The sequence below is a fragment of the Somniosus microcephalus genome, chromosome 26 (assembly GCF_052327205.1).
Source record: "Somniosus microcephalus isolate GS21.2 chromosome 26, FLI_Smic_1.0, whole genome shotgun sequence".
Classification (NCBI taxonomy): Eukaryota; Metazoa; Chordata; class Chondrichthyes; order Squaliformes; family Somniosidae; genus Somniosus; species Somniosus microcephalus.
The window spans coordinates 29,629,866-29,774,044 of record NC_141012.1 but is presented as its reverse complement, the minus strand read 5'-3'; the positions used below and the strand labels follow the sequence as shown (position 1 = coordinate 29,774,044).

At 44.4% G+C, this 144,179-nt stretch overlaps 3 protein-coding genes across 3 annotated transcripts; 2 read left to right on the top strand and 1 right to left on the bottom strand.

Annotated features, from left to right (window-relative positions):
- Window positions 1–34,568: 34,568 nt before the first annotated feature.
- Window positions 34,569–62,310, top strand: LOC147100372 (uncharacterized). The gene is made up of 11 exons (XM_085968230.1): window positions 34,569–34,704; window positions 37,639–37,910; window positions 38,613–38,703; window positions 44,713–44,859; window positions 46,282–46,620; window positions 49,501–49,640; window positions 51,990–52,108; window positions 55,099–55,226; window positions 57,220–57,263; window positions 58,964–59,101; window positions 60,056–62,310. The coding sequence occupies exons 1-11, from the start codon at window positions 34,569–34,571 to the stop codon at window positions 60,281–60,283; spliced, it is 1,782 nt and encodes a 593-aa protein (XP_085824356.1). The 3' UTR covers window positions 60,284–62,310.
- Window positions 62,311–67,933: 5,623 nt separating this feature from the next.
- LOC147100371 (uncharacterized) lies at window positions 67,934–75,403 on the top strand. Its single transcript, XM_085968031.1, has 5 exons — window positions 67,934–68,451; window positions 70,899–71,015; window positions 72,192–72,266; window positions 73,151–73,254; window positions 75,046–75,403. The coding sequence occupies exons 1-5, from the start codon at window positions 68,346–68,348 to the stop codon at window positions 75,142–75,144; spliced, it is 501 nt and encodes a 166-aa protein (XP_085824157.1). The 5' UTR covers window positions 67,934–68,345; the 3' UTR covers window positions 75,145–75,403.
- Window positions 75,404–75,831: 428 nt separating this feature from the next.
- Window positions 75,832–131,550, bottom strand: LOC147100370 (potassium-transporting ATPase alpha chain 2-like). Its single transcript, XM_085968030.1, has 21 exons — window positions 131,493–131,550; window positions 126,864–127,067; window positions 119,486–119,599; window positions 118,784–118,918; window positions 117,907–118,024; window positions 113,994–114,262; window positions 111,219–111,417; window positions 107,040–107,149; window positions 105,442–105,576; window positions 103,225–103,417; window positions 101,417–101,592; window positions 96,248–96,384; window positions 95,289–95,439; window positions 94,858–95,026; window positions 89,992–90,146; window positions 88,180–88,303; window positions 80,225–80,370; window positions 79,190–79,323; window positions 78,656–78,757; window positions 77,165–77,256; window positions 75,832–75,937 (listed from the first exon to the last, which is right to left on the bottom strand). The coding sequence occupies exons 2-21, from the start codon at window positions 126,963–126,965 to the stop codon at window positions 75,909–75,911; spliced, it is 2,790 nt and encodes a 929-aa protein (XP_085824156.1). The 5' UTR covers window positions 126,966–127,067; window positions 131,493–131,550; the 3' UTR covers window positions 75,832–75,908.
- Between the last annotated feature and the right edge of the window lie 12,629 nt (window positions 131,551–144,179).

The window sequence follows — 144,179 nt, the reverse complement described above, 5'->3', positions numbered from 1 at the left end:
CAAAAATCACCAATATGAGCCAATTTATAAATCCAACAGTCTAAGTGTCACTGCTGCATCGAATGCCAGAAATTAGGGCTATCGTTACAATTTTTTATTTTTTATTTAGAAACTTCCCTAAGAATCCTCCCTTCCAATCAGAACTTTCTAGTACATGCTAGAACAGAATGCAAGAACAAAGTCAGGACTAAGGAAAGACCATTTAACCCACTGAAGCTTAACCTTCTAATATGTTAACTCTGCCATCATGGTATTCTGTTGTCCTTTGAATAACCCTGTGTTTTTATCTCCATTGCCTTGTTTGGCAGGTTTTTCTAAACATTTATCACCTGTGGATAAAGAACGTTTTCCTGATAGCTGTTCTGATTTAATTATCACTTATTTTCACTTGTGCCTGTTGGTCCTAGTTTCTTGTTGTGTTTGGAAGTGATCATTTGGGCAGAAAATTACTGAACAGCATTTATCCAATAATGTGGCCCACAAGATAACGATCACCATCTCAAACAATGTTCTAAGCACTTGCTGCAAAAACATTAATATTTGTGCTCGTGTATTTGGATGAATTTAAACCTTGTGCCTTTTTGCAGTGGAGGAAAGATTCAGGGATTCTGTGCTGCCGGTTACTTCTGCCTTGCTGGAAGTTATCATTTTACCCCTCATGGAATTCTTCCTAATGCCACGACTGATCATAATCTATGCGAGTGGGGGCAATTGTGTGCGGGACCATGCCCTGCAGGTATGATATTAAAATATTAATTTATTAACAGATCTCATTATTGCTTCTCTGTGGTCTGTGTTTCTGTTAAATGCTAATAGCAAGGTTGTTTTTTTTATGTAGCCTTAGGTTCTACTTTGGGAATGTTCGCCATTGTATTGTGAGGCCATGTCACATTTCAGAATTTTTCATTTTTTTCTTCTTCATGGAAAGCCCTTGGGAATGAACTATATGTAGATGCTGTATAATATAAAACAAAGTGCATTCCCAGGCATTGAAAATCGCTAAAGCCAGATGAGCCAGTTTGTGGAATCTTGCAGCTCCTAGTCTGTCTGAGTGATAAAACAATGCTCAATAGTCTCAATCCCAGGGCCGTTAATCCAGAATATCTCTCACTCACATTCAGAATAGAAGGAGGTATTTTCCTTAAACCCATACCCCATGGGGAGAAGGTATCCTGTTTTATTGACAAGTCTGCTGGCGAATCATTGATTGGAGAAGGAGTCAGAGGGTCAGCCCTCCGACTGGCTGGGTACACAGGGAAAAGAGATAATGGGCCAGTAATTCCGGTCCCAACACATGAGTACGGACAGTGTACTCACACATGGGCCCGTCGGAAGTGCCGGATTCCAGCATGCACAGCGCATGCGCGGGAAACCGGCATTTCCTCTCCATCGAACTAAGGGGTTAAGAGGTCCAACGCGTGCGCGCAGGACTCTGCGCGCACGCGTTGAACTTCCTTCGTTTTGACAGGTTTGCGCGTGTGCAAGGGACTGAACTTTTTGGAAATGAAAAAAGGAGGCGTAAGGAGTGGATTCTTCAAGGTAAGTGGTCTATTATTTAAAATTATTACATTTTTTCCACAGCTTCATTGTTTTTAAGGACTTTACAGTAAGGTAAGTTTATTTTTAGACCCGAATTCGTAAAAAAAAAAATTTTTCAAAAATTTTATTAATTGTTTTAAATAGTTTTTTAATGTTATTTATAGTTTATTTAATTATTGGGATGTTTTTTTTAATTTTAATTAAAGTTAAACTAGTCTTTTGGGCACCCGTACTTTTCATGAGTTTGACAGTCTTTACTATCAAACTCATGAATGAGTTTCCCCTCCCCTGATTGGCTGCAGAGTGCTCACCTGATCCCAGCCGGCACATCGCACTAACTACACCGCTGGATCAGGTAAGCACATCGCGCCGACATCGGAACCGGGCCAGTGACAGGAAATGCAAGCAGGCCCGGGCTTCAGATGTCAGCGCGCAGGGTGAGGGCAGATCGGGGGCTTGCACGCGCAGCAAGCACCTGATCCTAATTTCTAGCCCAATGAAACTCCTGGGCAGTCAATCAACTTGATCTGGGGATAAAGCTTGACCTCGTGAAAGGAAACTAACTCCTATCAAGCCACAGAGCTTTTAACAACATTTTTTTTTTGTTCTCGAGGAGGATTCAGTAATGAGTTAAATCAAGGCGAGATTTTATTACATGTGTTATTCTACAAGGTTGTGGGTTCCAGTCCCACTCCAGGGACTTGAGCACATAAAGCTAGGCTGACACTCCAGTGTAGTACTGAGGGAGCGCTGCACTGTCGGATGAGACGTTAAACCTGTAAAGTATGCGAATATACTTAATACAATAAGGAAGAGACAGCTTGGAAGGGTTTAACTTAGGTCTTTACTTCATACCCACAGGCGGGAACTGAGGGGAGATCAGTACCCACAGTACTATTTATACCCCTATGGCCAGGAGTGGTACTACGGTATCACTACGCCCTACAAAGTAGTGCTGCCCTGGCCATAGGTTTAAAGTAACATACATGTTACATACACAACATTCCTCCCCTTTTAATTAAAACGTACCCGTGCAATTAAGTCAACAGATGCGCCCTAACTAGGGCTAATAACATTTGGTAACACAACATACATAACATATTTACATCAGAGTTGTCTACCTATATATATATAAAAAGAAACATGTTATAGATTCAGTCTCTGAGGAGGCCTCCTGTCTCGACTAGGATAACATCTTTCTCTAGTCGGTCTCGGTGTAGGCGGCGGTACTTCCGTCACCACTTCATCGCTGGAGTCGTCGGTGTCTGATGGCACATCCTATGCCGTGGAGCTCACTGGAGTGCTGAACTCCTCGCAATCCTGAGACTTCTGTAGCGACGAGCTGGGCCGTGATTCCGCTGGAACAATGTGCTGAGACGTTTGAGGTAGTGAATCAGTTGGGTTTCTGGACTCCACAAGTTGATCAGCATGTCGTCTGATTATGCCGTCCCCAGTATCCACTGTGTACATCAAAGGCCCCTGGCGGGCCTTTATCGTACCAGACCGCCACTTTTCATTTCTATAATCACGGGCCAACACTTGCTGCCCCACCTCGAAGCTCCGTGTCTGTCTGTCAGGAGCCCTACGAAATACTCGGTTTTCCACATCTCTCCGGATGTTTGGTCTGAGCAATTCGAGGCGAGACCTTAACCTTCTATTAAAGAACATGACGGCGGGGGCCTGGTTGGTCACCGTATGTGCAGCATTACGGTATGCGAATAGGAAATTGTCCACCTTGTGTTGTAGTGGCAACCTTTCCTCCCCCATCGCCTTGATGGCCTTTTTAAAAGTCTGTACAAATCGCTCTGCCAGCCCATTTGTAGCCGGATGATATGGTGCGGACGTATAATGTCGCACTCCATTCCTTTTTAGGAATGCTTGAAATTCTTCTGCCACAAATTGTGGCCCATTGTCCGAACAGACTTGCTCGGGCACCCCGTTTCGGGCAAAAATGGTCCTTAAGGCTGCAACCGTCTTTTCGGCTGTCGTTGATGACATCTTTATGAACTCCGGCCATTTTGAGTGGGCGTCCACTACAATAAGGAACATCGCATCCATGAAGGGCCCAGCGAAGTCCACGTGGATCCTTTGCCACGGCGTTGAGGGCCACTCCCACGGATGTAGTGGGGCTTGGGGTGGTACGTTCTGTACCATCTGGCACCCTTGGCATGCTTTTGCTACTTCCTCGATGTCCCTGTCAATGCCGGGCCACCAGACGTAGGCTCTGGCGAGGCTTTTCATTTTGACACCCCCCAGATGACCTTCGTGTAAGTCCCGCAACACTCTATGTTGTAATTTTTGAGGGACCACCACCCTGGCTCCGCACATCAATGTGCCCCGGCATACGGACAACTGGTCCTTCCTTGCCGAAAACGCCGGCAATGATGCGTCGCCCTGTGCCGGCCAGCCTTTCACGGTCAATTCGTAAACCCTTGCCAGTGTCGGGTCATTCTGTGTTTTCCGCTCGATACATTGGCTGGTGATGGGCAAGTGTTCCATAACCGCCGTATGATATATTTCCACGGGGTCCTGTACTATCTCTTCGATCTCGGCAGGCAATGGTAGCCGCGACAGGCCATCCGCATTGCCATGCTGTTTGGTACCCTTATATTCGACAAGGTACTGGTGTGCTCCTAAGAACAGTGACCATCTCTGTAGCCTTTGGGCCGTCACCAGTGGCACCCCTTTTGTTGGATTAAATATGGACACCAACGGTTGATGATCCGTCAGTAGTGTGAAACGTTGCCCATGTAGATAGTGGTGGAATTTTTTCACACCCCACACCAGACTGAGGGCCTCCCTGTCGATTTGCGCATAGTTTCTTTCGGCTGTAGTTAACGACCTTGAGGCAAATGCTATTGGCCTCTCTGTCCCATTGGGAAATTTGTGTGACAACACTGCCCCTATACCATACGGGGAGGCGTCACATGCCAACCTCATTGGCATTTTTGGGTCAAAGTGTGCGAGCACTTCCTTTGATGTAATGAGTTGTTTACCCTTTTTAAAAGCAGCCTCACACGCTTCGTCCCAATTCCAGGAGACTCCCTTTTGCAGCAATGAATTTAGTGGATGTAAAATGGACGATAAGTTCAGGAGGAACTTATGGTAATAGTTTATAAGGCCTAAGAATGATCGTAACTGAGATACATTCTCAGGGGGCGGGGCCTTCACTACTGCCTCGATCTTTTCTGGGGACTTATGCAGGCCTTCCTTATCTATAATGTGACCACAGTATGAGATACGTTCCTGGAAAAACTCACATTTCTGCTTGTTCGCCCCGAGTCCGTATTGTTGCAACCGCAGAAGTACTCGCTCCAGGTTAGCGAGGTGGTTGTTATCCGTTTGTCCTGTCACCAGGATGTCATCCAGGTAGCACTGCGTTCCTGGAATGCCCTGTAGGACCTGTTCCATGGTCCTCTGCCATATGGCTGGGGCGGACGCCACACCAAATACCAGGCGATTGTACTGGTACAATCCCTTGTGTGTGTTAATCGTTAGGAGCTTTTTCGAGTCCTGCTCCACCTCCATCTGTAAATAAGCTTGACAAAGGTCAATCTTCGTAAAGTGTCTACCCCCAGCTAACGATGCGAATATGTCCTCTATCCGCGGCAGCGGATACTGTACCGTGTGCAGGACTGGGTTAATAGTTATCTTAAAATCCCCGCAAATGCGAACCTTCTTTGGTTCCCCCGGTGTGTTATTTGCAGATTTCTTTATAACTGGGACGATGGGCGTGGCCCACTCACTCCACTCAATCTTTGTAAGGACACCTGCACTCTCTAAGGCATCCAGTTCTGCTTCCACAGCTGGCCGAATGGCGTAAGGCACCGGTCTGGCCTTACAAAACTTGGGGTTTGCGTCTTGAGCAATAGTTATTTTTGCTCTAATGTCCTTTAAGGTCCCCAGCCCTTGTTGGAACACCTCTGGCGTTTTTGCCAATATTTTCGACAGCCTGTTTGTAATGGTTGTATCATCCTCGGTGGTCTCTACTTTTATCTCGTGTATCGACTTCCAGTCGAAATGGATTTTTCTTATCCATTCCCTACCCAAAAGTGGTGGTCCACCGTTTGGTAGGTCGTATAAATAAAGTCCTGGCACTTTTCTGCCGTTGTATTTAACTGTTACTTGCATTTTTCCCTTCGGGTAAACTTTTTGTCCCGTATATGTTTTTAATTTGATTTCGGTATCCCTTAAGGGAATGCGTTTGAACAGCCTGTTATAATCTTGTTCATTAATTACTGATAGGGCTGAACCCGTGTCCAGCTCCATATTAACTTCGACGCCTGCTACCTTCATTTTAACCCACATTGTGCTGTGGTCCTCCGTTTTGTCTACACCATATAACTTGAGACATCCCAGACCTTTAGGCTCTGCTTTTGTGCCTTCCTGTGACTCGTCTGAGCTACTGTCAGATATCTTATGTATTTTTGTCCTTGCCTTGGTACTGCTCAGATTGCCCCCACTATTGGGCTTCGTACCCGACCGACAAACTTTCGCTATATGCCCCTTTTTCCCACACTGCCGGCATATTTTATCACGAAACCAACAATTACTTTGGTCGTGGGTGGTTTTGCCACAACGGTAGCATTTACCTTTGTGAAATGTCACCTCATGGGTGTCATAGCCGGTTGTATTTTGTCGTATTTGGGCAGCACCCTGTGCTGCTGCTTCATGTGCCAATGCTATTTCCATCGCCTGATCTAGGCTGAGCTGTTTCTTGGCCAGCAACCGTTTTCGTGTACTCTCATTTAACATGCCACAGACAAATCTGTCTCTGATCGTTTCCGCCAAAAAGGCTCCAAACTGGCAATGTTTGGACAACCGTCTGAGCTCAGCCAAATAGGCTGCCTGCGACTCATCATTCCTTTGGTCGCGTCTGTAAAAGCGGTACCTTTCCGCTATAAATGGTGGCTTAGGGTTTAAATGTTCCTTTAACGTATCAACAATTTGGGCATACATTTTGTCTGCTGGCTTTTCTGGAGTAAGAAGATTCCTCAGCAGACCGTATGTTTTTGCCCCCATAGAATTTAATAAGGTTGCTGCCTTTTCGTCATCTTCCACCTTGTTTACTATGCAATAAAGTTCATGCCTTTCTACATATGCGTCCCAATCTTCTATGTCGGCAACAAATTCTGACAACCGAGCTTCTTTAGCCATTTTTAAAACTACTGAAGAGGTTTTCCCGCCTTTTTCCACTAGATGGCGCTGTTGTTTTTTTTCTAACTGCTGAAGAGAAAAACTTTTCCCCTTTGTCCACTAGATGGCGCTGTTAATTTTAAACTGCTGAAGAGAAAAACTTTTCCCCTTTTGTCCACTAGATGGCGCTTTTCCCGCCTTTTTTTTCTCTGCTGTCAACGACGTCTCTCCAGGTTCGTTATTTTTAGCCCTTGCCGTTATTGCCACCGCCGCTATTACAACGACCTTCCCCTCTCGTGGCCCGCTAGCCCTCGTGGCTCCGTTTGTTCCCCAGATCGCCTGCCCGTTCTGGCCCTTGCAGCTCGCGTTCCCCGGGAATATTGCAGTTTACCTGGCCCTGGGTGGACTTTTGCCCCGTGGCTGGAGTGCCCGTTCAGCCTCTTCTCTCAGCTGCCGCAGCCTCCGCTGGAACCCTCTCTCTCTTGCTCCATTGCTGCCGCTCCTCCGGAACTGGGCGGCCTCCTTCAGTCGACGCTGGACTCTGCAGGCTGGTAAGAAGCTTCTCTCCCCGTACTGCTACCGATCCTTTGTTGCACCTTGTACTGGTGAGTTCGAACGTTCCACGTCGCCAGTGTAAAGTATGCGAATATACTTAATACAATAAGGAAGAGACAGCTTGGAAGGGTTTAACTTAGGTCTTTACTTCATACCCACAGGCGGGAACTGAGGGGAGATCAGTACCCACAGTACTATTTATACCCCTATGGCCAGGAGTGGTACTATGGTATCACTACGCCCTACAAAGTAGTGCTGCCCTGGCCATAGGTTTAAAGTAACATACATGTTACATACACAACAAAACCGAGGCCCCGTCTGCTCTCTCAGGTGGACGTAAAAGATCCCATGGCACTATTTCGAAGAATAGCAGGGGAGTTATCCCCAGTGTCCTGGCCAATATTTATCCTTCAACCAACATCACTAAAACAGATTATCTGGTCATTATCACGTGGCTGTTTGTAGGGGCTTGCTGTGTGCAAATTGGCTGTCGCGTTTCCCACATTAGAACAGTGACTCCACTTCAAAAGTACTTCATTGGCTGTAAAGGGCTTTGAGAAGTCCGGTGATCGTGAAAGGCGCTATAGAAATGCGAGTCTTTCTTTCTTTTATGTTCACTTGCTGTCTGTAAAATAAAGCAACTTATTGATTCATATCTGACCTCGCCTCACAAATTGTTTCAGTCCACCTTCAGAAATATGGGAGCCAGTAAAGGGTTTCCTGCCGGGAGCAGGCTGCCATGAGAGGAAGGCCACCTTAGAACCCTTTGGAAACCTATCGCGATACTGGCTTTCAGAAATTGCTGGTGAAACTTTCCACATGCTTCAGGCTCCGAAACATCACTTTACTCTCTCATTATAATTTATCTAAACGAGGTCACTCAGAACTGGCAGGCGTGTCACAGGAAGGGCCAAAAAGTGCGAGGGAATTTGTGGAGAGCCATTTTGTGGCAGCAGATCAGTGGAAGTGGCTTCTGTGCCATTTTCCCGCCGTAAGAAGTTACTTGACCCAATTACGGGAAACTTTCTGCTATCCGGCACTGACGGGACCGAGCTGGTGCCGTACCATCAAAACTGCCGTAGAAACCAGCGCTAATGTTAAAACATACGGAGCTTTTGAGCTCCGTGTGAATCAACAAACCCTGTTGCTTAGCAACAGCTTCAAAACAGTCGGCCGCAGCTTAAAAGCATCTCTATAGCTAAGCAATAGCTTCAGCTAGACCTTGCAGAGCCTGACTGGGAAAAAAAAAAACGAGAAGTAAAAAAACTTATAGGAAACGGCTCCTGAATTTTGCCGGTAGATAGAGCTTTCCGGGCATTTAACCTCCGGTTAAACGAAAGTTTTCTGTATATCAAAACAGGTGAGCAAATTCACCCCCCCTTATATCTTCATTTAATGAATTTGCTCTAGAGTTGGAAGAATCTTCACATTTCTGCAGCAAATGTGGAGTCTGTCCAAAGCTACAACTTTCAAATTCCGACAGACTGTGCTGTTACCCAGAAAATGCAGATTTTCATGAATCGAAGTCTGTTTTAAAATGACGGAGGGGCTGTGTTTCCAGAGGGGGGGCTCTCCCGAGCATCCTCCGTAACTGCAGCGAAAGATCCATAGAAACCTCAGAAAAATGCCGTGAACAGCATTTAAGCCATTTTTCCGGCGCTCTCGTGGCTGTTCTGCTGAAGTTACGGCGAAGGGGTGGGAGAACCCCCTCTGGAAATTCACCCTCGAGGAGTTTTGGGAAAGCCGCTTGTTAGGTGAACGGTGAAATGTGGGGCCTGACAAAATTGATACGTTTCAATTCCAATTTGAATGTCATCATCAGAATTGCTCCCCTAGGTTTCTATTGCCCTGCGGGGACTGAAGCAGCCAAAGCCTGCCCGGCGAACACGGTTAGATTACTGCCTGGTGCTGGACAGCAAGAGGACTGCCAGCCTTGCCCACCTGGACATTGGTGTAAAGAAGGTATCAGTTGAGCTTATTAGGCCAAAATAACTTGTCGGGTTCATTCGAACTTATTAGATATCGTGAGGCGCGGTGGCCAAGTGGTAAGACGTCGGACTTGTAAACTGATAAGCACCGGTTCGACCCCCGCCTGTGCCTGCATAAAAGTTGCCTTTGCTCTTTCATAAGAACATAAGAAATAGGAGCAGGAATTGGCCACTTGGCCCCTCGAGCCTGCTCCGCCGTTCAATAAGATCATGGCTGATCTTGGGCTCAAAGCCACTTCCCTGCCCGCGTCCCATAACCCTTCACTCCCTTATCTTGCAAATACTGTCGATCTCCACCTTAAATGTATTTAATGACCCAGCCTCCACGGCTATCTGGGGCAGAGAATTCCACAGATTTACGACCCTCTGAGAGAAGAAATTCTTCCTCCTCTCAGTTCTAAAAGGGCGACCATTTATTCTGAAGCTATGCCCCCGAGTTCTAGATTTCCCCCCCCCCCCCGAGTTCTAGATTCAAAGAGCAACGATGGGTCGAGTGGCCTCCTTCTGTTTATATGAATTCTATAAATCTATATTGAAAGTGATTGAGATTTTTAATAATACAATTGTATAAGCCTTTCTCTAGTACAAAATCCTTTTGCGGGATTCAATTTGAAATTTTGGCAGCATCTGTAAACATATTAAAACTTTTACTAATTTTATTAATACCCTATGATTTTATAGTAAATATTTCAAGTCTCTTCTGCAGTCTGTTACAGTAAATGTTTGCCTGAATGCAGGTGACCCTGTTCTTTATCGCTGTCCTGTGGGGTATTTCTGTGATGGAGTTATCCAGGCCCCCTTGTCCCCTGGTGGACCCCAGAAGTGCCCTGTCCACACCTACTCCAATATCAGTGGAGCTGCCAGTCAGGCAGTGTGCCAGCAATGCCCTCCAGGATACTACTGCAATGCAACAGGTACATTTCTGCCCTAAACCAGTTCTATTTTAATGGAAATGCCTAGCAGTCCAGTGAGTGAAGCTTAGCATCTGAAAAAAATGCTTCCTATAAATGATACTTAAAAAATGAACTTGTTATTTTTCTATTGTTTTGACAAAAGGACTAACTACCCACATTTTTAACTTAAAAAGTAAAGGTACAAACTATATGGCCTAAAGTCTGTAAATGCTGTTAAGTAGAACACCTACACCTGCTGATCAATGTCTCTCAGTCACCCCTCATTACCATGGTTTTATGCTTTAGAACTGCTGGTGAAAACTGCCTGGGGAAGACAGTTTGTGACGTTGTAAATGGGAACTGGAGGCTGCACTCCTGTGAACAGGGACTTAGGGACCATATTGTCTATGAATGGAGACTGTGGGTCACTCTCCCTGTGAACAGGGATTTAGGGACCATATTGTCTATGAATGGAGATTGTGGGCCCCACTCCCTGTGAACAGGGATTTAGGGACCATGTTGTCTATGAATGGAGACTGTGGGTCACACTCCCTGTGAACAGGGATTTAGGGACCATATTGTCTATGAATGGAGATTGTGGGCCCCACTCCCTGTGAACAGGGATTTAGGGTCCACCCAGTCTATGAATGGAGACTGTGGGCCCCACTCCCTGTGAACAGGGACTTAGGGACCACCCAGTCTATGAATGGAGACTGTGGGTCACTCTCCCTGTGAACAGGGATTTAGGGACCACCCAGTCTATGAATGGAGACTGTGGGCCACACTCCCTGTGAACAGGGATTTAGGGACCACCCAGTCTATGAATGGAGACTGTGGGCCCCACTCCCTGTGAACAGGGATTTAGGGACCATATTGTCTATGAATGGAGACTGTGGGCCCCACTCCCTGTGAACAGGGATTTAGGGACCACCCAGTCTATGAATGGAGACTGTGGGCCCCACTCCCTGTGAACAGGGACTTAGGGACCACCCAGTCCATGAATGGAGACTGTGGGCCCCACTCCCTGTGAACAGGGACTTAGGGACCACCCAGTCCATGAATGGAGACTGTGGGCCCCACTCCCTGTGAACAGGGACTTAGGGACCATATTGTCTATGAATGGAGACTGTGGGCCCCACTCCCTGTGAACAGGGACTTAGGGACCACCCAGTCCATGAATGGAGACTGTGGGTCACACTCCCTGTGAACAGGGACTTAGGGACCATATTGTCTATGAATGGAGACTGTGGGTCACACTCCCTGTGAACAGGGACTTAAAGACCACCCAGTCCATGAATGGAGACTGTGGGTCACACTCCCTGTGAACAGGGACTTAGGGACCATATTGTCTATGAATGGAGACTGTGGGTCACTCTCCCTGTGAACAGGGATTTAGGGACCATATTGTCTATGAATGGAGACTGTGGGTCACACTCCCTGTGAACAGGGACTTAGGGACCATATTGTCTATGAATGGAGACTGTGGGCCCCACTCCCTGTGAACAGGGATTTAGGGACCATATTGTCTATGAATGGAGACTGTGGGTCACTCTCCCTGTGAACAGGGATTTAGGGACCATATTGTCTATGAATGGAGACTGTGGGTCACACTCCCTGTGAACAGGGACTTAGGGACCATATTGTCTATGAATGGAGACTGTGGGTCACTCTCCCTGTGAACAGGGACTTGGGGACCACCCAGTCTATGAATGGAGACTGTGGGTCACTCTCCCTGTGAACAGGGATTTAGGGACCATATTGTCTATGAATGGAGACTGTGGGTCACACTCCCTGTGAACAGGGACTTAGGGACCATATTGTCTATGAATGGAGACTGTGGGTCACACTCCCTGTGAACAGGGATTTAGGGACCATATTGTCTATGAATGGAGACTGTGGGTCACTCTCCCTGTGAACAGGGATTTAGGGACCACCCAGTCTATGAATGGAGACTGTGGGCCCCACTCCCTGTGAACAGGGACTTAGGGACCACCCAGTCTATGAATGGAGACTGTGGGCCCCACTCCCTGTGAACAGGGACTTAAAGACCACCCAGTCCATGAATGGAGACTGTGGGTCACACTCCCTATTCATTTTTCAAAATTTCTGTTCTCAAGCTATGATTCAAGGACACTAGTTTAACGCGCAGTCATGTTCCTTTATAACATTTAGGAGTTCTGCAACAATTCAGAAGTATTTGTTTTCCAGATAATGCACGAGAACATTCACTTAAGTCACCTTTAATTTTTCACTACAATTACTGATAAATGCAATGTTTGTATTTACAATTTTCCTTGATGACATTGAGTATTTAAATAATGCTGCCGATTTATGTGGTGTTCAAAAATGATAGTGTACTGCAGTAACTAATGTGACTGTTACCAGGACTAACCACCTATGAACATTACCTCTGCCCGTTGGGGTACTGGTGCCCCGGGAAAGGTGGCCGTGTGGTGTGTCCTGCTGGAACTATGGGAAACAAGACTGGTGCTGTCTTTTCCAAGGACTGTCAACCATGCCCACCTGGTTACTATTGCCCTGACCCAAGAGAAACTGGTCAACCAAATATCAACGGAGTGCCTTGCCGAGCTGCACACGAGTGCCCTGCAGGTGAGATTAAAATAAAATCCAGGCCGAGTAGTAACTGGAAGGGTAAATTTTCCGCTTGCGCGCTTCCAGCGCAGGGCCTCACCTCATCAAAACATCGCATGTATGAAGCTCACAATCTTCCTTCCGTTAATTTTAGTGAACAGAAGATGCTCATGCATGCCGCTCCCCAATTTCTGATCCTGACTGGGAGTGCGCAAGCCAAACATTTACCCTACAAGATCTGAAGATGAGCAAGTAGTATCTGACATGAATCTTGTCATTCATGTGGAAATGACTTATGAAGTAATACTGGGCGGCCTGCTGGTGGCGCTGTCCAGGGGGAGTATAAATACTCGGGCATGGGCCCAGCTTCCTCAGGACATTCTTAACAGGAACTAGTGAAGGACACAGCTAGATCTCCATGTGGAAAAACAGTTGATTAAAGCCTTGTTTAATACTCAGACCAAGTGCCCAGTAGTTTTCTTACGTCAGTATCCAAGGACCATGATTTGGCACTAGATCTGCTACCTTTTGCCAAGTCCTCAATTGAACAAAGTGCAAAATAGGGGTTTGATTCTGATATTTACTTTGCTAATGGTGAAAATCCTTTGAAAACCTCAGTAACTAATGCCGACACATCACCAGGCTCAACAATACATGTGAAAGGCAGATGATCCTGAGGAAAGACTACATATTCCAAATTGATTGGAGAGTTATTGTGGAGCCTAAGAAGGTAGCTGCTTGACTCCGGCTATGTTTCCACTTGCCAGCCTCTGAGTTATGCCAAGTCAGTTCTGGCACAGAAAGCTGCAAGCTGAATAACACTTGGCCAATATTTATCCCTCAACCAACATCACTAAAACAGATTGTCTGGTCATTATCTCACTCTTGTTTTGGGACCTTGATATGTGCAAATTGGCTGCCACCTTTCCCTACAGTACAACAGTGAATGCACTTCAAAACTAATTCATAGGCTGTAAAACGCTTTGGGATGTCTTGAAGTCATAAAAGGTACTATATAAATACTAGTTCTTTTTATTTACAGCTTATATTGTTGAACTATGGTTAAATCTTCAAGAAGGTAATTATAAGTGTTTTTTTGTTGCAGGTTCAGTAGACGAGGCTCTGTGCCGGCCAGGATCATACTGCGGTGTTATGACGGGGATCGCACCCGTCTGCCCTGGCGGTTATTTCTGTCCACTTGGTTCCCCCACATACAACACCTCAGAGCAATTGTATGTATCAACCAGCAGCTATCCTTACACTTACATTGGCCCAGATTTTCCTGTCAAAATAACAATGAGGCAAATGGCGCTCGCCGTTATTTATACGTAAATAGTATCGCAACTTCAGGCGAGGGCAGACGCACGGCTAAACTCAAATATCAAATGGTTTCTGTCTGTGTTGCTCCGCTGTGCCGTTAGCTTCACGAAAACGGTATTTCGCTGTCGGCCTCACCACTGAAATGCACTGAATGGCGTGAAGTTGCATTATTTGCGCGATAAACATGAACTAAACTCACTACAGAAAGTTAATTCCTGTCCATTCCAGTCTGAATACCTTTTTTTTAAATGTGATAACCACCAAACAACGTCTCTGGCACTGAAAATTAACTATTACAAGTGTGAAGTCTCATTCCTTCAGGTTTTAATTGTTTTTGGAGATATAAAAATTTTAAAATGTTTTTTAACTTTTTCTTTCTGTTTCTCTCTCTCAATCAAATGTTTCTTTCCCTCTCATTATTTCTCTCTCTGTACCTGATTCGACATTGAATTCACCCTCTCTAATTTACTCTTCCTACTCAGTCCTTGCGCTGTTAACTAATCAGATTGAAGGATTGTGAAATTAAGGAGACACACAGTTGCTTGACCTGTTCACTACTGCCCGATGCCTGGTTTCCCTCACTGCGCCGTCATCAGCTCACACTTCCAGCAACTTGTGGCGCAAAATAGCGTCGAAATTAAACGGGCAAGTAAATGTCAAGATGAAGATTTCGTACAGCCCTCGCACTGGATGCTGTGGGTCAGTGGTATGAAGGAAAAGCAAGATTTCTAATTTCCGCCATTACGTTCAGCAGATGTGGATGTGAAAGAAAGACACACTGGTATTGTGCCTTGAAATATCTGAACACCTCACCCACAATGAGTCACTTTTAGAGGGCAATGATGTGTAGGCAACAGTATAGCAGAGCTTTCACCTTTACACACCTCTCATACCTCATCAGAGATCAAATATAATGATGGACATGTGAGCTAATATTTGGGGTACTAAAGCAACACATGCACCCGCCATTGATTTCCATCCATCCGCCATTTTGATTTCCATCCATCCGCCATTTTGATTTCCATCCATCTGCCATTTTGATTTCCATCCATCCATTAAAGTAAATGTGAATTGGGGCATTTGGTGCCATATTCAAGAAAAATAAGGGGACAATGTGCCCTTCAAATGTACGGGGTGTGTGAGGGTCTGTGATGAGGTACAAGTTGCCACTCAAACTCTGGCAATAATAGATGGCTAGTACTCTCACCTGAAGTACAGTGATGTGTTTTAAACTGGCAGTTACAGAGTAAGAGTGGCACTTCTAATTTTATTTGGTTTCACATCACTCAGCCTTGAGTGTAGGAGGATGTTTAAGAAGGGATGCACTACAACAGCTCTGTCATATCCTGTAATTCTGACACATATGTAGTGGGATAATTGCCTTCTTGTTGCAGGTGTGTGTTCCCATACTTTTGTCCTGCAAATAGTTCTTCGATGCTGCCTTGTGATGGAGGGTACATGCCAGTCAATGCGACAGGGCTGAGGGACCATCTGGAGAAAGCTTGTGTAATCTGTGAGGCCGGAACCTATCGGAGAGGCTCTGCCGCTGAACTCTACTGTGGCCCGTGTCCAGCAGGCTTCCACTGTCCAACGGGTATGTCGGATCAGGATCACTGCAGACACTAAAGCCCCGATTTTAACTTAGAGCGGATTTCGGGCAGGCAGGAGACGGTGCGCAGCAAACCTTTCTGACTTGGCAGCGTGAGACTCGGGCAATTTTAACTCCCAGGCCTCACCTGCAGGCCCAAAACGGGCAAGAAGTGGAAGCTGGCCGGCGGGCAGGTGGGAGTGGAGGTTCAGGCAGCAGGAGGCCTACCAACTGGCACCAAAGGAAGGCTCGCTGGCAAGAAGGTAAGTCGCAGGGACAGTTGTCGGGGAGGGTCACACGGGAGTGAAGTGTGGGAGGCAGCGGAGGCCTAAACTATCCTAATGGGGCCTTGGGGAAGCACTTCTGCTCCTCCTGGCCCTGCAAGGAAAGTAAAAAGTCTTGCCATTTCTGGTCCCGGGCCCTCTGTCTTCACCTGGCGGAAAAACCGTAACCGCTTCCCACTCAGGCCACAATTAAAGTTACAGTCCGAACCTGATGATGTAATCGGACCCCAATCTGCATATTTAAAGAAGGACCCCAACTGCTTCAGATGGGTGCCTTTGCTGCCTGCCCAGAATAGCCGTTTAAAATTGAAGACGGGGGATCAAGGCAGGCCATTGGCAGGTAAGTCAACTGGCTGATTTTAACTACCCACGTGCCCGGTTTCCCCCAGGCAGGTGGGGTGAAAATTGCCCTTTAACGCATTGAGATTGCTGTACTATCTACTCTTAGAGTTGCTTAATTCAAATTATCTGATAGTTTCATTTTTCTTCGTGCTAAATTCCCACTTTGCTGTGTTAGTTACATTGCTTAATTCAAATTAGTGGATAATTCCATTTTATGCCCAAAATGAAAACTTTAAATTATCAGGAGTAGACTGTATGGTTTTGCATAAGAACATAAGAAATAGGAGCAGGAGTAGGCCATTCGGCCCCTCGAGCCTGCTCCGCCATTCAATAAGATCATGGCTGATCTGATCTTGGCCTCAACACCACTTTCCCGCCCGCTCCCCATAACCCTTGACTCCCCTGTAGCTCAAATATCTGTCAATCTCCGCCTTGAATATATTCAGACTCCGCCTCCACGGCTCTCTGGGGTAGAGAATTCCAAAGATTCACGACCCTTTGAAAGAAGAAATTCCTCCCCATCTCCATTTTAAATGGGCGACCCCTTATTCTGAAACTATGCCCCCTAGTTTTAGATTCCCCCACGAGGGGAAACATCCTCTCAGCATCTACCCTGTCAAGCCCCCTCAGAATTTTATATGTTTCAATAAGATCACCTCTCATTCTTCTAAACTCCAATGAGTACAGGCCCAACCTGCTCAACCTTTCTTCATAAGACAACCCCTTCATCTCTGGAATCAACCTCGTGAACCTTCTCTGAACTGCCTCCAATGCAAGTATATCCTTCCTTAAATAAGGAGACCAAAACTGTACGCAGTACTCCAGTGTGGTCTCACCAGCGTCCTGTACAGTTGAGGTCATTATTTATTTATCTTGGCTCATTTATGTATTCTGCTTTTGTTTTGTTTGAACTTTGATAACATTCCTGTGCAAAAAAAATTGGGATTTTAGTGCTAAGAATTTTGCATGTGGTAATGGACTGATGTCTACCCACCACCAAAGTTCATGCGGAAGTGAGGACGACGGGAGTTAGTTTATTCAGCGTTCATGCTATTCAGTTGGAGAGGGTTTTTCCAGTACAGTGCTACCAGTTCCTTTTCTTTCCTTCCTCAAAATGTTCCTGCGTGGCTTTCAACAGCTAAACACAGCCTTAAAAGCATTAAAATAATTGTCCAGTCTAATACACAGTCATAACAAGTCCCTGTCTGTGCTGCTAGCTGATCACAAGCCAGGGCAGCAATGGTCGGATTACAGTTTACATCAAAGTATAGAGCAGGCACATCACAATTAATACAACCGCAAACTTTTATAAGTAGTTTCAAATAATGATTTTCTTTCAGATGGGAGATCGTCAATCTCTGAATTATTGCTGACAGAAAGCAAGACAAATGTATTTAGCGAGAGAGTTGTGAGGCTGTGGAATTCACTACCAGGATTAGTGGCTGAGGCACAAACTACGTCAATATTCGAGATTAGATTGGATAGGTGGTTGAAGGGATATGGAAACAAGGCGGGTAAATCTAATTCGGACTATTTGCTCATGTGGAGGGTTAGCGCTGTCACGACTGTTTGGGCCAAATGGCTTGTTTCCATGTTATAGCGTATACGTATTTCTATGTACTTTAAGAGCCACAACTCCCAAACTATGCACCTAGTGTTGTGATCCTGATACAACTCACCGGGAGCTCGTTAAATGTTACTGTGTTTTCAACTTGTAGAACCGGTTCCAGAATACCTTGCTCTTATTTTTTTTTCCCCCATTTCATTCCCCTCAGGTTCTGAAAGCTACTTATCGAATCCTTGCCCAGTTGGCTACTACTGCTCTGAAGTGGCCAGACGACCAGTGCCCTGCCCTCCAGGGACTTATGGAAACACCAGCCATGCTAAGCATCACGGGGAATGCTATCCATGTCCTGAAAACACGTTTAACCATCTGTATGCACAGAGAGCTTGTTTTCCATGTGGAAGTACCTCATATTCAGGACTAGGTGAGCAATGAGTGGGGCAACTAAAGTTAAAGACCATAGATCGATTAATATGAAGGCAAGCACACAACTACTTTCCAGATTTGGTGCTGAGAGCACTTTAGAGCCAATTTTCCTGACTCTTGTCCCCAAGGAATACCCAGTTTCCTAGACACAAAGATCAGGAAAAAGGGATGAGAAGACCCAAATCTCTAGGCCTCTGCCCTGTTTACATGGCCCTGGGTTTTCTGGGGCTTTCCTGAGCGAGCAGAGCTTGTCCAGCCGCCTCATTTTCCAGATCATTTTCTGACGGTGCCCCGGGGAAGGGGTGTCCTGGAAACAGGCTGGAGGGTTGGCAGAGGTCTCAAGGCAGGTTAAAAGTTGAAGGTAGAGCTATTTCTAAAAAAAAATAATTCAACATGCCACTGAGTATCTTGTAATCAAATTGGGATCTTCCGACTGCCAGAAGGTCCCGATGTCGGTCTGAGGCCCAATATGCAGCTGAGAGGCCTGCAGTTGCATTTCCTTTTCCTGCCCCTTCCACCAGGGCTTGGCTCTACCAGTGGGGCAGACCTGTTGGGTGCCATGAGCCATGAAAATGGCCCAGGATATGAATTCTCATTGATCCTGGGCCTCGATATGAGCAGTGCACTTCAAGTACACTTTTCCTATATAGCATTGGAAAATGGAGGGCAGGGTGGGACATGAAAATCTTCCTTTTCATCTCTCTCTACCAATGGACAGCATTGGGAAATAGAGCAGCTTCTGTATAGATAATTTAACGATCTTCCTTGAGGGAGGAAGCCGAGAGATGCAGTTAATGAGGCACATCAACAACTCTTAACATCGTAATTTATGAAGACAGCTGTAAGCATTTATTACTATATTAGCTTGAAGTAGGCTATTTGCTCTTTTAAAGATTGTTTTAATTTGCAAAACATTCGGTTTCATTTCAACCTAAAAAATCAGAATTTACTCACACTTTATTACACCCAATGTTTGACATAAATTCTAAAACAAGATTAGACGGCCTCATGATTTCACATGATTGCCCTCATCATATTTCATGTGTATGCTATTGGTAGGTTTTAAGATTTAAAGATTCAAGATTAAATACAGCTCCCATATCTGGGGAGGATCTACTCATACTTTTCCTGTACTTCTGGTCAAGAGAGAAGGCAGTTCTTGTCGGCTAATAGACAATCCCTATCAAACATCTAGTCCTCCGCTCTTCCTCCATTTTGGTCCGTCTTTGATTTTATTTTATTATTGCTATGGTTAATATTCCTCTGAACCTTTCTCTCTTGTCCCTTCTAAGTAAGCTGCTCTCCCTGTTCCAGATACAAACATAGTCAGAGGATTGAACTAAAGTTAGAAATTTGAATGTTTAGTGGGTGGAGAGGGAAGAATCCCTGCTCGCAAAACATTTAAAGTAAGGCCAGATAGGTTTACAAATTGTCCAGGGGGTCTAACGGCACACTCTGTAAAGCTGGTTGGACAATGCACTGGATTCACACTCCAAGCAGTGTCGGAGCAAAGTGATACAAGACCCTCCAAGGAGTCTCAGTCCACTTCATTCCAGACTCATGTAAGGGTCTGACTCCAGATTTGCACTGCCAGTTCAGCACGGTGCAGAGCTGAAATTGATTCACGCAGACCAGTCACATAAATACTGTGGCTATAAGAGCAGGTCAGAGGCTGGGTATTCTGCGGCGAGTGTCTCACCTCCTGACTCCCCAAAGCCTTTCCACCATCTACAAGTCACAAGTAAGGAGTTTGATGGCATGCTCTCCACTTGCCTGGATGAGTGCAGCTCCAACAACACTCAAGAAGCTCGACACCACCCAGGACAAAGCAGCCCACTTGCTTGGTGCCCCATCCATCACCTTAAACATTCACTCCCTCCACCACCGGCGTACCGTGGCTGCAGTGTGTACCATCTACAAGATGCACTGCAGCAACTCGCCAAGGCTTCTTCAACAGCACCTCCCAAACCCGTGACCTCTTCCACCTAGAAGGACAAGGGCAGCAGGTGCATGGGAACATCACCACCTCCAAGTTCCCCTCCAAGTCACACATATCGCCGTTCCTTCATCGTCGCTGTTAAAAATCCTGGAACTCCCTGCCTAACGGCACTGTGGGAGTACCTTCACCAGACGGACTGCAGCGGTTCAAGAAGGCAGCTCATCACCACCTTCTCGAGGGCAATTAGGGATGGGCAATAAATGCTGGCCTTGCCAGCGAAGCCCATCCCGTGAATGCATAAAAAAGATGCTAAACTTACAATTTAAACACAATCTTACTATCATCATTGTTTTCTGGAAGAGGGACAGTGATCCAGAGAAATGTTACAATAAATTAGGGAAATCAAACCTTGAAAAAAAGTATAAAAGCACACGCTCGGATGTTATAAAAGATCTGGAGTTTTGGCAATTCTTGAAAGTTATTAGTTTAACAATCTTTGCTTCCTGTAGGCTCCATAACATGCATGTGCCGTGGTTTCAATCGGGCTTTCCAGGAATCAGACGGATCCTGTATCTGTAAGACTGGACATGTTTATTACAATGAGGCAGATCAGAAAAGCTCAAACAGCAACAGTGACATGGACTGTCACCCAGAGGTGAGAGGAGGTTCTTGAGCGATGACTCCGGCAACTCAGGGAATTGTTGCCGCCTTGAAAGTTCGAGTAAAAGTTTGAGGCGGCCTGTTATCCTCTGTATGGGGAGCTCGACACCCAACTACAGAGCTGTGAATTGAAACTCTAGCCTTGCCTATTGATTCAATTTCCTACTTTCACTTGGGCAGGTTTTGCTGCTGCTGTTTCCACTGCTACTGCATATTGTATATGGGGCTTAGATTTTACGGCTTGGTGCTCCCAGAGTAGAGCATCACATGACAGGAGCACCTCAGGATTTCAGACGCAGAGGCCTGATCTGTTTGAACGGGCAGGATGTGCTGACATCTGTGCCCGATTTCCTGAGAGGCACTCATAGTATGATAGAGCACAGAAGGGAGGCCATTTGGCCCATTGTGCCTGTGCCGGCTCTATGAAAGAGCGATCCAATTAGTCCCACTCCCCTGCTCTTTCCCCATAGCCCTGCAAATTTCTCCTTTTCAAGTATTTATTCAATTCCCTTTTGAACGTTACTATTGAATCTGCTTCCTTTCAGGTAGTGCGTTCCAGATCCAATGCCGTAAACTGTGACCACTATGTAAAATCTACCATGAATTTAAAATTTTAGTCATCACTTATTGTTGTTTGGAAACGACTGGCTGCTACCAGTATCAGGAATGGTTTGTTTATATAATAATATATCCCTATTTTTAACCCTTGAACTTCCCGCAGATCCAAGGAGAGTTCTCCCTCACTGGGCCAGTCAGTTTTGTATGTTGTGATGCTCAAATAAACACTAGTATTACAGTGATTAAGCTACTCCGATTTCAGGAACATTAATCCTTTACAACTAAGCACCGAAAAATAATTTTAAACATCAGGAAAAATTAAGTGCTTCTGCACATTGCACTTGACATTCTCCATTCACTCTGATTTCCCACAATGTAAGTTTTTAACTTTACTTTTTACTGTATTTCTAATGAATCTATTTTCTATATCCTTCCTTTCCTAAAAAAAACTTAATCTTAAACATTATTCTTAAGCTGTTTCTTCTCTGAACACTCGTTTTCCTACAAAATGTTTGTGCTTTTAAGCTGAAAACAAACTCCGAAAACATTTTCCAGCCCATTGAAATTTCAGACACTTAATTTTGACATCGTGCAGTTCTCTGAAACGGAAAAATGTTTCAAAGCAACATAGGCAAACGAGAGATGATTACAACTCTCGATAACCTACACACCACATGCCCGGACAAGTAAACCTGATGGGTAACGAGATAATTAGATCTTTTCACGCGTTTTAAAGTTGTTTATTCCCAGTTTTAGAACATATCAATCAATGTATCATTTGTGACCAAGACTATTGAAATGTGATTTATTCCATTTCAGGCTCAATAGAAACACAGACTTGATATAATTGATACTGGTACAGGCAGGTGTTAATAATTAATTAATGTTTGTGTGGGGCTAACCAATTATCTTCTCGCCTCGGTCCTTTTTAATTCCTTGCAGATCTGCGTGTAGTGCGTATTTCAGTTTTTGACCCGGGTTTGTGCACTGTCTCCCTCCAGGTGGACGATCGTTGCAGCGTCAGTGAGGCTCGACTGGCTTCCACGAGAAGATGTGTTCTCCCTGAGCACCATAACTGCACTCCAGCATGTGGGGAATATGGGGGCAAGCTGGACGTGGAGCTGGGAATGTCAGTCACACAGAAACACGTATCTGATACAGCGTCTCGGGAGAAAGACATTTGCAATAATAACAGGCGCTGTCACATAATGATCTTCATGCACTTCTTGTCAACTTTTTCCATTATAAATTCCTATGTCCATATTCGTTCTGGAAACTGCAGTGTCGTGATTGACTGAAGGAGGTAATTGCAGGGTGACAGATTTACACAAGTAGTTTCATGAGGAATGTGGACAGGGGAATTTATAAAGGCAATTGAAAAATAAGGACAGAATGCATGACTTTAAACTGGGGACTGAATTACATCAGTGCGCCCGGGTCCATTGATACTCTGGCCTCTAATCCCACTTCACCTGAAGATTACACTTGGCCTTGACTCCCTGTGTGCAATGCTGCAGGAGATTGGCTCATTCCATAAAACAGTCACACATTCATATGGAGGATGGATTGCACTGGATTGCGTCATTTTAAAACACATTTGAACTCTGAATCTAAGGGCTAAAAATTGGGTTGCCTCTTAATAGCACCCCCCAATGGGCGCTAACGGGGTGCAAATGCCCCAGTACCCAGGTGCAACGCCGCTAACCTCCCGCTAACGAAATTCAGCGGGAGGTTAGCGGCGTCCGTAGCCAGTAGCGTTGCGCCTGCGATTATGACGTCATCGCCGTGCGCTGCGCCCCGGCCGCAAACTTCCCTTGCGCCCCCTGACCTATCGCTGGGCGATATGTGCAACAGGATCAGGGGGCGGCCGCGCAAGGGAAGGCGTCGGGCGGCCATTTTTATTTTGGTCCATTTTCATATTTGTATGCGGGGTGCCGGCCGCGATCGCTCAGCCCGGCGCTCCTCTTAAGTGGCGGGCCGTTTCCACGGCTCCCCGGTGGTCCGACAGGGCCCCGTTGCGTGCAGCGCTAGGCCCCTCCCCTTTGAGTAGGAGCGCCCCAAGAAGGAGATGGAGCACTTCCAGTGGCGCTCCACCACCTCCTTGGGGCGCTACCACTGAATTTACACGAGGTTCACGCCCCAAAATGGGCTATACCTAATTTTTCCCCCTAAGGATTTAAAGCTTTCTCCCTGTCCCCTCTAACAATTTAAAAGAGCAAAAGGGTTGATCAAAATGCTTCACTATTTGTGGTAAATTCACAATATGGAAATGCACTCGGAGGGGGCGATTTCCTGGGTAAGTGCTGGAGGCAGGGGCTTCACCTGCTGGAAGGGCAAATCAGAAACTCGTGGGCACGCTGTTCGCCATCGTCCGATTCGTGATGGCGGCGGGCGCGGTTCCCCATCACCAGCGCGTAGTTATAATTATCCCCAACTTCGGAGTTGATGAGTGCTGTGAGGGTAATGCAGTTTGAGCAATTTGTTGTACCTGGCTGCACGATGATAAATGTGGATGGATTAGTGCTATAGTGAGTGTAGATAGCAAACCCTGGCTGCCTCAGTAACTCAGTTAGTTTGTCCAGGGAGTAGCTCAGCCATCTGGGAGGTCCCATATTTAACCCCCAGCCTGTACTGAGTTAAGCTGGCTGATCTTTGCCGGGACATTACAATTAGCCTCAGCTCCCTTGGGTTGCGGGGAGGGGCTGCGGGGGGGATCAGCCACGGTGGCCACTCTCTCCAGTGATCCGTGCTGGAAGTGCACGTATGTGGTCAGGATTGGGTTTGGCTGTGATGTTGAACAGTCTGCCAACACTCCCTGCCACACACAAATAGTAGCTGCTTGGGTAAGGTACAGAAGGGTGTTTAGCATCCATAAGATCGTACCACAGCAAGGACTTCAGGAGAGGAGAAGGGAAGGGGAGAAAACTGGCGAGGAAAAAAATAAACATTTATCCTGCACACTCTCATCCAACCCATACACTTACGAGTTTTTAGTAACCCATGTACAATTGCTGGATTTATGCTTCAGTTGGAACTCCAGTGCATGGGATTTCTCTCTCATTCCAGGTGCCATTGTAATAGATACATCTCTGCTGAAGAGCTCTGTGACAGAGTCTGTATGGCAGGAACTCCGAATATCTCTGCAAGTACTCGTCCTACTGGAGAGCTTGTTTTAACCGTTCAGAATGGAACGGCCAGGGACCATAAAAAGTGGGTGAGTCTGCAAAATGAAAATATTTCCTTTCTTCCCCCCCCTTCCCTCTTGTATCAGTTCCTCCATGCCACTGCACTATTCCATAGGTAAGAGGACAGGTAAGCAGACTGTTGCAAGGATAGAAAGAAGAAAGAAAGACTTGCATTTATATAGCGCCTTTCACGACCACTGGACATCTCAAAGCGCTTTACAGCCAATGAAGTACTTTTGAAGTGGAGTCACTGTTGTAATGTGGGAAATGCAGCCGCCAATTTGCACACAGCAATCTCCCACAAACAGCAATGTGATAATGACCAGATAATCTGTTTTTTGTTATGTTGGTTGAGGGATAAATATCGGCCAGGACACCGGGGATAACTCCCCTGCTCCACTTTGAAATAGTGCCATGGGATCTTTTACGTCCAACTGAGAGGGAAGATGGGGCCTCGATTTAACATCTCATCCGAAAGACAGCACCTCCAACAGTACAGCACTCCCTCAGTACTACACTGGAGTGTCAGCCTAGCTTTATGTGCGCATGTCCCTGGAGTGGGACTTGAACACAACATTCTGACTCAGAGGCGAGTGTGCTACCCACTGAGCCACAGCTGACACTCGGTGACCAAATTGTGTAATTGTCTTGTTATTGTTGTCGAACTGTACAATAGGAACAGGTAGGATTCCAGAAGCCAGCAGCATTTATCCGGTCATATGTTCTACTCCTGCTCCTATTCTTGTAGAAGATTAGATCTTTCTTCCCAATATGCATTTAGTGATTAATGCACCTGAGGAGGAATGGATTTCAGTCATGCATTAATTTGATCAAATGTAATTTATTTTCCTGGTTACCTCAAGAATAATATAAAATTGTAAAAAAAAAGAAAGATTCAGTTAAAATACATAAGCATTCACTTCACTGACTGGTTAGATAACTGTTGTTTTACGTTCTCAGGTTGTTGCTGGTGTGCTGGGTCCAGATGAACACATTTCAGATAGTCCTAGAGTCCAGTTTATCCATTTTGAGCCTGCTGGAATTTTTGGTTTGATTTTGTCTGGAAAGACTGTGGTCGACAAGTTCCTGACAGGTCAGTGAGCAAAGTGAGATGAGCCCTGATTTGGTACCAGAGGAACATGGGAAGCAATCAGAGACACACTAAAATATACAGCTGTGGCTCAGACATGAATCTCTTAACAAGTATTTCAAACAGGCTATTCCTTATGGACCATTATGCAACAGAATATGCATTTTAAATGATGCTCTGATGATACAATGAAATATTTCTCCACAAGTTTAAAAAGTTATTCACCATTTGCTTCTTAGGCCTTTTGAGGCAAGATTTTCAACCCTTCGTTTACGAGCAGGTAGATATAGCTATATATTTTTTTATAAATCGTGTATATACACATTTCCTGTCTACAAACTTCACTTCCTGTTGTCATGATTTTTGGTCATGATTTTTATGTCAACATTTTACATTAGAAATGTTTATGTAAACCGTTCTGATGGGAAATTCCTATGTAACGGGTCTCATTGATGCTGTAGTTGCAAGCTGTGGCCACTAGGCGAAGGTGTACGTTCGTTGTATCCTGTACACTGTCTCCTCTAACACACTGTGAGCAATGCCATAGTAGATCTGCTAGTGGACTAAAATCATCTGCACTATAACTTGGATTTTAGATAGAGGAAATTCATTTTAAAAATGAATAAAATAGACCTTTGGTGCAGATGAGTAGCTGGTTAATGAGGTGGGAATGCCTTAAGAAGGACACAACATTTAGATTTTCTGATCAGCCTTATTTGAACACCAACAGTAAAATAAATGGGTTACTGCTGCAATTAAAGTAACATCATTCAGAAAATCTAAGGCAAAGGATCAGATACAGAAGAATAACCAAGGTGGAGGAAGGTGATGTTTTACATTGCTCACAAATTTGCTTTTCAGTTCAACAAAGCACATGGCAAATTATCCAGTTGAGACGAGGCAAGTTCTGGAATGTGTCGTTCCACCCAAGTGTCCATGAATGAATGAGTTATGACTGTTCCCAAAGCTTTAGTTTGTCTAGTTCAATTAAATAGTTCAATAACACTTTTGTAACTTTACTCAAGCAGCAACAGAACAGTCTTATTATATTGTGTATTTACTGTCTGATAGTCCTTTGCTCCATCATAATCTGCCATTGAAACTTATAAAATTCTAACAGGACTAGACAGACTAGATGCAGGAAGGCTGTTCCCGATGGCGGGGGAGTCCAGAACCAGGGGTCACAGTCTAAGGATAAGGGATAAGCCATTTAGAACTGAGATGAGGAGGAATTTCTTCACCCAGAGAGTGGTGAACCTGTGGAATTCTCTGCCACAGAAGGCAGTTGAGGCCAATTCATTAAATATATTCAAGAAAGAGTTGGATATATTTCTTAAGGCTAAGGGGATCAAGGGATATGGGGAGAAGGCAGGGGCAGGGTACTGAATTTGGATGATCAGCCATGATCGCATTGAATGGTAGAGCAGGCTCGAGGGGCCGAATGGCCTACTCCTGCTCCTATCTTCTATGTTTCTAAACAACTTCACAATGTAAAGAATGAGAAATAGTTGGGTGTCACTTTGAGATACTTATTCAATTGTAGGGTTTTATTATGCTCAGAAGCCAGTTGAAGATTGTTCTTTCAGTTTATGATGCAATGTGAAATGTTTGAATTGCTGCTGTACACCGAACTGTATGCCTCTTATTGTATATTCAAGCCCCGATTTTAACCTTAACCCCAACTCCCCCTTCCCCCTGGGGCAGGAACATTGCTGGTTCAAGTCGGAGTGTAAAATTGGGCAGGGTTTAAAATGTGTGTCCAACCCGTACCCACCGAGTGGGGGAGGTTACAATCGGGCTTTGGTGTTTTATCACATTAATTCTCAAGTACTATCTTCATTTTTCTCTCTGCAGAGACTGAGCAGCCTGATATGTTTGAAAATCCACGATTCTTGACAAAAACAGCAAGCTATTTGCAAAGGACCATTTCCACTGTCATGAATGGTGCAATTCCCCAAATTCCAAACCCCATTGTCTGCCTGAGACCAAACGACCTAATCCTCTTCAAGCTCAGCATCCATCAGAGCAGTGAGTGTCGATCTCCTGTGATACACAGGCTCCTCTCTAAAGGTGTTGCCTAACTACTATTACCTGATTTACCCCATTTTCTCTTCTACATCTTTTCAGCCTTGGTCAAGTCTCAACATGAGACTTGCCTCATCCCCGGGTTTTTCAATACAAAAAATGATGCTACACTTTTCATGATTCAGATTTCCCATGTAACTCCTTTGGTGCTGAATAATGTCTCCATTGTGTTAAAAATGATGTTGGTTAAGAATGAAGCAACTTACCTGTATAACTGCCAAACTCTGATGCTCAGCGACCAGGAATTTGTCATCATTGAAACCTCAGATCCCAAACTACTTGTTCACTTTTTTTTCTCCACCAGCAGTATAAAGAAAGAAAGACTTGCATTTATATAGCACCTTTCACGACCACCGGACACCCCAAAGGACTTTACAGCCAATGAAGTACTTTTTGAAGCATAGTCACTGTTGTAATGTAGGAAACGTGGCAGCCAATTTGCGCACAGCAAGCTCCCACAAACAGCGGTGTGATAATGACCAGATAATCTGTTTGTGATGTTGATTGAGGGATAAGTATTGGCCAGGACACTGGGGAGAACTCCCCTGTTCTTGTGCCATAGGATCTTTTACGTCCACCTGAAAGGACAGACATGGTCTCGGTTTAACATCTCACCCGAAAGACAGCACCGCACTCCCTCAGCACTGCACTGGATTGTCAGCGTAGATTTTTGTGCTCGAGTCTCTGGAGTGGGGCTCGAACCCACAACCTTCTGACTCAGAGGCGAGGGTGCTACCAACTGTGCCATGGCTGATACCTATGGCAGGTGAAGTATAGCTATTGGGGAAAGATCATTGGAAGTTCCGCGGGATAGTTTTCGGGCAGTACCAGTCAGTTTTTACTCTTCACCGAGCATTGTTGAAAGTGTCAGTCTTACTGCCTTGTCTCCGAGTGAAGGACGTTTCTAGCAGGTTACTGCAACAGCTGGTCCTCTAGTCACTGGCATTATTTACAATCACAGGTTAAATTCCAATTCTGGGAAGTGGAGCTGAGCAACAAGTGCTGCAGCAACACGCTGTAAACTTCCTTTGCTTTTGGGCAGACAGAGAGAGGCAGAACATGGAGATTCAAAGCTTAGTGCTGATGAAAACCAAAGTGTCAGTGCACTGAAAAGTTAACAGGGAAAGTTGCACTGTAGGATGAAAATCACACAGTTTGTCATGGAATGATGCATCTTATCCACCAGCAATGAATTATGGATGATTTCAGGGCATGGTACTGAGTGCCTTTGCTGCGTGCAATGGTTGCATTTTTGCTTATTGCTGACATTGCCTGAATTGCTGACGTCCTAATTCAAGGAATAAAATTGGTCAAAATGATGTCTATGGCCAGAATCAAGAGGGTGGACCATACAAATGCTGGCAGTCGTCAGCATTTATTTTTGCCAAAGGCAACATTTGGGGAAATTACCTGCCGAGGAGGGTTTTAGTGCCCGTGGTATTCCCAGTATTGTTTTTTTTTTAAATGGGTTAATGCCTCCATTTAAACAGAGGAATGTCGAGACAGCTGTGATAAGTTTTTGTTTTGCTGAAACAGCAAACCATAACTTCTAAGTGTGTGTTTCTCTCTATTTGGTTGGTTTCCAAGTAACTCAATAGTGAGTCCCACACGAAGGGCAGTAAGCAGCTGTTTATTCTCTTTTAACAGATCGCAGTTTGAGCCACTACCCTGTCTACCAGAAAGACCATCTATTCAACACCAATTCAGGCTGGGACTTTGGATCCTTCAGGAAGCTGGATCATTTCATCAGGGAAACCAATTTCAACATTTCCAGGTGACGACATTTAGTATCTGTGGCTTCACATCTTTGTCTTTGATTGGCAGATGGAACATAGGCAGAGTTTCATTTACTGTCAGTTAGCTGATGTTTTTCACCATTTTTCATTCTGACTGTTTCATTTGATCTAAATTCCGCATCTGGGAAAATGCTGCAGTCGTGTCTTATTCTAAACTAGACAGAATCTACGTTGTGATATTTAGATTTTGTGACTATCAGACATGTTTCCACCCAGTTTAATATGAGGTATAAGATCCGCACTCTCTCTCACACTCTCACATCACACTCTCTCTCTCTCCCCCTCTCTCTCTCTCACACTCTCTCTCTCTCTCACACACACACACTCACTCTCACACACTCTCTCACATGCTCACTCACACGCTCACTCACACACACTCTCTCTCTCACACGTTCACTCACACACACGTTCACTCACACACACTAACCATAATCCAGATTAATGCTCAAAATCTGGAAGAATCCAGACAGAGAATTCACTGTCACCAGGAACAGCCCCTGCTGAGTATTATTTCTAGAGATTATTGGACTGTATAATATACATTGTACTGATTTCCTTTTTTAATCTAGGTTTGCTCATGCTTTCATGGAACCTGGAAAATACGTCTTTCATGATAATGCAGAACCTGACCGAGCCCTAATAGTGAGTGTCAGTGAGTTTAGTACAGAGTGTGACACTGCATCTTTACTTGTCCAGCCGTCCTCTCCGATCCAGCTGGTAAGACATGGAATTCTAAAACAGCAAAAACTGAACCTGGCACCTGATTGGGCCCTCATTACAGGTAAAGAAAGAATGTTGTTCTCGCATATTATGACTCTAATGCAAACCATAAATTAAAATCTCTGATAGATGGTCTCAGACATAGGTACAAGGTATTTGTTACAGGGACCTTTAAAACTTTAGTAAATTCTTCACCGCTGAAGTGGCATAAACACCAGTCAGTTACCCGGTCTTGGCTTATTCCAGAGTTAGTGCTGCCATCCTCTTATAACAATAACACGATTTGCATTTATCTTGATCTAATATATATAGCAGAATCACACTGTATTTATGATTTTTAATTATTTGCTGGTACATTTGTGAAATGAAAGAGAAACCTGACATTGTTACTAGGATTTTTTTCCACCACAATTACAATCCTAAATACAGCAAAAAAAAACACATCTCGAATCGCTGAGTTGAGCCATCCACCCCCACTGACCTAGATGGTGCTCCAGCAGTGGAGTTCAGGTGTTAACAGGAAAGAGAGGAATCCTCTTCACCAATAGTTTAGAATATTAGATGTTGTTCATTATTATTGAACTTCTTGCATCTAACACACACCCCCTCACACACTGGACATCGATCACACGTCGTCCTGGGAACAAAATAATCCATGCAAAAGCCAATGATTGACCTGGAGCCTGAAACATACAATAGAACTCTTAATGACCTGAGAAATTTACAAGCAGCTACAATTACCTGGATTCCCACAGGGAGTATGTGAGTACTGACGTTAAAGGGACAGGCCAGGTTAGAGGTTAAACATCACAACTGTACTCCAGATCCCAGGCCACCCATGAGCAATGACACGGGAGATCTGCTAGGATATGTAAAACCTTTGTCAGACCGGCAAATTTTGGGGCTGTACGTAAAAAGAACTTGAAAAAAGTCAGTCACCAGGTGGTGGTTTCTTCTGACCTTGGGAAAGAATTTGCATTTATATAGTGCCTTACAAAATCTACAGCAAAATAGCTGCCCTCTATTTGATCTCAAGATCTGTTTAACATCTAATTGACCTAGTTACCTTGTGGTCTTAAAGGGACAGGCCACTGCGCACAGAGCTACATTTAGCAGTGCAATAATGCATTGTGTTACATGGTATAATAATACAGTACATCCTCTGACTTACTGTGAGCAATGCCATGGGGTATCTGCTAGAATTTTTTAATATCATAACTGATGAAGTGCAGACTCGAATTTGGTTTCTTCAGTTCTTAAATCTTTATACAGATGATTTAATGAACCATTGATTTTTTTTTGTGCTAATTTGAAACTGGAATGAGTTCACGTGCTCGTGCTGTTGTTTGCTTCAGGTACACTCTGTCTCCTTGGTCTGATTACTGCACTGTTTACAGTGGCTGCTCTAGTGCTGAAGCCTATTCGGTCTGAATTAAACCCCATGCAGAAGTGGAAACCAAAATGGCGCAGTTTGGGGGAACCTTATATCCCACCTGAGTATGTCATACTAAAGGACAGGTAAGCATGAAGGAAATACGTCATAACAACAGAAAACGCTGGAAAAACTCAGCAGGCCAGGCAGCATCCGTGGAGAGCGAAACAGAGTTAACGTTTCAGGTCGAAGACCCTTCGTCAGAATGAAAGGTCTTTGACCTGAAACGTTTACTCTGTTTCTCTCTCCACGGATGCTGCCTGGCCTGCTGAGTTTTTCCAGCGTTTTCTGTTGTTGTTTCAGATTTCCAGCATCCGCAGTATTTTGCTATTGTATAAGGAAATACGTCACCTGTGTTTAATATTAACAAACCGATCTACTAGTCAGTAAATTAGTACCACACCATTCAGATGTTGGGTATGGAGTCCAAGATCTCGCACCAGTTCTTTGCAAAATGGTGCTATAATTGTTCATTTTGTTTAGGATTAAAAAGATACATATTTAGTAAGGAAATCTGTTGCTGCAGCTAAAATGTTCAAACTTCCTTTGGGTGTGGAAGGGATGCCCCTATTATGACAACGTTCAGGTTTGTGAATGCCTTTGCTAAAGGATGCCACTTGTTGTGCAACATGTTGGTGTCCCGATGCACTGTGTCTTTGAGTGGTACAATGTGGCCTTCACTTGCATTTCTCCACCTGGTAAGTTCACTCTCAGTTGTGCCACCAAGGGAGGCAGCAAGCAGAAGGCAGCACCTCCCAAAAGGGAGGGAAAACTCAACAGGTGAGACACGATAGGCCAGTGTGTGGTCAGTTGTAGAAGGTCTTCAAGCAGGTCACCTGCCCAACATCTCGAGCCTCCCATGGAGGAGCCAATAACGGGAGTGACAAAAACTAATTGCACAAAGCAAAATGATTCTTCTGTAAAATATACATTGATGTGTTGTATGATGTGTAGTCACCGACTTTCCTGTGACTAACCCTTTAGTTCAGGACAGTGAATAAAGACACAATGTTTTTCCTTAGTTTGGAGTTTTATGAAGCTCTTGGACCTCGATGTGCTGGAGAAGGAGCAGAAGCAGAAGAGGAGTCAACCCTGATAGCAGGTAGCGACTTATCTGCTCTTCTCCCCACCGCCCCTTCACTCTTGAGTTAACAGATTCTCTCATGAAAATATTTTCTATTCCACAGCCTTGTACAGCGATGGATTTCACTAATTTATTCAGTGCCTCATATATTCAGCAAAACTTTTTCTCAAATTGTTTATAAAAACATTTTTATGACAAAGGAATCCTTCCAATAGCAGGGCCTAGGCATCAACACTGGGTTCAAGCCCCACTTCAGGACTTGAGCACATCGCCTAGGGCCGCCACTTCGGTCCAGTACTGAGGGAATGCTGCATTGTCAGAGTGCCGTCTATTGAATGAGAAAATAAACCAAAGGTGGGCACAAAAGACTTCACGCCACTTTTTCAAAAGAAGAATAGGGAGTTCTCCTGGTGTCCTGACACCATTCGGCCCTCAATCAACACCACCAAAGCAGATAAATGAACCTTATGTACAAATTGACGACCATGTTTGGCTACGTAACAACACGAACTACTTTCCATTGATTGTGAAGGCTTCAGGGCATCCTGAGGACATAAAAGACAGTATATAAAATGCAAAGTTCTTTCGTTGTTTCCTTGCATGCCCTAATTCATCATTATTTTCCCAAATTAATGAAATATCAGGATTCAAAGCCAGTCTCCCATTACAGTGCCATCTAGGGGTACATGCATGTATAGAATAAAAGGTACACTGGATTATATAGTTAATTAAATATATCCTTTTGTGCAAGAAAGAGTTCCTAAATCGTTTACACTTCTTTTATATGTTATCAGGCAAAAAGCAAGGGGAGACCGAACTGGAGGATTTTAGTGTCCGCACTTTGTATGACAAACTGGAGGATCAAAATCTTCACCTTGCTTCTCAGCTGAGTAAACACAAGAGTGATCTGCAGGCGTTTTATCGACACATCAGCCAACAAACTCAGGAGCTAAAGGTTTGAGATACAGATAAGGACAGTATACTGGAGGGACCCAACTTCTACTGTGAATTTTAAAAAGAGGATAAAATATCATATTTGTTTTTTTAATGAAATCCTGCACCGTATTAGTAAATAACATTATTGAAAGTGTGCACAATGTGAAGCAGTTCAGTCATAGAGGCACAGAAGGAGGCCATTCGGCCCATCGAGTCCGTGCCGGCTCTCTGCAGAGCAATCCAGTCAGTCCTATTCCCCCGTTCTATCCCCGTAGCCCTGCAAGTTTATTTCCCTCAAGTGCCTATCCAGTCTCCCCTTGAAAACATTGAGTATCTCCACTTCCGTCGGCAGCGAGTTCCAGGTCATCTCACCAGTTTATTATAGTCAAAATAATGTCACTGATGCTGAAATCTTCATGTTGTATCCTGCAAGTGCACTTCCCCGCTGGGAGCGTAGGAATGTGGAATCAGCCCTTTATTTCTTAAATAGGAGCAGGAGCAGGCCTTTCAGCCCCTTGTGCCTGTTCCGCCATTCAATTAGATTATGGCTGATCTGTAGCTCAACCCCATTTGCCCGCCTTAGATCCATATTCCCTTGATATACTAACCTAACAAAAATCTGTCGATCTCCATCTTGAAAGTTGCAATTGATCCCCCAACATTCACAGCCTTTTGGTGGGGACAGAGTTTCAGATTTCCACTACCCGTTGTGTGAAGAAGTGCTTCCCGATTTCACCCCTGAATGGCCGTGAATAGTTTCGATAGAATATAATTTCTCAAGTAAAATACAGTTTAACAGCGATTTTTTTTAATTTAGGAAATGTTAGAATGTTTAAATCCTTACGAATGCCAAAATATGGAAGGGAAATGGATGCGAGCAGAGGAGCTGGAAACCACTACGAGAGCAAAGGCTGAAGCTCCGAATGTAATGAAAAGGGACATTGGCAGCAGTACCATGATTAACGACCAGGAGAGGAGCCCAATAATACAGAGTAAGGAAGACTTCTGTTCCTCTTCATTCCTGGTGCAAGTGCTGCACAAAATACAGTGGGCCAGATTGGCCTGGAAACTTGCGCTGAAACAACGCCACAAGTACGGCATAGTGTCAATTTTCAGCACAAAGGATTGAGGAAATTCTTGTGTAAGTGACTTACGCTACATACGAGTTTCCTCGATCTTTTTGCACCGATTCCGCAAACTTCCACCAAAACCCTGTGCCGCCACATTTATGCCGAAAATTTTAGGCCCGGCATGATCTGATGTCATATTTCTGGTTTTTATGGCCTTTTTAAAAAAAAAAAAAAAAAAAAAAAAAAAATTTATTTCTCCTCACAGCTTTGGACTTTTGGGCATCTGGCCGGCAGAGTGCCTCCCATTCCGTCATTAAAAAAAGCAGCCACGATATTCGTTCCCCTTGGTTTGAATGTGGCAGGCCAGCTGCGGACTTCAAGCAGGGGTCCTGATGCAGCTAGCCAGTCATTGGCCTTAGGAATGTCGGCCGGCTGAGGCCCACAAGTAGATGCCGAGGGAGGAAGGGGGGAGGGGCCGAAAGCGGCCTGCAATATTTTTGTGGCCAATTCCAGATTGGAATGACAGTAGACCTGGGCAGAGCATTTGTGTCACAAGCTCCGCCTAAGTGCCCCTTAAAATTGCAATCGGGGTCCTAACTACGTCATTAGGACCCCGAGTTACATGGGAAAGAGGCCAATTGCTTGCTTCAGGCAAGCGCTTTGGCTGCCCAGCGGTAGGCCTCTGTGAAAGTCACAGCAGGCCCATCGTCGGGGGTAACAGGGCCCATACGGCTACCGAGCCCAGTTTTAGGCCCTTACTGCCACAACGATTATTCAGAGTGAAAATTGGCTCCCGAAACTGTTTTCTGCATCTTTTAGTCGATTTTTATGTCCTCAGAATGAGTTGCATTAAAAATTGAGAAGCTTCCATGGTTGCATTTTCTTGAACATGCTGTACCTAATGTGTAATGGCTTGATGGATCAAAACTTTAATTTTCAAACATATTGAGGAATTTAAAGAAGGAATATGGCAAAAGTTCCACGTTTTCCTCCAGCTTTGATTGTTTACACTAATTTCTGCTTATTTTATGGCAGTTTTCCGGCGTATGCCAATAAGAATTTTGGCATAAGTTGCTGACTGGAAAATCAGCGTAGATTTTGGTGTACCTTGCCGGTTAGGCTGTTCAACGCGATTTTGGCCCAAATTACATTTGATTGGCCAATTTCCTGTAAGCCAATTTGCTGCTATTAATGATGTGTAAATGAGCAGTTGACAAACACAGAACAAAAACAACGTTACCATACGGCCAGCTGTTTTGGATCTGTACTGGCCGCGCTAGACGTGCTCCTATCTAGTTATCCAGCAAGTTAAACACTCTATTCAAAATAATTCTTCGTGAAGCCGTTTGCTGTTTGAAGCCTTTACTTGAACAAATTTTGTGAAACTGTAAACAAAGATAAAGTATGTTTTGTACATAAACTGAGTACTATACATTCGATATTACATAAGATATAAACATATTTAAAACAGTAGAATAGACTAATTGTATAACTAACTAACATTTGGACTAACTTCTATAACTATCAAATATTAACCTTTTATAAACATAGTGTTATCAAAATATTACTCTGACAACGTTGCTATTATGCTAAGAAACAAAGATACTCACAGATATTGCGCTTGGCCTAACATATGAAATCAGATTACATTGGATTGTGAAACCCTTATGGAATCCTCCATTACTGCCAGGTTCTTCCTGGAATTCTACTTCCTATGTTACACAGGAAGAAAGGTACAAAGGTCAAATGACCTCTGCTTCATACAAACACACTGCTAACACAATAACCACCACCAGAGGGTGCTACTGCATGTAAAAATGTCACATAATGTCCAGAACAGTATCGGTTTAGTTTGAGAGACATGTTGTGCCCCTTATAGATTAATTTTAGTAGTCCACCAAAAGGATGAATCTCCTGTGTCACATGGCCTCTATAGATAGGAACGGTTTTCTTGTGATAAACCATTGTAGATTCTCCTGAAATTTGCTTTGTAAAACTGAGATGACATCCCAGCTTCCAACAATGGGCATTTAGTTGCTTATTTCCTACCTTGGGGTTATTAAGGTGCTTTGAATTCAACCTCCATCTCAGTAAGAGTGTAGCATTTTCCTGCTGATCGAATTATTTTCTCTGTACTGTACTATCTTAAAACCGATTTGAGGATTCCAATTTTCATTTTTAAGAAATTTCATATCTTTAAAGGTTGCATGGAACTGACACCAGGTTTAAACTGGCCGCCAAATTTCAAGGTTGAGCCAGCTGTCAAAAGTTGAGGAAGCATAATTATCCCATGTTGATAATGTGGTGGATCTTACAATGCTTAGCATCATCAATTGAGGATTTCCATCGACTTAAAAATTTATGGAAATATCAACAATATGAGTTACCGTTGATCTGAGACCATCGTCGTATTTTATTGATCAAATGATCAGGTTTGGTGATTAACCATAATATGTCATGATCATCTATAAGTAAGATAAGAAATAGGAGCAGGAGTAGGCATATGGCCCCTCGAGCCTGCTCCGCCATTCAGTAAGATTATGGTTGATTTTCTACATCAACTCCACTTTCCTGCCTGATCTCCATAATCCCTTGATTCCCCGAGTATCCAAAAATCTATCGATCTCGGCCTTGAATATATCCACAACTGAACATCCACAGCCCTCTGGGGTAAATCACAACCAATCTGCCAATTCAATTGGGTTGTGATATTTACATCATGAGATAGGAAGGAAGGTGACGCAATTACAATCTGATGGAAACTCTTTTAGCAATCGAACACCATATAACATGAAGGAGACAGTGATGGGATATAAGATTGTGGTTACTAGGGAAGTGGCAATCCTTTGTGCATAGTAAAACAGTACAGCCCCACAGTAACTGACCTCATCGTGCAATGTTGCCCATACCCTAAGTTATATTTAACATTTTTAACTTCCTTTTTTTTCTATTTAGGAGACCGATCTAGTCAGCGTCTTGAGGAACTTTTTAATAATCTACAAATCTTGGTTTGTAAAATCAACTCTGGACACATCACCATCTCCAAAGAAATGATTGCAAAGGCACAAAGACTGTATGGGTTTCCGGATGACTTGAATATGCACACCCAAGACAAGACAGAACCAGAGGTAAAAAGTTATACAAGGAGCACAGTTTTGTATTTGAACAAGAACCCCATACAACAATGGTACAATCGATTTTATGGTTTAATAAATCCCTGCCTAACCTCTCCGCTTCTCTACCTCTCCTCCTTTAAGACGCTCCTTGAAGCCGACATCTTGACCAAACTTTTGGGCACCTGCCCTAATTTCTCCTTATGTGGCTCGGTGTCAAATTTTTTGTCTTTAAGACTCCTGTGAAGCACCTTGGGACGTGTTACTACGTTAAAGGTGCTATATAAATACAAGTTGTTGTTGTTGATGTCTCTGCAGTCAGCAGCCAGTGGAATCACAAGCAGGCCCCTCCAGTAGACTTCTCGGGGATCCTCCACATATACTTCTAATAGGGCAACACTTAGCAGTAGTACATAGAAAGAGTGAGCCACACTCGTTCACAGAGGCAGCATAGTGCTGCATCACGTTAAACACAACCGTTGAACATTTTAAAGTTTGCAATGGGTGCTTATTAACATAATGTAAGAAAAAATAATTCCCATACAGTGGGGCAATTATCAACTGTCCCCAGCCCTTCTTGCTAGCCAGTTTGGAAGGACGGGCTGCTTAAATAATACTAAGTCATAAAATGATGACCCTTTTGTGCACAAGTAGCCCATCTTAACTATAACACACAAAGCAAATTAAAGCCCCTTCGTTTCGATGCTTTTTCTGTAGGAAATGGATCCTGTTGAAGAGTTGGCCGTTGACGGTGCAGAAATATCAGGCAATATTGAGAAACAAAGAACAATCTCGTCTCCGGCGAAAGGTGAGTCTGAAATCAGCACTCGCCGTTAAACACGGAAATCAGGAAGTTGCTGTCTGATTTGCCCTGGTTCTCTATACTTGCCATAGAGGGAGTGCAGCGAAGGTTCACGAGATTGATTCCTGGGATGGCGGGACTGTCATATGAGAAGAGATTGAGTAAACTAGGCCTGTATTCTCTTGAATTCAGAAGAATGAGAGGGGATCTCATTGAAGCATACAAAATTATTACAGGGCTTGATAGGGTGGATGCTGGGAGAATGTTTCCCTTGGCTGGGGAGTCTAGAACCAGGGGCCACAGCCTCAGGATAAAGGGTAGGCCATTCAGGACTGAGATGAGGAGAAATTTCTTCACACAGAGGGTGGTGAATCTTTGGAATTCTCTACCCCAGAGGGCTGTGGAGGCTCAGTCATTGGGTATATTCAAAACAGAAGTCGATAGATTTCTGACTAGTAAGGGCATCAAGGGATATGGCGATAGGGCCGGTCAATGGAGTTGAGGCAGAAGATCAGCCATGATCTCATTGAATGGCCTACTCCTGCTCCTATTTCATATGTTCTTAGAAGCTTTGCTATACTGGTGTCTCGCTGAGAGACTTGGCATTCATTCTGATTTGTTCTGATTATAGCAAAATTATTTACATGGTTTTAAAATTGTCTTTACAATCCCATAAATGTTCTGAAAGCTATCAGATTTGTTCATTTTTCTTTTTCTTCCCAAAAGTGTTGGCTCCTCCATGGGCACTTGGTGCCCTTTGGTACATCACCCAGCCATCCATTGTTTATGTGTGAGCCTCAATAAGGGATTATTTGACCATCATGTCCAAGATCAGCCCTGTTTCTGTCTCACGTCCACACGTGAATGTACATACAGGTGGTCACTGGGTACCTGTCAAGTTTGGGAATCTTGATTTTCCCTCCATGGGCCTAGAACTCTTGATAACTTTAATGCACCTACTGTCAGCCCGGCAGAGATCATCTAATAGCACAGACCAAAAATTAAACCTGGGGCCTTCTAATCTGCCTGACTCAGCTGCTGAGCCCTTTAACAACTAAGCCATTGCCGGAGCTTTATAATTTTTTTTGAATAAGAATGAGGTTAGGCGTTTTATTGCTGACGGATTTTTTTCAAAATTAATTTTCGGGATGTGGGTGGCCTCGACCAGGCAGTATTTATTGCCCATTCCTAGTTGTCATGAGGGCATGCAGAGTCATTCAAATAGGCCGGGAATTTCTCCACCATCATAACTTCACCCGAAGTGCAGTGGAAATTCCGTTCGTGCGCATAAACTGTGTAGCCGGCGCACTTCCGGTGAGGTTACAGAGCGCGTGCAGCTCCGAGGAAAGTCCTGGCCATAGTGTGGGACTGTAGTCATGTGTAGGACAGAGCAGGTGGCGGTGGCAAGTCCCTTCCCTAAAGGACATTAGTTAACCAGTTGGGTTTTGATGACAATCCAGCAGCTTTCATGGTCATTTTATCTGGTGCCACCCCACAACTGAGCAGATTTACGGAATTCACATTTCACAAATTTCCATGGTGGGGATTTGAACACGTAGGGGAATTTTTGGGGAGATCAGCGTTTGCTGGTGGGTCAGGTGGGAAAAAAAATTTTGACTGCGGGTCAGGAACCCTCTGTCAACCTGCCGCTACGAGACTTTCCCAGATGTCTGTTCTGTCAACGTTGAACAGACCCAACACACAGCAGCAGAGGAGGCAATTTAGGTAATTATGACCTTGTTAAGAGCCACTTAAAAAGTATTTTGATCTCACCTTTACATTTTACGAGGTCACCCATGGGGTCCCCACTGCTTGGGGAATCACGTCAGGTAAGCAGGTCGGGAGTTATGTTATCATGAAATCATCTCTTTACTGTGCTGTAAAAACTCCCATTTCACAGCTGTTCACTTTCCAAGCTCAGAAGCTGTTGCTTACTGCATTTGGAAGATAGATTGAGCTTTTGAAGGGATAATTACTAGTCCTAGCCCCTTTAGGGCTACCCCAGATCAGGCATTTTAGTTGAAAGTGAACCCCAGACGTTCACTTTCAACTAAAGTTTGAGGTAGCCGAATCCTAAAGACGCTTAATTGGGTCTAAAGGTCCAGACTATCTCTCCCTAAAGGAAAGGAACAACCTAAAGATGTTACCATCCTCCAAATAGCATGTTTAATAAGTTTAGCTAGACTGTAACGTTCCAGATATTATGAGGGTCCGGAAAACTCCCCCAGAATTCTGCAACTCCTCACCAAAGAGCATACAGAGATTGAGTTTGCAAGTTTGATACCGAAGTATTATGTGAGACAATTCTAAAAATATATAGATTTATTAAAGAACCGACATATAATTACAGTTGGTGATTCAATCGCAACATTAACAGTTCCAAATACAAAAAGCTTATAATTCTATTATCAGAGATCCTTATTCTCAAATCTTAACTTTGTTACATTTTTACATTTCTTAGTCTTATTCCAGGATATCCACCAAAATCAATTACAATACCTTGATCCCCGAGATACAAAGAGTTGAAGACTTACAGAGCTACCTCTGAAGCCGAGAATCGCTTTGCCCCTTTCCAGCGAATCTAGCATCCCATTTGAAAGTTCAATTTTTATACCCCTTTGCAGTGGTATTTTCTTTGAAGTTTTCTGATGTTATCTAATTATCTCTAGTCATTTTTCTGTTGACACCTGCTATTTTTACAGTTAGATCAGCTTGTAGCATTAAGAATTATGTCTCTACCCTTAGGTGTATGAAGCTCATCATAAAAAATGGTGCGGAGCAGGTGCATCTATTTGATGTCATTCTTACCAAAGTCTTCTATGCAATTCTTATGTCACCTCAGCTGGTTGCAACACAGAATTGTGTCTCCCGTGTTTCATTTGATATCATTTTTATGAAGGCATATGTTTCTTTAATTTTCTGTGTTTGTTTCCAAAGTGTAATTTAAGACACCTTAATAGGGTATACCTTTGTGTTCTTTCCAAAGCTTCAGACTATCAGGAACCTCCAACCTCCTATTTCAATAAGGCTATTGATTCAGTGTCAACAACTTATCTTATCTCAATAGCCTGAATGCTGTTCACAGCTTCTCCATTGTTGAGGCTTCCAGATTTCCAGACCTAGTATGTCATGTTTTAATAAAGTCAGAATTCTTTTATAGAATGGTGTATTTTTCTGAATAGGTATATTGCTTATTCCTTCACACTTTATGCAGATTGCAAGTGTTTGAAGTAAACACTGTATCCAGTGTCACCTCATTGGAACAACCTTTTTCACCATTGACAAATCGCTTCTGTCATTTCAACTTCACCTGCCATCTATTACATCAGCATCCGTGCCCTTGAAACTATCTCACCTTGGTCCTCAGAATCCCACCACTATTAGCTCAAACACCAGCAGCACCAACAACACCACCAACATTCTCCGTAATCAACTGATGCTGCATAGGACACAAGGCATCAGCACCCGACCACATTGCTGCCCGGGATGGCCTCACCATGGCTAGATTTACTTCACTTGACACTGTACACCCTGGCTGCCACATGATGCGCCAGGTTGGCACCACCCCACACCGGCACCATAAAGCATCCCTACAATGCCCAAGCCATTACTTTCACACTCATCACCATTGCAGGGTGTACTGTTATGTCTCAGCATTCACTACAACTCACAAAGCCACTTCCAAAAGCGCACAGAAATCTGTCCAAGAATGCAAAGTGTTGAAAATAAAGATTTCAATGTTTGACAGCACATTAACAGAATCTTCACATGAACATTGCATAAAACACCCAAGTGTCTACCCTTGTGTGTTGTTAGTTGGTATGATTGCACTAGGATGAGGGTGAGTGTGAGGGGTGGCTAGTGAGATAGGGAAGTGATAATGTAGATAGCGAGGGATGGGTGGAGGTGCAAGGTATATTGGTGTGAGTAAGGATGTGCAGGAGTAGGGTAGGGAAGGCAGAGTGATAGGGATGTGATGAGTGGCACAGCAGGATGAGGTTCAATGTGGCTTTGTACTAACGTTTTGTGATCTACTGAGATCATTGAAATGTTTGTGCCACTGCAGCCTGGTTCTCCTAATGACATCCCTGCTTGTGTCCTCCTGTGCAATGTGCAACCAGGCTGTGTTGATCTCCTGGGGGGGTCTCTTCTGCCCATTGGAAGGGAAGAGAACCTCCCTGTGTGCTGTGACTCCCTCCATAAGCATATGGAGGGAGTCATGGGAGAGCCTGGGTGCAGCCGTGCACCCCTGTGCAGTGCTTGTCAGTGTTTGCAGCACCTCAATACTGTAGAACACTGACAGCACAACTGTCAAAATCAATTTGCGCATGGTCCCTTTAAGAAAACCGGCTGATGACATGTCATCGAATGACGTCATCAGACCCGCTTCCTTCAATTGACCAGGAAACGCACTGGGCGGGCTTAACAAGTCCAATCAATGTAAAATCATCTTACAGAGCAGGCTGGAGCCAGCAGTGAGGTCGGGACCAGCCACCCCACCCCCCGGAGGTAGGGGAAATCGTGGCCACAACCTCTAGGATTGCTAGCCAAGTACCATAACCACTAGACGTGTATCACTAATAAATAAAGAGTATGATGCAATGCAGTGAGCAATGTGTAAGGAAGAAGTTTGAATTAATATGTGTGTATTAGAATGAGCTGCAACTGATGGGAGTGTGTCGTACAGTATATTTCCCATCATTTGTGTTACAGCGATTTCCCTTCATTCCCTGCGAGGGGATCACCCCAATGCAGGCAGGCACCTATCAGTAACCTACCCAACATATTCAAATGGCCCTGGCCCTGGGATATCAGATGGAATCAAGGGGCACAGGGCATTGAACGGGTGGAAATCTCGCCCTGCCAAAGCTCTGAAGGTGCAGGAGCCTGAGGGCAACATTGACCCTTTCATGTCAACTCATTTTTTGCCTTCATTTGGAAATGTGTTCCATAATGCCTTATCCAACAACAACAACAACTTGCATTTATATAGCACCTTTAACGCAGTAAAACTTCCCATGGTGCTCAATATCAACACCATTGAACAAGGTGACTGCAACATTTATTGAAGGAATGAGTACTCGCCCGCAGCAACAAGTTGGCCAATATGAATTTCACTTTGGAACCTGAACCAGACTTGTACTCTTTGCAAACTCTTAATACCTTTATCTGCTTTTGCTTTTAATCTAAACAATGTTTTAGACTGATGAAACATTAGGTAGGTTTAGTGAAGGTTGCTAATTGTAGAGCAGAGTGCTTGTGCTCCAATGTGCTCTGCAATAAAGTTGTAGCATATCGATTTATGTCCTTCAATCGACTGTACGACAGATTCCCAAAGCCCTCATTGCAGAAGTGGGGCACAGATTTACCACTTCCCCAGAGAGAGGGGCAGGATGTTGTAATTATTGATACATGGAGAAAAAATAGGGGGAGAAAATATATTTGACTTATTCTTCAATTCCAGATTTTCCCCTGAATCCACACACTCATTGGTTGGAAGGGCAGTACAGGTAGACTATCCCTTATCCGCACTTCTGAAAACCGAAAGTTTTTTCGTGGAGCGTAACTAGAGTATTTATGGTCTATATTTATCCCACTATTTAATTTACCAAATTATTACTGTACAAAAACTGTAATACTATTTATAGTCTTTATTTATCCCACTCAGTGTGAATATTCATAAGGTTCACTGCAGAAATATTAATGTGTTTGCTTATGGGGTGCTGCCCGGACCCCCGCTAGGGTGTTACATACTGATTCTGAATACCATTCTGAAATCCGAAAAATTCCAAATTCCGAAAAACATCTGGTCCCAAGGGTTTCGGATAAGGGATAGTGCACCTGTAATTACCACAAACTATATATACTGTTCCTTGATTGCACCAGCAGAGGGTGCCGTGGAACAATGACGGGAGGGCTTGTCCCAGTGTTAGGCAGTGGGAATTGTACATTATGCTTGGGTAGGTTGCATGTTAATCCAATGCCACTATATTTACAAATGTTCTCTTTTGGCAGAAGAGCTGTCAGTGCCCGATACATTCACTGTGTCAACCCCGCCTTGTAATGAAGAGTTAACTGAGATCCTCCTTTCCTCTCCACTTCTGAAAAAAATGAGAGAGATTAAACAAGCGTTAATAAAACAGCACCATGGCCTCAAAGCAGGTAGGAATGGGAGCTGACAGGCTAGTCAATGATTTCTGCTCCTAAAATACCAAATTGAGAATTGAATTAAAAATTAGCTTTGTTTAAGTGCACAAAATGCCTGCTCAATCCTCTTGGCTCATCTTGTCTAATGTATTGTGTTTTGTTGTGGTGGCTGTATGTGATTAATATCAGGTTCAAACTTACAGGCAGGCCTCTACCTCCGTACAGAAATCTAGCAGAGGCCTGGATTTTTTTTTACAAAACTGCCTGTTTTGGGATGATGCTGAGGCGGTCTGGCAAGTAAAATGGGACGAGGAGGCCCTCCAGCCCAAAAATGGCCACCACAATTTCCCTCCCTGATCAGCCCACTGGGAGCGCGCCCCACCCATTGTATCTAAGTGAAGTGGGTAGGGGGTGGCGGCGTGTGGCCAAGTGCCCCCAGAGATTTCCCTGTCTTTATGCATAATTTGGTCATTACAATGGGATTGGGCTGTCCAAGCATAGAAGGTGAAGAAGGCATTAAGATTTATTTTTATAACAACCCAGGAGCTATCTTGCCATGGAACTGAAGTCACAACCTCTGGATTGCCAGTGCAGTATCATAACCCCTGTGAGTGACTCCAGCCCCGCACCTAATTGTTTTGCCCTCAGGGTAACTAGGGTTGGACAATAACTACTGGTCTTAAGCCGGACAATAACTACTGGTCCTAAGCCTGACAACACTTACTGTCAAACCTCATGCACGAATAATGGCCACTTGGGTGAAGTACAGGAGAGCAACTGCAAGGTATGGACCTGTGCTCCAGGAGAAAAGATCTGGGGTGGAGGGGGAAAATTTGGTGGAGAAACTAGAGAGGGAAGAAACATTCCCCCCAAAATACCTGTTGGCATGAATTAACAATGCTAATGGCCAGGAAGGAAATGTAAACCTTGGCATAGAAAGGATGGTGGTACTGGGCATTTACACTCCCATTATTTTCAATGACCTATTTAAAAAAAAAACCTCAACGCAAGTCCTAAAACAGTCGATGAATTTTCGGTAGATATTTTCAAAATAAAGATTCTTAAAATACACAGTCAGTCAGCATCTGAAAGAAAAAGGGAGGTTAATATTTCAGATGGGACTAGGCATCGGAATGGTTTGTAAATCAGCAACAGCACAGACATTTGGCAGAACTGTGCCGTTCCTCAGTGAATTAAACAAACATATGGAAAGAAGGATGACATAGGAGCATCAGACCCATCAAACTGCCCTATCCAGACTTGCTGCAACCATATACACTATTGCTCCGTCCCCAAACAGCACAATCCCTTGGGACGGGCAAAGATATGATGTGATTGAAAGATATGTATCGTTTTACTTGATTAAGATCTATTCTCTCACACGGAAATCATTAAAAATTCGTAGTTGTGTTCATTAATGTATTTTTTTCTTTATAGAAATCTGTGATGTTAATCGATTGGATCCCATTCCGTTGAGTGACGCCAGCCTCATTCCAGCTGATCTGGGCAGCCTGACCCCACACCACTTCGTGGTCTACAGACTTGGGTGTTACGTCGCCCGCCTGCTCTGCAGTAGCTGCGATCACTCTCCTGTTACCCTCCTCCTGGCTGACAGCGTCCCCACTGAAGTAGGCACTCGCTGCCAGAATAGTTCATACAGGAAGGGCTTTTACTACGATGCTAACAACAGGATATTATACATCAGGTCAAACTGGCTTGACAACGCAGGAGGGTTTATCGTCATCATTCTCCACACAATGGCACATATTAAAGCCGGTAAATGAACTAACTACTGTGTTTGTCAGAATTTTATTGTTACACCTATATCAGTATAAGGGGGCTAAATTTGGTTGATTTGCGCCTTAGAGCGCTAACAGGACGCAAATCAACTAGCAACTGGGCGCGGTGACGCCTCCTGCGAAATTCAGCGGGAGGTTAGCGGCGGCGGCGCTAACCGTTAGTGCCGCGGGGTGCTGTGCCGCCGGCGATGGCGTCATCGCCATGCACAGCGCCCCGCCTGTAATACTGGGTAGCGCCACCCAACACTATGTCCACCGGGGTCAGGTGGGCCTACCTGCGGCCGGGGCGGCGCTAGTTAAAGGTGAGGTGGCGGGCGGCCATTTTTGTTGCTGGCCGCCTGCCAGCACCGGCCCCTGTGAAGCCTCCTGTTCTCTGTGAGCCCGGCACTGCGGCACGTAGCGCTGCGATATTGGCTCGCAGCATCCCAACAGGGACGCGGGGTGCTTCCAGTAGCACCCCTCCTCCCTCTCGGGGCACTACCTGGGAAAATCGACCACGGGGGCGCTACCCAATTTTTACCCCTAAAGTGTATAACTGGTCTTAAGCATCAAGATGGGAAGAGCATTTGGTGACTTATTCAAAGTATCTCATAGTTAATGACTGCTCTGTAGCCTCAGGCTAACTGCTACATCACGTAAGTTCATTCATTGTATGTGCACCAGTAATGGGCCATGTAACTACCGGATTGTTGTAAAAACCCATCTGGTTCACTAATGTCCTTTTTAGGGAAGAAAATCTGCCGTCCTTACCTGGTCTGGCCTATATGTGACTCCAGACCCACAGCAATGTGGTTGACTCTTAACTGTCCTCTGAAATGGCCTAGCAAGCCACTCAGCTGTCAAGAAGGCAGCTCACCACCACTTTCTCAAGGGCAATTAGGGATGGGCAATAAATGCTGGCTTTGTCAGTGATGCCCACATCCAATGAATGAATAAAAAAAAGCGAGCTACATAGTGTTTCCTAAACAGAAACTGAGCAATAGTTATAAAACCTTTTCTTTAAAATAAATATATATATATCTAGCAAAATCACACATCAGTGTCTTCTTTGCATCAAACGTTGGGATAGGTTCATTAATAACTCCCTTTGGGCATTGACATTTCTGAAGTATAACGTCATCCCGCGCCTAAAATGCAGCCCATACACAAGATCAGCCAACATGCACACTAACATGGTATGCTGGCACGGGCTTGATGGGCCGAAGGGCCTCCTTCTGTGCTGTAACCATTCTATGTGTTTACTATGTAAAGACTGTCCCTATGCAGAATTCATCAGACATAGTACATTCCTCTTTGTGTAACTTCCTGCTGAAGCTCACTTTCCAAGACAGCATGTGACACAAGTACCAAATACACGAGAACATATCTCAAATGAAAGCCAGTTTTAACAAGGGGCAACTTCCTCCATCTAATATCAAGCTCACTTTAAAGTTTAAGCCTGTATTTGACCCATGATATAAAATCTTGACAACAAGGGAAGTAAACAAGACTTTAATACCATAAAGGGCCTGCTATCAGCAGACTTGGGCTTATCAAAGGGAATCACAGACTTGATTGTTTGTGCGGGAAAGCAGTGTAAAGGGCCAGTATTCCTCTGAGGTTGAAAAAAGTAAAAGGAATGATGCAGTAAGTTAGGAGCTAGTGATTGTTGAGGTATTGTAAAGCTTGGGTTACAAAGGCTTGAAGATTGTTGGAGTTAGAATTGATGACGGGAAGTCTAGCTCTGCCATTTTCAGGCTCAGGATAAAATTAGTTCAAGTAGAAGAGTATGAGATGAGTCATGATTTCAGCAACATAGGGAGAGGGACAGCATTTGGGAGAGTGAGTTTTTTAAAAAAAGAGGAAGATTCAGAGGAGCACTATCCATATTGCTAAAAGAAAGACAATAAAACTTGCAATGGAGAGAATAAGAAGTTGGGAGGTTAGAGCTGAAAATCTTTTTCTTGTATCCTATCCAGGAATGTGTGAGAGGCACTAGAAGATACTCCCTAGATAAAGGAGCACAATTCAAGTCTTGAACAGATTTTTTTATTTTTTATAAAAAGAGTTAAGAGTTCTTGACAAGGAAAGCTCTGCTTGGCATGAAAGCGTAAACCAAGCTTCCGAGAGGTATCTTTAGCAATGGAAAGGATGTGGAAGTTCCATTTGAGATCAGATCAAATAGTAAGGCCAACAATGTTGGGTGAAGAAAGATTAAGTGTAGAAACATCAATATTATGAGTGACAAGAAAAAACTGTGTATTTGAAGGATTGGAAGAAACCAGATTTTCATTGGCCCTTGAAGGATATGGGGATATCAAGATGTCGTGATTCGTCCATTGTATATTAGAGGAGCAAAGGTTGTGATTACTGAGTGTGTGTAATCTGAAGAAAGCTGATTGAGTCTAGAGGGTTCAGGTTCAACAGGTGGGTCAGGGATATTGGAGAAATGGGGGGGAATGCAGCATAATGGCAGTGAGGAAGGAGAAATTAGAACTTGAACTGGGCCACGTGCTCTAAGGCCTTAGAATATAGTACTGCATGAAAGTAAACAATGTGAAAAAATCGATCATGTTTTGGTTATTCTCTATAAGGCCACACCAATAAGGCCTGGAATTCATGCTGTGTGACTATAGGGTATGAACACTCAATGCATATGAAATACTTTTGTCCACTATTTATAAAAGTAGTTAGCAGTTCCACTAACAAAGCATTCGATATGTTAAGCATTCTTGCATTATCATATAGTGTAATTGCAAGCCCTATATTAGAGGATTACAGTATAGACAATATGATTGTGTTCCATTAGCTTTAAACAGGTGAAAGTGTATTTTTGGGTGTAACTGGCAGAGTTCTTAAATTCTGTCTCTGTCTTCAGGAATCCAAATAAACGATGGTCACCCCATCTTCACTGAGGAGTTTGATCGTGCAGTTGCCGCCTTGGGCACCACTCTGTTCTTAATGTGTTGTGACACTACTGCTCGTGTGACAGAAGAACGCAAAGATACTGAAACATTGGTAAAAAAAAAATGGAGTGTTTAGCCTGTAGTGGTACAGTCATTGGAACCCTATAATGAAACAACAGCAGGACAAGGCATTAAAGAACAGCACTGATGCTGGTTCTGTTAAGGGTCTGAAATGGTTACATTTCCTGGGGTACAATTTGGGCACAAATTGCTCTGTTTTCCCAAAGTGAAGTTTTGAATCAAGTTTCCACCCAAACTCCTCCTCTTCTTAGGCAGTCCCTCGGAACCGAGGATAACTTGCTGCCACACCACAAATGAGTTCTCAGGTGACTGATGATTCCAATGCGAGACCTACAGTCTCTGTCACAGGTGGGGCAGACGGTGGTTGAAGGGTGGGGTGCTTGGGTTGACGTGCACTCCTTGCGCTTGGCTTCCGCTTGCTCTCGGCGAAGAGACTCGAGGGGTTCGGCGCCTTCCCGGATGCTTCTCCTCCACTTTGTGCGGTCTTGGGCCAGGGATTCCCAGGTGCCGGTGGAGATGTTGCACTTTTTCAAGGAGGCTTTGAGGGTGTCCTTGAAGCATTTCCTCTGCCCACCTGGGGCTCTCTTGTCATGTTGGAGCTCCAAGTAGAGTGCTTGTTTTGGGAGTCTCGTATCGGGCATGCGGACGGTGTGGCCCGTCCATCGGAGCTGATCGAGCGTGATCAACGCTTCGATGCTGGGGATGTTGGCCTGAGCGAGAACACTGATGCCCAAACTCACTTGCAATATCACAAACGTAAACTCTTCCATTTCAACCAGGGCCAATATCTTCTGCTAACAGAAGACTCGCTGTCAAGAAAGGATGCAAGTCCTGCTACAGTCTAAAAGTCACCATTTGTATAGTTCACTCGCCTGCTTATCTCAACTAGTTTAAACAAACACCTGCAAGCTTGGCTAGTCTCTTATCTCTCATTTGTTTATTGCCCACCGCGATAGTCATTATCTGCTTCTCAGATTCCAATTTTCACAGTTTCAACAATGGGACTCATAACCGAGATATTCGAGTATGATTCCGGTTGTTAATTGGTCTTTTCCTCCAAGATTGTTTGTAAACAGCTTCCTACCTCATTAGGCTTACCAGTTCCATGAATTCTTATCTTGATAGTTCAAAGGTATTACTTGCATAGTTTACAGCCTAAGTGAAAGTCAACCCATTACGAATGTAAAAGCACAGAGCGCAAGCATTTTGTTCCCATAATTTAGTTTGTTCTTGCAGTTTGCAGCTAGCTTAAAGTAATACAGTTAAGCAAACATAAAAGATAACTACTTTAGGCAAAGGTATACAATACAATTATACATCACAACATCCACTATGCATTACAACAGTTCCCTGCTGTTTCCCTTTCCTACTTTGCATTTTAGTAACAAGTGATTTAGTATATTTTTATTAGTTTTCCCTTCAGCTGTGAGCTAAAAGTGAATTATGAACAATCAGTAATTGATAGAGGACTGATATTAAAGAATGTCTAGACTGCTCCTCTGGAACACAGTTTATTGCATTATTTTCACAGACCAATATTCCCATCCTGTTTCTCATCTCTGATGTGCAACCATTACAATTTCGACAATCTCCAATTTAAATCCTGAAGTTTGCCGAGCCTTATCTGAAGCCCTATCATACTCCTCTGCAATAAAAAAAATCTTGTTTTTCTCAAAATGTATCTACCATTTCTGCATTAACCATATTGATTGTTAATGTCCTTGACTCTAATACTTTCATGCTTTTTTATTTATGATCTGTGTTAAGTGAGAAAAACTCACTCATTCCATCAATTCCTTTCCAATTTTAAATGTTTGGCTCTTCTCTTCCCTTCTCATTCTTTCCTGTGAGGGAAGTAAACCGGTTCCACTGTCTGTCCTCAGTAGTTGAGTTCAAGCCTAGAATCACCATAGTTGCTCTTCTCCATGGCCTTTGTAGTTTATCTGAATATTCAAGTATTCATCCAGAACTGGTGTAGTGTTCCAAGTTATATCACTGTGGAAATTCACCATTTCCTCACTGCATTTGTACTCTGGTTATTTGCTATACGTCAACCGAACTCCCATTCCCAAATCTTTCACTTGTTCTTTTTATTAGTGTCCCCCACTTTCTGCTACAAAGTAAAGTGCATGGCCTTCCCTTTTCCAACATTAGAAGCTGTTTGTTAACTCTTCTCAGGTGCTCCATGTTTCCATTTCCTTATGTGTGGTAACGGCGTCCTCCGCACAGTTTGCCCCCCAACCTGATCTTTATTGTTCATAAGGTGTTGCTTGGGTGTGAACTGTGAACCCTGTTTGGGTGGTGAACTGTGAACCCTGTTTGGGGTGTGAACTGTGAACCCTGTTGGGGTGTGAATTGTGGTTCTGTTTCCATTTTCCAGGACTCTGAAAACTGGAATGAAACTAAACAGATTCCTTCTACTCAGTCAATCTTCGAAGATCTTATCCGTATCAAAGTCCCACCTGAAACAAAGTTTACTGAGGAAAGCCTAAATGAAAGGTTGGTATCTTCTAACAACATGTTAAATGCAAGCACGTGAAGCTCTTTATTACCTTAAAGCACTGACTGATATTCACAGGCCATATGATAATATCATCTTATAGTTCCAAAGGCCACTCCCCCAAAATAAATTGAGCAATCTGGCTTCTCTTTTCAAATACTAACATCGCAAGTTTAGCCTATTCTGAACAAACACAATCCAATACTTTGGAGGGACTCGTTTCTTTGAGTTTTCTAACGGTGATGACCTGTCAATGCGGGCAAGCTCCAACTACCAGATAATGTCAATGGGGATAAACTCTCCTGGTCCGTCCACCCTCTCCCCTTTGCAACATGATGGCCCATGTAGAGAACCTGTTACTCAAATTGAGTATGATGAGAAGTGACATGAATCAGTCATTCATGAAAGAAAGACTTATGAAATAATACTGAGCGGCCTACGGGTGGCGCTGTCCAGGGAGAGTATAAATACTCGGGCACGGGCCCAGCTTGTGCAGGACATTCTTAACAGGAACTAGTGAAGGACACAACTAGACCTCCATGTTGTAAAACAGTTGATTAAAGCTTTGTTTAACGCTTAGACCAAGTGCCTAGTAGTTTTCTTACGTCAAGAAGAAACATTTGAATAAAGGGGAGTACACCTAATGCCACCTTCTAGTCATTAATGGGTGAGTGTTGGGCAGATGAGATGGCGATTGCGACTGTTGCCACCATTTGTTTCCTCACAGTGTACAAGGGTCAGTTTGCCATCACAGAAAGTGATTCAGACCCACTATCAAACTCTGGTCCAGCGCTTAAATAATACATAATTATATATATATATTTATATTAAATGCCTTGTATAAGTGTAAAACACCCCTGTTATTGTGAAACAGCGTATTCCTTCGACTCACCATGAGCAACACCACGGTGCGTCGGTTAGTGTGTGTAAAATATATAAATAGAGCAGAATGTGTCCCAGCAATGCATTTGCAAATATTACTTCCATCTTCATTGAGTGTGAGTCAGTGACTGTCACGGTGACGGGCAAACTGCTGCCAATAGATTCAAGCAAACTTTCCTTGTGCCTCATTGTGGTTTGGTCAAAAGCCCACTTCAATCTAACAGGAAATATTTCTACCTGAAACTTGTTTTAAAAATAGTAGGGCATCATACCTTGTTAAGAAATGCTATCAAAGGCAATTTTCTATATCTGTGCAGTATTGTAAAGTTCCTGAGGGGCAATTTTCCTGATCCTTGCCTCCCCAGGGGCAGAGGCTAGGAAAAAGGGCCAGAGACCCAGTTCTTTGTCCTGTTGCCCTGGGATTTCTGGCGCTGTCCTCTGTTGTTGGTGGTGGGGAGCGGGTGGCGGGGTGGGGTTGGCGGGGGGGAGTTTGGCACAGGCCTGACACAGGCATTTGACTGAAGGTAGGCCGAGGAGTTCCCGGCTTCTCACCTCATTTTCCCTTTGGACTTTTGGTTGGGTGCCCTAAAAAAAAAACACGGAGCTGTGGCCTGCTCTTTGACCCCAGCTGACTGTAAGGCCTGTGGGATTTCAAGGATCAGCCAAAGAATGGAGGTAGGATTTTTTCTTTCTTTATCATACAGTTTGAATTGGGACGCCACAAGCGGCCAGAAAGTTTCAATCTCTCTGAGGTTCAAATTACCTCATTTTCTGCCCCTTTCTACTAGAATTAGACCCTGTACAGGGCGCACCCGAGCAATGTCAATGACCCAGGACAGGAAATCCCAGTGTTCTTGGGCCTAAGGAGGCGCAGCACACTTCCGGTGCAGAACTACTTTTCCACCACCGGGTGGTGTGGCACTGCACAATCGGCTCTTTATATTTTATGGTTTCCAATGCCGACGACAAGCTTTTATCGGCAAGAAATTACTTTTTGTCATTTGTGAATTAGACCAGTTTAAAAATGAGAATAAATTGGCTGTCAAAATTTATATCTACTGAAAGAAGCTGCCGTGTATAAAGTGTTGGAGTGTAGAAAGAAAATCAGATAGAAAATGGAACTAAAATAAATTCTCCCTAATTTTATGCTGTGAAAGAAGTGGGAGGGGCAGCCTGGAGTGGGGCTGCTGTTTGCATCGCTTCAGTACAATGCTGCACCTACAGTTTGGAGGCACAGTTGATCAATCTTGATTTTCAGATTTGAAAATACTAAAATTGAATGTAGCAAGTTTATCAGCAGTGCCAAATGATGCAGCCTTTTGCTTGTAGTGTGCCAGCATGGCAAACCATCGATTGAGTGTAAATTTAACTAGAGGACGGCCTAATCCTAACCTTTCTAAATGACCCCTAGTAGTGAAGAACATTTCGCTGAGATTTACTGAAGTTTCTAAAGGACATGGAATTGTATCAAATAAAGATCTTCACAAGTGACGCTGGGGTCTCCCATTGAGGAATGACCAGCAATGGTACTTGTCTTACCTCAAGCATAAATAAACTTTGCCTACTTACCTAAAAGTACTTGCTTTTACCAGCCGTAAGCTCTGTAATTCCCTCCTTAAATCTTCTCTACCTCTCTCTCCTTTTAAGATGCTCCTTAAAACCTACCTCTTTGACCAAGCTTTTGGTCACCTGTCCTAATAAGGAAACTCATTTAAACGGCACCTAAATATCCAGAATTCTCTATTAACCGGCAAAATTCAAACTCCGAAAACACCTCAATAACCGGAAATGTTGCCGAGTCCGAGTCTCCCGCGGTGGCCGAGTTAGTCAGTGGGGGTAGTTCTCCAAACTGCTACTACTCGGCTTCTTGGCGCTGTCGGAAGTATGTTAAAGGCACTATATAAATGCAAGTTGTTGTTACCCGATGTGTAAATTTAGATCAGAACATAACAGCTTTGGTCAAGCGGGAAAAATAAAGCAACTTAAAATTCTGTCGTTCCTATTACAAACTCATGTGAAAAGCAGGTCGCTTTTTGAGCCTAATTGAAGCCTGCATTGCTTGCTTATGTTCACCTTTAGACCAGTGACACTGTTTTCTAACTTCCAGACTTAAGAAATACACATTCTTTAAACTGCACAATGTGCTACAACAACTCCTGAGACCTCGGGAGACGTACAGGAGATTCTCCGTGCAGGAGGGAAGAAGGGTAGCTGATACAGTCCATACTGAAACAGGTAACCTTTGGGAACATTGAATCAGATTTTTATGGAACATCAACCTTTTTTTTTAACTACTACCAGGTCACCTGTGCTCTTATTTAGCCTAGAAAAAGCATTCTTTCGCTAGTGGGTGTTTACAGTCGCTATAAAGTTAGTCTTGTTTTGCATACTTTGTACAAAAATAATAAATTGCAGGACAATGGAGTATTACAGTTTAAACCCTTTTAATGAAGCATCAGGTCTGTGAGCTTTCTCAATCAATACAGCACCGTGTGGACAAGATGGAGTCAGGACCCCTACTAGGTCTTCTAAACAATAGCAGTCCTTACAGATGCCTGCAGGCCAATGACAACTCAGCATGTGATCACAATAGGTATTCCTTACAGATGCCTGCGGGCCAATGACAATTCAACATGCAAATGTTACAATACACACGAGGTAGAGAATGAAACTAGAACTGGAGCATGAAACACATCTGCTAACATTTTTTTGATAATGATTTGTGACGCTGGTGCTTTAAAATGATGATTTATACAACTAGCAAATTCTGCAGATTATTTCACTTTTCACCTCCACATGCAATGACCTGCAGTTTGGTGTCTAGATCAGGTTGAAATGATGCTGGAGTTTCAAGCATGCTTTTTACATTTCTAGTGAAGAATTTAAAATTACGTTTTGTTAAAAATGAACAGAAAGTTGACACGGCCCTTCTGCTCTCACCCCTTCCCCTCCCTCCTGGAACCATGATAGGGTACCCCTTGCCCTCACCTTTCACCCCACCAGCCTCCACATTCAACGGATCATCCGCCGCCATTTCCGCCACCTCCAGCGTGATCCCACCACCAAACGCATCTTCCCCTCCCCTCCCCTTTCAGCATTCCGAAGGGATCGCTCCCTCCGCGACACCCTGGTCCACTCCTCTATCACCCCCAACAGCCCCTCCCCTTTGCCCGGTACCTTCACGTGCAAGCGCAGGAGATGCAACACCTGCCCTTTTAATTCCTCCCTTCCCTCTGTTCAGGGCCTCAAACACTCCTTCCAGGTGAAACAGCGATTTACTTGTACTTCTTGCCATTTAGTATACTGTATTCGCTGCTCACGATGTGGCCTCCTCTACATTAGGGAGACCAAACGCAGACTGGGTGACTGCTTTGCGGAACACCTCCGTTCAGTCTGTAAGGGTGACCCTGAGCTTCCAGTCGCCTGTCACTTTAATTCTCCGCTCCACTCCCACTCTGTCCTCGGCCTCTTACACTGTTCCAGTAAAGCTCAGCGTAAGCTCGAGGAACAGCACCTCATCTTTCGATTAGGCACTTTACAGCCTTCTGGACTCAACATCGAGTTCAACAATTTCAGACCATAACCTCGGCCCCTATCTTTTTTTCCCCATTTTTTTTCTCTCTCCCACATGGCAGCTGTCAATCATTCAGCCAGTGCCATTTACACTTCATCTAGAGCCATCTTTTGTTTCTTAACTTGTCCCATTACCATCTCCTCTTGCCTTGCACCATCATCCCTTTTGTCTCTTAATCTCTCCTGCCTTCCATCCTGTCACAGACCTTCCCTTTTGTTCTTTCCTCCCCTGCCCCTACACTTTCTTAAAAACCTGTTCCATCTTCAACTTTTACCAGTTCTGACGAAGGGTCATCGACCTGAAACATTAACTCTGTTTCTCTCTCCACGGATGCTGCCTGACCTGCTGAGTATTTCCAGCATTTTCTGTTGTTATTTCAGACTTCTAGCATCTGCAATATTTTGCTTTTGTATTTGAGAAAGTAACTACTGAATATCAGAGTGATCCGTTCTAAAAGATCTCTTCAGAGACTCATCCATTTCCTTTTTGGCACTAATTACATGACTTTGACTCTGAGAGGTTCCGGAGGTATAGTTTTAGAAGGGGAAAAGACTGTGATAATTCTATACTAAGAACTTGTCTTTGCTATGTGAAGTACATTACTAACATATCTGATTTCTGATCAATCTCCTAAAATTGACTTTCTTACATCAGAGTTTGAAGATAAAGATGAAGATCTTGCAGAATCCAACACACAGGTATGGTGCGGTTCGTAAACACTATCTTACCTCCTCCACACCCAATCATGCTGACTGACAAGTGAGGTTATCTGGCTATTCTAAAGGGATGTATCTGGATTTTGGTGCTGTGTATTGTTTAATGGCGTTCCTATTGAACGACAGGTCTTGAAACCATTGTCACATTCTTATACTGAAACAATTCAATCTTTCTCCAAAATTACTACTGTAGAAAATTTGCATAGATGGCCATCTAGTAATGACTGTAGAAGATGGATTGGAATTGTAGAGTGCAGGAGAGAGATATTTAGATTTCACTGACAGCGCCGTACTGTAGTTGGCTTCAATCACTATTGTATGGAATCATCAACGCATGTTATGCTACAAGTGATTTTGAAACATCCTGAAGCAGAGGTTGCTTACTTGCTGTTACATTGACATACACCGGGTGTTCAATGTTCCCTCTAATTTTTATTTTAGGTGCGCGGTCCCTTTAACTGGCTGCGCGGCCCATTCAGATTTTTGCGCATGCGCGGCTTCTTCAATGTGAAAGCCGGTGAGCGGCCTGTGCTGGACCTCCAGACCGCTATGGCCGTGCAGCTTAATGGGAACGTTGCCATCATATAATACTATGGATTCCCGGGTAGCATGAAATCCCTTGCTTACAAACACAAAAACCCTGTTAAAATGAATTTTCAAAATGGCTACAAAAATAAAATTAAGCAACATCTTCCTTCTCCAATTCCCTGGTCTTTCCCTTGCAGCCAGAATCTCTCTCCCCTCACCCCCTGGACCACTCTTTTTTTCACAAACATACACTTTGTGTGATTTGGAGATATACCATCTTGTTTCCTTAAGCCAAGATCGCCAATGTTCTCAAGTCAGAGTTCTGCCAAGTAGGTCAGCTCTTTCTCCAGTAGATTCGCATAAATACTTGACTCCAAGTCTAGAATGACTGGCTGCATAATAGTATTGGGTTCCTCAGCAGGATTGCAGATTCCCTCTGGCACCTCGCCCAAGGGAGCGGAAACTCAGCCAAAATTTCGGCTTCTGATCTTGACCCAGTGAGCTTTCTTGGAAAGTCGCCACCTTGGGAAGGTGCCAGAGGGCTGCTGGCACCATTGGATCGTGAAGGAGCATGATTCATCACCCTCAGGACAGGAGCAGGAAATTCATTTGAAAGAAAATCCATTTAAAGGAAAATCACTGTCGAAGTAGATCATTGCCCAACTGTGCCAAGCTACATAGCTAGAAATCAAACGCTTCCTACGCAATGTGCATCACACTACATTCCAAATCTGTTCAGTGGGATATACTTCCATGATATCAAAAAAAAAATTAGAAAAATGTAACTGTTGGGAAATAGTATAAGGACAAACAGATCTTTACACAGGGCGGGATGAACATCCAACTGTGTGTTTTAGATTCTCTTCAGCGCCATGCATTGCACATTACAATTTCTTTTTTTATTATTTGTTCCTGGGATGTGGACATCGCTGGCAAGGCCAGCATTTATTGCCCATCCCTAATTGCCCTTGAGCAAGTGGTGGTGAGCCGCCGCCTTGAACCGCTGCAGTCCTTGTGGTGAAAGTACTCCCACAGTGCTGTTAGGGAGGGAGCTCCAGGACTTTGACCCAGTGCCGATGAAGGAACCAGCAAATTGGGGCGTGCTGGCCAATAAGTCAATTAAGTGCTAAGACACACTTACACTTTTGTTGCAGATCAGAATTGTAGAACTGGAGGACGAAGTGGATAACATGAATGAAGAATTTTCTCTTTACACGACCAAGATTGCAGAGTACGACCAGCAGATTGAACATTTGGAGCAGGAGCTAAGGATCCAGGCTAACGTTGTACCGGTACGGACAGAGACTATATAATGATGGATACAAGAGCTGTTGGATAGGCTTTTCCCTGCATTCGTTTTTGTGCAAAACAGTATATTCATTTTTTTACTGCCCTGGTGTTTTTGCTGTCTTTTTGGAGCCCCCTGCACAGATTAGAAGTGCCCAACAGGGTCCATGGTGGAATAGGGGGCTGAGAGCTGAGTAAAACGTGAAGAGAACCAGGTCATTCTGATTGCTCATAAGCAGAACCCACACTGCATCACCCCTGAGTTAAAAATGTCTACGCACTAGTCAATCAGACCAGGTTCTAGGGTTACAATAACTGTGACGGTCTCAAAATACAGTGCAGTAAGCTAATATTTTTACAAAACATCCTGCTCATATTTCGTCTCAATATATTTGCCTGTGAAATAAAAGCACTCCATGGAAAACTGTTTTGTCGTTGAGGAGAGATCTCTCATCGACACTTTTTCTCTTACTAAAAGTCAGAGGCATACCCATTGTAACAAGAACAACTACTTCCGCTTTTGTCGCGACTTTAACATGCTCCATCAAAGGCATCGTTAAAAGAAAATGGGCACCGAGCCAAAGAAGGAGATATTAGGAAGGGTGACCAAAAGCATGATCAAAGTTTTAAGGAGGGTCTTAAAGAATGAGATGGAGGGATTTAGTGAGGGAATTCCAGAGTGTGGGGCCCAGTACAATTAACTACCAACAGTGGGCTGAAGAGAAGAGGAGGCATAAGGAAGAGTCAGAAGCCCTTCCGAAGATGCATTTATCACCTTCTCACAAAAACCTTGTCCTGCCTGATTTCTGATGCTTACAATGGTTTCCTCATCTAGAACTATTGTTCTGTTCTAAAGGACACGGGCTCTATAGATTTTCTGTAAATAACATGACTGATATTCTCCAAAATCTCAGGTCTCTGTCTTGTTTGTGCCGCACTCATGTGTTTCCATGTTTCAGGAGCCTGGTGGCAGATGTGAGTCACCGCTGGAAGATTTCAGCAACCTGTTGAAAAATCTCTCACAAGCACGAGACATACAGTCGATGCTGCATCTACAGAGACGCTGTGTGCTGAACAGGCTGACAGAACTGGAATCTGAATTAGCAGAACTGTGCAAAGCACTGGAAAACAACCCAAACAGCACCTCAAACATGACAACCAATGCACGGTTAGAAAGTGAGGCGTAAAGTCAAGGAAGATTAAACTGAAGAATTTGTAACGTGAAGCTTAAATGATTATAATTTTTACTTTATTTGATTAATCAGAGAAAAAAGATTTCCCCCTCTGCCCTCCTAATTATTCCTGGACACTGCCCGTCACCTAATGCTCAAGAAGCTCCCTGACTCACCCTTCTGATACAACCCAAGTCATCTACCAAGGTTGAACCCTGACCCTGCCAATTAGTAGTACCATTCAAATGTACAGCACTGTATAAGTCCCGTATTGTACGTATATGCAAGTATCATGCAATTTACAATGTAGCATGCACTGCGCACTGTTTAACAGGTTCCACTAATTTATCTGGTTTCTCCATTTGTTTACCTGCACCTACTTTTTTGGCTACAGTAGAAACCCCAGGAAAATGTATTCAAGTGAGTTAGAGATAATCTTGGGCACAAGTCGCTGCTAGTGGAACATGATGGGGTCAACCTAAGTTCAACATCACCATCCATTTAATAATGTCAAGACTATACGAGTTAATTCCATGATTCTGTGGTCCTAGTGGGGAAGCCACATTTGAAGGGAACCCTGATCCTCTGCAAGCACAGGAATGAAGAATTGTCCCCTTAGTGATTTAATATACCAATATATGCAAGGCCTAGAAGCAGAGGCTTTATCACTTCAACCCGCTGCTACTTTCATCTAAAGAGTGCCACGCTTTCGCTTAGAAATATGCAACAGCACTGTTCAATGACCAGCGTAACCATCCCACTCAAAGTCACCTTATTTAAATTTTACGTTAAATTTTCAGAAATACGACTAAATAGCGTTTAATTTGCTTCCTCACCTTTTAATTCCTTACAACAGGATGCAGAAGGAGTTAACATTTATTCTGTGGAGTAAAATAAGCATCCATTTAAAAGATAATCTAGACATTGTACTTTATAAACTTCCTGCTCAAATGTGGTTAGTCATCACTTCTGATGACTAACACTGGGAGAATCGGAGATTCTGGTTTATCAACAACTAAGCCTGTATGTTTATTGAATCGTGTTGTGATTCAGATTTCAGTGGATAAAGTTTTGGTTCTTGTTGAGATATCTTAGAACATGCTTTCCCTATTATATTGTTGATTATTTATTTTGGGATGAATGCTATCTGTATTTCTTCCTGATTTTATTCCCTTGGGCCATTGACCAACGATGACAGCAAGGGAAGCCACGTAAACAAACTTCTCCTCAGCCTGTGTCACTATAAATGGACAGCTAGAAGATGCACAAGAGCAGAATGGGATGACACTCTCCCTCTGTGTCTCTCTGATTTTTACCCTCCCTTTGGGAGGAGAGGGGTAGGGCTTTAGATGGCTTTGCCACTGCGATGAGCTAAGATCGAGACTCCAAAGCGCAGGTAATTTAAGCCTGTGCCTTACGACTGTCATCATCCTCATTTACAATTTCCTCCACAGCTTTGCTCCTCCCTCCTCTGCACAGTGTCCCTCTTCTACTCTCCGCTCTTCGGAGTTTGGACATCTAAGCAGTCCCACCTTTCGCTCCACCAGCAGTGGCAGATCCTTCAACCATCATGACCTTACACTCTGGAGTTCTCCCCCTGAACCACTCCACCTTGCTACATCTCTCCCCACCTACAAAAAAAAACTCCTCAAAGCCTACTTCTTCAATCATTCCTTCAGTTGCCTCCTCTAACCACCACCCCCCGCTTCACGTTCAGTGTCTGCTACTGCCCTATCCCTTTGTGTGTGGGAGCTCACAGCCGTTTCTGACTGCCTCAAGTGAGAACAAGTTAAAGATGGTGCTGCGTAGGTTCAATTATAAACTTGCAAAATAATGATCTTGTTTGAACTTCTGCTAAAGTGTTCACAATCAGCTTGAATAGCTGACTGCTACATTTAATGTGAAGCATTGTGTAGTAATCTGGTGTTTTTGAAGTGTTTGGATTACCTGAAAACTTTGAGCTTGTTGATGCATTGTATTTTAATGAGAGCAGTAAAATAGTTATGACAGTGCTCATAGAAAAATATAATAAACTGTATTTAAATAAATACTGGCAGTCTGGTTTATACATAACAAACATAATTGCAATAGGCACGCAATCAAACAATCTAACCTTTTTCCTCCACATGTTAATCTTGTGAATTCTGGATAGCATTCTATGGCCGCGATTTTGCAAGCACTCAGAGGATGGGTTCGGAGGCGGTTCAGCTGTAAAATTCGAAATGATTGCCAGCGAGTTGCGAACCCGCCTCCATTAAGTTTCCAAAGTGTCGGGGGTCTGCGATTTCCGAACAGACCCAACACCAAGCGGCGGTGGAGGCAGCTAAGTTAGTTAACTGCTATTTTGCCAGCCTTTTTCTATTTTCCCACATTTTTAATGGGGTTCCCGTCGTTTGGAAATCACGTCAGGTAAGTAGGTTGGGTTCTCTATGGGGGAAAAATTCAGTTGGTTGCGCCTCCCATTCGCGCCTTAAGAGGGCACTAACGGGACGCAACGCAACTAGCGCTCGGGCGTGGCACTGCCCACGCCTCCCGCAAAATTCAGCGGGAGGTTAGGGGTGGCGCTAACCAGTAGTGTCCTGCGGCGCTGGCGATGACGTCATTGGCGTGCGCAGCGCCCCGCTCACGCCCTGGCCACGATCTTCGGGGTCAGGGGGGCGTGCCTGCGGCCGGGGAGGCGCAATTTAAAGGTGAGGTGCGGGGCGGCCATTTTTGTTGCTGGCCGCTTGCCGGCACCTGCCTGCGCTCCCGTCCCAGACCTCCTGAAACGCCCCCCCCCACCCACCCCCCCCGTGGAGTGCTGGCTGCGCCCCAAGAGCCCAGCACTTCTCAAGTGCCGGGCTCTTTTGCCAGCACTCCCGATCTGGGCCCCAGGTCGCGCTGCACAAGGCTCCTCCCCTTTAAGAAGGGGAGGAAAGCCTGCAATACCGCAGCACGACGTGCCACAGCGTGTGGCGCTGCGGCACATAACGCCACAATATTTACTCAGCGCCCCAAGAGGGATGCGGGGTGCTTCCAGTAGCGCCCCGCTTCCCTCTTGGGGCGCAGCCACTCAATTTCCAACGCGGGGACGCTAATTTTTCCGGGGCACTACTTTTAGGGCCCCGGCGAAGTTAGCACCCCGCTACTCAATTTTTAGCCCTATGTCTCCCCATTGTTGTGAATAGGTGACAGCTGCAAAAGTGGAAGCAAGCTACCATTTCACAGCTGGTCACTTTCCAATGTCAGAAGCTTGAGCCTTCAGGACTTGGAAGATACTTTTGAGCTGTATGCAGTTTGGAAGTGTTTGGAGTAAGCTCTCTATCCCCTGTCACCTCCTTGAAGAAAGCTCCCTCACCATTGACAGATCGCTTCAGCTGCCATCTCTTGCAACAACATCGGTGCCCTTGAACAAATCTCACCTTGATCCTCTGAATCCCTCCACCATCAGCCCCAACACCAACCTTCTCCGCAATCACCTGATGCTGCACAGGACACAGAGCATCATCACCCAAGCACACTGCTGCCAGAGATGGCCAGATTTACTTCACTTGACGCTGTACACCCTGGCTGCCAGGTTAACACCACTCCAACCCAACACCATAAAGCATCCCTACAAAGACCAAGCCATTCCTTTCACACTCATCACCATTGCGGGGGGTATGTCTCACCGTTATGCCTCGCCATTCACTGCAACTCACTATGACTCTGCCTTATTGTATAGATTTGTGCTCACCTTTGGAAAAGTGTTGAAAATAAAGATTTCAATGTTTGACAACACATTAACAGAAAATTTACATGATCATTGCATAAGACACCTTGTGCCTACCCTTCTGTGTTATTAGTTGGAATGATTGAACTAGGATGAGGGCGAGTGTGAGAGGTGGCTAGTGAGATTGGGAAGTGATAATGTAGATAGAGAGGGATGGGTGGAGGTGCAAGGTAAGTTGGTGTGAGTAAGGATGTGCAGGAGTAGAGTAGGGAAGGCAGAGTGATGGGATGAGTGGCACAGCAGGATAAGGTTGAGTGTGGATTTGCAGTAATGTTTCGTGATCTACTGAGATCATTGAAAGGTTTGCACCACTGCAGCCTGGTCCTCCTGACCACATCCCTGCTTGTGTCCTCCTGTGCAATGTGCAACCAATGTGCCTTGGTGTCCTGGGGAGCTCTCTTCCATCCATGTAAAGGGAAGAGAATCTCCCTGCGTGCTGTGACTCCCTCTATAAGCACATGGAGGGAGTCATGCGTGAGCCTGGGTGCAGCTGTGCACCTTTGTGCAGGGATTGTCAGTGTTTTCAGCACCTCAATGCTGTAGAACACGGACAGCTTAACTGTCAAAATGAATGTGGCCATGGCCCCTTAAGGAAACCTGCCGATGACGCGTCATCAAATGACGTCATCAGACCTGCTTCCTTTTAATTGGCCGGGAACCCCGCAGGACGGGCTTAACCAGCCCTATTAACGGAAAATCCTTTTTACAGAGCGGCTGCAGCCGGGAGTGGCACCGGAACCCACCAACTACCTCTCCCACCGCGATCCCGCCTCCGCTGGGAAAATCCAACCCTAAGAGTGCACTCCATCTGTACAAATGGTTTGATTTTGCAAAATCTTAAAAGCCTATTGGAGTAGTTTGGAGAGGCTGCTTTTCTGAGTAAGATTGGCTTGGCCTTCCATTGCAGTGCAGAGGGCTGACAGCTTGAAAATGGAGAGAGCCATGTGTTGAGCAACAAGCACGCTCCTTCAACCTGTGAAAATTGGATTGTTTGCCATTTTCAGGTACTTCCACTAGTGGTTATACACCATATCCCTGGTGCTCCAACAGTGAGGGAACGAGTCCCTAACAATCCAGTGGAAAAGGATATGGCATCCATTTTTCTCTGGCCATCCAGAGGTACATATTGGAGTGCCCTCATAAGTTAGCTAAGGGTACATAAGAGTTCCGTGGGATCTTTTATGTCCATCTGAGAGGGTAAACTGGGCCTTGGTTTAACATTTCATCCAAAAGACGCCACCCCCAACAATGTAGCATTCCCTTAGTACTACACTGAAGTGTCAGCCTAGATTGCGTGTTCAAGTCCTGGAGTGGCACTTGAACCCATAATCTGCTGATTTAGTGGAGCTACCGGTGAGCCAAGGCTGGCACAGTGGAAAACGCAGAGGAAAAGTGATTGGGTAATAAATATGTCAAGTTCCACCCAATCCAATGAACAGAACAGTATTATGATAGCAAAATACTGCAGATGCTGGAAATCCGAAATAACAACAGAAAATGCTGGAAAAACTCAGCAGGCCAGGCAACATCCGTGGAGAGAAAATAGTCAACGTTTCGGGTCAAAACCTTTGTCAAGACTGAAGGCCAGGCTGGGAGAGAACAAAAGAGAAGTGAAGAGACATTAATAGGTATTCAAAACGAGACGGTGATAGGACTAGTGGAGACAAAAGACGGCTCTAGATTAGGTGTGAAATGCGCTGGCAGAATGAGAGACAGCTGCCATGTGGGACAGAGAAGAAAAAAAAGGGGGGGGAAAGGGCCAAAGCAAAGGTGTGGATAAAAAAATGAGTAAAAATGTAATGGGGGCCGAGGTTATGATCTGAAATTGTTGAACTCGATATTGAGTCCAGAAGGCTGTAAAGTGCCTAATCGGAAGATGAACAGAACAGTATGATCATTCATGCTAGTAGTACATTGTAAATGGCCTTTTAAAAAAAAAATAAAACATGATAAAAGAACCGAGGCTTAGATTGGCAGGTTAAAGCTACTCAACAGTGACCTTTTCTTACTCTCCATTACTTCTGAAAGGAATCCAATAAATATTTGCGCCACTGCTTGTTAATAAGTAATGGTATACCATATTTACCTTACTTGCTCATTGAGCATATGTTGCCTCAGCTGAATTATTTATTTACTTGCTTTATGATGGAAGCACACTGCAACATGCCCAGTCTTGCATTGCTGTTTGTAGTTACATGACTGTTGCAATTATCATCCGATGGACTTTAACTGTCGAAGCTTCAGAATCTAGTTAGAATTTTACCGTAGTGATTGTAACACATCATGTTTATTACAGTGTTATATGGAGGTAAGTGTGAGAAACCTATTTAACAGTTAAAATAATTGCCTCACTCCCTGAATCAGTATCTTTAGTTTTAGCTGCAGAATCCTATGTTTCTAAACCTGGCTGTATGTGGTAAAAAGTTAATAGTCAGACCTCAGTATTGCAGACTCCTTGGGACTGAAGGTTCAACCAATTAGGATTTAAACGTCTCTTCTAACTACGACGCGGCTTCAGCCAGGAGCATCACATGGAAGGTTTTACAGTAACAGAAATAGTTTTAATGTAACCTCCGTCACATTCATTCACATCAATATTGTGCAAATAATGATAATTATGAAGAACATCTAGTTTGGTTTCTTTTCTTCTTAGGCAGTCCTCGGAACCGAGGATGACTTGCTTCCACACTAAGAATGAGTTCTCAGGTGACTGATGAGTCCAATGCGGGACCTACAGTCTCTGTCACAGGTGGGGCAGACGTATTTCCGCAGTATTTTATGAATTACAGTTGATAATTTATACATAATTGTCATCTGTTGGACACTGATGCGTGGTGGATTAAAAGTAAGAAATTAACCACTTTTTGTCCTCAAATAATTAAACTGTCAATTGCATGGTGTCTGTAAAAGAAGAGGTTTTTATTTAAAGCTAATTAGGTTCTGTATCACACGCAACATAAAGGGACCATTTTCCACCCAGTGGATAGGCACAAATGCTCTTTGTATTGACACAAAAGGGGAGTTTATAAAGTGCAAAAGGGAGGTTTAGTGCCCATTTCACCCGCACCCCCTCTTTCCTTCTGGACACATTAGGTAACAGGTGATACAGGCGTGGCGCTTGATTGTGCCAGTCAGAATAGGATAGATAGAGAGAAATGATTTCCTCGGATAGGGGAGTCCAGAACAAGAGGGCATAACCTTAGAATTGGAACTAGGCCGTTCAGGGGTGAAGTCAGGAAGCAATTTTTCACACAAAGGGCAGTGGAAATCTGTTGAGGCTAGATCAATTACAAATTTCAAAACTGAGATTGATAGATTTTTGTTAAGTAAGTATATGAAGGGATATGGAACCAAGACGGGTAAATGGAATTAAGATACAGATCAGCCATGATTAGGCTTGAAGGGCTGAATGGCCTACTCCTGTTCCTAGAATCTGGGAAGGCTGCTACTCTAATTGCCATAGAGACCAGGAAAGTCCCAGGTCCAATCCATGGTCAGAGCTGAGTTATCGTATCTCAGTGTGAGTAGGAGATAGGGCTATTACAATTGACCTCAACACCTCCTTGGGTCAGTTAGAGTTTCTATTCCCAAATGCTAACTTTAGAGTCTTGTGCCCATGTGGATGTCAATGTCCAGCTGTGCAGATACCAGTGATTCAATATCTTGCCCGCGTTCACTGTTTCAATTTACACATGAGAATGGCTAGTTGGTCTATGTCATCAAGGAACTATACTCCAGCCTGAGTTAGCACCATTGGGAAAAGTAGAATAAATTAGGGCAGAAGTTAAATATTTAATAATCAGATGAAATATTGATTACAGTCAAGAAGTTAAGAAAAGAATTAGAAGCAGGAGTAGGCCACAAGGCCCTTCGAGCCTGCTCTGCCATTCAATAAGGTCATGGTTGATCTTCAACCTCAGTTCCACTTTCCTGCTCGATCCCCATATCCCTTTATTCCCCTAGAGTCCAAAAATCTATCCTGAAAATTTTTGAATATGCTCAATGACTGCACATCCACAGCCCTTTGGGGTAGAGAATTCCAAAGATTCACAACCCTCAGTGAAGAAATTCTTCCTCATCTCAGTCTTAAATGGCTGACCCCTTATCCTGAGACTATGCTCCCTAGTTCTAGACTCTCAAACCAGGGGAAACAACCTCTCAGCATCTACCTTGTCAATCCCCTCAGAATCTTACATGTTTCAATGAGATCACCTCTCATTCTTCTAAACTCGAGAGTACAAGCCCAATCTACTCAATCTCTCTTGTTCTTATTCACTGAGGCACTTAGGAACTGTAAGAATTCTTCTATGTTTTGATGATGTAACCATGTGCATGTTCACCGCAGATAATGAACATGCTCTCTTCAATCCATACTGTAAGACCCAGATTTTACTGGACTGCATCAAACAGCGCTGTCACTATGAGACGGAAGGTAAGAGAAACTACCCAAAGTTGCCACTTCCCACGTCTCTCATTTCACCAAAGAAAAAAGGTCCCATAATTATAGGTAGGCAGTGGCTCCATTTGTAATGAATGTGCTACTTATATTCTCATAAGTTGACCACTGCTCTTTGACCCTCAGTGTGACTCCAACATTGACATAAATCCACCAAATGTCAGTGGCGCATGTACCTCAAATTTGCATGTCAAAGATTTACCGTGCATGAATGTTGAGGCTCTTTATGGTAAATGGCACGTTTTTAAAATTGATTCAAGTGTGCTGGGTTACTCTTTGCATGGTTTCCAAATTGAAAGAAAATATAGGTTGGCACATAAATAATCAGCAGAGGGGTGAAGGTTCATGTCAATAGCACTCCACATAGTGAATTCTCAATCTCAGCCATGTCGTCAACCATGGGCAGAACAGAAGCCAAATATTATTCTATGGGGAAGGAAAATAGGGAAGATCAGAAAGAAAATCTGTCTTTCTGTACCACTTCCGTGTAGCACCTAGAAGCTGGCTCTGGAGCAGTATCAGCAGAGGCTGAGAAGTAGGGTTTGCACCCACTTTCTTTGCGAGGGATCCTAGGGAAATCCAGAAGATAGAAAGGAAAGAAATACTAGGCAGTAAAGATGCAATCAAAACAGAAGTTCATTCTGTCCAACTCTTCTGTTTAAATTTTATGTAAATTTTATATAGGGGAAATCTAGAACTCGGGGGGCATAGTTTCAGAATAAATGGTCACCCTTTTAGAACTGTGATGAGGAGGAATTTCTTCTCTGAGGGTCGTAAATCTGTGGAATTCTCTGCCCCAGAGAGCCGTGGAGGCTGGGTCATTAAATACATTTAAGGTGGAGATAGACAGATTTTTGCAAGATAAGGGAGTGAAGGGTTATGGGGAGTGGGCAGGGAAGTGGCTTTGAGCCCAAGATCAGCCATGATCTTATTGAATGGCGGAGCAGGCTCGAGGGGCCAAGTGGCCTATTCCTGCTCTTATTTCTTATGTTCTTATATTTGTTCTCATTGCTATTATCAAAGTCCCTTGAGAGAGAGCAAGAGACTACAATGTAGACATGGTTGTAAGAACTTTCAGTGCAGCTTATAATGTGATTATAAATAGGGGTTGAATGTCCACAGGGGTTCTCCCGCTTGTCTGTCGTAACTTCGGTGGAAGAGCCACGAAAACCCCGGAAAATGGCGTAAACCGAGTTTTTCAGGGGCTTCCTTGGCCATTTCTGCCGAAGTTCTGATGGACAAGTGGGAGAACCCCAGCAGTAGAGATGTTTCCACTTGTTTGGAGTCCAAGGCTAGGGGTCATCAATATAAGGTAGTCACTAATAAATCCAATAGGGAATTCAAGAGAAACTTCTTTACCCAAAGAGTGATTAGAATGTGGAACTTGGTACCACAGGAAACTTTTTTTTTTTTTTTTTTTTTTTTATTTATTCGGGACCGACGTGGTGCCGGTTCATCAAAAATTCCGGATAACCGAAAGCTATCGTAAAAGATACGGAGAGATGAGAGCTCCGTATAAAGCAACAAACCCTGTTGCTTAGCAACAGGTTCAGAACAATGGCCACAAGTTCCAAGCGTCTCTGTAGCTTAGCAGCAGCTGCAGCCACACCCTTGCACAGCAACAGCTCGAGGAAGGCAAGTAATATGAAGTAAAACTTACCTGAAACTACTCCTGAATTTTGCCAGTTAACCGAGATTTCCGGTTATTTAGGTGCCGGTAAATCGAAAGTTTCCTGCACGTGGAGGCGAATAGTATAAATGTATTTAAGGGAAAGCTAGATAAGTACATGAGGGAGAAAGGAATAGAAAGGTACGTTGATAGGGTTAGCTGAAGTAGGTTGGGAGAAGACTCCCGTGGAGCATAAACACCAGCATGGACCAGTTCGGCTAAATGGGCTGTTTCTGTGCTGTTAATTCTATGTAATTAACCCATCCATTAGCTAATGAGTATCCTTGTTGGTAGATCACCTTCCTGCTGCCGTGATGTGTTAACACACCACCATGGAGTAACATTATAAGTATAAATATTACAGGCTTTCAATTAGCTGAAAAGCTGAAACTGTCAGAGCCAGCCAATGAAAATCACATTTCTAAAACTAGCTTCCACCTCCAAAATAGAAGCTGGAGAAAGAAGAGAAGTGAACGTTTTTATTACTTTTTAGGTAGCAAAAAAGTAAAATAAGAGTTTTTTTTAAGGGCTGGAGACGGAATGGGAAAGAAAACCAAATGGGGGAAATAGAAAATGTGGTGATGTCAGCTATCCAAAGGTTAAATAACACAGCAATACAAGATTTTTGAGAAACAGTTCATTCTAGTTGTTTGTGAAGGAGTGCAAAAAATCTGCCGAACTTTGGGGAGAAACTGATGTTTGCCTTGCCCAGTATATTTTGCATTGACCCAGTTCTGTTGTGTCTGCATTTCAGCCGAGGTTGAGCTAGCGGATGAGAGTGGGCAGGTGAAGAATCTATTGCAAAACCAACACTGCTACGCCTCTGACATCCTGACTGAACGAGAGGTTTACATTCTTCTTGGTGTGAACAGTAAGTAGGTCCCTCTAAAGAAAAATAAACCAGGTAACTACGTATAGATCAGTCAGCCTAAGTGGGCAAGCTTCCAGAGGCCATAATAATGAGTAAAGTTAATACTCACCTAGAATGAGGTGGAGTCATTCCTACCTGAAAATTTAATAGTGCTCTTTGAGGAAATAATATTGTATTGTTGAAAGAAATGCAGTGGATGTTGTGTATATGGATTTTCAAAAGGGGTTTGAGGAAATAGCTATCAGTCACAAAGGAAGCTCAACGTAAGCTCGAGGAACAGCACCTCATCTTTCGATTAGGCACTTTACAACCTTCTGGACTCAACATCAAGTTCAACAATTTCAGACTATAACCTCTGCCCCTATTTTTTTTCCACATGGCGGCTGTTGATGATTCTGTCATTCCCATTTACACTTCATCTAGACTCATCTTTTGTTTCTTAACTAGTCCCACTATCATCTCCTTTTGCCTTGCACCATCATCCCTTTTGTCTTTTAATTTCTCCTGCCTTCCATCCTATCACAGATCTTCCCTTTTGTTCTTTCCTCCCCTCCCCCCTTTCTCTGCCCCTGCACTTGCTTAAAAACCTGTTACATCTCTAACTTTTTCCAGTTCTGATGAAGGGTCATCGACCTGAAACGTTAACTCTGTTTCTCTCTCCACAGATGCTGCCTGACCTGCTGAGTATTTCCAGCATTTTCTGTTCTTATTTCAGATTTCCAGCATCTGCAGTATTTTGCTTTTGTATCAGTCACAAAGGATCTGGTACACAAGAAAGCAGAAAAAGCAGCAGTAAAGAATGGGAGCTGGAGAGATAAAAACAAACTAATGTGACTTGCAAACTGATGTGTGAGTTTTACAGCAAGGTAAAGCTGAAAAATAATATGGGCTAGTAGAATTTCAAGTAGCATCCATTCCTGGGATGGAAGATAGAGGAACCTACACTTATCCTGTAATGTACTTAGCCCTGGTGACTGGGACAGAGTGGCACATGGGAACCCTGGCCACCCCTGATCCAGAACATCGGACCCTCCGAACTGGAGGAGGAAAGCAACGAGGTAAGAACGCAGCACCAGCTGGGATACAAAAGGAAGAATGTTTAAGAACCACAATCATTCTGCTGCATGCCTTGGAAAAGTGTTTGCCACCCTGAGTGTGCCTTTCTGTACTTTCTAGAGCCTGCCAGTGCCTCCACATCCGTTTATATACCATTACTGAACGATGATAATATTGTCAATTCCAAATTCTTAGGTAGGTCAAAAAGGGCTCAAGAGTTTTCATTCCTCACGTGGGGGATTAAGAAAGCAGCACCGCTTATCAGCGTATAGAATGAGAATGAATACAACAAATCTATCATACTAATATATTTTACAGCTAGTGTGTACAAACTGCCGTGTAAGTAACAACTAAAGGAGCCAACCCATTAGAAAACCTGTTCAGAAGCAGCAGTAGAAAATGAAGCCATCTGTTCCTTCATATGGCTGTGATCCTCAACATGCTGTCATTTTTTCCTAGAGATCCAATTCCCCTTTTGAAAGTTACTATTGAATCTGCTTCCACCACTTTTTCAGACAGTGCATTCCAGATCATAACTCACTGAGTAAAAAATGTTCTCATCGCACCCCTGCTTTTTTTCCCAATTATTTTAAATCTGTGTTCTCTGGTTACAGACCCTCCTGTCAGTGGAAACAATGTCTCCCTATCTACTCTTATATAAAAAGAATCTCATAATTTTGAACACCTCTATTAAATCTCCCCATAACCTTCGCTGCTCTAAGGAGAACAATCCAAGCTTCTCTAGTCTCTCATTCAAAAAGTGCCAATCAGAAGGTGACCAGCTACCTGAAAATCAGCTCCAAAAGCTCTGATGTCTCTTTATTTCCATCATCGCCTCCAAACAGTTTGATTTCTCCAATAATTAGAGGTGACAAAGCGGGTCTTGTTAGAAAAGCCTAACCGCTGTCACCTTGAGTCAGTGTTTGAGATTTCTGTGCTCGTTTAGGTCTGTGTTTCACCACTGCTGTAATACACTAGCTGGTTTAATAATGAAAGTAAAATCCCGACACTTAGAACAGTTACAGCCAGCCTGGGTTGAGTAGAGATTCAAATCTCCCTTTATTTCCCTTTTCCTAAAGCTAAACTAGGAGCCCGTCCAGACTCTCGCAGTCGGTCCCAAGGAAAAGCAAATAGGCCACACAAAAAGTCTGCATCACCATCTCCCCCTCGTCCATCACAGATGGTAAGGAATCTCATTTACAACACTGGCTTCAGATCAAACTAAACATAAACTGGCATTGTTCTGTTGACACGTTTGTTTCAATAATCAAGTACTCCACCAAAAACAGTGTCTTTGAACATTTGGGGTCGATTTTCGTGGAGTCGGGATTGGAGGCGTGCGGGGAGTTAAAGTCCCGAATTTGGGGGTCCCGACACCATCCCACCCCCAACCCGCCTCCATGTAAGTTTCAAAGGAGGCGGGTACCCGCCCCGCACTGGGACCCGCCTACCCGAGGCGGGAAGGGATTAGTGCCAATTAACTGCCTGTTAACAGGTAGTTAACAGGCAGTTTTTAGCCTAATCCCTATTTTAAATCTTGAAGTGTGGGATTCCCAATGGCTCCAAACCACGCCAAGTTAGAGGAGTCGGGCGTCAGGTTGAAGGACTTGGAGGGGTCGAGATGTTGGTGTTCAGGTGAGTGCATGAGTGCAAAGGTAAGTGTGTTTGGTGTGTCTAAAGTGTGTAAAGAAGTTTAAATTACCTGTACTTATCATTTCAGGAGTCCATCATCTAACCGGCACAGAAAGCAGAATGGCTGCGAACTGTCAAAAGTGACAGCCTTCAGCTTTCTGTGCCAGTGAGATTTCTAACTGAGTCTGTGTAGAAGGACTCAGGTTAGAAGTAAGACTGTCAGTGTTTGACAGCTTCAAACAGCTGTGAAACACTGATATTTCATCTGTCAAAATGTCTTGACAGATGAAATTTCAGTCTGTGACGTCACCTGGTGCCGGGTGGCCCTTAATTGGCCTGCTGAGCCCACTGGGTGGGCTCAACAAGGTCAATCAAATTAAAATCGCGTGGATTGGCCACATCTCTGTGGAGGCGGGACTACAACCCCGAAAGTTGTAGTCCCGCCTCCTTCCCGACTTCTGAATGAAAATCACCCCCTTTATCTTTGGCTGTTTGCTGATCTTGCTCTGTACAAAATGGCCACTGCTTTTGCCTACATAACAATAATGGCCACATTTCAAAAAAGGTAATTCATTGGCTGTTAAATGCTTTGGGAGGCCTGAGGACAAGAAAGGTGCTAAATAAATGCAGGTTCGTTCATACTCCTATATATAGAAGCCAGGAGTGACGGGCAAGTCAACCTCACCAACATCTCGTACCCATTCAGCATAAAACAGCATTGGCAGAGGCCAGAAACATTCCATTCAACTTCTCAACCAGGAAATAGTGTATATGATAGAAAGACAGAACTTGCATTTATGAAGCACTTTTCATGACCTCAGTACATCCCGAAGTGCTTTACAGCAAATTGATGTTTAGTCACTCTTGTGCGTAAGTTGGCAGCTGTGTTTCCTACATTACAAGGTCCCACAAACAGCAGTAAGATAAATGACCAGATTTTTTTTAGTGATGGTTGTTCAGAATAAATATTGGCCAGGCCACTGGAAGAACTCCCCTGCTCTTCTTCAAATAGTGCCATGGGATATTTTATGTCCAGCTGACTGGGCCTCAGTTTAGTGTCTTATCCAAAACTACTTGCAGCACTCCCTCAGTACTGCACTGAAGTCTGAGCCTAGAGTATGTGCTTCAGGTTCTGGAGTGGGGCTTGAACCCAACACCTTCTGACTCGAGGCGAGAGTGCTACCACTGAGCCAAGGCTGACACATGATGCATGGAACTGTGAGGGGAAATTAAATTGGGGAATTAAGTATGGCCAAGTCTATGTTGATTACTGAAGCTTGTGTTATAAATATGATACTTGTTTCCTGTAAGGTAATGCTTTGCCCCATATTTTGTTCGGCAGGTAAACAGAGTACCTCACCCCATGGGAGATGCAAAAATAGCCCAACACCTCGATCAGGGAAGCATTGAGCCTGAAGCATACTCGAGGCTGTCTTCTTAACAGTGATGTTACTGCATTCAATAATTTATTTTGATAAATATGAGTTTTGAAGCGATCATAACTTGTAAACAGAGCTATTTTCTCATCACAAACTGTATGGCTTTTCAAATTGTTCCACAAGGCTAGTAATGACCAGTCTTGGAAATCAACAAATTATCGTCATACTCGTCTCAAATTTCTCTCCTAATCATTTTACTGGAAGTATTATCCTGTTCAAAATAAATGGGTTAATGTTATTAAAATAACATTTCTACTTTAATGTTTTAAGTGTTTGTACAATAACATCGCCCACAGGCCTATGTTTTGGAACCTCTTGGTTATCTTTCTTCCTCTCCTCCCAGGTTTATTGTAGTGCTTTGTTTTCACCATAATCCTACACTGTGCGGAGTATAAAATTGTGAAGTAAAAGCACAATAGAATATATTCAAAGCTTTCATTTTCGATTGATTCAATAGAATGAGAATTTTTTTCCCCCACTAGTCCTAAACCTGAGTTGCTTCTAGAGAACTGGTAGAGTTAAGGAACCAGCAACGATTTGGTGTGTTTAAACTGGAATCTCTCCAACTGTAAAATACCAAAATTGCTGCTCTCCAACTTTACAGTTGTGTAGAAGCAAAATATGGTGAAGAGAAAATTCTACGTGGTTTTAATGCTGTATGGCAGAGTGGTGATTCTTCCCTTCCTCGTTTTCTCTGTTTTATAGCCACACGCGAGAGCTTCAGTCCAGTGGTGAAGGGGTTGCATGTAGAATCACAAAAAGACATTCAATAGTACATGTTCTTGTCCCACCAACCTGTAACAATCACATTCTGATAAGAGAATTATCCAAGAATTCAAATATTCAGACTATCATGATTTCATAGCTATGCGCAATAAATTTAACTGAATTAAAGGATTTGTATGTTGACCGATAACACCTCAGCATGTCCAGGCAGATATGTGGACACTCGCCACTTTGTATGGTGTGATTTAAATTCCGGCAAGACATAAATCCCCCAAAAGCAACTAATACAAGTGGCAAAATGCAGTAAAAACTGTCCCAGGAATGCAAAGTAAAACTTAAATGAACCGAGGATGACTTAACTTAACAAACCTGTAGGACACATACCTACTTATAAGGAAGCTTGCTTGAGCGAGCCAGGCCCCAAGATCCCTGCTAGGCCCATTTCAGCTTGTGAAAGGAGCAAACTGTGGGCGAGCGCTCCCCCGTAGTTGAGCAAGGGGCCACATTTACATGATTCCACACACGGGCAGGTACCCTCCTTCAACCCCTACACCCTCTGGAATCTCGCTCTGCATGATCATACAACAGGAAGGGCAGCATAATATTTGCTCCAAAGAAAATGCTGGCCTGGAAACTGGTCGTGCCACAGGCTTTATTTCCCAACACCTACCGGCTTCCTGTGAAGCTCTAAACTGCTGGCAGAGGCTCAGAAAATGTTACTTCTAAATGACTAAACTAGAATAAGAGTGTGAAGCCTGAAAATCTTTAATGTGGAACACTAGTAAGGGCATGGTAAAGAAAGAAAAGGTTCAGGAGGGATTGCAGAATTAGGCCTTGTATCACTACGGACCTGTGGAGCCTCATTTGGCCACTTTGAGAGGCAGCTGCAGATTCCCCCTTTTGGATGATGGACTATCAATTCCTACATAATAGACAAGGGAGAATCAGGGCATCATTTAATTAGAAAAATGGACAACTTTCACAAAATCTCCCCATATAAAGAAATCATTAAAGAAAGAACTGCAATGTGATTTTAGGATCAGGGTAAATTTTGTGAGGCTCCACTTGAAGTGCTCAACAGGAGCCTTGATTGAAAACGTGAGCAGAGTTTCACCAGCTGAGGATGCAATTTATCCTACCGTGCAAATTAAAAAGCCAAGAATTAAGCGACGAGTCAGTAGTATAAAATTCTAGCTCAGTTGCTGTTGTATGGTGCCAGGAGTGTTTGCTACAAATTCCTTTGTCATTTGCACTGAAAAAGTTAAAGATTGAGAACCAGCTTTAATCAAGACTTACTTCCAGGGTGCCTGCGAATGAAGAATTTACGGATTTCATCGTATACAAAAATTAGAATTGCAAAAGGTATGGCCACAAACCAGTACTGAAACCTGAAAAGAATAAAAAATATTTAATATTAGAATGCATTCAGTGTAACTAAGCATATTTGAACTCATTTCTACAATAGTCAATCACTCCACCAAGAATTCTTGGCATCTGCGCTATTCTGTGTTCAGTTGAACGTCTGTATAATACTGTTATTTAAATTGGAGGTGCGCCATTTCTAACTCTCTCTACGGGTGCAGTCAGGAATTGAGCACAGTATGACTGCAAACATTCTTTTCCAACATTATAGATTTCACCAGCTGCTGAGCTGAGTGATCTCTACTTCACGAAGATTTGAGAACAGTCTAAGTGGACCACTATTAGCACCAAGGTTTGGTTTAAGATCTTTCATATTGTACCTTATAAAGTCTGAGATTTTGCTATTTAAACAGGCGTTGTGGGCTGCAGATTTGGGATTTTTCAGCTCTCTCCGATAATAAAGCATTACAAAAAAAGCAAACTTCACATCGGTAATAGTTGGTGCTTTTCCATCATAAAACAATCAGAGCAATAGAGGACAGGCCCTAAACTTAGCATCGGAACAGGGGTAGGCCATTCAACCCTCCTGCCTTTAAATTAAATCATGGCTGATCTGTATCTTAACAAAAATCTACCAATCTCAGTTTTGAAATTTTCAGTTGATCTAGCCTCGATAGCTGTTTGGGGGTAAGAGAGGTCCAGATTTCCATTACCCTTTAACAAGAAATAAATTGAGGGAATCAATCAATTGGACTTGGAACAATTTTTAGAACTTTCTAATTTTACAATCATTGAGAATTTCCTTTGTTAATTTATTTCAGTTCTTATCACCACATTGTTTTCTAGCTGGTAATATTACTGCCACATAAATCCAGACGAAATCCTCCCAAAACAAGCGCTCTACTCGGTGCTCCGACACGGCAAGAGAGCCCCAGGTGGGCAGAGGAAACGCTTCAAGGACACCCTCAAAGCCTCCTTGAAAAAGTGCAACATCCCCACCGACACCTGGGAATCCCTGGCCCAAGACCGCACAAAGTGGAAGAGAAGCATCCAGGAAGGCGCCGAACCCCTCGAGTCTCTTCGCCGGGAGCAAGCGCAAGGAGCGCACGTCAACCCAAGCACCCCACCCACCCGCCCTTCAACCACCGTCTGCCCCACCTGTGACAGAGACTGTAGGTCCCGCAATGGACTCATCAGTCACCTGCGAACTCACTTTTAATGTGGAAGCAAGTCATCCTCGGTTCTGAGGGACTGCCCAAGAAGACATGAATCCAAAATATTCTATCGTAAAAGGAAGCTGGAGTCTGGATCAATGTTTCCTGTGCGCTTATCAAGATATCCCTTCTGCGCAGTATGGCAAAAGCAGCGTTTAAATATAGATTACCGAGTGTGATTCTGCAATATATTCTAGTGTGAATTGCTCACCTGAGAGTGGTGAAGTGAAGGCTGTCTAGCATCCCAGGGCAATAGCAAAGGACAATAGCAATACCAACCTGAGAGAGAAGACCTATCCAGAGCACATTATTTCTAGAAAACACAAACAGAAAATTATAGGTACAGAAACTTTAAAAAAAAACTACTCCCCCATTCAGCTTCCCAGTTCTATTCCCAGTATCCATGGCCCATATTCCTAGTATCCATGTTGTCTCCTATGGTCAAGACGGTGGGACTGTTTGTCACTCAGCCGTCCTAAATGCCCCTCCATGGTCAAACAATTATGAGACAAATTTGAGTGTTGCAGGAAAAGTGGCTCCCACAGGCAGTTCCGAAACAAATTCTGCACAATCATCAGATAACTACCATCCTTAGCAGTCTTTGATCTGAAACACAAGTTCTTTTTTCCAACCTCCCGAAAAAAAATTCCAGTTTAGCAGTCAGGGTTAGCTTTAAAGTATGATATCACTTCATAAAATTAATAAAGTAAGCTGTAGAAGTTCTGCAGAAAATCAAGTGCCATACCCAAATATACCCTGGTGGAAAATAGAGTTTCGCCTGGTTTTACGAATGATTAAGTCGGCGAGCTGTTCAATGACAATCCCAACAAAGAAAGCCGTGTAACAGGTCCACTCCATGTACAGCCTCTGCTGATAGGTCTGTAGAAAAGAAAATTGAACAGTTACAGGTGTGTTTTGGGCTTGTCTAGGAGAGAGCAGTTTCTCCAGACTGCCCCATGCTGAGTTGGCCGTCCATAGGCTAACAAGAGGTGATTTAAGTGTGGCTTTGGCAGCGGTTTTGCACAGATCCCAAACATTAGCAATGTCCGGCCGTTCAGCACCTTTGAGTTGCGGCAGTAAAGATGCGAAATGGTCAACAGTACAAAGGCTGCGAAGGAGAAATAATAACTTTTAGACTGTTGGTAGGACAGATAGCATATCAATGATCTAGACTTGAATATAGGGGGTATGATTAAGAAGCTTGCAGATGATACTAAAATCAGCTGTGTGGTTGATACTGAAGAAGAAAGCTGAGGTGGGGTGGAGGCAGTCAGTGTTACAGAGGTGGAAATAGTCTTCATGGTGGAGAGGATATGGGGTTGGAAATTCAGCTCGGGTCAACTAGGATGCCAGAATTGCATACAGATTGGTTCAGCTCGAGACAGTGGCCAGGTAGAGAGATGGAATTTGTGGCGTGGGCCAAAGACAATGGCTTTGAGCTTCCCAATGTTTAATTGGAGGAAATTGTAGCTCATCCAATACTGGATGTTGGACAAGCAGTCCACCATACAGGCAGTGGAGAGGTCGAGAGAGGTAACGCTGAGTGTCATTAGTGTACATGTGGAAGCTAATCTCAACATACAATCAACCAAAGTGGCCTTAGGCTAGTATAAACACCTAAGCATGCATCAATTATCTGCCACGTTTGCCAAATAACAGTGACTGCACTTCTAAAAGTAATGTATTAGTTGTAAAACACTTTGGGATGTCCTGAGGACATGACAATCTGCTATATAAATGCAAGTTCACTGACAATGATGTCTCAGAGCAAAATTCATACCCATTCTTGTCCATAGCTGTCTTCAACATCATTATTAGTGGTATCTTCCCAAGTTACACGTATGCCAAGAATCCTTGACGGAAGCCAGCCTTGGTCTGCCAAGACAGTGAAGTAACAGAGAAATCCTCCAAATGATTGTGTCACTCCTGTACGTACAGGTAGAATCAGAGAATCAGTTTGGGTTCAAAAACTATATAACTGAAGACAAGACCACATGCAAAAACAGATTCCCGGACAAGAACTGCAAAAATATTAATACAAAATGTGTTTAAAATGTTGCTTTATTTCACTTTTTAAGATAACTTTTCTGATTTTTATTAGTTCCAGGAGCAGAACCAAGGATCGAAAATGTTGTTTTCATAAAGTAAAACAGCATTTCGCTGCTCTTCACAATTCTTTGTTTTCAAAAGCCGCTTCATTTGCCAGGTGAAACTTCAGAAACGCTAACAGATACATTTTCTAGTGTGGATAGGTGCATTCTCTACGGTACATTCTCTACGGTGCATTTGTGCACAGTCACAAAAAGAATTGCTTGTCAAATTTGGTGAAGATGCTACATGATAACGTTTATTGAGCTTCACGGTTACATGTTCAATGACAAAATACTAACCAATAACCTATGTTCTTCTAATGATTAGTTTCCTTGCTGAATAATATTGTTATACCGTACTCTACATTCTAGTCAGATATAGTGAAAGTGTGCTGCGTGAGGATTTTTTGTAAGGTTATGTATTCTTTTAATGAACATGAGTAGGCCATTCAATTAGATTACGGCTGCACAGTACTTCAACTCCATTTATCCGACTTTGATCCATATTCCTTGATACCCTTGTGTAATAAGTCTGTCAATCTCACTTGAAACTTTCAATTGACCCACCATCCATAACGTTTTGAGGAGAGAATTCCAGATTTCCACTACCCTTTGTCTGCTTCCCAACTTCATTCCTGAATAGCCTAGCTCTAATCGTGCCCCCTTGTTCTGGAATCCCCCACCAGAGGAAACAGTCTTTCTGTATCCACTCTATCAAATCCCTTTATCATTTTAAAGACCTCAATTTGATCATCCCCCCAACCTTCCAAACACAACAACAACAACTTATATTTATATAGTGCCTTTAACGTGGTAAAACGTCCCAAGGCACTTCACAGGAGTGTTATAAGACAAACAATTTGAATACAAGCCAAGTTTATGCAGCCAGTTCTCTTTTTGTAGGGAATGCACCCTCCTGTCCTGTCCCACCCCTGGAGTTTTTGCTCCATTTTCATCACCATTTGACCCAGCGCCTCATGCAGACCAGTCCAGGCCACTCGCTCCCAGGCCAATAACAGCCCCTGGAAACTCCTAATCCAATTTTACCTCTAATGCCTGCCTCCACTCAGTATCTTCCTGTGCAGCTACTTAACATCCAGAAGACAGAAGACTGGAGGTCAAACCTACCAATCTCCACTCTAAGGCACAGTGAGTCAGAGCTCCAATGTTCAGTGCTACCACGCTGCAGGTTCTCCGTGTCCGAGAGGCATCAGGGCTTTCAACAGGAGGCCTTACCCTCCGAGGGTATTCCGACAGCACTCCTCCTACCTCCAATTAAGCGAGGAACAATGCATTAGAAGGCTCCGTTTCATTCACCAAGGAGGTGGTCACAAAACTCTGCCACCTCCTGCAACCAGACCACCTGCAACCAGACCTCCAGCCTCAGATCAGGACGACCACGGCTCTTCTCTCAGTGGCAGTCAAGGCCACCGTCGCCCTCAATTTCTTCGCCAGCGGATCCTTCCAGTCTGCAACAGGAGACATAGCTAACATCTCGCAGTTCGTCATCCATCCATCGCTGCATCCAGGTGGTCACAGAAGCTCTGTACAGCAGGAGAAGGGACTATATTTCCATCCCCATCGCCAGAGAGAAGCAGGACGAGCGTGCATGTGGCTTTGCCAGGATAGCGGGATTCCCCATGGTGCAGGGTGCCATTGACCACACCGCTTTGCGGGCACCGCATAACAATCCTGAGATCTTCTGTAACTGCAAAGGCTACCGCTCACTTAATGTGCAGTTGGTGTGCGACCACGGACAGCGAATCCTCAATGTAAATGCCCGCTAACCTGGCAGCGCCAGCACTCTTCCAGCCACCATGTCAAGCTCGCGACTGGCTAGTCGGAGACAAGGGCTATTCGCTCTCCACCGAGCTCATGACTCCCCTCAACAACTACAACTCTCCTGCCCAGCACTCATATAATGAGAGCCATGCTGCCACCAGGAACATCATTAAGCAGACCATCAGGGTGCTCAAGCAACGGTTCTGCTGCCTTGACCGCTCGGGAGGAAACCTCCAGTACTCGACTGAGCGGGTGTCCCATTTCATGGTGGTCTGCTGCATGCTTTACAACTTGACTATCATGAGGGCCCAGCCCTTGCTACCAGGGATTGCGGGATCACCTCAGGAGAAAGAAGAGGAAGAGGGAGAGGATGAGGAGGAGGTGGAAGAGGTGAGGAAGAGGAGGAGGATGATGAGGAGGAGGAGGAACAGGAGCGAGGGAGGAGGCAGCCACTCAATTGGCCTTCTGGAAGGGCAGTCCGTGACCACCTCATCAGACTGCGGTTCGAATTAATTAAACCCCAGATCCCCATTGCTCACCACATCCCCATTATTCCATCCCTGTCACAGCCATATCACAGTGCAAAGCTCAAATGAGAGACAGTACAAAAGAATCCAAACTGAATTCATGGCTCAGATATTCCGATGCCTACGGGTGGGTAAGCACTGTGTACCCACCCGTAGGGACATCGGAAATGCCGGTTTCAGGCATGCGAAGCGCATGCGCTGAAAACCAGCATTTCCGATCTGTCAAGAATCCTCCGCCTGCCCTGGAGAAGGGCCTCTGCGGGCGGAGAGTTCCGCTTTTTGGAGAACCTCCGCCCGCAGAAAACCCTTACAATTCTTACGCCTGGTAAAAGCGGGCGTATGGCCTGCTTTTACCAGGATAAGAGTTGAAAAAAGTTTTTTTTTTTTAATTTCACTGAGTTATCATTTAAAAATACTTTTTTTAAAAGTTTATTTTTAGCCCCGTAAAAAACTTTAATTTTTTTTTTCAAAAAATTTAATTTTTTGTTTAAAATACTTAATGTATTGTAATTTCAAGTCATTTTAAAAATGTGATTTTTTTCAAATGTATTTAAAGTTGTACTATGTTTTTGGGGTGATCTCCATTCATATATTTGACAGGTCTTCCTGTCAAGTGTATGAAGGGAGATTCCCTTCTTTGATTGGCTCCCCATGGCCCACGTGATCCCAGGGACGCTGTGAACTGCCTGCGCCTCTGGGATACGTGGGCCCTGCGCACCGGCAGTTTGGAGAGGCCCAGGAGCGGAAGCGTGTGCGTCCCGGGAGCCCTCAGGTAAGGGCGGAAGGCCTGCGATTGGAAAATACGGGCCAATAAATTTATCAAAAATCAGTGAACACATAAATATTAACTATTCACCCTTGTCCAATCCCTTAGTGCCTCTCGTTACTGTGCCTTTGCCTACTCTAGTGCTCCTACAAAGTGTTGGCCCAGTGGCTGCAGCAGAGCTGGTGAAAGGCTGCTCAGTGTCCATGCGGGAGGCTTCAGATGGCCTTGCAGGACGCCCTCGACCAACTCTAGGCCTGGAAGGCCCGGCTGTAGACTGCACCACCTCAGCATGGGCGGCGGCAGTCTGGCTGGGCTGGCTGGATGACAGGCAGCGACAAGGACAATGGTGGAATTGCAGTGGTGGGAGCAGGAATGCTGTCATCCTGAGAGAGGACAGCAGGTTCTTGCTCCACTGACCCACTGCCACTCCCCCGGGACAGCACCTCAGCGTCCCTAGCAATCTGCTGGAGCACAGATTGCTGGACTGCTGCAACACCGTGAAAGCCCCGGTCGACGGTGGTAGACCCAGCCACGATGGCAGCAGTCAGAGCTTGTGTGGCATCAAGCTGAGATTTCATGAGAGCAGTCTGAGAATCAATGGCACCAAGCATAGACTGCATTATAGCATTGGGCCAGAAATTCCAGGCCAGAAGCGTGAGTACGGTCGGGTTACTCACGCATCTGGCCGTTGGAAATGCCGGCGTTCAGCAGGAACAGCGCATGCGGGGAACGCCGGCATTTCCAGACCCGAGGTCTATTCACAGCGCGTGCGACTGCACAGGCAGTGCTTGCGCAGTGAACTTTGTAGATTTCACTGATGGATTCAGTGAGGGTAAGTCCCTAGAACCTGCACTTGAAAAAAGCAAGTGTAAAGTTGTTCATTGGCTGGGGAAGGAGATATATTTTATGGAGGAGCTTATGAAATGCAATATTTAGGTTTGGGAAAGGGAGGGAAGTTATTTTAAGAAATTTTAAGTAAGTTTTAAAGTTTAAATTTTTTTTTTTTAAACGGGTTTTCAGAACGGTAGGTAGAAGGAGCAATTGTGGCTGTGTGAATGGAATGTGAGAATGAGTTATGTATGTATGTCCACATATATTCCTTTACGTATATATGTTTTATATTCCTTTACTAATGTGTATGAATGTATATTTTTAATTATGATTTTCCAATAAGTTACTTTCTCTGAGTCATAATTAAATAATACATTCATAGACATAAGTAAAGGAATATATGCATAACACGCAAAGGAATATATACAGACATACATACTTTCAGAAGCTCCACGATAAGAAATATCTTCCTCCGCAGCCTCTGGAGCAACTGTACCCATGCTTTTTTCATGTGTAAGTTGTAATGACTGGACCTCACTGAAAGCATTAATGAAAGCGGCGAATTATACTGCGCACGCGCTGCCTGTGCAGTCGCACGCGTTCTGCCTCTGAACCCCTTCGTTCAGAGGACAGGAAATGCCGGTTTTCCCCACATGCACTGTGCATGCTGAAAACCGGCATTTCATCCGGCCAGATGCGTAAGTACCCCGACCGTACTAGCGCATTTAGAAGGGAATTACTGGGCCAACATTTTACATGTCAATAAAATAAAAAATTTAACAATTGCACAACTTGCCCCCTCGCATCTGCGACTGAGGGTCCAAGGAGGTGCATTGCGCAAGAGGTCATCATCGTACGTATCCTCACACTGTTCCCTTTGGGGAACTGTATGAAGTGGTGGAAGGATTTATGGCCGTGATTAACGCTCATTCCGTGACCGTAACCATCTTTGAACCAGCCATTAGGGTGGTTAGTCCTATGGCGGGCGGGTTTTACGGGCTCCCACAACCCATCTGAGGGGGGGGGGGCCACCAACACCCACGGACGCAAGCATCCCGCTGGATGTCCACCCAGAATTTAAAGTTGGAGCTCCGACTCCACTTGCCGGGACTGTCTGGAGTGGGGTTCAAAACCCGACTCCTTCTGGCCCAGCGGCGGGGATGCTTACTGCTATGCAAAAGGCCCACTCCGCACAAAAGGTGACACCCATACGTTTCCTGCGCCTTTTCCCTCCCCGTGACTGGAGCCCTATGCTGCCATTTCACGTTGCTAATTGGATTGGGCCTTTGTCATAGCGGTAGGATCCCCGCCGCTGGGCCAGATCAGGGTAGGGTTTCGAACCCCGCTCCAGACAGTCCCGGCAAGTGGAGTCGGAGCTCCGGCTCTAAATTCTGGGTTGACATCCAGTGGGATATTTGCGTCCGTGGGTGTGGGTGGCCCCCCCTCCTTGTATAGCTTGTGGGAGCCCGTAAAACCCTCCCGCCATAGGACTAACCGCCCTAATGGCTGGTTCAAAGATGGTTACGGTCACGGAATGAGCGTTAATCATGGCCATAAATCCTTCCACCACTTCATACAGTTCCCCAAAGGGAACAGTGTGAAGACACGTATGACGACGACATTGCTAAATAAATAAATGGAATTAAAAAAATTCTTTTAGGGCTTTTAAAAGTCTTTAAATTGCTTTAATTCTCTTTAAAACTACTTCAGATTACTCAAAATAATGTAAACATTTTAAAAAGTTTATAAAAGTTACCAAAATCTTCAAAAAACTTCCAAAAACCTATTTAAACTGCTGCTTTGCATGTAAAAATCCTTAGCAGCTTGACAGAAACATTGGGGGTGTGTCCAGTGAAACTGAGACCTCAAGGGGCGTGTCTCACTTGCACTGCACGCTCCTGGCTTCGCGCTGGCTGCACTCCTGGGCGGCGTGACGTCATACGCTGCCCGGGAATGTGCTTTCTATTTCTGCAAGTTCAGGCGTCCCAGAAGCTGATCGGCACGAGTGCGGGGTAAGTGCAAATACGGGGCTTGCACGCGCTGCAAGCCCCGTTCTGGAATTTCTGGGCCATTAAGATGCTGCTTCGCTTCCACCTGTGCAGCAATGGAAGCTGCCAGATCACCCATCACACGCGGCATCAGGTTTGGGTCACCTCGGTCTCTCTGGGAGTCTACCATCCTTTGCAGACTGGAAATGATGGGCCCCATGGTGTGCGCAGAGCCTTGTGCAATGTTGGAGGTGGACTCCTCCATGCTCCTCACCATTACCGAGAGGCTCTCGGGCACCCTTGCCATTGCACCTATCATCTCCGTCTGCATGCCCATCACCCTTCTTCTAAACATCTCCCCATCAAGGTCCTCATCTGAGTCCTGTGCAACAGAACTCTCACGCGAACTCGCCCTCCGGGGAGCTGGCCCCCGAGCTACCCTTTCCAACTGGCCTTGCTGCAGCCCACTCATCCCTGGTGCCTCACCCTGTGCAGATCCCACTACTATACTAGCCTCTGAAGAACATGTAGTGCCAGTATCTGAGCTGGTGCCTGCGGGTGAGACATGAAGTGACGCGGTGTGTTCTTCTCCCGCCTCGCTCTCTACGGTGCCCTCAGGGCCAAGTTGCTCAGGTGCTTGCTGATTATCTGAAAGCATAAAGGCACAAGAGTCGGGTTAAGGTGAGGGGAGGGGGGCAGGAAGGGAGAAATGCATGCATACAGCATGATTAGCTGGAAAGTGTGAAACGCTTGTTGGGTGAGGGGGAAGTGGGATGTGAGAAGAAGGAGTAGGGATGAACGTCGCTGGTGGCCACGGCGCCCACCACCTGGCACCCAATAATCTCCAGCACTCTATTTTCCAAGCAGACAGTGGGTGTCGGCTTGTCCCCTGGCTGTGTGCTCCTGCTACTTTCTGTTGTGCGCCACTTGGCCTGCAAGAGAAAGGAAAGTGTGTGAGTGAGTGTGGAGCAATGTGTTTGGGTGATGTGCCTGCCATAGTTGAATAACTGTCATTGTGTGCAGTGTGTGAGTGTTGGTAGGTAGAGATTGTTGGTGGGTGAGTGCTGAGGGTGTGGTGCTTTGGCCAGTGTGTGCAGACAGTGGTATGTATCATTTGTAGAAGTATTCACTCACACTGACCACCCAAGTGAGGTCATTAAATTTCTTCCTGCACTGTGTGTGGGTCCTGGGCACCACAGTGCTGCCCAAGATGTGCTGCGCTACCTCCCTCCACATGGTGCGGAAGACTTGCGGCGAGGGCCACCTGCCACTGGCCGGGTAGAGCACCGCCCTCAGTCTCTCCACCGCGGACACCGATTCCTCCAATGCTTGATCGCAGACTCTGCGGGCTCTCTCCCTGGGCGTGGATCTGCCATGAGTACAGCTGCTTCAGTCCTCCGGCTCCTTCTCCTTGACCTGCTGCTGCTGGCTGAGGCAGTTGCACAGCCAGCAATGCTGAGAATGAAGTTCTGCAGCATCAATGAACCTCCCCTTTAAGAACTGGAAAAAGCCTGCGGCAATCATGACTTGCGATTAGACTGCACCTGATATTGGTCCACCCTTTGAATGTAACGCCAATGAGCTTGGGCTTAAAGACTTGAATTAGCACTCCAATCATTTCTTTGAGCAGTGAGCATGAATTTTACATGCAGTCTAAAGCATTAGCTCCTGGTGCTAATTCTCTAACTTTTCTAATTTTACCGCCCATTCCTGGACGATAGTGAATTTCTAGCCCAAAGTTCTCTACTCACCAACTTGCAGATATGAATATGATGCAAGCTGCAAGTTCACCAGTCGATCTTTTTTGGGGTTTCGGGGTTGGACATGCATTATATCTCTTTCAGCTTTCTCATAAGCCAATGAAATGGATGGGATCTGTTGATAAGGCAAAACGTTAATAAAAAACCTTTACTAATGAGTGTTCCTCAAAAATCACTGCATTTATATGTCACAGGGTTCAGATACATTGCAGTGGGGAAAGAGTTAAACTGACATCGCTGGCAGTTTCACTGAATAGTGTAAGGAAGACAGGGACTAACATGAAAGACCACATTCATAAAGATGCGGTCAAAGATAGCTGACCTTTAGAGAAATATAAAACAATTAAATGGAGACAGGATGTCCAGCATTTCAACTGCCCGTAAGAACTTTATTACCTAGGTCACATTCCAAGGTATCTTTTAATCAGCATTCAGCAGTTTGAGTGATTGATTGAGGAGGCAGCTTATACATGTTTATATTAAGATTTGTAACCAATCCGTGAAGGTGCATGCAGGATCCAAGATCCAATCAGGTGGCAGGAATGAATTTAACATGAGGTGGCCATGCTTATTGCAATGTATAAAAATGTAGTGTTTTCTGTAACAATTTGGAAAGGTCTGGCTAAGACAGAGCAGACTGTTTCCCCACCGGTGCAATAAAGACAACTTGACTATCGATCGAAAACCTTGTGTCGAGTGTTGGTTTAAAATACTCCACAACATACATAATACAATAAGACAAAGGAGTTTGTTTGTTGCTAAAGCTTCCTGCAATTCAAAAGGAAGAGATCGTTCTGACTCAAAACTTGTACACATCACTGGCATTTATATATTTTTGGTAAACACTAAGTTTCACTTACCTCTTTAAAGGGCGCAGCAGTATTTTTGCACTGTTCCTTTCGATCTTTAATTTTTCATTTAGCTTACCATGGAAGTTACGGAGCTGAATAGCAGCAGAAACAGTAGGAAAATGGCACAGTGAGGACTACCACCTTACCCAACCTCCAACCTTTCGCCAGGATCCCTGCTGGCAATCCTTTCCCCACCCATTTATTGTAAACTAGCTGGAGTGCCCGGCGGTGCCGAGGCTTTTTCGAGGGCATGTTGTTGTTGGAAAAGAGAGAGAGCGACTGGGGGGGGGGGGGAGAAGAGAAGAGAGAGAGCGACTGGGGGGGGGGGAAAGAGAGAGAGCGACTGGGGGGGGGGAAGAGAGAGCGCGCGACTGGGGGGGGGGAAGAGAGAGCGCGACTGGGGGGAAGGGGGGGAGGTAGCAATGGCAATGACCCCGATATCCAAAAATGGAAGGAAAGAGCAAAGTAAAGGCCTCCCTTCCATCCAATCTGGCTTCCGTGCATCTACTTTTGAGGGCTTCAGTCTCTGCCCAGGCCTACAATGCTACAGCTTCCTTCACACTTGGAGTTTTTCTGCCCTTTTAAGGCCCCTCGCCACATCTTATATCTCACGATAGCATCATCAAATTTCCCTTTTCGACCCTGGTAGGCTGCCTATTGTAACATTGCTTGAACAGTGAAATTACATCCACTATTTTCCAATTATCAAACATTCTAGTCAGCCTTCCCTCTTTTAATATGTAGGCTGAGAATAATGAATTAATTCTCTGTGAGAGTCTGAATAATGCAATGTGTGAAAGAGAAAATGTAACTTGGAATTAAACTTAAACTGCCCATTATTTTTCAATCGAGCAAGAACCAAGCAATCATTAATCAGCAATGATGGTAAGGAAAGAGGACAAAAAAAAAGTCAACTGATAGAACTGATTCTAGATCAGTAGTAATTGCTTACAATATCTGTGCCCAAGTCAATGAGGAGGATGGTAATAGTACCAATGGGAAGGGGTATACTGGCGATGATGTAAACAAGGAATGGACACAATTCAGCCATGTTCTTGGTCAGGGTGTAGGCGATTGCCTTCTTCAGATTGTCAAAAATCAGACGACCTTTTGAATACATTAAACTGATTTAGTAATGAAAAAACATTTACAGCCTGACATGAATTCATATATTACTATGATATTTTATATATTAATTTGCAAATCATAAAACACAGACCTAAAGGAATGCTTGGATGTGCAATATAGACATTTATCATGTTCCAGCTTCCTAACTTAATTTCCACAAACCCTAACTATAGTTGAATAATTGGCCTGGAAATATTTAAGGTATGGAGTCCATGATTCCTTAAGTGTTGTTCCTCCTCCATATACTCGATGGCGTTACTGTTCTTTCACCTCTTGCAGCTGAATTCAAATTCAGCTCACACTGACGGGACAAAAATCTCTTCCATCAGTTCAGTCCAACATGGAGTTAATGTAGGTAGTGTCAACACACCTCCTAGAAGGTGCAAGCCCACAGCATTAAACTCTCCACAATTGGAGCTAAATTGGCAATCATAAGGCTACATCTCCCATTATTGCAAAAAATTATATCCCCATTTATTTATCTTAGGCAATCACAATTGGTTTGCCTGCCACTTCATGTCTGTGCAGAGGTTTTAGAAGAATCAACATTGACTGTGCCCAACCACTACAAAGCAGCAATCAACAGTCCAGACAAAATGCCGAGCTATATAGCCAAAATAGTAGAATATAAGTTCGAAGAAATCATACTCAAACTGTTTAGCACCTAGTCAAACTATATGTTGAATACTGTGTTAATATCTAGTCACTGAGAAATCAAGGAGATTTTCAAGTCTTGGAAACAGTTCAGAGATGAGCCAGCAGACTGATTCCAAATGTCAGAATTCTGAGTTATAATTAAAGGATAAAGAAGCTTTGTGTGAGGGGTATCTTATAGAGGTATTTAAGAAAGTAAAATAGTACAGATAAGGTGGATCCGGAATACTACTACGGACCATGGGTTCAAACTAGTAAAAGGTAAACTTAGGAAGTTCTTTACTCAACGAGTGATCAACATATGCAATCGACTTCTGGATAGAGTGGCAAAGGTAAAAACCCTGGAAACATTTGTTGGGTGCTGTGACGTGAGATTGTAGCTCTTTCTGGATGGATGAGCCAAGATCGACTGAATATCCTTCCTCATCTGTACCTGTCCCATGAAAGTAAAGGCCACTTTGATGTTTACAGAGTTGTAACTGTCTGTGAAGGCTGAAGTAAGAATCCTTGTCAAACCGGGCAATTGTTTGTTTCTTATGGCAATCGAGGCCTCAGATAAGCCCATCAGTAAAACTTCGAGAAGCAATGTTGATGCCAGTGACTTTGAAATCCAAACTTCACCCTCAATAAATACATCAATCAGAACTTTTACAATACTTGTTTTAAAAAAAAGGTCTGCAAAATGTGAAAGAACAACAGTTATCTTTTCTCTATGCGCTAAGATGAGCGTCAGCAATCCTACTAGGAGAAAGGAACAGAGGCTGAGATCCAGCAAGGGCTTTGTAACGATGTAACTGAGTGAAGAAAAGCCCCTGACCCAGGTGGCTGCACATGTTGCAAAATTTTTAAAGATTGGTCCGTAATTTCCGATAGGAGGCGTCCTGCGTGTGCAGGCCTCCTATCGGAAAAAAATCTACGCTCTTACACGAGGGCTCCCGAGGTCCGGACACCTCCGCTCCTGGGCCTCGCAAGCATCCCTGGGATCACGTGGGCCAGGCCAGCCAATAGGAGAAGGGAATCTCCCTTCATACTTTTGAAAGATAGACCCTCAAAAGTATGAATGGAGATCACTGAAAAAACACATCAAAACATTAAATACATTTTTAAAAAACCATCACGTTTAGTTAAAATGAGTTAAAATTACATTAAATTAAATATTTTAAACAAATTTTCAGAACCTCTCTGGCCACAGGGGAGGTGCCAGAGGACTGGAGGACAGCTAACATAGTACCATTATTCAAGAAGGATAGTAGGGATAAACCAGGGATTTACAGGCCAGTGAGTCTAACATCAGTAGTAGGGAAATTATTGGAAACAATTCTGAGGGACAGAATTAGTCTCCACTTGGAGAGGCAAGGATTAATCAGGGATAGTCAGCATGGCTTTGTCAGGGGGAGATCATGTCCAACCAATTTGATTGAATTTTTTGAGAGGGTGGCTAGGTGTGCAGATGAGGGTAGTGCAGTTGATGTAGTCTACATGGACTTCAGTAAGGCTTTTGACAAAGTCCCGCATGGGAGACTGGTCAAGAAGGTAAGAGCCCATTGGATCCAGGGCAATTTGGCACATTGGATCCAAAATTGGCTTAGTGGCAGGAGGCAGAGGGTGATGGTCGAAGGTTGTTTTTGTGACTGGAAGCCTGTGTCCAGTGGTGTACCGCAGGGATCGGTGCTTTGCTGTTTGTAGTGTACATTAATGATTTAGATATGAATGTAGGAGGTATGATCAGTAAGTTCGCAGATGACACGAAAATTGGTGGAGTGGTAAATAGCGAGGAGGGACGCCTCAGGCTACAGGATGATATAGATAGGTTGGTTAGATGGGCAGAACTGTGGCAAATGGAATTTAACCCTGAAAAGTGTGAGGTGATGCATTTTGGGAGGACTAACAAGGCAAGGGAATACACAATGAATGGTAGGACTCTAGGAAGGACAGAGGATCAGAGGGACCTTGGTGTACTTGTACATAGATCCCTGAAGGCAGCAGGGCAGGTAGATAAGGTGGTTAAAAAGGCATATGGGATACTTGCCTTCATTAGCCAAGGCATAGAATATAAGAGCAGGGAGGTTATGATGGAGCTGTACAAAACGTTAGTTAGGCCACAGCTGGAATACTGTGTGTAGTTCTGGTCACCGCACTATAGGAAGGATGTGATTGCATTGGAGAGGGTGCAGAGGAGATTCACCAGGATGTTACCTGGGCTGGAGCACTTCAGCTATGAAGAGAGACGGGACAGGCTGGGGTTGTTTTCCTTAGAGCAGAGAAGGCTGAGGAGGGACCTGGTTGAAGTGTACAAAATTATGAGGGGCATAGATAGGGTAGATAGAAAGGAAATTTTCCCCTTAGTAGAGGGGTCAATAACCCGGGGGCATAGATTCAAGGTAAGGGGCAGGAGGTTTAGAGGGGATCTGAGGGAAAACTTTTTCACCCAGAGGGTGGTTGGAATCTGGAACTCACTGCCTGAAAGGGTGGTAGAGGCAGGAACCCTCACAACATTCAAGAAGCATTTAGATGAGCACTTGAAACACCATAGCATACAAGGCTACGTACCAAGTGCTGGAAAATGGGATTAGAATAGACAGGGCTTGATGGCCGGCGTGGACACGATGGGCCGAAGGGCCTCTTTCTGTGCTGTATAACTCTATGACTCTATGGGCTCGATTATCATTGGGCCGTTGAGGTGGGATTGGAGGTGTGTGGGGGGTTAAAATCGTGAAATCGGGGGGCACGAACCCATCCCACCCCCAACCCGCCTCCATGCCAGTTTCAAAGGAGGCAGATACCGGACCTGTGCTGGGACCCGCCTTCCCGAGGCGGGAAGGGGATTAGTGCCAATTAACTGCCTGTTAACAGATAGTTAACAGGCAGTTTTTAGGCTAATCCCTATTTTTTTATCCCTGAAGTGTGGGATTCGCGACAGCTCCAAACCACGGCAAGTTAGCGAGGCGGACCGTCGCGCTGAAGGTTTCAAGATGTCCGGTGTTCAGGTGAGTGATGTGTGCATGAGTGCAGAGGTAAGTGTGTTTGGTGTGTGTAAAGTGTTTAAATAAATTTTACTTACCTTTATTTACCTTTACAGCCTTCCTTCCTTCAGTTCTCGGGAGTCCCTCATCTCACCGGCACAGAAAGCAGAATGGCCGCAAGCTGTCAAAAGTTGCAGCATTCAGCTTTCTGTTCTGGAGAGATCTCTAAATCAGCCTGAGAGGAAGGAATTAACTCAGAGTACAGATTGTCAGTGTTTGACAGCTTCAAAGAGGTGTCAAACGCTGATATTTCATGTGTCAAAAGCTCTTGACAGATGAAATGTCTGTCTGTGACGTCATCTGTTGCCGGGTGGCCCTTAATTGGCCTGCTGAGCCCGCTGGGCGGGCTCAACAACATCAATCAAGTAAAAATCGTGTGGGTTGGCCACAACGCGATGAAGACAGGACTGCAACCCCAAAAGTTGTAGTCCCGCCTCCTACACGCCTCCAGTATCAAAATCTTACGGGGCTAAAAATAAACTTACCTTTATTTAAAGTATTTTAAAATTCTAAATGAGTGAAAAAAAATTATTTTTTAAAACTTTTTTCAACTCTTATGCTGGTAAAAGCAGGCCTTATGCTGCTTTTACCAGGCGTAAGATTTCTAAGGGTTTTCAGCGGGCGGAGGTTCTGCAGAAAGCAGAACACTCCACTCTCAGAGGCCCTTCTCCAGGGCAGGCATCCGATCTGTCAAGAGCATTCTTGACAGATCGGAAATAACGGTTTTCAGCACTTGCGCTTCGCATGCCTGAAACCGGCACTTGTGAGGTCCCTACGGGTGTGAATACAATGCGTACACACCCGTAGGGATCGGAATATCTGGGCCATTATGTCCAAAGTGTTTCTTTACCCCTCCCCTCCCTGCTGGGTGGCAGCATGTTTTACTTGTAAATGGAAGTTGAATCGATAAGGAAAGAACGTTGATTTCTGAATTGCACAGACCATTTTATAATCTGTGTAATAATAATTTGCGTTCCATCTCATCTGTAACTATGTATTTTAGTGGCTTGTACCTTCTTCCACTCCAGTGACTATTGAGGCAAAGTTATCATCCAGTAGAATCATGTCTGCTGCATTTTTGGCAGCATCCGAGCCTGCGATCCCCATAGCTATTCCAATGTCTGCTTTCTTCAGAGCTGGTGAGTCATTGACACCATCTCCTGTAACTGCCACAATGGATCCCTGTTATACAAAGAGGAGGATCTGATGAGAATACCAAGGTATCTTCTACTTGAAGCTAGCTATAAAGCTCCATAGTCAATAGTCTTCTACAATAAATGCCAAACTTATTATAACAGCAGCAGTTAGCCACCAGGAGCATATTTGAGGTCAAATTACAGAGAAATCAAAAACACCTGTAGAAATTAAAAACAGAGAGACTAGAAATATCTTTCAGTGTCAACTAAACGTTTCACTGAATCATCAAACCTAGTAGGCCTGTTACCTGTCTTTGGCAGGCCTCAACGATATTTAGTTTCTGCTGAGGTGATGTCCTGGCAAATACAATTTCACTGTGGTTCATCAAAACTTCATCCAAGAGCTCAGGGTTCATGTCATTGATTTCTGAACCACCCACAACAGCAGCTTTGGCCTCCCTTCAATATTCAAAACACAAAGAACATTGACACCACAGTTATATTTTATTGCATTTTATAATTTGACATATTTTCATATCACAGGATCTAGGGGAATGTGCAGTTATCATAAGGCATGGCGGTTATCAGCCTTCTTGTTCTACTTGTATGTTAAAACCCAATTGATGCTTCAGCTGTCGGCACAGTTCCAATCTGTGCGTTGATGAGGATAGCTTACTCTATGCCAGGTGCCTCCCTCGCCAACATCAGAGAGATGTTGCCTGCGCTGGTCGGTTTTCCATGCCTATATCAGGAATACAAGAGCTGCTGCACCAGCACCTCAAACATTCTGTATCAACCATTTTATGGTCCACTGTATCAACCACGTAATAGTCCACACAGGATACCAGCTGTGAATCGGCCTCACGTTGTTTCCTCTGCCTGTGGAGTTCTCTTCCAGACAGTGGCTTCACCTGGAAATCGAGATGTCATTCCGCAATCCTGCACTCCCAGCAGGAAGCTGTGCTGATAGGGAGCACAGGTTAGACAACTGGGTCTACATTGCTGTAGATCCATCTCTGACCTAGTAGACCCCCACCCCTCGCTGGGAGTGTGTGACCATAGAATTACCCTTTCTGTTTCTTGTATGCAAAGTTTTAAATACAGAGTTAACCAACGCTTGCTGAACCAGGAATACTAGAACATGCATTAGGTTGTGAAAAATGAATGGCCTGCTTGTTAATTCCTCAGTACAATTTCTGCAATAAAAAAAAAATACTTATTGAGATTTAATTAAGTCTTTTGTGTAACACAGATTACCTCAATCTACCTTTTATTCACTTGGCTGACTGAGATATTAAGGCGCTTTGCAATGTCTTCCACCGTCTCACTGCTAGCTGAGATAATACCAGTGCTCTTTGCTATAGCCATTGCCGTGATTGGGTGATCACCAGAGATCATAATGACCTGTTGGGGGGAAAGAAATAGGCATTTATTGATGTATACAGGTAAAAAAAACTATCCAAATTCAAGGATTTCCCATATCTCAGATACTGTTATTTTGTGATTTAATTTAATTTAGTAGGTTCCACAAAATTCTCAGTCAGGTTAAATACATAAAATCACTACATTTTGATGAATATTAAAATTCAAAAAGCGTATACCGTTTTATCTGATGTGCATGTGTCACAGAAATTGCCGATTTATCGGCGCTCTATTTTTAATATCCAAATATTTCTTCAAGCCTTTGCTAGAGAAGTGCGTGTGTTAGTGTGCGTGCACACATATGTTTCGTGAAATCTTCAAGAAATTTTTACAGGAGATATTTGTCGGACACAAGAAACACACTCCTCAATTGGGCAGTCAGCTCATTTACATGTCATCAGTAGACATTCCTGTAAATGTTGATACGCCTTCCACTTTCTTCTCCCAATTAACAAGTGCCAGAGTATGGTTATGCCACCCTCAAAGCCTCCTTGAAAAAGTGCAACATCCCCACCGACACCTGGGAATCCCTGGCCCAAGACCGCACAAAGTGGAGGAGAAGCATCCGGGAAGGCGCCGAACACCTCGAGTCTCTTCGCCGGGAGCAAGCGGAAGCCAAGCGCAAACAGTGGAAGGAGCGCACATCAACCCAAGCACCCCACCCACCCACCCCTTCAACCACCGTCTGCCCCACCTGTGACAGAGACTGTAGGTCCCACATTGGACTCATCAGTCACCTGAGAACTCATTTTTAATGTAGAAGCAAGTCATCCTCGGCTCCGCCTAAGAGAGAGAGATGTTGCCACATCAGCCTTGTCAATAAATGCTGTGACATACAGGAAACTTTGTGATATCCGGCACCGACGGGACCGAGCTGTTGCTGATCTATCAAAACTGCCGGACATACAAAGTTAATGTTGAAGCATACGGAGGTTTTCATCTCCGTATCTGACAACAAACACTGTTGCTTAGCAACAGCTTCTAAACAGTCGGCTGCAGCTGCAAGCGTCTCTAGCTGAAGCTGTTGCTATAGCTACAGACCTTGCAGTGCCTGACTGGGAAAAGAAAGCAACGAGAACTAAAAAAACTTATAGAAAACGGCTCCTGATTTTTGCCGTTAGATCGAGTATTCCAGACATATAACCTCCGGATAAACCAAAGTTTCCTGTAAAAGGGTTTACAGAGAAGGCATGGTGTATATGGTGTTCCAGCTTTAAGTTTTACAATATCTTTCACTCACCCAGGTTAAATTCAGCTGTTTTTACTATGTTACTAAAATAACCATTTAAATTTTTCAACAAGCCCTATTTAAGAATGCTTTCTCAGTACCCAGCAAGTTGTTTAAAATTCAATTCAACAACAATAATATATAAGGAATCTCTATTTTGTTCGGCCAACTTCAAGTTCTGCCACTGCTGATGTATCACTTCATGGAGAGGATCCTTCTCGTGACGTGACTTCCCACAGCCCTTTGGGTTTATTTGTTAATAAACATACACCAAGAAGTGGTGGCAACTATTGATCCATTTTAATAAGAATTTAATGCTTGTTTTTTTTTAATTTAACGCTTTCATTTTAAAGTTTTCATCACTTTGACACCAGTCCTTTCCCACTTCATGAAGGCAAACCATTACCATTTCATTAATAAAAAAAAGGCAGCTAAAACACCAGGCCAAAATTCGCGGTCGGAGGTGGACGTCCGGAGTAGGCCTCCGACCCGAAAAAAATTCGGACCTACCTGCTGGCTCCCGGGCTTCGGACTGTTCTGGTCCTGGGCCTTCAGGCGTATGCCAGCGTAAAGGCCCACGGATCCCAGCGACGGAGGCGGCTCGGAAGCGTCCCTGGGATCATGTGGGCCAGGTCAACCAATTAGAAAGGGGGATTCCCCATAAGCTTATGAGAAATCCCCAAATAAATAAATAATTAACACAGCTCTAATAAAAATAAATATTCCCATGTTCAAAATTAATTAAAAGTCCCTTTAATTAAGCATTTAAAATACAAAAGTAATTTTTTGAAATTTTTTTTAAAATATTTTAATCCGGGCCAACATTGACAGAAACTAATGTTAAATGTTGTTTATATTTTTAAATCATTTTTAAAATTTTAATTTAACATTTATATTAACCCTATACTAGTGAAAGCAGGCCCTACGCCTGCTTTTACCAGGCCTAAGGGCTTCGTGGGCATTTGCTGGGCAGCAGTTGGGCAAATAGCCAACTCTGCGCCAATGAAAGTGTTTTTGGGGCGCACGCGGACGATCTGTCGAGGCAAACCTTGACAGATTGCATGTTCCGGGGTTTTGTGCATGCGGAAACCCGGAACTCGTGGGTCCATTCTGAGGGCTTACGGTGACGTATGCTGTGTGTACGCCGTCATTGGCCCTGCAAAATCCGGGCCACTATCTTCCAATTCTGGTAATTAGCTGTTACAAGTTTTGGATCTGCTCTAGATATTCGCTTGCGATCAACATCGCCATAAGCAGATCCTGTGACCCTTACTGCCCAATAAGAACATAAGAACAAAAGGGTTAGGAGCAGGAGTCGGCCATACGGCCCTTCGAGCCTGCTCCACCATTCAATAAGATCATGGCTAATCTTCGACCTCAACTCCACTTCCCGGTGATCCCAATATACCTTGATTCCCCTCAAGTCCAAAGATCTATTTATCTCAATCTTGAATATACTCAACGATTCAGTAGCCACAGCGCTTTGGGATAGAGAATTCCAAAGATTCACAACCCTCTGAGTGAAGAAATTCCTCCTCATCTCAGTCTTAAATGGCCGACCCCTTATTCTGAGACTATGCCCCCTAGTTCTAGACTCTCCAGCCAGGGGAAACAACCTCTCAGCATCTACCCTGTTAATCCCCCTCAGAATCTTATATGTTTCAATGAGATAACCTCTCATCCTTCTAAACTCCAGAGAGGACAGGCCCAATATACTCAATCTCTCCTCATAGGAGAGCCCTCTCATCCCAGGAATCAATCTAGTGAACCTTTGTTGCACCGCCTCCAAGGCAAGTATATCCTTCCTTAGATAAGGAGACCAAAACCGTGCACAGTACTCCAGGAGTGGTATCACCAAAGCCCTGTACAATTGTAGCAAGTCTTCCTTACTCCTGTACTCTAATCCCCTTGCAATAAAGGCCAACGTGCCATTTGCCTTCCTAATTGCTGTCAGCGCTCGCCATTATTACTGGGCAAAACTGACAGCAACTTCTGGCATCCACACACGCGCAGCGATACCCTGCTCCTCCACAGGCTGCATTGTTGCAGTCCTTGCTGATGGAATCTGCAGCGGAATCAATGTTATGGTGTGAACTTGGACTAATTGCCCACTAGTTTGGCACTAAAGACACATTCAAAAATTAGAGCTTGTAGAATCTAGAATAACTGAGTTTATAATGATGAAATAAATAATAATTATTGCTAAATAACCTCTCTGGGCCTAAAAATTTAATTTTACAAGTGTGGAGCCTCATTCCCTCCGAAGAAAATTAAAGTTGCAGATGTTAAAAAAAAATTTAAATGAAAATGTATTTGTTTTTGTGTTTTTCTATTTAAGATTCTCCCTTAACCCCAATCTTCATTTCACTTACTATACAATGATTTAAATGTAATTTAATTAATTTAATTTTTTTTACTTCCTGCTTTGCCAAGGTGAGGAATCCTCAATCTGATTGGTTGAACAGCCTCCCTGCTGCTTTGCCTGCTCACAGACACCACAGATATCCTGTAGAGGGCGCCGAATTCATACCGGCACTGGAAATCTGTGCTGACAAGCCTGCTAAAAGTCTGTGGGCAGCTGTACGCAAGGTGAACGGCGAAAGCCATTCCTTCACCGCTCACAGCAAAATCTAGGCCATTATAGATCAAATCAAAATGCCCTTCTGGGCCAAATCGATGAAAATCCCGGACTGTGAAAATGACACTGATTTTTTTTTAATGATATATATTCCTAGATAATAAATATAATACATATTCTTCCATAATATTTAGTAGAGTATTGCAAACCTCAAACATCCATAATCATTTTCTGTACATGAAGTAAATAATTCAGTGATTGGTTCTTTGCCTTTCAAGCCAGCCTCTCGCTTTCTGCTTCTCTATAACTGGGCACCGAAATTACTGGCAATTCAAATACAAAATCCATTTTAAAAGCAACAGAGTAGAAATTCCACAGCAAATTCTCCTGAGATTGCCATGGTTGGGAATTCCGGGACTCAAACCAACAGAACACAGTACAGAAAACTCTCTTTTTACCGGCACCTAATAACCGGAAATCTCTCTTAACCAGCAAAATTCAGGAGTAGGTTCAGGTAAGTTTTACTTCATATTAGTGGTTGTGTAACCGGGGTTCCTGGATCTGTGGCCGTGTAACTGGGGTTCCTGCACCTGTTGCCATGCAACAGGGACGCCTGGATCTGTGGCCGTGTAACCGGGGTTCCTGCACCTGTTGCCATGCAACAGGGACGCCTGGATCTGTGGCCGTGTAACCGGGGTTCCTGCACCTGTTGCCATGCAACAGGGATGCCTGGATCTGTGGCCGTGTAACCGGGGTTCCTGCACCTGTTGCCATGAAACAGGGACGCCTGGATCTGTGGCCGTGTAACCGGGGTCCCTGCACCTGTTGCCATGCAACAGGGACACCTGGATCTGTGGCTGTGTACGGGGCTCTCGTACCTTAGTAAGTATACCTCTCTGTAATCCAGACTTTTTGATCAACTGGCACCACGCCGGTCCCGTCGGTGCCAGATAAAAAAAGAGTTTCCTGTAACTTTGCTTTGAAATATGAGCATTCTAGTTTGGTTAATATATTCTTTTGATAGTGATTTTAATCAAATAAATTGTAGGGAATAGTAGGTTTGGAAGAACCGAAGTTACATTGTTATTCTCATGGAGCTACACTAAACGATTTTAGAGGGGAAAATATACCAGCTTTCGCCAATCTAACCTCTGGTGGAAATGCTCCAAGTATTAAAAAGCAAATGATATACAATAGAGGACACGTACTTTGATTCCTGCACTTCTGCATTTTAGAACCGCATCTGGCACACTGGAGCGGGGTGGATCGATCATAGACAGGAGACCGACGAAGCATAAATCGGAGATTGGGAAGTTCCTGTTGTCTGCGTCAAATATGTACAAATCTGGATATTTCTCTTTTGGCAAATATTGATGACAAAATCCTGAAAGAATTAAAAATCGTCAGTCAAAAGTCTCACAAAATGCAATTGGTGTTAAAGAATTCACATTAAAATCTAACTGGTCGAACAGTGAAGCTAAACAAAAATGAAGAGAAAACACTTTGGTAGATTTAAGGCAGAAAATTGCAAAATATTTTAAAACTACATGAGATTTAGCAGCAAAGTCAAGGATCACAAATTAAATTTAGCACACGAGAAATGTAAATTAACATATATTTGTGCTGAAAGTTGCAAAGGCAGCTCTTTAGACCCGACCAAATCTATACTGGAAGTCCTGCTAATGAGATGACCTCAGAAAATTAGGTGTAAAATGTTCACTTCCATTTGAGTCTAGGTTACTGCGTGTCATGTTGTGGTCATTGTATCTAAGAAGATATATAGAGCCATGATCCCTTTTGTCATTTAATCTCTCCTGCCTTCCACACAGACCTTCCCTTGTGTTCTTTCCTCCCCTCCCCCTTTCCTGCCTCTGTACTTGCTTAAAATCATTTACATCTCTAACCCTTTCCCCTTCTGACGAAAGGTCATCGACCTGAAACGTTAACTCTGTTTCTCGCTCCACAGATGCTGCCTGACCTGCTGAGTGTTTCCAGCATTTTCTGTTTTTATTTCAGATTTCCAGCATCTGCAGTATTTTGCTTTTGTAAGATATATAGAGCCAATGGAAAAGATTCGGAGAAGCACAAAGACTCAGTTTCAGAAATAATTTTTCATACTCAAGAGTTATAGGACTTGAGTTAATGCATTCAAAAGAAAGAGGATAAACTCTTGATCTTCGCACGAAATGGAAGCACTGGGTTAGGGTCAAAAATTTAAAACACTAAAACAGTCTCGGACCAGGCCCTGGATCAGCTGAAAGTTTTATTCTCACTATTGTTAGATAGATTCATTGAGCGAATTATTGGCCTATAAATTCCGCTCCCTATGGGTGTGTACGCGCTGTGTACTCACCCGTAGGGCCAACGGAAGTGCCAGTTTTACGCATGCACTGCGCATGCACTGGAAACCGGAACTTCCGTTCTGGACAAACGCCTGCACCGGAGAGGCAGCGCGTACGGCTGGAACTTCCGTTTTTTCCACAGTTGCTTCAGTCCAGGTAAGTCTGAAACAGCTGCGCCTGGAAAAGCAGGCGTACAGCCGGCAGCTCCTGGGCGCAAGGCTTGCTTTTAACAAGGTAAGAGGTGAAGAAAGTAAAAGAAAAAACATTTTTCCACTGATTTATCATTTTAAAATACTTTAAAGAAAGGTATGTTTATTTTTAGCCCCGTTAAAAACTTTAATTTTTTTTCCAAAAATTAACAATTTAAACAAAAAATAAAATTTATGTAATTTATAGTCATTTTAAAAATATGATTTAAAAAAAAAAATTATTTGAAGTTTTACTTATGTTTTGGGGCTGATCTCTATTGAGGAGGCACATCAACGGAATTCTGCGCCTCCCGGGAGCCCTCCGGTCCAGGTGCAGATTTTTCAGGATCGCAGCCCTCCGCCTGCAGGAGGGCTGTGAACGGAATTTCTGGGCCATTGTCTTCTAGAGTTGATGCGAAAATCCCAGTAAGATACTTTGTTCAAATTAAATATTCTAAAGAGCAGTGCATGGTGTAGTCCTCTTACCTAGAACTCTCTCACCCAGCCCTCCAAGTTCAATATAAGCTCTCTGGATGATATCTATCTCTTCATCATTCAATGGAACCTCTCTGCCCTGAAGCATTATGGTGGAACAAGATTCCAAGATGCGCTCTGGAGCTCCCTTCATCACCAAGAGGAGACGTTTATCATATGGATTGTTGCTCCTATGAATGGACAGCTAAAAATAAAGATGCATTTGTTAAACATGTACTGTAATGGTTTCATTTTAATCAAAGGAGGAAAGATGTAGTGGAGTACTTTATGTACTTCCCCCCTTCTAGTTAGGAGTCCAAAAAATACGGGGGGAGAAATTGAACCCGGCTGCTCTTGTTGTTTGGATGCAGAGCAAGGGCCAAGAAACCCCAATTTCATGGTGCTACGTCCCGTGCCCCAGGGGCGCCTGAAGAGTGTCTGACACCAAACTGGGATGGATGATTTTTCAAACGTCCCTGGTGGGTGCCTAAAACAAGCATTAAGCCACTTACGTTATGTAATTGAGGGGCTGAACACCTTGTTTTAGGATCCCTCTCCTAAATTCGACTTCACTGAGGAGCCGGGCCTGCTCCACTCAGGAGTCCTCAGCGGTCGCTGCAGTTAAGCAGTGGCCACCAACAAAAAAAAGTAAGTAAACTTTTTTTTACATTTAATATGGAGCCAGGAGGAGCAACTGCCAGCCAACGGTCGATCCCCCTTCCCGTTGTCCTTCCATGCACCACCACTGCCCCCTCAGGACTTACCCAATGGCAGTTGTTAGTGAGGAAAGTGGCCATAAATTGATCTCCTCAAAAAATATTGAAATAAGGCCCGAAAACCAATTTAGGATGAGGCACGGACCTACCGGTTCGGGCACGGTTGGTTATGCTCTCAAAAATGGGCCATAACCAATTTCTAGCCTTATAGTGGAAATTACATTTTCTTACGCTATTATTGAATCCTGGAAACCAACCATTTCATTTTTCAAATGCCACCAAGCTGCCACTGAATGTCCCCATGGCCCACGTGACCCACAGTGCCTGATGTCTTGTGATCACAAGAAATACTTCCTCATGACGGCCATGGTTGCTGTCATCCCTGCCTCCAGAAAGCTGCCTTTTATACAGATCAGACTAAAAGACCGCGGAATCTTGGGCATAAGTGAGTTACGCGGGTAAGTAAAATACGCCCAAAGTCTCCTCGATCTTTTATGGCCATCCATAAAACCCTCCCCCCGAACAAATCTCCGCCCATGAAAACTGGCCTTGCCCCCAAATTGCAAATGTGACTATCTTCCATTATACTTGTTTGGAGGGTATCTTCACATTGAGACCAGATTTTCAGGACCAGCAGGAAAGAAAGTCGTTCTTCTGCAATTTCTTGAGCTTTTGTTTTTATTTATCCTCACTGAAAACTACTTTGTATTTTCTGCTACTTTTAATGCATTTTCATACCATCAGTCACATGCTTGCAGGTTCGTAAACATGCTGTGCCAGATGTACATGAAACTTACATTTTCATATGTAAAGAAGAAATATATGGTATGGGTTCAACGCTTTCCTTGGACCCTGATTGTTTACGCTCTATTTTGAGTTTGGGTGTATTCTAATGAGATTGGGCAGATACTTGGGTGTAACTTGACATCAGAATGGGCGCGACATTGGGTGCATTTTCTGGGTTGCACCCGCAGAGGGAACTCCAGGCCCAAAAGTATTTCATTGGCTGTGAAGAACTCGGAGACATCCACAGTGAAAGGCGTTACATGAATGAATGTTCCTTCTTCCTTTCATGCTTAACAACTAACGGTGGTCAGAAAAGCGGATTAGAGATTGATCACATACAGGAAACTTTGGTTTATCCGGAGGTTAACTGTCCGGAATGCTCGATCCACCGGCAAAAATCAGGAGCCGTTTCGTTAGGTTTTTTTTCTTCTCGTTGCTTTTTTTTCACCAGTCAGGCTCTGCAAGGTCTCGCTGAAGCTGTTGCTAAGCTACAGAGACGCTTGCAAGGTACGGCCGACTGTTTAGAAACTGTTGCTAAGCAACAGGGTTTGTTGCCAGATACGGAGCAAAAGCTCCGTATGTTTCAACATTAGCGCTGGTTTGTCTGGCAGTTTTGATGGGACGACAACAGCTCGGTCCCGTCGGTGCCGGATATCACAAAGTTTCCTGTACTTCAAATACTAGACATTTAACAACATCATACTCTCCTGTCAAACTTGTACAGTACCTGAAATTTGTTGGTAGAATTGAATGGTATTTCAAATATTTTAAAATTCTCATTTCTGAATTCCATCACATTACCAAAAACAGTTTCAGAGAACTTCAGAAGAGCACTTTCTGAGGCATCTCCAACCACTTCTCGCTGTGTGCACAAAAAACGAAATAACATTTTGAGTAAATATACACCTCTTCATAGAAACGTCATCAATATTTATGGCAAAGGTACGTTAACAGATCACTGTTCTGGGGCAACAACTCATTACTGGCTTGGCCCTGACCACCACTGGCTCATGCTTTTATTGATGGCATTTAAGGCTCTAACTTGAAGCTTTAAACTGCTAATGAGTCATAAAGCCTCATTTAGTGGAAGACGGGTGTGGCAAATAGCGCACTTAGAATGCTGAACTGTACGGCTAAATCATTAAAGTGTAAGTCAGAAGAGGTCATGCTGAAACTTTCCAGTCCATTGTACCATGACTACTGTGTCCAAGTGTAGTCACCAAGCCACAAGAAAAAACATTTGTGCCTCGGCAATGGTGCAGAGCCATTGAGCAACTAAAGAATCGAGCTATGAGGGAAGACTGAAGAAACTGGGGCTCTTCAGCCTTGAACGGAGGTAACTGAGAAAGGGCTTTACAAAAATATACAACATATTAAACTGTGTATAGAAACAGTAAACTTGGAGTGAGTTACTTGAAGGTAAGGTGTAACTGTAGGACAAGGGGACTTAGGCTATTATTGGTGAAAACATTAATTTAGGAGCTCTATCTGAAAAACACATTACACAAAAAAACAATCAACATTTGGAATGGTCTGCCAGATAGGGTAACGGAGCTGAAAACCTGAGATGCAGTTGGATTATGAGATTGTATGTTGTTTCCCCACGTTAATGAGGTCAAATGGTGTGACCTCCTTTACCTGTACTTATCTTGTAATTTTGTGTGACCTCCCGCCCCCCTACTCTTCCACCCACATTTGACTTTCACTCTGCTCGAGATAACCAGATATCCATGTATGATGGACGTATCGGCCCACAGAGAAGCCGGGGCTATGTTTTCACGATAAAATGATGTTCTCTGCTTTAATCTCATGTCTAGATTTTTACTAAAATTAACAAAACAAAGGAAAATATACCTCATAGTGAAGATTTTGAAGACCCTTTAACTGTGATTTTACATTTTTTTAAAGGCTTAGTGAGCCACCCTAATGTATTAGTACTAAAAATATATTATTCAATGAATTCGTTTTTTTTTAAATCACCTTTTCCATTCAATGTCAAAAAGCATGCTCTCTCTCCAATGTCTTAGTGTCCATCAAGCACAAAGTTTCTGGATCATTAGGAATGATCCAAATGTTTTCCATTTAACACCCAAGTTCCTTTGCCTCACCCAGCTCCTTACCTCTTTGATTTCCCTCCTCTCCATGCGCCTGCAATTTCCCCTCTACATCTCTGACATTTCCCTCTCATCACCAAGCTCCATTTATTCCCATAGCTTCAGCAATGGAGCTTTGTTGCTACCATCCCATGTCCGATTGACACTAAAAAAAGCCGGGTAATAAATGAGGTAAAGTTTCTTGGAAATAAAACAGTTGACTCAGCCGTACCTTCATAACTGGGACATCCTGCTGCCCTGCTTTGAATTCTGCTCGATTACAGAGTGCTATAACCTTGGCCAGAGCTGTCCACGTTTGTGACGTTTGGTCGAAGCTGTGAGCTGCGAATTAATACAATAAGCTACTTGTACATCAGTGATTCTTTCTATCTTTACATTTACTTATGGTTGTAGAGCAAAAGAACAAATTACTCAAACTGCAACTATTCCAAACTACTGAGGAATCCTAACTGGAGATGTGCCCTTGGTGTACATTCTACACATTCACATCGCACTCACAATACTAAGTTGCTCACACTGGGAGGCAACTTCAACAACAGAAGAAAGAAAACAGTGACCAAGAAAAATAGCAGCTGCTAGTATGACTGTATTCAGTCAGCCTCAGTTTTTCCGAGTATTTAAAAAAAGAAAGACTTGCATTTATGTAGCACCTTTCACGACCTCAGGACGTCCCAAATTGCTTTACAGCCAATGAAATACTTTTTGAAGTGTAGTCACTGTTGTAATGTAGGAAACACGGCAGCCAATTTGCACACAGCAAGCTCCCACCAACAGCAATGTGATAATGACCAGGTAATCTGTTTTAGTGATGTTGATCAAGGGATAAATTGGCCAGGACACTGGGGATAACTCCCCTGCTCCTCTTCGAAATAGTGTCATGGGATTTTTTATGTCCACTTGGGAGAGCAGAGGGGATCTCAGTTTAACGTCTCATCCGAAAGACACCACCTCCAACAGTGCAGCACTCCCTCAGTACTTCACTGGAGTGTCAGCCTAGATTTTTGTGCTCAAGTCTCTGGAGTGGGACTTGAACCCACAACTTTCTGACTCAGTGGCGAGAGTGCTACCCACTGAGCCACAGCTAACACAATGGAGTCGGTGACATCATCCGAAGACACAAGGTCAGGTTCCACATACACGCTGACAATGTCCCAGCTCTATCTCACCACTACCTCTCTCGACCCCTCCACGACCTCAGTGTTGTCACGCTGCTCATCAGACATCCAATCTTGGATGAGTCAAAATTTCCTCCAATTAAACATTGGGAATATCAAAGCCATTGTCTTCAGCCCCCACCACAAACTCCGTTCCCTAGCCACCGACTCCATCCCTCTCCCTGGCCATTGTCTCAGGCTAATCGAGACTGTTCCCAACCTCATCATCCTATTCGATCGGGAGCTCAGCTGATGACCCCATATCCTCTCCAAGGCTGCCTACATCCATCTCTGCAGCATCACCGTCTCCATCCTTGCCTGAGTCCATCTGCTGCTGAAACCCTCGTTCGTGTCTTTGTTAACTCTAGATTTGACAATTCCAATGCTCTTTTGGCCAACCTCCCACCTTCTAGTCTCTATAAACTTGAGCTCGTCCAAAATGCTGCCCATATCCTAACTCCCACCAAGTCCCGGTCACCCGTCACTGACCTACATTGGCTCTCAGTCCACCCACCAACACCTCAATTTTAAAATTCTTGTCTTTGTCTTCAAATCCCTCCAAGGCCTTACCTGCCCCTATCTGTGTAACCTCCTCTAGCCTTGCAACCCTCCGAGAACTCGGCATTCCTCCAACTCTGGCCTCTTGTGCATCCCCACTTCCTTCACCCCACCACTGGTGACTGTGCCTTCAGCTGTCTAGCACCTAAGTTCTGGAATTCCTTCCCCAAACCTCGTCAGCTCTGCACCTCTCTCTCCTCCTTTAAGACGCTGCTTAAAACCTACCTCGTTGACCAAGCGCTTGGTCACCTGCCCTAACGTCTCCTTCTTTGACTCGGTGTCACTTGTTGTCTGATTCCGCTGCTGCGAAACGCTGTGGGATGGCTTACTACGTTAAAGGCGTTATATAAATGCAAGTTGTTGTTGTAACTCCTTTGTATTGGAGAATACAAATGGGGAGTCAAACAAAAACTGCACACCAGCTGCTGGGAACGCATTCGCCATGGTATCACGAGTGTTGTTTTTAAAGATATATACAAGCCTGGCAATTGCTGGTGGTTTTACAATGAACGGATCTTCAATTTGTGGCTTAAGCATCAGTAAGTTCGGGAGTACAGAGCAGGGCACATTTAACCTCGTGTTATCACACACAGATAAATTACTGTTGGGAGTGGGCGACTGGTCATCACGATAGGCACTGAAGCCGTGAGTTAGCCAAGTTGAGCTGATCAACGCTGGCGCTGAAATAGAACTCGCACCATTTTCCAAGGCTCCCACATCACACATGTGAGTCTGTGCCTCATTTCACACCATATTGTAGCAGAGGCAGCAGGCTGCTTTGGCTGCACTGACAGTGAATTGGCTACAAATCTGAGCTACAATGCAGAGTATTTACACTGCAGTGGATATTGGAGTCAGTGGTCCACTTACAATGCAATGGGCTGAGAACGACCAGCAAGAGCAGGAAAAGACTGCTTGTGATGTAATAAATGAAATGTTATTCCACAGAATAAACTCTGGGGGGAGTGGGCGGTTAATTTTAGTGACACTGATAAACACATTTGCACTAAACTCCTTGTCTGTGCTACTTTAATAGTTGTTAGGCTATTTAACATAAGTGAGTTAATGACTGCATAAGATAGTGCAGACAGGAACACAACACAAACATCTTACCCAGTACGCTAAAAGTATTGCTCAGAGAAAATTAAATCCTCTTGATGTTTGAAATTATTCAGAATTCAAACAATTGCCCCAGTAAAAAGTGACAACACAGAGATCAAAATGGCTGTTTGATACTCTTTGGCCCATTGTTTGGCAGCTATTTACTCAAAAGAATGGTAAATCTAAAATACATAACGGCCTGTAATGTGCAGTCAGTGGCGAAGCAAAGGCATTCACCGCTGGCCCTGAATAAGCTTCCCCACAAGGATCTCGCGATCTCTGTGGCGAGAGGTTCAGCTTTTCCCGACGTGCAAGTGAAATCAGTGTAAGTTAACGGGGAATCCCTAACACGAGCTGCTGTGACGTCAACAAGCAGCCAATCGCAATGCAGATTTCACAGACCGAGAACCAGGAAGTGAGTAAGCTCCTTTGATTCTAACTTTTTAAATATGTAATAGAGAGCAAAACAAAGATCAGGGCTCTCACATGGGGAAAAGGTCAATCTGAAATAAAGATGAACAAACTTATTAAAACATTTTTTTTTAATATTCTTAAAGTTTCTTCAAAATGTTAATTTTTTAATAAAATTGAGGCATTTGACACTCCACAAAATTTTAATTCGTTTTTCCGGACCATAACGTTTGTATAGCAGTCAATACGCGTTTACAATTCCAGTTACACCTAATCCAAAATGGTCTAACTTTTAACTGGGTGTTTCACAGCGATATTACCGCGGAAGAGCCGAAGTTTTCGTCAGTTTCCCTGATTTGACTGATTACACAGATCGCCGGCTGTGGTGGGCCACAGCGCAACCAGTGTGGAGCAGTGAATGACAGACCGCAACTTCAGGATTTCCGCGTTAGGATGTGCATGCGCTACATCCTGAAGTTGCGGTCAGTTTCAAAGGGGCAATAACAGCAAACGCTGTTCGTTCACTGAAGGGGTTAAAAGTTAGATTAGCAGCTTAACTGACTAGCTGACTGATGTAATAAAGGAGGTCTGGCAGAACAAAGACAGTTGGAAAAAGCATATTACTCGATGATTAGGGGAGTAAAAGAAGGCAAAGAGGCCATACATTGAACAATGGGCTGCCAATGTGATTTGCGAAGATGTGGTTAAGTGTACAAAATTGGATAAGAGCTAAAGAGTAGAACAATGGCACATGTGGAAACAGGGCAAATGCGATAAACAAGATGTGTTATGTGGAGATGTGATTAAATGTACGTGACTTGGACAATTAATTGGCCAAGTCCCGAAGATTTGAAGGAAACAAGATGTAAGATTGTATATAAGCCAACCGCTCTAATGTAAAAATTAGACTCCCGTCTTAGCTCAGACTGAGAGGGTCTCTTCCTGCACGTGCTTGAATAAAGATCGCTTGGAACCAGTACACGCTCGTCTCTGTCTGCTTTGGGGCAGAGAGAAATCCCACAACATTCACTGTTATTACCCACCGCAAATTCCGGGCCAACAACTGCAAATCTTCTCCGACCTAAAAAGCGTCAGTTTGGATGTTGGATCAGAATCGGTGTCATTAGGACAACATAGACACAGGCTCAATCACATGCTTCCGGTACCTGACTGTTCCTCACTGGTATCTGCTTTGTAGTTTTGATTGTCGAACCACAGGTGTGCTACAGTCATTCGATTCTGGGTAAGTGTCCCTGTTTTATCAGAGCAGATAACAGATGTGGAGCCCAGTGTCTCAACAGCTTCCAAGTTCTTTACCAGGCAGTTCTTCCTGGCCATTCTTTTGGCCGTCAGGGTGAGGCTAACCTGTGAATAAAAGGACAAAGGTGAACGTATATTTTTGTTCGCAAGCCAAGGTCCTATCAATGTGTGATAGAGATTTGAAACCATGTCATTAAATAACTCCAAGTAACACTTGATTCTAATTGGACGAAATGTAACAACTGAAGAACAAGAATATTACATTTATTGCGAGAGCATTACCACATTGATGAAAAGAAAACAGGAACCCAGAAATCACAGCTGGGGATAATTAATGCATTCATCTGAAATTCCTAACTATGCTCTTTTAGCACCAGTAAGAATTTAAGATGAACACATTGGGCTGGATTTTACCAGCCCTGAGGAGACGGGTCTGCTGGGAAAATCTCCCAAAATGGGCGCGGGTCCCAAACCCGTCTCCAACCAATCTTCCCAGGAGTCGGGTCCCCAATTTGCGCAGGGACCCGACTCCTAACGGCGGGAAGAGGATTATAGCCACTTAACTGCCTGTTAACAGGTAGTTAACAGGCAGTTAAGAGGCTTTTTCCAATTTTTCAACTGCTGCTACAGGCTTCCAGACATCGGAGAACCACGCCAGGGTAAGTGAGGCGTGCTGTGGGTCTGTTGTTATGTTGCTGTTTGGATGACAGCTGCAGAAGGGGTGTGAAGGATGCAATGGGACACTGGTTAGTATCAGAGGTATGGAAATGTTGTGAAAGTAATTTTTCATGTGGTTAGATGTTTCTGCAGGTGACAAGCTGTGAAGTGTTTGTGTAGCCTCATCTCATCGGGAGAAGTGACAGATGGCTTCTGCAATCTCAGCTGCAGCTGCCATCTGTTTTATCCTAAGGAGAGCATAATTGGAGAGTCTGGGTGCAAGGGCTCACCTTTGGACAGTCATTGTCAGTGTTTGACAGCAGCTCAATGCTGTCAAATCATCTGTCAAACAAATGTGGTGCATATGCCTTTAAGAAAACCGGCAGATGAAGCGTCATCAACTGACATCGGCTTTCCCTTAATTGGCTGGCAAGCCCGCAGGGCGGGCTTAATAAGGCCAATCAGGGTGAAATAGCGTCTGTTCGTCAGACGTCGCTGGGGGCAGGATTGGAACCTGAAAACCAGCAGTCCCGTCTTGAACTCGGCCTGGAAGGTAAGATTCCGCTCATTGTATTCCACAATTACATTTCAGAGCCCAGCATTTCAAAAATTGCAAAATGTACCAATTCTGAAAAGGTTAGATATGGATGAGGCTCTTCACCTAATGCTCCAACACCATCAAATATCCTGGCAAACTAACCCCTCTTAGGGGACCTACTGAAGCTAATATTAACCCACACTACATTGAGGCGCAAATGATAACTACCTAAGGATGGCCTCTTTATCAAGGCCGTAGCTGTGGCCAAGGTCGAAGGAGCCTAGGCCACTCTGGTGGGGTCAGTGCTGGAGGGTATTTATTTATTTTTATTCGTTTATACGATGTGGGCGTCGCTGGCAAGGCCAGCGTTTATTGCCCACTCCTAATTGCCCTCAAGAAGGTGGTGGTGAGCCGTCGTCTTCAACCGCTGCAGTCCGTGTGGTGAAGGCACTCCCACAGTGCTGTTAGGGAGGGAGTTCCAGGATTTTGACCCAGCGACGTAGCCACTGGGATAGATTCACGGCCCTTATATTGCAGTTTGTAGGCAAACGAAGTGCATGCTTCCTAATCAGAAGACTCTAGGTCTGGAATGTGATACCTGCCCGTTACTTAAATCTGTCTGCCTCGGGCAAAAACTTCTGTTGCGTTTGCCAAGGAAACTGTAAATCACTGAGCCACAAACAAATAACGGAAATGTGAATGTGGAGGAAACGTTTTGTTACAACACTGGGCGAGTCGGTGAGCACGTGGCAGGATGCAGGGATTATTACCAGCTAGCAGAGGCTTTTCTATTATTAATAAATTCAGAATAATCACTTAATTTGATTTAGTTAGCGCACCGATGGGAGGGAGGGGGTGATTCCGAACTGCTGACTGCCCGTAACTCACCTGAAAAACAGGCGGCTGGCAAAGGAAAATCTGCTGGGCTGATTCAATTTTCAGGCAGGCCTTTAAATGGGCGCCCAAAAAAAGACGGGGGGGGGAGGGCGGCTATTTAAATATGCAAATCAGAGTCCTGCGCCAGCTGTAGGACCCCAGCAGCAATTTTAATGTGCAAATGGCGGAGCGTGCTCCGTGTGTGCTCGTCCCATGTTGTACAGGGCACTGAGCGGCCTAACCAACAGTCTTTCAAGGGACCACTGGTGACCACTCAGCTAAGTTTTGGTTTTGCTTTTTTTTTATTAAAGATTTTTGTGGAGCCAGAGGCATCACTTCTCCCACGAAAATATTTTGTCCCACTATCGGCCCTATCTCAGCGCCCACCCAGGATCCACTCTCCTCCCCTCCCCCAGCTGGCTCCGTGTCGAAGCCGGACAATTTTCCAATCATCCATTTTGGGCCAAAGTCAAAATTCCCCCCCCCCACCCCGCCGCGCCTCAAGGTTTTATTCCCCCCTCCCCAAAGCATCAAGTGTAGTAGATAATAAAGTTCCAAAAGGACCAAGGGAGACAAAGAGCGAGGCCTTGTGCGGATGAGGTGAACTTACAGTGAGGGTGGCCAGGAGGCCTTCAGGCACGTTAGCAACAATGATGCCAATCAGGAAGATGATGGAATCTAGTAATTTGTACCCCATAGACAGCGCAATGATGAAAAAAATCACTCCGACAGTCACAGCTAATCCGGTGACAATCCGGACAAAGTGTTCGATCTCAATAGCGATGGGAGTCTTCTCATTTTGTACGCCTGAGGCAAGAGATGCAATTCCTCCAATGACAGTTTGATCTCCTGTGCTGATCACCATGCCGGTGGCAGTGCCTTTGGAAATAAAAATAAATTTTTTTACTAGCAGGTGCATTTGTGGGAAGATATTTTTGGTTGCAATTTGGCCTCAATTTTATTCCCCCCATGTTAGGTGAGAGAGGGTTGCTTGTGGGGGGGGGGGTAAAATATCAGGATCAGGCAACCCGACCATAACCCGACCCCATTCCCGCCCCTTTAAATATTAAAGTGCAGAAATTAGGCCGTGGACAGAGCTCCTATAAAAGGCAGGCTGGGGCCTAATTAACAAAGTAAAGTCACAGCCTGATGACATCATCGGCGCTACGACTTAAATGTAATAGTAAATGACGGGAAGGCCCGACCTGTGGCATTGCCAGGAGCTGATCCGAGGTGGGAGCTGCCGGATCCCCATGGTAAATGGCTCGTTCACCACTCCTTGTGGGCCAGGGCAGCAGGAGTGCTCCCCCTCAACGAAGCCTTTGGCCTCCCCCAGCCCCAATCTCCAGCCCCCCACTCCCACACTCACCCAGCACTCTCAATCGCCGCTTGGAGTGGATACTCCCTTCCCAGTGCCGGGGACCGTCCTTAAGGGCCCCCGGCTTTGGCCTCCTGCCGCCAGTGTTCCCACCCACCCGCTGGCCAGGCTGTCAATTTGGCCGGCTGTCGGGCAGGAGGCAGCCCTACAATATGTTAATGAGTCCCTGACTTCAAGATCTGCAGGACCTCCATGTCCCCGACTTTACCAGGTTCCTCAGCTGGTTTTTGCCTCCGCCCATCCCCATTAATATCGGAGCCAAAGAGTTTCTAATGATTAGCTTTGCTTAAGGGGAACAGCTAGATAATTTGGGGGTAAGAATCTGGCTAAAACCCAAAATGACTTGCATCGCCAATGCTGAGCATGTCTCCTTATTACCTAGGAATCGTATGAGGATGTGTTTCACATTATAAAGAGGGGGATCTACTCCAGCGAAGGTCTTACACAGCTTGCGTTATCAGAATTCACCTTTGGGCAGGAAATACCTCATTTTAGGAAACCTGAAGCCCAAACCTTCCAAAAACCCAATCAACACAACAGTTACCATTTCCTACTAAACCACGAACTCGGCAAAAATTAATTATAAATGTTTAACCACTCAGCATAAACTAAATTGCGAATATATCTTTACAACATATACACTTAAAGCAACTATGCAGTGCAACACCACCAACAATGATGGACGGGAAATTGCAGTTGGAAGCGAATGCCTCCGAATCGCAAGAAAAGTACGCACCTGCCTGGTGCCTCTGTATCTTCGAAGACTCGCGCTCCTAGGCCTGCGGGCGTACGCCTGCATAAAGGCCCACGCGACTTGCAAGCGTCCCTGGGATCACGTGGGCCCGGCCAACCAATCACAAAGGGGGATCCCCATTATGCTTCTAGGGCTTCCATTCCATACGGAATCCCCATAAGCATAATAGGAATCCCCTAAAAAACACACTTTCACCCCAATCAAATAAAAATAAATCATCACATGTTCCAAATGAATTAAAAAACAATTGAATTAAACATTTAAAACAAAAATTTAATTTTTTGATAAATAAATTTAAACATTTTTAAAGGGGCCAGTGATAACCTAAACTAATTTTAAAGGTTTTTGAATGTTTACATAATTTTTTTTTAATGTATTTTAATATTTATTTAAGCCCTTAATCCCTCCATGGCCTCGCCCCTTCCTATCTCTGTAATCTCCTTCAGCCCTACAACCCCCCGAGATATCTGCGCTTCTCTAATTCTGCCCTCTTGAGCATCCCCGATTATAATCGCTCAACCTTTGGTGGCCGTGCCTTCTGTTGCCTCGGCCCTATGCTCTGGAATTCCCTGCCTAAACCTGCCCGCCTCACTACCTCGCTTTCCTCCTTTAAGACGCTCCTTAAAACCTACCTCTTTGACCAAGCTTTTGGTCACCTGTCCTAATTTATCCTCATGTGGCTCGGTGTCAAATTTTTTGTCTTCAAATACTCCTGTGCAGCGCCTTGGGACGTTTTACTATGTTAAAGGCGCTATATAAATACAAGTTGTTGTTATTGTTATTGTTGTACGCACCTGCTTTTACCGGGCGTAAGAGTTTCATGGGCATTCGCTGGGCAACTCTCCGCCAGCGAATGTCCATTCCGGGGATTCGTACGATCTGTTAAGCTGAAACTTGACAGATCACAAGTTCCGGGTCTTCGCGCATGCGCATCGCACGTGGAAACCCGGATTGTGCGGGCACTTACGACCACGTACGTGTGTGTACACGGTCATAGGCCCCGGAAAATCCAGGCCACTGTCATTTTGATCAGTCTCAGCTGTGAGGTTCCTTTACCATGAACAGCCAACCTTCATTCACTCTGTAAGTGCACACATGAAGAATAGCCCTCTGCTTGGCTGACACTGCCCTTGACCGTGTCCGTTCTATCTCCCACACTTCTGCCCTCCCCCCTGCCCCTCCCCCCTGGACCCACGATAGGGTTCCCCTTGTCCTCACCTTTCACCCCACCAGCCTCCACATTTAACGGATCATCCTCCGCTTTTTCCGCCACCTCCAGCGTGATCCCACCACCAAACCCATCTTCCCCTCACCTCCCCTTTCAGCATTCCGTAGGGACCGCTCCCTCTGCAACACCCTAATCCACTCCTCTATCACCCCCAACACTCCTTCCCCTTCGCCCGGCACCTTCCCGTGCAAGCGCAGGAGATGCAACACATGCCCTTATACCTCCTCCCTTCCCACCGTCCAGGTCCCCAAACACTCCTTCCAGGTGAAACAGCGATTTACTTGTACTTCTTGCAATTTAGTATACTGTATCCTCTACACTGGGGAGACCAAATGCAGATTGAGTGGCCGCTTTGCGGAACACCTCCGTTCAGTCCAGAAGGGTGACCCCGAGCTTCCGGTCGCCTGTCACTTTAATTCTCCGCTCCACTCCCACTCAGACCTCACCGTCCTCGGCCTCTTGCATTGTTCCATGGAAGCTCAGCATAAGCTCGAGGAACAGCACCTCATCTTTCGATTGAGCACTTTACAGCCTTCTGGACTCAACATAGAGTTCAACAATTTCAGATCATAACCTGGCCCCGATCATATATATATTTTTTATCCACACTTTTTGTCTGTGCCTTCTGTTCTTCTCTCCCACATGGCAGCTGTCTTTCATTCTGCCAGCGCAATTTACACTTCATCTAGAGCCATCCTTTGTTTCTTAACCTGTCCCATTACCATCTCCTCTTGCCTTGAATATCTCTTAATGCCTCTTAACTTCTCCTGCCTTCTATCCTATCACAGATCTTCCCTTTTGTTCTTTCCTCCCCTCCCCCTTTCCCAGCCCCTGCACTTGCTTAAAAATCTGTTCCATTTCCTGCTTTTTTCCAGTTCTGACAAAAGGTCATCGACCTGAAACGTTAACTCTGTTTCTCTCTTCACAGATGCTGCCTGACCTGCTGAGTATCTCCAGCATTTTCTGTTTTGATTTCAGATTTCCAGCATCTGCAGTATTTTCTATTTGCATGGAGAATGGTCACTTGGGAAAAGTAATGTTAATGCCAGTGGAATCATACCCCAGTGTGATGAGGGATTTCAGTTGCACAGGGGACGAAAGGTTGTAAAAAATGTGCCAAGGAAAGAGACATGAAAGCATGTTTATTTCTAGCTGTTGCCTACCTTCAATACAGGTGGTGGAGTAGAACCCAATGTTCTTTGTTTCAAGTGGGTTCTCGTGTGTATATTCAGTGGAACGACATTGTGCTTCAGACTCGCCAGTCAGGCTGGAGTTATCCACCTTCCAAAAAGCAACAAATCAATTATATCCACAGAATTACATTAAAATTTGTATTTACCAGTAAAACAATCTGAATTATTTCACATCAATTTTAAATATTATTTTAAATAAAATTGCCCTGGAATGCTTTGCCTGAAAGGGTGTTGGAAGCAGATTCAATAGTAACTTTCAAAAGGGAATTGGATCTCTACTTAAATAGGAAAAAATCTGCAGGGGCGATGGGGGGAATGAGCAAGGGAGTGGGACCAATCGGAGAGCTCTTTCAAAGAGCCGGCACAGGCACGATGGGCTGAATTACCACCTTCTGGGCTGTGTGAGTCTATAAAATATCAGTGCAACTCTTAAAAATGATATAGAACAGTGATTAAAAAAAATTGTGTCTTGAAGTTTAGACTTCCACATGGGGAGAGAGGGAACAATAAGACTGACTGCCTGAGCTGCTCTTGTACAGTGTCTGATAGCTGATGATAACTGGCTCGGAGAAGATTGGCTGCTTATCTTCTCAATCAGGTAATGATTGATCGCACTGAGGAACCTGAAGAGCAAAGAAAATCAACTGAAAATGCAGACCGCTATAGGTTAAAGGTAGCAAAAGTCAGCAAAAAAAGTGTTTTTTTGCCATCTGAAATGTAGGTGTCCATATTAAAATAGATTATTTTCAAAGATAGTACTGTCCTCCCTTTAAAAGTAGAATTTCTAAAATTGCTGCAGCAACCTAGTGCCAGACTACCTGTTAATCTGAAATAAGAGATGTTCTACCTTGCAACCCTGGGCAGAAAGGAGTCGGAGGTCTGCTGGAATTCGGTCACCACCTTTAATCTCCACAATGTCACCAACAACCAGCTTATCTGCTGTAATCAGTTGCTTCTCACCATCTCTAATAACAAGGGCTTGCTGGAATAGAACATTCAACACTGTAACTAAGTTAATTCAACAAGAATTTATTGTCCTAACTAACTGTTTTTCATTTTGGTGCAGATTTAAAATGCATTGTGTTAAAAATGTTGGCTGACTAAACAGGACCGAGATAGGTATCGAAGTTCCCCTCCAAGTCACATACAGTCCTTTTTTAAAAAGTTGTCATTCATTCTCTTGGAACGTGGGCACTGCTGGCAAGTCCATTTATTGCCCATCCGTGGTTGTCCTGAGAAGATGGTGGACGACCTTCTCCTTGAACATCTGGTAGCAGTTTTGAGACAACGGAGAAGCTTGCTCAGCCGCTTGAGAGAACAATTAAGAGTCAACCACGATGTTGTGGGACTGGAGTCACATATAGGCCCAGACCAGGAAAAGGAGGGCAGGTTTCCTTCCCTAAAAAGGGCATTAGTGAACCAGCTGGGGGGGGGGTTGAACGACAGTCCAAAAGCTTCCTGGTCACTTGTACTGTGACCAGCTTTTAATTTCTAGGCTCTTGTTCTCAAACGGCCACAGACACCATCAATAATAAATGATATCGCACACCTGGGGAACCATCTTCTGGAAGCTTGCCATGATATTGGTGCTCTTCGCTTCTTGGTAGTAGGCAAAGCAGCCGGTGAGCATGACAACTCCAGCAAGTACAACACCTAAATACAACTGAGGAGACAAAACCGTTACCAAACAGGATTCCAGTTTCATGAAACTAAAAGCTTGATTTTACTCATTCTTTCACCGCTAAATATATTAGAAACTACTTTAATTATATCAAGTTGTGATTTTTATTTTAAGTCTGAATGCTTTGATGTTTCCATTCCCCCCCCTGCCCCATCTTGATCCACTCAGCTACTTGTCCTCTATTCAAACGCGTTTTAATATTTCAGGAACTTCCTCCGACAGAAAGGCAGAGTATTATTTAAATGGCGATAGATTGGGAAATGTTGATGTACAAAGGGACCTGGGTGTCCTTGTACACCAGTCACTGAAAGCAAACATGCAGGTGCAGCAAGCAGTTAGGAAGGTAAATGGTATGTTGGCCTTCATTGCAAGAGGATTTGAGTACAGGAGCAAGGATGTCTTACTACAGATATACAGGGCCTTGGTGAGACCACACCTGGAGTACTATGTGCTGTTTTGGTCTCCTTACCTAAGAAAGGATATACTTGCCATAGAGGGAGTGCAGCGACTGATTCCTGGGATGGCAGGACTGTCGTATGAGGAGAGATTGGGTCGACTAGGCCTGTATTCACTAGAGTTTAGATGAGAGGGGATCTCATTGAAACGTATAAAATTCTGACAGGGTTAGACAGACTGGATGCAGGGAGGATGTTTCCCCTGGCTGGGGGGTCTAGAACGAAGGGTCACAGTCTCAGGATACGGGGTAGGACATTTAGGATTGAGATGAGGAGAAATTTCTTCACTCAGAGGGTGGTGAACCTGTGGAATTCTCGACCACAGAAGGGCTGTGGAGGCCAAGTCACTGAATATATTTAAGAAGGAGATAGATAGATTTCTAGACACAAAAGGCATCAAGGGGCATGGGGAGAGAGCGGGAATATGGTATTGAGATAAAGGATCAGCCATGATCATATTGAATGGCGGAGTAGGCTCGAAGGGCCGAATGGCCTGCTCCTGCTCCTATTTTTCTATGTTTCTATGACTCAGATCTCAGCTACAAATTCACTTCCTTCTGCCATGATTCAATGCTCCAACTGTATTCAGCTTCCTTGGACCGTAGATCAGTTCCCTGTAACCTCAAGTGTACGGGTGCACAAAGTGTCAGGGTCTTGATGCAGACCCTCAGTCATCAATGCTTTCCAACTGTGATAATGCAGCACCTCTCAGTAAAGGCAAAAAGGTCTGGTTGTTGTCACGCTAACGACTGAATGTTGCATTTTTAATTAAAAGATCGATACTTTGTAACATTGTATGGATGATAGTATTTGCAGTGTATGTACCTTTAAGGGGAGAACTACTTTTTACAGCTCCTGTATACTGTAGTACCGGCAGTGACCACACCTGTATAGAAACCCTGAGTAGGGATCTGTCCAGTTAGTTTTAGAGTAACCCTCTTCCAGTAAACACCTGTTGATTGTTCCCTGCAGTCTCTTGTCTCATTATTGAAGGAAACACGACATCAAGATACACGGATCGAACAGTGGCGACGAGACGATTCAAACCTACCTGCAACTCTGCATCACCTCCCAGGGATTCGCTCCTGGAGAACAGTGAAAGAAGAAGGCCGAGTCCAGAAGCATGGGCGTCGACCATCCAGTGGAGATTTGAGCATCGCAGGGGAGGCTGTTGAGAGCTGGGCTTGGTTCTCCAGTCACGGTGGTCCAGTGAAACGGGCTGGCAACAGGTACGGCGCAGACCCTTCCTGGACAGCGGCGGCTAGAGCCGACCGACAGCACAGAAAAGGCCGAGCAGCGTCGACGGAAGAGAGAGGGTAGAGCGTACAGGGCACAGCCGGTGTTCAGGACCGAGCGGTGTCGACGGGAGAAGAGAGAGGGTAGAGCGCACAGAGCGCAGCCGGTGTTCAAGGGCCAAGCAGCGGCAACGAGAGAGGCGCGCAGGAAAACGCGCAGAGCGCAGCCGGTGTTCAAGGGCCGAGCCGCAGCGGAGAAGAAGGGAGAGCGCGGGAGACACCATTAAGAAGGGAGAGCGCGGGAGACGCCATTTTGAGCCGCAGCGGAGAAGAAGGGAGAGCGCGGGAGACGCCATTTTGAGCCGCAGCGGAGAAGAAGGAAGAGCACGGGAGACGCCATTAAGAAGGGAGAGCGCGGGAGACGCCATTTTGAGCCGCAGCGGAGAAGAAGGGAGAGCACGGGAGACGCCATTTTGAGCCGCAGCGGAGAAGGGAGAGCGCGGGAGACGCCATTTTGAGCCAGTCTAACCACACCCAAAAATGCCGAAGAGTGGCAGTATCACAGCGTTCGACAATGAAGTCAAAGATTGGACGACATATGTCGAACACATTGAAATATACTGCAAGGCGAATGAAGTGCCAGATGACAAGAAAGCGCTGGTATTGTTGAATTCAATGGGTGCAAAAACGTATGGCTTACTACGAAACCTAGTAACCCCAGAGAAGCCAGTAGAAAAGGATTTTGAAAACATAGTGTCAATCCTACAGGACCACTTAAACCCCACACCGCTGCTGATAGCAGAAAGATTTAAGTTTCACAAAAGGAACCAGCATAAAGATGAAAGTAATGCTGAGTATTTAACGGAACTGCGCAAGCTATCGAAACACTGCCAGTTTGGAACGGGACTAGCAGATACTTTAAGGGACAAGTTTGTGTGTGGGCTTCAAAGTGAAGGAACCCAGAAACGGCTTCTATCAGAAAAGGATCTTACGCTGGACAAGGCTTTCAGCATGGCAGTATCACACGAAGCAGCAGCACGGGGCATGCCAGAGATACAACGGAGACCGCAAGAATATGGCACAAATGAAATGTCATATGGAACAGTGAAGTGCTATCGCTGCGGCAGAACAACACACGACCATAAGGATTGCTGGTTCAAGGACCAAGTGTGCAGACAGTGTGGAAAAGTAGGACACATAGCAAGAGTCTGCAGGTCGGAAAAGAAAACCAGCAGCAAGAAATCTCCACAGGAGAAGTACAAGAAGGTACATAAGGTGACGGAGAGTAGTTCAGACGAACAGAAAAGTGATACAGACTCCGGAAGCAAGGAGCTGGGTTGTCTGAAACTACATAATGTGATCAAAACGGAGGATCACCAAACTATCTGGGTCACGCTCAAGATAGACGGAGTCCAAGTGAAAATGGAATTGGACACAGGATCAGCCCTAACAGTCATAAACCGAAGGGACTACAAGCGGCTATTCTCACATATACCCTTGAGAGATACAGAGATCGTCTTGAAGACGTACACGGGGCAAAAAGTCTACCCCAAAGGAAAAATAAGGGTGAACGTTATATATAACGGCAAGGAAACACCAAAAATGGATCTATATGTATTGCCAGAGGGAGGCCCACCACTACTAGGACGTGAATGGATCTGGAAGATACAGCTAGATTGGCATTCCATACAAGCACTGACTGTAGATGCCAAAAAGGATGACGACGTCACACCTGGACGACTGTCAAAAATGCTAACTGACGCACAAGACGTGTTCCAGGAGGAACTCGGAACACTAAAAGGCATAACAACGACGATCAAAATAGAGGAAAATGCAAGCCCAAAGCTTTCTAAAGCTTTTTATGCGATCCGCCCAGCCGTCGAAGCAGAGCTGGAAGGTTTGGAACGTTCAGGAGTACTGTCCAAAGTGGACTGGAGCGAGTGGGCTACACCCATCGTTCCTGTAATGAAGAGGTCATTGAGTAATACGCCTGGGGAACCAAAGAAGGTTCGCATCTGTGGGGACTTTAAGGAGACAGTGAACCCAGTCCTTCACACGGTACAATATCCGCTTCCGCGGATTGAAGATATTTTCGCCTCGCTATCTGGAGGGAAACGCTTCACTAAGATTGATCTGGCCCAGGCGTACCTGCAAATGGAGGTAGAAGAAGCCTCGAAACAGTACCTCACGATCAACACTCATAAAGGTCTCTACCAATACAACCGGCTGGTGTTCGGGGTAGCATCAGTTCCGGCTATTTGGCAAAGGGCAATGGATCAAGTCCTGCAAGGGATTCCAGGGACCCAATGTTATTTGGATGACACCCTGGTCACGGGCGAAAATGACAGTGATCACCTCGCCAACCTGGAGCAGGTGCTCACGAGATTGAAGGAATATGGGCTCCGAGCTAATCGCCACAAATGCGAGTTTTTCCAGAAGCAGATCTCGTATTGTGGCCACGTTATTGATGAAAAGGGGTTACATAAGTCCCCTGAAAAGATTGAGGCAGTAGTCAAGGCTCCAGCTCCGGAAAATGTGTCACAACTGAGGTCGTTCCTAGGGCTGGTGAACTACTACCATAAGTTCTTGCCAAATTTGTCTACCGTACTACACCCACTGAACACCCTACTGCAAACAGGGGTACCATGGAATTGGAATGACGAATGTAAACGAGCTTTCCAGAAGAGCAAAGAATTGATCACATCAAAAGAGGTGTTGGCTCATTTCAACCCAGCACTACCAATTCGGTTGGCGTGTGATGCATCACCCTATGGCATTGGAGCGGTGCTGTCGCACAAATTCTCAGACGGCTCAGAGAGGCCAATAGCCTTTGCGTCACGATCACTAACCTCAGCCGAGCGTAACTACGCCCAGATTGACAGGGAGGCCCTCAGCCTAGTGTGGGGAGTGAAAAAGTTCAACCACTATCTGCACGGGCAGAAGTTCACCTTGCTGACTGACCACCAACCACTTGTCTCCATCTTTAATCCAAAGAAGGGCGTTACGGTGATGACTCCGCAACGGCTACAAAGATGGTCCCTTTTTCTAGGGGCGAACCAATATGAAATCGAGTATAAGGGCACGAAACAGCATGGAAACGCTGATGGGCTATCACGCCTGCCACTGCCTACTGCGGAGGAAGCACCAGCAGTGGACCCTGTCGAAATATTTCATTCGACTATAATTGAACGCTTGCCTGTAACTAACGCTGATATCGAGAAGGAGACCCGAAATGACCCGACACTGTCTCAGGTATATGACTTGACAGTGAAGGGATGGCCAACACATGGCGACTCACTGTTGCCAGCATTCTCATCCAGAAGAGAACAGCTGTCAGTATGCCAGGGGACCTTGATGTGTGGATCCCAAGTGGTAATTCCACCCAAGTTAAGGGAGAGAGTGCTCAATGAGCTTCACGAAGGCCATCTGGGAGGGGTGAAAATGAAAAGCCTTGCTAGGGCTTATGTGTGGTGGCCGGGGATCGATCAGCAAATCGAGGACCTGACAAAGAGCTGCTCAGGATGCCAGAAGGTCCAAAATACACCACCACATGCCCCTCTACACCCATGGGAGTGGCCCTCATCTCCATGGCAACGGGTGCATATTGATTTTGCTGGTCCATTCATGGACTCAATGTTTTTAATAGCCGTGGATGCGCACTCGAAATGGCCTGAGGTGATCAAAATGTCCTCCACCACCACGGAGAAAACTATTGCAGTCCTACGGACCATATTTGCCAGGAACGGCTTGCCAGAGCAGATTTGCTCTGATAACGGACAACAGTTTGTGTCCGAGGAGTTTCGAAGATTTATGAAGAGGAATGGGGTAAAGCATTGCACATCCGCCCCGTATCATCCAGCCACAAATGGATTGGCTGAGAGGTTCGTACAAACCTTTAAGAAAGCAGTAAGGGCCATGTGCGATGACGACATTCCACTGCAGCATAAGGTGGACAATTTCCTGTTAGCCTACAGAAATGCGACACATGCAGTCACCAACCAGACCCCGGCCATGATGTTCTTTAACCGAAGGTTGAGATCTCGTATGGATTTGTTCAGACCAAATGTACGAAGAGATGTTGAGAATAAGCAATTCCAGCACATCAATGAGAAGCCGACAAGGAGCTTCAATGTAGGGCAACCAGTCTTGGCCCGCGACTACCAAACAGAGAAATGGCAACCAGGAACGATATGCACACGGCAGGGGCCACTAATGTACACAGTGGATGTTGGGGAGAACATTGTGAGACGCCATGTTGACCAGATCCTAGAATCACAGGAACGAGTCAACCCCATGTCTCGCCCATACGTACCTGGTGATGAACCCGACATACCGGTAGCATCTACCCCAGAAACAGTAGCATTGAAAGCTGATGAACCAACCGACGACAGGGGGCCAGAATCGCCTCCGCACCAAGAGCAAGACACTCAGGAAAGGCACTATCCAGAAGGGATCAGGAAGCCTCCCCAAAGAATGAATTTATAAATAGACTATTTTCAGTTAATGTTGCATGTTAAAAGTGTTAATTGTAATTTGTTGATATTTAATTGTTAAATGAATGTTATGGTACTGTTGATCTAAAAGGGGAGGAATTGTAGTGTATGTACCTTTAAGGGGAGAACTACTTTTTACAGCTCCTGTATACTGTAGTACCGGCAGTGACCACACCTGTATAGAAACCCTGAGTAGGGATCTGTACAGTTAGTTTTAGAGTAACCCTCTTCCAGTAAACACCTGTTGATTGTTCCCTGCAGTCTCTTGTCTCATTATTGAAGGACACACGACATCAAGATACACGGATCTAACAGTATTCACCGACATCAACTCATAAAATAAAATCATCGTGCAAACTGAAATGCAGATTAATGCTGGAAATGTACAACAAGTCCACCGGAATCTGAAAAGACAGGTTGGCATAGAGATTTGGGCACACCCATTTCTGTGCCCGTAGGGGGTGCAGGAATTGATCCCTGCAGCTGACTGGTGAGGTCTGAGGCGCACCTGATATTCGGCCTTGGGCCTCATTGCCATCGAGCCAGTGAGCTGCGGACAGTAACAGGCAACTCGCCAGTGAAGCGAGAGTGATGCTCAGGACCGCTGCGACCATCAGGTAAGTAATGAAACCAGGAACGGAACAGGGAAGGAAGCAACGACCGGGATAGGGATGTTAGGCAGCGATCAGGAGAGGGAGGGATACAATCGGGAGTGGGGCAAGCTGACTGCTTCAGGGCAAACCAATCTTGCAGTGGGGGGCCTCGCAGGCATTAAGCCCCTTAATTTGCATGTACAAAGGGCCTAACAACACCTGTTTCAGGTGTGGGCAATGCATGCCTATTTTTTGGCCTTTATCAATATAGTGGGCGGCGTACCTTCAGCTCATTATGTGTGTACGCTTCCTGCCCATCATATTGGAGGCTTAGGAGGCCGTTTAGCGCCAAAAATACAGGTGTTGGGTGGCCAAATTTCGAGGCCGTTAACCTTTCGGGTGAAATCAGTGCAGAAGCAGTCACTTCCCAGTTGTTACACAGAAAGTCTCAGTGTGTTGTTATCACTTACGTTGTCTTTGGCCGAGGAGTTGCCTTCTGCCGACTGAATAGCATAAGCAATCCAGCAAAGTACAGCTCCGGCCCAAAGCAGAAGGGAGAAACCGCCAATCATGTGCTTCAAGAACTTGACAACTTCAGGGGTGTGTTTGGGAGGCGTGATCACATTGGGACCATCTCGAGCCAGGATCTCGGCTGCTCTCTCACTGGTCAGACCCTGTAACAAAACCGCTAAAGAGCTAGAAAAGGAATACAGTACTGGATACCACAAGTGACAGTAGTCAAAAGGATCTAAAGATCTATACCAGGGATAAGCTAATTGATTAGATCTGACATGGCCCTTAAAGAAGTATTTACAGTTAGTCAGTAACTTCCTTCTACTATCAATTGTTATTTTCTCCTATTGAAGATCAATGAGAACGTTGTGCTAAAGCCTGAACATTGACATTGGCAGGAAGCCATGATTAAACAATGTAGCCCAGTGATAGGAGTGGAAGGACCATGAGTTCCTGAACTGTAGCTCAATGTGAATTTTCAAAAATATTCTGCACAATCAGTGCCAGAAAGACATGTTTGGACTTGAAAGGTTCTATATGTGGAAACCACGCATTGTAAAAATTGATTATGATGCAACTATAAGAAACACTAGCTTCATAACCCAAGCAGGGTAGCATCAATAGCATGTCCAAGAGCAGTACAACCAGGGTGCTACCATTACAGTTCCCACTCGAACATGCGAATTAAGAACAGGAGTAGGCCACTCGGCCCCTCGAGCCTGCTCCGCCATTCAATAAGATCATGGTTGGTCTGATTACTCCACATTCCCACCTACCCCCGATAACCTTTCACCCCCAATAGGGATTTAGCTTCATCTACATTATGCTGCTCATTGGCCACATTTTTTCCATCATTAATCCGTGCAAGCTCTTTTAAACTTTAGAATTCAAGCTTAAAAAATTGGCTGCTGATGATAAATATGCAAAATTGAATGTTTTCCTGCTGTTTCTATGACTCAGTGGAGGGGGGGGGGGATTTCAACCGTCAGAAACGAATGGGCTTGGAGCGTGAGGGCAGTTAAATTGTTAAAAGTCAGATTCCCGACCTCAACCCGCCTCCAACCCACCCACTTCCAGTTTTAACGGAGGCAGGACGGACGGGCGGCCAACCCGCTGCCAGTAGGCGGGACATCAATTTAAATATTTTAACGAGGCTGGAAGGAGAGGCCTGCTGCACCCAGAAGGTAAGTGTCTTTACACTCCTGGATCCAGGGTCCCTGCCTAGCCCACCCCCCGCGATCGGGGACCCCCACACAAGGCCTCTGATCGCCTTCCCGGACCTGCCCCCCACTGATGATCCTGAGGGCAGCCCCGGTCCTCCACTGACCAGCCCCGATCTTCTCTTCACTTCCCCCCGCCCCCGATGATCCCGAGGCCAGCCCTGATCCTCTCTTACCTTCACCACCACCCACCCCACCACCGATCATCCCGAGACCAGCCACAATCCTCCGATGGTCAGCCCCGTTCTTCCTTCAGCTCCTTCCCCCCGATCCTCCGAAGGCCCTGATCTTCCTTGTCCCCTTCGCCCCCCCACCCCCCGAACCTCCGAAGGCCCCAATTTTCCTTCTCCACCACCACCCCATCCTCCAAAGGCGGCTCCCCACCGGATCCCTCCCTCCCTCCTCTGTGCGGCCTAGTGCAGCAGGCCTACCTGCCTGGAGCCAGCCCGCCCGCCTCTCCATCTGGCTGGCTGCAGGTGAGAAACAGAGGCTTCTGATGCAAATCAGGCCCTGCCGTCCGTTTCTCGTCCACATCGGAGCCCCCTCCTGACCCCAACCCGCCTTCCCCATGAAAATCCAGCCCAGTGAGTTTAGCCATTGAATTGCTGAGCTATACAAACCAGAAAGATCCTCAGTTCAATCGCAGGGCTATGCTGAGTCAGTTGACATCAGATGGTGAACTGAGTGCTGAAATGGGCCTCAAAACCACTGAGTTGAGATGGGGAAAATCAGCCAGGGTTTCCTCTCCTGGTCGCAATCCAGAGATCCCCACTGGATGCACCCATTTGTGGCTGTCAGATCAGCCTGGGCAGTAACGATTCGAACAGTCAAATAGCCTGCTGCCGCTCACTGTCAGAGCTCACACACTGGAGAGCACCCACCACCCAGGGAAACTTACCTCAGAAACGAGTCGATGCCTTCAGGAGAGGAGTAGAGAGGAAAAAAATCGGCAGAGAAAGAATGGCAAGAAAAGAAAGTGAAGGCACTACTCAAAAGATTGCACAGCATCATTCCTAGGATAAGAGGGTTGTCCTATGAGAAGGGATTGAGTAGATTGGGCCTATACTCTCTGGAGTTTAGAAGAATGAGGAGTGATCTCATTGAAACATACAAGATTGAGGGGGATTGACAGGGTAGATGCTGAGAGGCTGTTTCCCCTGGCTGGAGAGTCTAGAACTATAGGGGGCATAGTCTCAGGATAAGGGGTGGGCCATTTAAGACTGAGATGAGGAGGAATTTCTTCACTCAGAGGGTTGTGAATCTTTGGAATTCTCTGCCCCAGAGGGCTGTGGATGCTGAATCATTGAGTATATTCAAGGCTGAGAGAGATAGATTTTTGGACTCATGGGGAATCAGGGGAATCAAGGGATAGAGAGATCGGGCGGGAAAGTGGAGATGAGGTCAAAGATCAGCCATGTACCTATTGAATGGCAGTCAAGGTTCGAGGGACCATATGGCCTACTCCTGCTCCTAGTTCTTATGAGCATGGAGCATGTTGAATAACTGGGACATTAAATTCCATACTATTATTCCCACAGTAAGTACATAGGGCAGCACGGTGGCATAGTGGTTAGCACTGTTGCCTCACAGCGCCAGGGACCCGGGTTCGAATCCGGCCTCGGGCGACTGTCTGTGTGGAGTTTGCACATTCTCCCCGTGTTTGCGTGGGTTTCCTCCGGGTGCTCCGGTTTCCTCCCACAGTCCAAAGATGTGCAAGTTAGGTTGATTGGCTATGATAAATTGACCCTTAGTGTTAGGGGGATTAAATACGTGGGGTTACGGGGATAGGGTGGGATATGTGTTGGTGTAGGGGTTACGGGGATCGGGTGGGATATGTGTCGGTGCAGGCTCGATGGGCCGAAATGGCCTCTATCTGCACTGTGGGGTTTCTGTGATTTCTGTGAAAAATACCAGTTCACTCACATTTCCAATGGGTTAAAAAGCTTGTTCCTTGGATTGACATTCATGCTGCAAGCTGCTGTATTTAGCAATGGCCTCAGTGACATATTTAACTCGGTCACTGACGCACAAATAATTTATTGAAGTGTGGACATCAAGTCAGTTAGCTCCATACTCTGCTTTTCAAAATAACCTCAAATCATGTCTTCCTGCTGTTTAGAGAATGTTTTAGTTGCTCAAAAACCTTAAACAGATTAACTAATGACCAAAAACAGGTGCGGAAATTGCAGATGCTTTAGTCATAATTTTCCAAAGTTTTCTGGTTCGGGAATTCTGCCTTTTGATTGGAAAATTGCAAATGTCACTCGATTACTTAAGACATAAGGGAGGGAGCAACCAGGGAACTATAGACCTGTCAGTTTAACATCAGTTGTAGGGAAGTTAGTGGAATCTATCAATAGACAGTGACTGAGCATTTTTTTTTCATATTCGTTTCTGGGATGTGGGCGTCGCTGACAATGCCAGCATTTATTACCCATCCCTAATTGCCCTCGAGAAGGTGGTGGTGAGCCGTCGTCTTGAACCGCTGCAGTACATGTGGTGCAGATGCTCCCATTGTGCTGTTCGGGAGGGAGTTCCAGGATTTTGACCCGGCAACAATGAAGGAGCGGCGATATATTTCTAAGTCAGGATGGTGTGTGACTTGGAGTGGAACTTGGAGGTGGTGGCGTTCCCAGGCGCCTTCTGCCCTTGTCGTTCAACGTGGTAGAGTGTCGCGGGTTTGGGAGGTGCTGTCGAAGAAGCCTTGGCGAGTTGCTGCAGTGAATCTTGAACAGATATGAGCTGATCAAAGAGAGTCAAAGGATTTGTGAAGGGTAGGTCATGTCATGTCTGGCAAATTTGGTTGAATTTTTTGAGGAGGTTGCCAACAGGTCAGCCATGATCCGAGTGAATAGCAGAATAGGCTTAAGGGGCTGAATGGCCTGTGCCTGTTCCTATATAATACCAAACTCAGTACAAATCTGATGCAAGGAAATATGAATTTAAATGAACTGGTCTGAAGAGAACAATTTTGTCCAGGTCAGCTATACCGTTTTGTGATGCTGGCTAGAACCTTAACTGTTTATATTCTGTTGGCTGCAATGTTGCAAAATTGAGATTTCACACGACTCAAAATAAATCCTTTGCTTTTACAGAAGGAAACCAGAAAATCAATAGCCTACCCTTAATTCAAAGTTGCTTAATTCAATATCTGATCAATTTGTTAGCCATAAATTCCATTATTTAATGTTGCTTAATTCAAATTATTGGACAATTACATTTTTAGTGCATAAACCTTTGATTATCAAGAGTGGACTGTAATAAACATACACATCTCATCAGCTGGTCTTAGAAGTAGTGATTTTCTTTATGAAAATGCTTTGCAGTGAAGACTAAAGGTTGAGTTGTGAAGCTAAGTGTACTCACTTTTATAAGGTTGGTTTCATATTTTTTTACCAGTTCTTGCGTTGAAAGTTTGTGGTCATGCTGAAAAAAAGGGAATATGCAAAATATCAACAATCAAAAACATTTAAACTGGAGCTGCCATCATTTCCTTTTGCAAAATTGAGATTTTTTACACTTTTTGAACAATATTTTAGTTACAATTCAGTTTTCTAATACTGCTACATTAATTTAACATATTTAGCTGACAGGAATGGGTATGTTCCTGAGTATATTTCCAATCATTGTTTAGCTGCATTTTGCCAGCAAATGCAGGAAACGGAGAGTTGACGATGATTAGAATCAGTCTCACTGTAAAGTGCAATACAATTACTCTCAAGTTACAGAATAATAGCTGATGATGGCCAGACTGCACTTCCCCTGTCTTCGAATATTTCTATGATAGAACTGACAAGCTTAGAAATTATCAGGAACTTCTGAAACCTGTAAGTCCTGAAGACCTAAAGACTACTATTCGCCTTTTTACTAATCCCAGTTCAGCAGCATCTTCCAAGTTCTTTAATCTGGTCAGGTGAAGTCTTCTGTTCTGCCCCATGCGTGTGGATAACATTACATAAATCAGATTACATTTCAAATCAATACAGCAATACCAAAAGTGATATGGGAAGATAAAAACAGGCGCAATTTACCATTCAGGGACAGAATTTTTTCCAATCAGTCTCAAATACATTCTTTTTATATCCAAAAATACTCTTTCAGAGAGCATTCTGTAAGTATATTACTCGTTTTAGCCTTTAAGATCTGATCCGAGTCTCTCACTTTTCCATTCTAAAGTCAGTGTGGTGATCCAAGCATACGTTTCATTCAGTTAACATGTTAATGTGAGTATGGTGATTGTTAATGATGATGGAAAGGGGGTTGAAAGGATATGGGAAGAGAGTGGGTAAATACATAAGAACATAAGACATAGGAGTCATCGGTCATTTGGCCCCTCGAGCCTGCTCCGCCATTCAATAAGATCATGGCTGATCTGATCTTGGCCTGAACTCCACTTCCCTGCCCGCTCCCCATAACCCTTGACTCCCTTATTGTTCAATAATCTGTCTATCTCCAATGACCCAGCCTCCACAGCTCCCTGGGGAAGAGAATTTCAAAGATTCACCACCCTCGAAGACAAGAAATTCCTCATTTCCGATTTAAAAGGATGCCCCCTTATTCTGAATGTGATTAGTACTATTTGCTCATGTGAATGGTAAATGACGGCATGGACTGGTTGGGCTGAATGGCCTGTTTCCATGTTGTAACTTTCATGCATTTTTATGTAAAATCCTCGGGTCATACCAAGGGCAAATTACAGTGAAAGTGTAGCTTCCAGATTATAGGTCTACTTAAGGGAGCTGCTGTGAAACTTGAGATTAAAAAGTTAAATAAAAAATGTCAAGAAAAATTGTAACAAGACCTTGTTAAAGTTCATTAATGATGAACTCATGCAGAAGTGAGTTTTCTATTCCCTATTATCAGACCCAGAGTTAATGAGCATAACAAAAGGGAGAAATTTCAAAACAGTGAGAGAATTGAATAATAGAGAAGTTTTTCTGTCCAAGGACATTTTTTTTATTATCCGTTCACGGGATGTGGTCGTTGCTGACTTGGCCAGCATTTATTGCCCATCCCTAATTGCCCTCGAGAAGGTGGTGGTGAGCCGCCTTCTTGAATACAGTGGCTTGCTGGGCCATTCAGAGGGCAGTTAAGAGTCAACCACATTGCTGTGGGTCTGGAGTCACATATAAGCCAGACCGGGTAAGGACGGCAGGTTTCCTTCCCTAAAGGACATTAGTGAACCAGGTGGGTTTTTCCAACAATCCGATAGTTTCATGGTCACCATTACTGGTACTAGCTTTTTTTTTCCAGATTTATTTAATGAACTGAATTTAAATTCCCCAGCTGCCGTGGTGGGAACTCACATCTCTGGATTATTAGTCCAGGTCTCTGGATTACTAGTCTACTGTACCCTCTACATGGGTACAGTAGCTATCAGTGGCTATATTGCAGTGGATTAGGAAGAGAAGGGTGTTTCAAGAGTGCAGAGGGAATAGGAGGTGCATAACTTACAGCAGGTTATTGTGCAAATTAGACTACTGTGACAAGGTCAGCAATCAGGGCATGGTGAAGGATCAGCACACAAGGAGGCTCAGGCTCACCAAAGAGGGTACAATTGTGTTGTGCCACCTGGTCCACAAAGTCCTTCAGGATCAGCAAACTATCTATCACACACTGCCAGGGTAGCAAAGGTCACCACTTCCCTCGGCTGTTATTCCACAGTGGCCTCCCACATACGCCCAAATGACATCACAAGAGTCATCCTCTTTGTTTATTTGGCTTTAGGACATCTGATATCTTATTTTCTGCGCAGCGAAAGGACAAATTCAGTACACATTAAAAAGAAATTAATGTTAACTCTTTGTGCAGTGCTTGTTGCGTGCATGTTAAATGTGTTTGGTTGCCACATGCGCCTCTGTGTGTCATGAGCTAATGCATTTTAGTTGTAGATGTCCCCTGAAAATAACTGCTCCCCAGCTGAGAGTACCACTGGTTGACGGCTGTACAGTAAACTAGCAAACTGCATGGAATAAAGGAGGCTCAATTTGTATCTGTGACTAACCCTGATGGGCCTACATCAGTGTTGGCGTCTCCATTTCTGTAATCACGATAAGCTTGTTGCTTTCAAAGCTGGTGCCTACAGCAACTTATGCAACAATACAACATGGCAGAGAACCACCACTGACACGTAAACATAGAACAATAGTGTCTCTAAAGGAAAGGGAAATACATTTCAATCTAGAAGTACTTCCAAATCTTATGGAAGACGTTGAAAATTCAATGTCGTGAAGGTCACGCTAATAGAACACAGAGTAAGGTGCACCAGGCTGAGTCCCCATTTTAATAAGGTTCTTACATCCTTCTCTACAGCCCACCAGCTTCTGAGTTCTTAACTCCAGAGTTTTACTTACCTGCTGAATGTCCATCGCCTCTTGATTGTTCATTTCTTCCTGCAGAAGAATTACTCCTGGATAAATTCCACAGGCAACAGTTTCACCCCTTTGTGGTCCATACTGGATCTTTGTCCAAGCTCGTGGACCAAAACAGGCCCATAGTGGAGCCTTCCATTTTTGGAATTGCCCTCCTCGGAGCCACCATGATGTTACTTTGCTTTACAGCCCCTATTAGCTGCTGTCAATTACCAGGTCCTAAATACTGTCATGTTCAATTGAGGTTGCTTAGCAGCCCATTGTTTGCCTGTCCCAGTGATGAGGCAAAATTGCAATGAATGGATTGATTAACAGTTCAGGAGGTCATAGACGGCTCAGCTTAAATGTTTCCCTTTTTGCTCCTCATTTGCCACTCTGAATGCTGCTACAGTATTTACAGTTGATTACTATGCAGGTGAGGAGCTATTGCAGTGTCTTACATGCCTTTTAGTTCAACCAGGCAACTATATCGGTATACAGGTGGGCTCTTCATTCTCCTCATGGGGAGTGGAATGAGGACTAATATATTCCGTGCTGGATTTTTAAAGTATTGCTATTCCCTCAAAGTAGTTCAGATCTCCCATCTAGGGGCAAAATGATAGGCTTACTGTGCTAGTTAGATTGTAATGATTATATTTTAAATGATCTGCAATTTGGCATCTGGTTATTATATGAGGAACAAGAAGTTTTTTTTTATTTTCAAGTTGTTTTCTCCCTTTTAAAGCATGTTCATTCTGGGTGGGAGTGGCAGCCAGTATGGGCCATTTAACTTTGTCTTTAATTGCATTCTGCCTTCAGTGAAACTGGGGAAAAGCCACTTCTGGGACTCTACACTGGCACTGCCTCATTTGTGTTACTGAGAATAGCCATAAACACTTTCTGTACACCCTATTATCAGAGTTATTAATATTAGTCACTTCAGAAAACTATAAGACTTAGGGATTTATATTATTGATTAGGGTCCATCCTTTGAAAGTGAAAATATGTAATATTGAATAAAGCAATGTTCCCCACCACAGTCTAATAAAAGTACAGACCTGCTAAACTAGTTCAAATGATCTATAAGACACTGCCTGTTTATAGTAGTCATCAGGTATGTATTCTAAACCAACACTTAGGGTGCATTTGCACTCCAACCAACACTGATTCTAAAGTTGTAATTAAGCCCAGGCAACTTAAAGGGATCATAAAGAAATTTGAACACTGTAAATCTCATATACAACTGTAAACTTCAGATTGTTTTGCATACAGTCAGGATACTGTGGATGAATAAAACCAGAGAGAAAGCCTGTTGTGACTGAGTCCACACCCTCGTACAAGTACACATCACTGTCACAAAAGCATTGTAAATGCATGGCTAAGTAATTTGATTTTTGGAACCAGCGTTCTTATTTCCTACATAATTATAATAGTTCTACCAATTACAGTGAAAAAATTATTTTAAGGATGCAAGAATTATTTGCAAATCTCCCTTGTGCAAGACATCCTTTATTACAATTAATAAGCACTAGGTGCTGGATTTTAAGGAAGAAGGCGGGTGGGGGGGGGGGGGGGCTCCAGGGAGGTCGGGAAACCTGGGTTTCCCGCAGGCCCTGCCAAATTTACGAAGGGACATCGACCTGAAACGTTAACTCAGTTTCTCTCTCCACAGATGCTGCCTGACCTGCTGAGTATTTCCAGCATTTTCTGTTTTTGTGCCAATTTCATTCCTGGTTCAACCACAAGGTCTAGAACCACATTTAGCAACAAAACTATGTTATTAGAATTAAATACCAAAATAAACATAATCCAGGGGCATCTGGAATGCACTGCCTTAAAGGGTGGTGGAAGCAATAGTAACTGTCAAAGAGAATTGAATATGTACTTGAAAAGGAAATATTTACAGGATTATGGGGAAATCGCAGGGGAGTCTGACTAATGGGAGAGCCCTTTCAAAGAGCTGGCACAGGCAAGATGGTTCTATGATTCCATCGGGCTTCAAGAACTGAAGGAATCAGGAACTGGAGGCTAAACCCAAATGTATTTGATTTATACCTCAGTCCACCTGCTTGCCTTGCAAATATGAAAAGTCCACATAGAATTCATCATCAGTTATTTCACAAATGACCAGCCCTTCATTTAGTGTTAGATCTCCAAAGCATTACTGGATTGCGAATTGATTCATTTTCCAGAAAGAAGGTTAAATAGCAATTGCTCAGCGTTCATCTCTAGGTTTTATACATACAGCATTTGTTTTGCTAGAAACCGGTAAGAGTATGATTGTTGGGGTTGGGGGAGTTAAACTGTAAAACCTTTTCTTTGTGTAAAATGTTCGTAATGTCTTGTTCTGTCCTTTTGGACTTACACGTCAATCTGACAAAGCCTCCAAGTGTCTACAAGAGCAGCATCTTCCCATGGATTTAAAATGCTTGCACAAGGAGGGGAGCCATTCTCTGGGCAGTTGTCCTGGTGTGGGAACAGTAACCAACCCTTCAATCTCACACTGGATGACAAGTTGGGGAAACGTGGCCCACAGACCCTTTGTTACGCACTCGCTGCTTTGACTCGTCCCTGAGACGTTCGCCTGGACTAGGCAAGGGAGAACAGGATCATGGCCCGTTCCCTCTAAAGTTCAGACTAGATCTCGCGGATCAAGGGGGCGGGGGACTTTCCGGTCAATGAACTTTTCGATCAACAGGATTCCGATAAAGGATCTGATGGTACTCGGTTTTACTGGTCCGTGAACCCGTATTACCACTAGTGCCTTCATCCTTGCTTGACCAAGATCATCGAGTCAGCTCCCCGTGCAATCGGGAGGGTCCACTGCTGCTGGGATGTTTTCTTGCTGTTGTTGGGAGTCCAATTTCTTCATGATTTTCGCTCCTTCTCCTCCTTGTTTCAACTCTGAGGTACTTGGATGTTCTTGGGTCGTAACTAAATGCTTTGAGGCTTCTTTGAAAGAAGAGTGGAAGGTAAGTAAAAAGCCTATTTATAGTGAAGATTATGTAGTCCACCATAGATAAATGTGTGCTCAGCTCAAGCAGAATTCTGATTCATGGGCAGAATATTCCAGTCTGTTCAGTGCTGTGAGGAACCTAGGAACACACGAAAGGCTGCTGGACCGGGTAGCATCCCTGGACGGGTACTCAAGGAATGTGCTGATCAGCTGGCTGATGTCTTCACCGCCATCTTCAATCTGTCATTGGCCCAGGCAGTAGTCCCTACATGCATCAAGACCGCCACCATCATTCCTGTGCCTAAACAAGCGGCTGTGACGTGTCTGAACGACTATCGACCTGTCGCACTCACACCCATCATAATGAAGCGTTTCGAGAGACTGGTCTTAGCCCACATCAAAGCCAGTGTTCCTGCCTCCCTTGACCAACACCAGTTTGCCTATCGTGCAAACAGATCAACGAAGGATGCAATCACAACTGCTCTACACTCGGCACTGAATCACCTAGATGGTAAGGAGACCTACATCAGAATATTGTTTATAGACTACAGCTCAGCATTCAACACTATCGTCCCCAACAAGCTGCCCACCAAACTCCAAACTCTTGGCCTGAACACTTCCCTCTGCAACTGGACCCTGGACTTCCTAACAAACAGACCCCAGTCTGTCAAATTAGGTAACCACACCTCCCCCCCCCCCTGACCCTGAACACGGGGGCCCCACAAGGATGTGTGCTGAGCCCCCTCCTCTACTCCCTCTTCACCCACGACTGTGTGGCTGTTAATGGTTCCAACACCATCATCAAGTTTGCAGATGACACCACGGTAGTAGGCCAGATCACCAACAACGATGAGTCAGCCTACAGGGAGGAGGTCCAGCATCTCGTGAAGTGGTGCACCGACAACAACCTGGCCCTTAACACCAAGAAAACAAAGGAAATAATCATGGACTTCAGGAAGTCCAAAGGCAGAAGTCACACCCCCATCCACATCAATGGGGCGGAGGTGGAAAGGGTGGCCAGCTTTAAGTTCCTCGGAGTCCACATCACGGAAGACCTCTCCTGGTCCCTCAACACCTCCTCTCTGGTGAAGAAGGCCCAGCAGCGCCTATATTTCTTGAGGAGGCTGAAGGGATGTAATCTGTCACCCCTGATCCTCTCTAACTTCTACCGCTGCACTATAGAGAGCATCCTGACAAACTGTATCACGGTATGGTATGGCAGCTGTCGCTCCCATGACCGGAAAGCCCTGCAGTGGGTAGTCAAAACTGCCCAATGCATTACCGGCACCCGGCTACCGACCATAGAGCACATATACCAGAAACGCTGCCTACGGAGGGCACGGTCCATCATCAAAGACCCTACCCACCCCAGCCACAGTCTGTTCGCCCTCCTACCATCTGGAAGACGCTACAGATGCATTCGCACCCGTACGACCAGATTTAGGAACAGCTTCTTTCCCAGGGCTGTCATCCTACTGAACTCCACAAATAAACACTAAAGCCTGCACATCTGCCAATGCACTTTATTATGGTCATATTTATGCTAATATACTGCAAGCCAAATGTATAAATGTATGTTGAATGTTTAAGTGTCCTAATCCAAATTGTACACTCTCGGGAGCCGCAAGCCTACATTTCGTTGTACTGCACTTGTGCACTAACAATGACAATAAAAGTTGATTTGATTTGATTTGGTTTGATTTGATTTGAAACAGGAGGAGGCCATTTAGCCCTGGAGCCTGTTCCGCCATTCAATGAGATCATGGCTGATCTGAGACCTAGCTCAATATAGCTGTCTTTGCCCCATATCCCTTAATACCTTTGGTTAACAAAAATCTCATTTAAAATTAAGTTTGCAGAAGAGAGTTCTACCACCCTTTGTGTGTAGAAGTGTTTCCTAATTTCACTCCTGAAAGGTCTGGCTCTAATTTTTAGACTATGCTCCCGAGTCCTCGACTCCCCAACCAGCGGAAATAGTTGCTCTCTATCTACCCTATCTGTTCCCCTTAATATATTGCATATTACCTCTGCATGGGTGTGATGCCATTTTTCATAGCAATTATTTTGATTATTTTCCTCCCCAAACTGTCCCAGCTGACTAGGTTTCCCACTGCTGCTCTCGCTGTCTGATTAAGGGGAAAAGGAGATTAAACCAAAGGCAATCATCCAATCACTATCTGGGCCCTCAGCGAGCTAGCATTATACAGCTGCGAAGTATAATTGATTGAAATGAGTTTCTTTTGAATAAATGTTGTTTAGTGCACACGTGGCCAATGACTCCGCATCATCGCTGTGCCACCTATCATATCAGTCTGTCTGCTTTCAAATATCCTAAATGCCCCTACGTTGATGGTGCCCTTAGCTAAAGTCCTGGGCACAACAGCAAACAAAGAACAGAAAGCACATGTGGAGCAGAAATAAAACAACAACTTGAAAGTGATGTCCTTAATGTAAAGTTTAACAGCAGCATTTTATCAACTGTCTGTTTCAAAGTGCAGCTGTGCTAAAAATGGAGCCTCTGCATAGTTTGTAAAATAATATGTGGAGCTCATATATCTGGAATCTGTCGCCGCTATTTCAGGATGTTGGCTGATGCTGTTGACTGTTTAAGTAAAGCTACTGAAAGTGGATTTCAGTTCAATCACATCCTCACAACTACATGTCATGCAGAAAAAGTGCAGGAAACTTCAATACTTGTTAAAAAATAGTGTTCTCACCTTTCCCGCCCGATAAACCAACACGCCCGTGACCCGCACACCTAAATGCCAATTTTCCCCATCAAATATTATTTTCTGCTATTTTTTCAGCTTCTGCTGTACGTGCAGAAAGGAAGGTGGCAGCTTTGTCGTGCCAATGTATAGAAAACTGCTGGGGTGAGTAGTGGCAAAACCAGTCTTGCGAACTCAGGGCACTTGAAGAATATCTGCAGAGTTGCATAATTTACATCTCGATTGCCCACATTTCAATTTAGCGATCAGACTTTATACCACCACAGTGGATAATCAGCAGCAGCACTACTTTTAAAACAAAGTACATTGCTTTCAGCAAAAGGTTACCCTTATATTTTTTCCGTACATTAAGTGCTAATGACATAATTCAGGGAACAACTCAAGAGGAGTTCTTGCAATTGAGGGAGCTGTATCAATGTCGATGGAATTGCATTATTGAATGGGACACGTTAGTGATTTTATCACTGAAACTGTGCATGTTCCAAATTAGCACTCAAATCTGCAGCTTGTTGTAACTGTATTTAACTGATGTATTTGTTTGTTGTAGCTTCTTACTCAGTAAACTGTATAAAATGGAAGAAGCAGCAACGAGATACATGTCCGGATAATGTTTTGTTAGTGATGTTAGTTGAGGGATAAATATTGGCCAAGACAGCGGGAGAATTTCCCTGCTCTTCTTCAAATAGTGCCATGGGATCTTTTACATCCACCTGAGGGCAGACAGGGTCTCAGTTTAACATTTCATCTGCAAGACAGCACCCCCGGCAGTGCAGCACTCCCTCAGTACTGCACTGAAGTATCAGCCTGGATTTTGTGCTCAAGTCTCTCGAGCGGGGCACGAACTTTTGACTCAGAGGCAAGTGTGCCAACACTAAGCCAAGGCTGCCATCCTGTAATCAGATAATAATAAACAAACAGCTCCGATGGACGGGTCACATCGTCCGCATGCCCGATACGAGATTCCCAAAACAAGTGCTCTACTTGGAGATCCAACACGGCAAGAGAGGCCCATGGTGGGCAGAGGAAACGCTTCAAGGACACCCTCAAAGCCTCCTTGAAAAAGTGCAACACCCCCACCGACACCTGGGAATCCCTGGCCCAAGACCGCACAAAGTGGAGGAGAAGTATCCGGGAAGGTGCCGAACACCTCGAGTCTCTTCGCCGGGAGCAAGCAGAAGCCAAGCGCAGGCAGCGCAAGAAGCGCACGTCAACCCAAGCACCCCACCCACCCGCCTCTTCAACCACCGTCTGCCCCACCTGTGACAGAGACTGTAGGTCCCGCATTGGACTCATCAGTCACCTGAGAACTCATTTTTAATGTGGAAGCAAGTCATCCTCGGTTCCGAGGGACTGCCTAAGAAGAAGAAAAATAAACAGATATACAAGTTTCTATTGATCTGTGGGAAACATCGAACCCTGCTTGTAGAGTGGAAAAAATAACAAATGTCTTAGTGTGCTCTGCAACAAGGCAGTAATCTAATCTCAACCTTCAGGTGCTGGTTATCCACCTACTATAAATCTCAGTGCTCCCATGATACTTGAAACCTTCAATTAGATTACACCAGTCACTCCCACATATCTTTTATTGTCTATTTATTCTGTGGATGAATGCTAATTCCAACAGCCAGTGATAAAACAGTGTCCTGTTGAATAATCACCTCCGAGCCTGTAGCTGCCTGCTGCATACTAAAATTATCTGGGAGTCCTGGGATGGTTTTGCCCCATAAAAAAAAACTCACCGGGAACAATGAGTCTCAGAAATACACACACATTCATAGCTCATCCACAAACATGGTGCTCTTGAGTCATTCATATTTTGTGTAACCTCCATTAATTAAAGTCACATAATGGAAGATAACAGGTGCAGAGGGAAGTAATAGTTCATCTGCTGTTTCTTAGAAATTCTACATTGGTTGGAAAGGGAATAAAGTCATTACCCAGAACTATAGCGATGGTCTTCACAGTCGGCTAATCTTGAGTCAACTGAGAGGACTGCCTGAAAGGGTGGTGGAGGCAGATTCAATCACGGCTTTCAAAAGTTGGATAAGTATCTGAAGGAAAGAAATATGCAGGGCTACGGGGAAAGGGCGGGGGAGTGGGACTAGCTGAAGTGTTCTTGCAGAGAGCCGGCATGGGCTCGATGGGCCGAATAGCCTACTTCCGTGCTGTAGCGATTCTATGATTCTATGCCTGTCGCGGAGTAAAAAAATCATAACTCTAATTTTATTTATTAGCAATGGAAAATTATGATGACACTATGGCATTATTCAATTTATTAAACTACATTTAGGTGAAGGTGTGCCTTAATTAGTCAAAGTGTGTTTTATATTAACTAATATTGCATAAACTCAACAATACAAAGATTTTCTAAACTACCCACACATCCCATTTGAATCATTCCTGCTGACAGACACTCCTAGTGAACCACCGATATCAGAAACGGATAAATTCGTGTCCCAGACCATCCATCCTCTTAGAAGAAAGAGATTTGCGATGGTACCTAGCTGGAATAAAAGAGAGTGGTGGAAATGGGATGGAATGCAATCATCTCACATCCATACAGAAGCTCGAGAAAATCTGATACTGCTTGTTCACTCTCTTTCAGATAAACACAAAGGAACATGATTAATGCCTAGATTCAAGAGAACTTCACAGCTAGGTCCAATTTGCTTCAAGAGAACTAAACGGCCACATCCAACAAATGGTCTACACCTGGAAAGTTAATCTTTTAGCTCTTCAGATGCTGATGAACCTCCTGCGTATTTCCAGCATTTTCTATTTTTATTTCATATTTACAGCATTTGCAGTTTTGTTTCATTTCAATTCTACTGCCCTGGTCAACGTGCCCTGCCATGGAGTGGTAGCACATGGTTTGTGACACCTTGGCCTGGAAATTGCGGTCGGAGGCTTGCCGCCCGCTGATGCCTCCGAAGCGAAAGAAAACTACGAATTTACCTGGTGTCGCTGGAGCTTCGGACTGTTCTGGTCCTGGGCCTGCAGGCGTAAAGGCCCACAGATCCCAGGGGCGCATGCAATTAGCAAACGTCCCTGGGATCACATGGGCCTAGTCAACCAATCAAAAAGGGGGATTCCTACGATGCTTATGGGAATCTCATTTACATATGGAATCCCCATTAGCATATTAGAAACCCCCAAATAAATAAGAATTCGCACCACTTAAATAAAGATAAATGTTCCTAATGTTCAAAATTAATTAAAATAACCTTTAATTAAACATTTAAAATTTAGATTAACATTTTTGAAAAATAAATGCAAATGTTTTTAAATGGGACAAAATTTACCTAAACTAATTTTAAATGTAAGTGAATGTTTAAATCATTTAATAATTTTTATTTTAACATTTATTTTAACCCTTACGCTGGTAAAAGATGGCCTTACGCCTGCTTTTACCGGGCGTAAGGGTTTCGTGGGCATTCGCTGGGCAAATAGCCCAACTCTGCGCCAGTGAAAGTGAATTTACGGCGGAGGCAAAGGATCTGTCCAAACGAAACTTGAGAGATCGCAAGTTCAGGGTATTCGCGCATGCGCAGCGCGTGCAGATACTCGGAACTTGCGGGGCTATTCTAAAGGCTTCGGACAGTTGAGCGTACGCTGTCGGAAGCACCGTAAAATCCGGGCCACAGTTTCTCTAATGGTGAGTTACCATCATGGGGAAGGGCTGTGTAGAGCCCCGGGCCTTCCATTGGGCAGAGAGAAAACGCCAGGAGGGCAGTCAGTCACCCTACAATGACACCACACGCTTCTCTTCATTTGGCATCATTGGCAGGGACCTGGGAGCATGCAACTAACTCAACACCATCCACCAATAAGGTGACTTAAAAAAGGGGGTAGATAGAAAAAAAATCAATGAATTGAAATGAGAAGTGTTCTTTAAATGCACGCCACATAAAAATTCAACATTAAAAAACAAACTATCTGGAACATACAGACATATTAAGGTGGGGTTAAAATCCATTTTGTGAAGTGGTTAATTTACTGATCTATGGTTCTTTTGCTT

Bases quoted from the DNA above. Each gene is read 5' to 3' on its own strand.
- LOC147100372 (XM_085968230.1), top strand. From the start codon at position 34,569: ATGGAAGGGAAATGGATGCGAGCAGAGGAGCTGGAAACCACTACGAGA. The intron at 38,704-44,712 runs GTGAGTCTGAAA...CTCTTTTGGCAG, and splicing joins AATCTCGTCTCCGGCGAAAG to AAGAGCTGTCAGTGCCCGAT. The intron at 55,227-57,219 runs GTAACCTTTGGG...TTCTTACATCAG, and splicing joins TACAGTCCATACTGAAACAG to AGTTTGAAGATAAAGATGAA.
- LOC147100371 (XM_085968031.1), top strand. From the start codon at position 68,346: ATGTGCATGTTCACCGCAGATAATGAACATGCTCTCTTCAATCCATAC. The intron at 68,452-70,898 runs GTAAGAGAAACT...TCTGCATTTCAG, and splicing joins CTGTCACTATGAGACGGAAG to CCGAGGTTGAGCTAGCGGAT. The intron at 72,267-73,150 runs GTAGGTCAAAAA...CTTTTCCTAAAG, and splicing joins TGTCAATTCCAAATTCTTAG to CTAAACTAGGAGCCCGTCCA.
- LOC147100370 (XM_085968030.1), bottom strand. From the start codon at position 126,965: ATGATTGGCGGTTTCTCCCTTCTGCTTTGGGCCGGAGCTGTACTTTGC. The intron at 103,418-105,441 runs GTACTGTACAAG...CTTTATTTTTAG, and splicing joins ATTCTACCAACAAATTTCAG to CTGTCCATTCATAGGAGCAA. The intron at 88,304-89,991 runs GTAAGCAATTAC...CCTTATCAACAG, and splicing joins TTGACTTGGGCACAGATATT to ATCCCATCCATTTCATTGGC.